General features: G+C 35.4%; 9 protein-coding genes and 1 long non-coding RNA gene across 11 annotated transcripts; 6 read left to right on the top strand and 4 right to left on the bottom strand.

Annotated features, from left to right (window-relative positions):
• Nucleotides 1-24,800: 24,800 nt before the first annotated feature.
• On the top strand, nt 24,801-27,954 carry LOC132598966 (uncharacterized). The gene is made up of 3 exons (XM_060312137.1): nt 24,801-25,672; nt 26,210-26,557; nt 26,647-27,954. The coding sequence occupies exons 1-3, from the start codon at nt 25,202-25,204 to the stop codon at nt 27,268-27,270; spliced, it is 1,443 nt and encodes a 480-aa protein (XP_060168120.1). The 5' UTR covers nt 24,801-25,201; the 3' UTR covers nt 27,271-27,954.
• Nucleotides 27,955-38,306: 10,352 nt separating this feature from the next.
• On the bottom strand, nt 38,307-41,386 carry LOC132600220 (uncharacterized). Its single transcript, XR_009567156.1, has 3 exons — nt 40,902-41,386; nt 39,794-40,405; nt 38,307-39,607 (listed from the first exon to the last, which is right to left on the bottom strand). It is a non-coding gene; the product is annotated as an uncharacterized LOC132600220 (long non-coding RNA).
• A 9,599-nt stretch (nt 41,387-50,985) lies between these two features.
• Nucleotides 50,986-53,539, bottom strand: LOC132598965 (classical arabinogalactan protein 9). The gene is made up of 2 exons (XM_060312136.1): nt 52,926-53,539; nt 50,986-51,323 (listed from the first exon to the last, which is right to left on the bottom strand). Exons 1-2 carry the CDS (start codon nt 53,436-53,438, stop codon nt 51,234-51,236), a joined length of 603 nt encoding a protein of 200 aa, XP_060168119.1. The 5' UTR covers nt 53,439-53,539; the 3' UTR covers nt 50,986-51,233.
• A 12,393-nt stretch (nt 53,540-65,932) lies between these two features.
• LOC132598964 (uncharacterized) lies at nt 65,933-68,499 on the top strand. The gene is made up of 2 exons (XM_060312135.1): nt 65,933-66,305; nt 67,990-68,499. Exons 1-2 carry the CDS (start codon nt 66,018-66,020, stop codon nt 68,107-68,109), a joined length of 408 nt encoding a protein of 135 aa, XP_060168118.1. The 5' UTR covers nt 65,933-66,017; the 3' UTR covers nt 68,110-68,499.
• A 1,088-nt stretch (nt 68,500-69,587) lies between these two features.
• LOC132598962 (pentatricopeptide repeat-containing protein At5g02860) lies at nt 69,588-72,476 on the top strand. The gene has a single exon (XM_060312131.1). It carries the CDS (start codon nt 69,785-69,787, stop codon nt 72,275-72,277), a length of 2,493 nt encoding a protein of 830 aa, XP_060168114.1. The 5' UTR covers nt 69,588-69,784; the 3' UTR covers nt 72,278-72,476.
• Nucleotides 72,477-72,998: 522 nt separating this feature from the next.
• On the bottom strand, nt 72,999-76,363 carry LOC132598963 (probable protein phosphatase 2C 63). 2 transcript variants are annotated; one of them, XM_060312132.1, is made up of 5 exons: nt 75,974-76,363; nt 75,077-75,441; nt 74,920-74,949; nt 73,968-74,204; nt 72,999-73,553 (listed from the first exon to the last, which is right to left on the bottom strand). In XM_060312132.1, exons 1-5 carry the CDS (start codon nt 76,230-76,232, stop codon nt 73,293-73,295), a joined length of 1,152 nt encoding a protein of 383 aa, XP_060168115.1. In that variant the 5' UTR covers nt 76,233-76,363; the 3' UTR covers nt 72,999-73,292. The 2 variants fall into 2 exon arrangements, with proteins under 2 accessions (XP_060168115.1, XP_060168116.1); XM_060312133.1 differs by lacking the exon at nt 74,920-74,949 and having other exon boundaries at nt 75,974-76,358.
• A 4,876-nt stretch (nt 76,364-81,239) lies between these two features.
• Nucleotides 81,240-84,990, bottom strand: LOC132598961 (probable E3 ubiquitin-protein ligase RHY1A). The gene is made up of 4 exons (XM_060312130.1): nt 84,918-84,990; nt 84,585-84,831; nt 82,664-82,857; nt 81,240-81,818 (listed from the first exon to the last, which is right to left on the bottom strand). The coding sequence occupies exons 2-4, from the start codon at nt 84,798-84,800 to the stop codon at nt 81,389-81,391; spliced, it is 840 nt and encodes a 279-aa protein (XP_060168113.1). The 5' UTR covers nt 84,801-84,831; nt 84,918-84,990; the 3' UTR covers nt 81,240-81,388.
• A 4,213-nt stretch (nt 84,991-89,203) lies between these two features.
• Nucleotides 89,204-90,582, top strand: LOC132598959 (uncharacterized). The gene is made up of 2 exons (XM_060312129.1): nt 89,204-89,358; nt 90,045-90,582. Exons 1-2 carry the CDS (start codon nt 89,303-89,305, stop codon nt 90,355-90,357), a joined length of 369 nt encoding a protein of 122 aa, XP_060168112.1. The 5' UTR covers nt 89,204-89,302; the 3' UTR covers nt 90,358-90,582.
• A 7,642-nt stretch (nt 90,583-98,224) lies between these two features.
• Nucleotides 98,225-105,567, top strand: LOC132598958 (probable phosphoribosylformylglycinamidine synthase, chloroplastic/mitochondrial). Its single transcript, XM_060312128.1, is given in 6 exon segments — nt 98,225-98,378; nt 99,283-99,378; nt 99,525-101,319; nt 101,322-103,715; nt 103,885-103,969; nt 105,306-105,567. Coding segments are annotated over 3 exon segments (4,233 nt in total). The 5' UTR covers nt 98,225-98,378; nt 99,283-99,333; the 3' UTR covers nt 103,715; nt 103,885-103,969; nt 105,306-105,567.
• A 1,697-nt stretch (nt 105,568-107,264) lies between these two features.
• Nucleotides 107,265-111,367, top strand: LOC132598957 (uncharacterized). The gene is made up of 5 exons (XM_060312127.1): nt 107,265-107,581; nt 108,215-108,373; nt 108,467-108,639; nt 109,207-111,055; nt 111,138-111,367. Exons 1-5 carry the CDS (start codon nt 107,468-107,470, stop codon nt 111,192-111,194), a joined length of 2,352 nt encoding a protein of 783 aa, XP_060168110.1. The 5' UTR covers nt 107,265-107,467; the 3' UTR covers nt 111,195-111,367.
• Nucleotides 111,368-121,495: the final 10,128 nt, after the last annotated feature.

Raw genomic sequence — 121,495 nt, 5'->3', positions numbered from 1 at the left:
TATACCATGTGTAGCAAGTAGCAACGACGCTTTAATGGGCTGAAGGTATCAATTTGGACGCATCCTTTGAAGGCTCAAATTCAGTGAATGAGGGTCTCATTCCTAAAGGCTGTAGCCTAATTAGGTGTAGTGGGCCTAGACTAGATGCTAAATTGGACAATGTTCTACTATAGTGTTTAGGTAAAAAAAAATTGTGCGGATTGTCCGTCAAAGGCAGTGGTTTTTAATTTTTACCTTTCGCCTCATACCTTGAGATTCTGGGTTCGCACCCTAGCTCAATAAAAAATCACACGCAAAACTCTGTCTTGCGAATCCAAACTCTACCTTGCAATTTTTTTTGTTAATTTTTAACTGAGCGAGATTTCGAACCCGAAACTAAGAAATTTTTAGCGAAGGGCAAAAATTAAAGACCACCAATTTGAAGGGATAAAATTAAAGACCAGAGTCTTTGAAGGGCAATCGTGCAAATGACCCATTTAGGTGTAAACTACAAATTGGGCTTGAGGTTTATAACGGAGAGCGCTTTTGAAGACTGAATTGAAGTTGAAATGCTACTAATTAATCATTTTTCATTTGTAAAACTTACACAAATAGCTACCTTTTAATAGCTTCTAACTAGTTATAGCTACAAGTTGAAGATTTACAATTCGTAGCTGCTTTTGACTGTATTTCAGTTGTATCTCGCATTTTTGAAATACAGTGAAATATAGCGAAATACAGAGAAATACAAAACACGTTAGAGTAAATTTAGACTCTATTTTTAGAACATATTTTTTTTTTTATTTCTGAGAGAAAAAATAGCCTATATTTTTGGAACATAATATTCTTTTCCTTTTTAAATAGCAAGTCAAATTAAATCAACCATATTTCACACAAATCATTGAAGAGTAAAATCAGGCCCTAATTATGAAACAGTTTTTTTTAAAAACAATTATGGGATTCAATTTAAAACTTCTCATAAATCACGCATGACGGTTGTTCTTCCATAAAAGCTTACGAATCTCTCTCAACTTTTATCACAATCAAAACTTTTTGAATTCAAAAACCACTAAAGATCTAAAAACTTCCAAATACAGAAAAATAAACACTGAAATATGGTTAATTGTTTAAAAAATATAAAGTTATAGTATGCGTATATACAATGGAATACAATGAAATATATCAGAAATTGTTTCATAAATTAGAAATACAAAATGCAGAAATACATTGAAATACAGCGAAATACAAAAGTCGTGAAAATAAAATGTTGTAAAAATAGGCTCTATATTTGGAACATTCACTATATTTACACCAAAAAAAAATATGAATACATTGAAATACAGCGAAATAATATACTGAAATACACTGAAATATACTGAAAATTAAATATACTATTTGTTAATACACAGAAATACACTGAAATATACTGAAACATTTTATCAAACATTTGGTGGGCATGAAGCACCACAACTCTCATCAATGGTGTTCTCATGGGAAAGAAGCATGTCGTCTCAGATTGCTACAAAAAGACGTTATCCGGAGATAAAGACTTTCAATTGGACTAGTTAATAAAGCTGCACTCCATCGTCCTTCACCGTTGTTAGAGCTCTTTTTTCACTCCGTCGTCGACCATAGCTTCACTCCGTCATCGACCTTCACTCCGTCGTCGACCATGGCTGCTGCTGCTACTGTAGGATTCTTCTGATGTAGGTGATGGAACATAAGCATATGAAGTTCAGATATGAAGAACTAGAACCTTAAGGTTTTTTTCGAGTTTGGAGATAGAGATGGTAGTAATAGTGGTGGTGGTGTTGATGGCGGTGTGGGTGGTGGAGATAGAAAAGGGAGGGAGGGGTAAGTGAGTGGAAGGAGAAGAGAGGCTGGAGATAGAGTAAGGGAAGGAGAGAGGCGACAGTGAGGCGAGGGGAAGGAGAGAGAGGAGAGGGATTTTTTTTTTTTAGGGTTTGGAGAAGATGATAAATGTTAAATGTGTAGTGAGAGAGAATAGAGAGGTACATGTATTTCAAAAGTTACTGGACTAGTTATGAAATGTAATTTTGAAAAAATAAAGCTACGAAAATTAAATAAAAAATAAAATAGTTATTATTCATAAATAAGTCTTACAGGTAGCTATGACAAGTTTTGTGCGAAATGTCCTTCAAAGCCACAGGTCTTTAATTTTTGCCCCTCAAATTTAAAATCTTTAATTTTTGCTCTTCGCCTAAAACTCATGAGTTCTGGATTCGAATCCCTGCTCAGTCAAATATTAAAAAATAATTCTAAAGGCAGAAGTTTGATTTAAGGTTAAGGCAAACTTCTGCCTGAATAGGCCTAACTTTTGCCCAAAATTAGGCCTATTCGGGCAGAAGTTAGGCCTTAAGGCATAGGTTTGTAAAATTCCAACTAAGTTAAAAAAAATTAGAGAATTTGAAATTCTACCTTGCGATTTTTTTAAAATTTTTAACTGAGCGGTGGTTCGAACCCGAAATCAAAGAATTTTTAGCTAAGGACAAAAATTAAAGACCAGTGCCTTTGAAGGACAATCGTGCAAATGACCCATAATTAATTGACTCCCCAGTCTCCACTAACTTTTTATACACACAAAATTAAACTTCTAAAAGAAATTTTTTAAAGTAAACATCGAAGAAGTTAATCTAAAAAAAATTGCACGGTTTGCCCTTCAGATGGGCAGGTCTTTAATTTTTGTCCTTCACATGGAACTTATGCCTTCCGGGGCATGATTTGTTTAAAGAATCCGGTACAACCTGTGCCGGATCCTTAAAGAAATTATGCCAGAAGACATAAGTTCCATTTGAGGGACAAAATTTAAAGATCAGTACAAAATAGGCGCAAAAGTGCAAATGACCCGTTAATCTATCGGGTAATGCTAAACATACCAACTTTACGCATTATAACCACTTTTTACTTTTGGAGTAAATTTAAAATTTAAAATTTTCTTACGCCACTTTTTAAGCTATGAAATTTTTTCCTTATATATGTAAGATAGTATTAAAATAAATTTGCGGTCAATTGTCCATAGAGTTATATATTTCAAATTACAAGTACAAACAATCTTGAAGTTTTTTTTTTTTTTTAAAAAAACAAGTTAAGGAATGACTATTGTCTTAGTCAATGAAGTAGGTGCAAATCAAGACTTAAATCAGGCTAGGCAATTTCTTTTCACTTGCCTAAACCTTTATGGAAAGAGTAATCAATATCTATCAGCGTCAGACTCAATTTTTTTAAAATCACGAGTATTCATCCGTCTTAAATCTACAGTTGCTACTAATATATAATGCTTGGGTTAAACACAAAGTGTGTTTGAGAATCTATTGATGTGAATCTAGGTTTGTTATAAATATCTTTGTTTGTAAAAGATAATAAATATTCAACTAAATAGTCGAGACTCGAAGACCAACTATATAATAAAGGGAAAGTTAGGAATGACCGCTTGTGATCGTCTTTTAGCAGTGGAATTTAGGTATTTGACCTTTTCCCCCTCCTATTGGTTGTTGCATCACTACTTGCTACAACAGTGACAAAACCCATTAATTTAATAGAGTAAACAAATAGGACCGCCATCAGAAAGAACAACAGCAAGCAACTATATATATGAACAATGCTTGTTCCAGATAAGGTGCATGTAGATAACAACTTTATGACGTAAATCCTGTGCCTGGTTCCTCTTTAGTGATAAATTTTCGATAGTGCGAATGTGAAAATGTGGACTCGACCAAATAGTCCAACCTGTTAGCAAAAAGAAAGAGGAAAATTCCATTGTGATGCCCCACGCTTTTCCCTTGCAAAGTGGGGGAAAAAAGAAAGATAAGAGAACCAAATTAATGAAGTTTTACCAGTCGAGCTGCCTAGCACGTGCTAATGCCGCGTGTAGCACAAGGTTGTTTTGGTGGGCCACTTTATATTAAATATTCTGTTTCATAACATTCGTCTTTAATTAAAAAGAAAATACTCGTCTTATTTTGACTTAATACGGAATTTAAAAAAAAAAACTTTTGAATCTTATAGTCTTAAATTAGAGATATATAGAATGTACCAAAATACTATTTTTTGTGTTCTTAAACATGTGGAGAATTGTAATTAAAAAGTTGCAAAAAAAAAGGCATTCATTTTAAAACGGACGGAAAAAAAGTAACATAAACATTTTGAAACGAAGCAAGTAATAATTAATAGTGTACATAGTAATTTTATTTGGGCCCAGCTAGGATACTAGAATCGAATGGAGGGCTCCTTCGATACTCGATGAGTCTTACCATATAGTGCCTAAAAGAAAAATAAAGTATTATCATATATTTGTCTAATTCTATCTTAAAAGGTAATGACCGTCCAGTCGTTATTTAATACTTCGCAAGGTCATAACAAATTTAGGCCTAATATCTTAAATGATAAGCCCTATGGGGTGTCTAAAATGAATAATAGCTAGAAAAATCAGTTTCGGGAAGATTTAAAAGTTGTGGGCTCGGGCAAGCTTCGGTCCATCACAGCGGACAAGGCGCCGCCACAGCGGTCTTGCCGTAGCAAGCCTGTTGTCCGCCGCAGCGGTCTCGCATTAGCGAGCCTTTTGTCCTCCGCAGCGGACATCACAGACCAGTGGACGCGTTTTCCCACACTTAGTGTTATATTTCACCCTTTTTTTTTTAAATAGAAAACCCCTTCAAAGATGCTATTAGGTTTTACATTAAGAAAAAAACCCTGACACCAAGAAGAGACTCCTCCAACATTCTTCACATCTTCTCCATCAACTATCATCTCTCACGGATTTCGGATAAAGGCTAGGAGGGTGGATAATCCATGGAAGTTCGAATAGCTGCTCGTCATAGAGGTAGGTTACGGCTTACTTGAGTTAGACTTTGATTAGCGAGTCGTATATACGTATAGAATTGACGGGAGAAGGCATGATTAGGTCTTCGGGACATGGTGTTCGGATGGATATACATATAGTTTAAAGGAAGTTGTGTATATATATAGTAACTAGGATAACAACGAGAGTATAAATGGATACTAAGTTCTAAGGTTTGTTGATGTCTGTGTGTTACTGATTGGGAGGGATCACTTATCGCTATTAAGGAAGGTTATCCCATAGGTCAGCGTAATTATTCCGAGGTATATTTAGTTTCCGCAAGTAAATTGTTGAGTATATACAAGATTCGTAGGGTTGTTCATTCATGTCAATAAAAAGGGTTACATTTGGGGTGTTGAAGCTAAGGCATAATAGTGTTGCGCTCATCAAGGGCATATTCCATGATATTGATTTTATTCATTAGCATCGTTGTATATAATTGCTTGTATTTATTGAACACTGCATGGAGCGGAAAGTCTGAGTAAATATCAGTTGTACTACTCGGTCTTATGGCCGAGTTGGGTTGAATATGAGGGACTACTTGAAAGTTTATCACTGATAGTGATGTGACAGTTATATGTATGAAAAGGCATATTTGATAGGGGGTGAGAATGTGGCCTAAGTTAAAGGCTCGTGATCCGAGGTAAGATTCAGGAGCGATGGTACATGGACACAATGGGTCCCCTGCAGGTCATGACTATTGGGCAAAGACAGCAATTAGCATGTATGCACAATTGTGTACTGGGCCATTGCATTGCATTTCATACCTTCATATCCTCATGCTTACATGCTGTCATTCTACTATATTTGCATTATGCATCTCTGATATTTGTGTTGAACTGTCTAAGGAGTTATGATCATGCATGAAGGTGTTGGCGTAAGAATGAATTATTGAATTCCATAATTTAAGTTTTAAATCTGATGGATTTAGAAGTCATAGTGTTCGGTGAAAGTGTGTTGAGTATGTTCCGTGAATGCATCATACCCTAGCGAGTGAACCGAGTAGAAAACTCTAGGGCTAACAGTCAGAGGATAGGCGTTAGTGGAATTGATTAGATAAAGACTAATTAATTGTCCCTAAAAGAAATATGAAGTAGGACTACACTTTGACTAGTCGGATAGCTGGTGTTATTGTGGTAATAGGGGAACCGGATTAACCAGGAGTTAGAGAAGTGGGTTTGTACCGGTGTAGTTATCTATATTGAGAGTCTTGAGGGTGTACGTTGACCCATCTGTTTATCTTGTTGATTTTATATTGTATTGCGTGAACTAATCTTAGTCGACCTATGATGCTTACCAGTACGTGTGGTGTACTGATACTACTCTTGCTATATTCTTTTTGGGTGTAGATGTGTTGCAGACTTGCAGGTTATTACTTGAAGTTTCTCGTAATGGATTACCGGACATCTTCCTACAGCCTTGCTCATCTCATTCCAAGCAGAGGTTGTGAAGTTTATTTTGGTTTTATTCTTGTGTAATAGGAGCTCTTGTACCTGTCTAGATTAGATCCCGGGAACTTTTCAGTTTCTTGTATTGATAACAGGGTCATTATGAATCTTTATTTTTAAATTGTGATCATCAATTATTTTACTAGTAATAAAAATGTGTTTGAATATTGGGTTGATTGGTCAGGATTCGCCTACTAAGTAGTGATACGGTAGGTGCCCGCACAACTTGTAATTTGGGGTCGTGACATAAAATTTATTTCATGAGGTAAGAAATTGAAGTTTACTTAGAAATTGCTCAGTCATTTTTCTCGTATGCAATGACTGACTAAGTTTTACATCCTCACCCACTCAATCGACAATACTTTCGTTGCCGTTAGAGGCCACTCTGTTCGACTATGGGACTAGTTAGGTATAGTCAGGGGCGAATTCATGTATGAAAAATGGGTCACGTGAATCATGGTCATCCGATTAAACTCGGTATATTATATATATAATCATTAAAATATATCTAATATTAACTGAAGGAACACATGATCAAACTAGACTGAGTGGAGCATTGGTTAAGTGTTGTGTTTAATCCATACTAAATGTACTTTTGCATCTTTTAAAAAAAATGCACTTTTGTCGGATCGAACCATACTAAATACACTTTTTCATCTTTTAGGAAAAAAAATTATAAAGTGAACTCATCCTTTTGAAATCCTGGATTCACCTCTGGGTATAGGGGTGGCAAAATTGGCTCATGAAAACATGACTCACTCAATTCAGTCAAGTTTGGACGAATTAATAACCTACTCATTTATTAACTCATCCCATTTTGATCCATTCAATTCAAACTGTCTAAAATTTAGGCTGATATGTAGTCCAAATTGACTCATGATCTTAAAAAGAAGTTAAAAAGATGTTCTTTTGTTTGATATATTATATGTAGTCATATTAAGGAAATACTAATTTCATTCGGTACTTAAACAAATTATAAAAAAATAAATAAAGAAATTAAAACTTAACAAGAGTTGGACAGGTTAGGTTATGACTTATGACCCATTATTTAGTCTATTTTGATTGTGCAGAAAGTTTATGAGATGAAAGATTGTGAATAACACCAATCAAAAAATAAATCTTACGTATTCTCTTTTAAGTGTCTTAATGTCACCTTATTATGAACACGACTGAACTTAAAATTACCGTGATGTGCTACGTGCACATGCTATATGCATCGCAATCATGAATTCGTTGATTCCAAAATTTATGTTTTTAGTTTTGATCGAACATCAAATTTAAGAAAATATGTACTTTTATTTACTAAAACTAGAAAAACAAAAAATGGTGATCAGTGGAGCAATTCCAATTATCAAGCGTACTTTCAGAAATGTTTCTTGAGATCAGTAAGCAGAGCTACCTCAAATTTTCAGTTGTATAACAATGGGAATAGTCGATAGTGAGAAATTTTACAGATATATCAAATTACTCATATCATCTCATTTTTATATTTGTTTTATGCATCAAACCGACCATTTCTCGTTGCCAATTTTTTTATTTTTTTGGGGGGGAAAATTCAAACTATCTTGAACATCGACAAAAGTTTTATAAAATATAACCGGAATAGAGGAAGGTAATAAGTAATATAGTATTGTCTAGATAACTGCTCAAGATGTTTTTAACAATGCGGATCCAATAACGAATTGCAGGTTCCGTAGAATCCAATAGATAATAGAGTATGACATATCTTTCATAATTCAAGCTTTCAATTCAAAATTCACATCGTCTAAATTTTGAATCATCATTGACCAGAGATAAGTTTAAGGCTTGGATATGATTTCTAACGCATGCTCCATAACTCCAAGCTATGAGATATTAGTACTTCAAGAGTAATTTAAGTAATACCTCTATCACCAGATAAGATAAAATAATAGACTTTAGGTTTCAAATTTGATTTTGAATTACCAGAATAGAACTTAAGAAACAAAAAGTAAAGAGAAGACTTGGTTATGAAGTCTTTCCTCAAAAAATAAGGAACAGAGAAATAATTTGTCCACTGTGTCCCCTTTTCTCAAAAAGGAAGGGAAAAGGAGACACACCCCACTGATCCAATTATGATACCAAGTGATAAATTAACAGATCTATTAGCGTCCCACTTCTTTATTAGCGTCCCACTTCTTTATGTGTTTTCCCATTGCTAAAAAGGGGGACTGTTTGGACACAAGTAGTTTACAAAAGAGCCACTCACTATATATATAATTATCAATCTCTTGATGCTTTGCTTGCATGATGGAAACTAACAGCCAAACATTCCAAATTAGAACAAAGAAATACGGAATAAAAAGATCACAAGTTCAATCAAGATATATTACAATAATGGTTATGCACGTGAAAACGTAATCCCTGTCAATTGTAGTTTGGTAATGGAGCAACATGTTACATGTACATATGCACCAAATTTTAGAAATATCTAATAAGCAAATTTGAAGTCGAATAAAGCGACAATGTTCGTGCAAGAGAGGCTCAAGTGTGAATTAAAGAACTTTAGTAATTAGCAATATAAATCAATCATACTAGTCAGGGGTACCTAATAATTCTGAAAAAACAAAAACTTCGCCCCAATTTAACTGACAAGGGTTGTGATAAAATTGTAAGTACTCTTTTATCTTTAGCCAAAGGTCTAGAGTTCGAGATCTGCTAGATAGGGAGTCGCCCTAGGGAGTTCTTTATTAAAAACTGGGTGGCAAACAAAAAAAAAACTCTGCCCCAATTTTATATCAAACTAAATAACTAATGAATAAAACACATGTGTTTTGTTTGTATACTCCTGTCATTTAATCACATGATTAGATAATAGGGTTAACTACAGTAAATACCCCTAAATACCCCTGTACTATGACTCAATTATGGATATACCCTATGTATTTTAAAATAAAACACTTACACCCTCTGTACTATGAAAATCCTACACTTACACCCCTCTGATGTATATCGATAACTAAATATATTAAAATATAATTTTTAAAAGACAAACTAAACATTGTAAATAAGAGGTTTCTGGGAGATACTTTTACGAAATTTTAAAACGAAGATAAAAAATTTAAAACAAATTTTATTCATGTCTTTTATTAAAAATATAATAAATATTTTTTAAAACACTTATCGTTCGAAACTCAAAGAAAAACACAAATTATTTAATAAGACATACCAACTATTAGTAATAACTTTCTTGTACTTTAAATATGTAAGTTATTTGGAATTTTATTACATGAGTGTTTAGTGTAGTTAACCCTACATAATATGTATTCTCATTCAATTTGAGCTTAATTTATTTTATTTTGTAAATACCGAACGCAAATAATTATGTTTCATAACAAAAGTACATTACGTTTGCAGACAGGCACGCGCGCAGACACATAATATATAATCTCTCTATTTCATTTTATGTGAACCTATTACAATTTGGAGAGCCTACGAGGTGCTTGTTTGACCATGCTTTCCTTACGTTTTTTCAAAGTTATTTGAAGTATGAATTATCATGACTTATAGTACTTTCTGTGTAGTTTCTAAATATATTAATTTTATTTTTATAAACTTGAAAAATCTATGTCAAAATTTACGGGCAAACTGATAAAGTTTGACCCTCCTACTTCGAAAAGGTTCACATAAATTGAAACGGAGGAAGTATAACTCTCCATGTAGTGTTTGCTATCTGATTTGGAGTCTGACTAATTCAGATTCGTCCGGAAAAAAATTACACTTTTATTAGTATAACCTTTCAAATCAAAGATAACTTCATTCACATAATCCAAACTTGAAACCTCTAATAAGGATGAAGGACCACATACTTCATATTGTGGTACATTATAAAATTCACGATGAGAGTTGACTAACAGAGTAACATTCGCCAAGGACACAGCTTTTTTACTAATAAGATTCGTAACAAAGATGCTGATGATCTTAGAATATGTTGGCAAATCTGAAGTAAATCTTTTTCATGTGACCTGAAATATATGCTTATAATATGCTTCTACGACAAAAACATAGGCTTTTCTAATCTTATGCTTCAATATTTTCAATCATTTTTACAGTCTTGGGCATACACTATATCAATCTCATCCTGTGGGCTATGACAATAGAGAAGTAACGAAATTTTAAAGATTTTTCTGGTCTATTCTTTAAAAGAATCCATTATTATTGTCCCCATTCCTGATTCCTCCGAGTGCACCTTCTCTTCTCCTCTTCTCTTCTCTTGTCGGATCTAAAGATCATAAATTCCAAAAGTTGCTTCTTTTTTGTGCTATAGCTTCATATTTTCTGTAACTCTACAAACTTGCATACCATCACCATGAGCCTGCCATACCCTTGTCACATTGAGCACATTCATGTTTCAATCAAAAGTTTGAGAGATTTATGGCATAAAAATAAGAAGAAAAGTAGTTTATATCCAAGTTGCAATTGTATATGAATTTATCTTAATAGAGACACGAGAGCAAATGAGAGGGATGTTGGACAAGTACAACTTGGGGGGCGAACATAGAGTTATCGAAGTATGGGGTTGATCCGAACTCAGTAGCTTCATTTGAATTCTGTATATATATACTAACAAAAATTACTAGATATGTGCAAATAATTAATTTCAAACACAATAAATCAAATGAATTGTATTAGAATCTCAAACTCAAATCCATAAAATTCAAATCTTAAATCTGTCTCCGTGAACAACCAAAAAATAAGCGGCGGAACATGCAAATCTACGCCTCTGCACAAACAAATGGTCACCAACTCTTCAAACCATTATCAACTTGAATTCTTCAATTATTGCCAAGCTATACACAAAATATATAAGCTTCATTGGTCCTCTTTTGTTTTTATTTTTCTCTTCTTTTTTGGATTGCTTTGCAGTCCACCACAAAAAATAAAACAAATAAATTCATTACAAGTTCATTGATATATCAATATGACAACATCATAAATTTGAACAATACTCGCGTATGATGGCATTTGAGCGTGAAATCTTCATCTCTTGAGCCGCAAACACTTATATCTACTAATATAATATAAACTATCATTCGTCTACTCATAAATGTATGTAACTTTTTAACACGTAATCAAAAGAAACTAAAAGAGAAGTGACATTTTAATTAGATTTGGGGCTAAGAGGACCCAGAAGGCTTGAATGTTAATTAAGCAAATTAAATGGTGATTATTTAGGCATCTTCATTTGATTATCTCATGATGTGGTATATTTATGTTTTGGTCCCCATGCTAGTTTCTCATTATATGTTTAGTAATTTCTCTATCACACGTTGTAGGAGGCCACACCTGCTAAATTTTCTTAGACCTTTTATTCAATAGAGTATTATTTAATTGGAGTAATTTTTAAGCTCTTCTTCTTTTACAATCTCCTCAATCCAACAATCCCATCAAGAGTCACCCCTGCCCGGCCAAGTTGCTCTAACATATTAATTTAAAGGATTTGCAATGAAGATTAAAATTAGTTTTAAGTAGGCATTTGGCCATGAAAACCAAATATATTTCACTTTATTTGAAATTTTGAAGTTGGAGTTGAAGATCGAATTGTGTTTGGTTATAGTTTTTGCAAAGAATATTTGGTTGTTTGAATATATTGAAAGTGAAAAAAGTGAAAACAAGATTTTAGGTGTTTTTCAAATTCCAGATATAACTTGAAGCTGTATTTGGAATTTTAATGGCCAAACACTAAATTAATGGCCAAACGCTGATTTCCAAATAAAGTGAAATAATTTTTCGGAAAAAAAGTGAAAAATTCTCATGGCCAAACGGGTCCTAAATAGCATTCATTGACTAATTTTCAGTTGTATTTTGAAAAATGGCTAATGTCACGGGTTCGAAATTTCCTAGGTGAAGCTCCAGGACAATACTTTGAAGTTACAAATTTCGCAGACATGTAAAATCTAAAATTCCATGACTAAAGCTATTTTCAAAGGGTTGAAAAGTGCCTTTTTGTTAACTTTACCCTAAAATTAGCTCTTGAATTGGTCTGTAGTTATATCATCACTATGATCAAGAACAGAGGAGGAAAATAGGCGGTTTTGTCAAATTTAAACGGGTAAAAATAGATTAAAATAATAGATGGGTTAGGATCCAATTCGTCCGAAGTTTGTAGGTCAAAATTCGTCAAACATTGACTCATAATTCAACTAGCCCTACATGACTAAACTTTATCTCCTTCTCTATTTTAATTTTTCTAAAACACATAATAACCAAGGCATTTTTCTTAAATGAACTCCAAATTTACATATTTATCAATAATCAAATTTGATTTTGTATATTTGGGTTTGCATTTTGACTCATTCGATCATACTATTTTAATCAATGAGTCGTTATGAATTCAAATCGTTGAATCAAATTAACAAACTGGTCATGATCGATCCAACCCGTTTAAATTTAAGCATCTTAAATGAACTACTAAAAGAAGGAACATATTGAATATTGCCCCCTTTAAGCAAAGAAGTTGCATGAGGCGCAAATTGTCCTTTTCGGAGCAAAAAGGTAAGCAAAATACATAAAAAAAGTAAAGTTCAATGTTTTATGGGAAGATGGTGGATGTCACACTTTGGTGGCGCAAAATAGAAATGCTACATTAGCTGTATGCAAATGAAATTAAGGAATAAAGTTAACGAACGCGTTATTTGGGCCCCTAAAGTTTGGGAGTTTTTGGCTATGACGTGAGATTACATATCACAAATCCCTTAAATTAATTGTTGTTAATGCATGTATTAGTGAGACATAAGCATTTGCGCTGGATATCGAGTACTGTGACCATATCTTAGTTTGAGTTCAAACAAAAAACCAAAGCAAAAAGTATATTTTAAAATCTCAATTCTCAAGTAGTGGTAAAATAATTTCATAAGAGAAAAGAGTATCATGAAATGGTCAAAAGTTGTCTGATTGCAAGTTCAGATTTCTTTTAACTGGCCCCAGACCACTTCACATGGGCCACTATATTTAACTTATCATTATCAGTTGTAATCCTAGTTAGTTAGTTTTGTAAACAGTATTTAAAAATTTAGCCACTTAGCTGTAGTAGGACCCAGTCTCTTACTTAGTTCAAAAAGCTTTGACCAAGTGTATAATTAACGTTAGTTCAAAGATATCACTTGATTGAAAATAAAATAGATATGTCGAGTCCAATGTTTTAGCTTAAGAAAAGAAGTCCCAAGAATGTGACGTCTTTTTTCTTGTTCAAACTAAAGCTCAAATTGTTTAGTTCAAGTCGCAATTTAAATAGTGCAGAATGTAGATCTCGCAACAGACCAATAAAAGGAGGGTACAATTTGAAATTTTATAAGAAAACTTCCACTCGCATTTTTATTTTTATTTTTTACTTTTGTTCAAATTAAATACAAGTCCAAACATAATTTTAGCTTTCAAACATCACATTTTTTTAAAGTTTAAATATCTACGTAGTCAAACACAAACTGTTACTCTTTCAAAGCATTTTTTCAAACTTCTCAAAATAATAAGAGTAAGTTATGTAGTTTCATCACACCTCATAGTCGTAAACTTTAATTTGTAAGAAGAATCTTAATTTATTCATAGGCCATTTATTTGGCTAGCTGTACAAGGTTAGGTTACCAGAATATATTGACAACTGACTATACCTATCATGTCCGAAAGTTTATTCTTATTTGGATATAAGCTCGTGATGGAAACATCTTAATTTGGATCGGAGAGAAGTGTTCGCTGTAAACGCATATTGTAATTCGTTAAGTGAACATAGCTCACATGCAAATTCTACTTTTTTTTTTTTTTTTTTTTTTTTTAGCAGTCTAAAGAACAAAACGAAGATTTTAAGTCCAACATTATCAGTATCTTTATAGGATTGGCTATAAACAATGCCCTATATATATATGATGTTTTTTTTTTTTTAATAAAAGTCCACTGGGCTTTTGGCCTAGGGCTAATTTTATAAATTTTATCAAAAAATCCAGAAGTTTGTACAACTCTAGCCAAAAGGCTAATGAAAATACAAAATTTAAACTAATGATCAAATTAAGACTTATAACTTGTCTTAATTTGATATTACAAATTGTTAAAAAATTACTAATAGAATGAAATTTGAAATAATTGCTTCATAAAGAACTTCTGTTTCTATACCTCACATGCTCTATATTTGGCCCTCTATATGCACCAAGGCAGTACATTTTCTAACTAATGACCAGTTCTCAGTAGGATGAGCATCCCGGGGTGCTAATACCACCAACTAAGAAACAACTACTAAATAGAAACTGTATGCCCATGTGTACTCAAGAGGTCTGTTGTGTTTCATGTGCTCAATCATTTGGAGCAGTAATTCCACTTCATGTCATTTGTCAAAAGTGCCTCCAACCAGTTGCAATTTATGCTGGTAAAACTTCTCAACATCCTGATTACACTGTGTTTCGCTATTACACTGTGTTTCGCTGCTTGTTGGTATTCCTTCAGTGTGGTTGTTCTGTGGTACCTGTTGAATTAAAATCCTCCATTTATGTTAGTTTGTGTACCTGCAACCATTAGCAAACAGTTAGTGTAAACCAAATCCTTCACATTCTCCTCCCAAAGGATTTGAGTGTGAGGACCTCATTTTCTCCCACCTTCCCCCTATATTCAGTCTCCTTAACGTGATCTAATTCTTAGACAGGGCAGCTGTAATTTGTCACTGTTCACAATTCTTTTACAGTGGCTCTCCATGTCATGAAAGGAATTGAATTGTATGTCCCCTGTGTCCAAAGCTAAATTAGCCAAGTGATCTGCTAATTTGTTTCCTTCCCTATAAATATGCTCTATCACCACCACTTTTTCCTCACTTATTCTCCAAATTTCTTCCACCATAGTAATGATTTGCCAAGGAATTTCCCATGTCCTTTGAATAGAGTTCTTCAGCAAAAGTGAATCTGTCTCTATCCTTATTTGATCCCATTGACTGTCTTTTAAATACCTGAGAGCCTGTAAAATGGCTAGGGCCTCTGCCTCGGTGTTGGTGCTTTGAAGATCCTCTATTTCTCTGGCCTGTGCTTGTATCACATCTCCCCTTTCATCCCTTACACAAAAGGCCCATGAACTCCTACCCGGGTTTCCTCTTGAGGCTCCATCAGTATTGACTTTTATCCATCCAATATCTGGAGTTCTCCAAGTCACTGGTGTTACTCTTATCTTTGGAGAATATCTCTGTAATGCCTCAACAATCACACTCCAATTATATGGTGCATACCTAAAATTTCTCCTTCTCACCTTCATGAATTGAATCAAAGTATGCATCACCTGGTAAATGAGTTTTGTGATTGACACCTTCCCTTCATGTCTCATAGTGTTTCTCCTCTTCCAGAGTTCCCAAATAATAATAGCAGGGACAGCTTGGTTGATGCATTTGGCATGTAGTCTACTAGGCATATCCCACCATCTGTTAATTATTTGGGTAACTTGCAAATTCTCAGTATTTATTCCCACTGGTCCACAAAAATACTTCCAGATGGCTTGAGCTGTTGGTGAGTGTAAAAAGACATGGGAGGTATCTTCCACTTTTGGATGTTGACAACAATAGCATCTGGAAGGGAATTGGTGTCCCCATTTCTTCAACTTATCATCCAATGGTAGCTTGAACTTCCAAAATCTCCACATAAAAAAAGATATCTTTATTGGTAGTCCTTTGATCCACATCTGCTTATACAAATTACTGGGGTCTTTTCTTTGTCTGAGCAATTGAAATGCAGACCCAACTGTGAATTTCCCCCTCGAATCTAATTTCCAGAAAGCCTTATCTGCTTGGCCATTTTCATTTGGTGGATTAATGTGCTGCACAATATGGTCTGCTAGATCCTCATGAAGGATTCTTCTTAGCAACTGTTCATCCCATTGCCCCACTTCTGCAGTTTCTTTTACAAGGATGATTGTGGGATCACACTCAAAATCTGGTGGAGTAATATGGTATAGGGCTCCCAGTCCTGTCCAATTATCAAACCAAAAATAAGAATTACCTTGTTGAAGCTTCCACCATATCTCATGTTCCATCTCATCTCGGTATTTAATCATCTTCTTCCACACATAAGTACCTGATCCGCTAGGGGCTATCACAGCATGAAACTTCTTTAAGTACTTATTACTCATGAAAGTTCTCCATAAGGATTGTTTGGTTCTCATGTTCCACCACAGTTTAGCAAAGAGGGCTTTAGATATATCTTGTAGGCTTCTAAACCCCATGCCACCTTCTTCTTGTGGGTGACATAAGGTTGTCCAAGTTGCCCAGTGCTTACTTGAATTTCCCACAAAGTTGCTCCAAATTAGCAAACAATCTATGAATCTGAGCAAGTATAGCACTAGGAGGGTCACAAGCGGATAGTAGGTGTATAGGCATGCTCTGTAAAACATGTTTCATCAGTGTTGTCCTTCCTCCAATAGATAACAGCTTACCAGTCCATGAGCTCAGTCTATTCTGAATCTTTTCTATTATCTCCTTGTAGTGAATGTTCCTTCTTCTCCCATAGTAGATTGGTACACCCAAATATGTGAATGGAAAATCCTTTTTAGGAATCTGGGTGACAGAAAATACCAGCTCCTTAATGTTATGAGATGTCAAATGATGCATATAAACAACACTTTTCTGCTTGTTGATCTTCTGACCACTCACCTTCTCATAATTACTCAAAGTCTTCATCACTAATCTCATAGACTGTTCATTAGCAGAGGTGAAAATGATAGTATCATCTGCATATGCCAAATGATTGACATATGGACTCCATTTTGGCATCCCATATTCCTTGTACTCATCCTCAGTATGCAGTGTATTGAGAGCCCTAGACAAACATTCTGCAGCCAAAATGAATAAAGTAGGTGACAGTGGATCTCCTTGCTTTACTCTTCTAGATGATTTGAAGAATCCATGAGGTTGCCCATTAATCAGAATGGAATACCAATTATTTGAGATAACTCTAAACACCAGATCAATAGTAAATTCACCGAACCCCATTCTCCTCAGGACTTTAGTTAGAAATAACCATGATACTCTGTCATAAGCCTTTTCCATGTCAAGCTTAATGACAACATTTGCAGGCTTTCCTCTAATCCTAATATCATGTACAATTTCCTGAGCCAACAGAATGTTTTCTACAATACTCCTGCCTTTAACAAATCCTGATTGCTGAGGTGAAATGATTTCAGGTAGCAGATATATCAGTCTTTCATAAATGATTCTTGAAATAATTTTGCTAGTGATGTTACTCAAGCTGATTGGCCTCATATCAGAAAATGTATTAATTTCTTTCTTCTTTGGTATCAAAACCAAATTGGTACAAGTTACATACCTTGGGAGTTCATGCCCACAGAAGAATGATCTCACCATGGTCACCAAGTCATTTGCAATAATTTCCCAACAAGCTTGGAAAAATCTTCATGTGAAACCATCAGGACCCCCTGCACTGTCTCCATTTAAACAAAAAACTGCTCTTTTAACCTCTGCTTCATCTGGCATTTCATAGAGTTGTTGATTTTGTTCTTCTGTAACCATTTTAGGAATCTTATCAAGCATAGAGAAATCTGTAGGGATATTTTCCTCTTTGAATTGGTCTGAGAAAAATCTGATTGCTTCCTGTGCAATCTCCTCTTCAGGGTCCAGCCATGTACCTGTATGATCTTGAATTCTCTGTAATTGTAGCTTTCTTCTCTTTCCATTGACATGAGCATGAAAGAATTTTGTGTTCCTATCTCCATCCTGAAACCACTGCATCCCTGCTTTTTGTCTCCAAAATTTTTCTTCAATAGCATAAAACCTGATCAGATCATCTTGTACCCTTTGTAGCCTTTCCCTGTTAAGCCCTGTAGGATTCTGTTCAAATTCTTGCTCATGCACCTGCACCACTTCCTCCAGAGTTGCAATTTGCTTGAAGATATCACCATAAGTGTCCCTACTCCACTTAGAGAGAGCTCTTCCCACCTTTTTTAACTTATTATGAAAGTTAAAGAAGGGGTCTGAGCCATAAGATTCCACCCAATTTTCTTTGATTACATCTAGAAAAGATTCATGCTCCACCCAAAAATTAAGAAACCTGAAAGATTTCCTAATTGGTCTACTATCTGCTCTCATATTTACCAGCAAGGGGGAGTGGTCAGAACCTTGTTTAATGAGATGCTCTACCTCCAATTAGGAAAACTATTCTGCAGAGCCTGATTTCCCAAACATCTGTCCAGTCTTTTAAATATACAAACCTCATCCGATCTCCCATTCCACCATGTGAACATACTTCCAGTAAAACCAAGATCCATCAGTTGGCAAATGTCTATACATTGTCTAAAATCCTCTGTTTCTGCAAATTGTACAGGAAGACCCCCAAATTTCTCAATGTCATCTGTAATGACATTAAAATCCCCACCCACAAGCCATGGGATGGTGATGTGTGAAGACATGTCATATAGATCCTCCCATAGAGCTATTCTCCCATTTCTATCAGTACTCGCATAAACAACTGTAAGCACCAACTCTTGCCCATCACCCAAATAAGTGAATCTACAGGATAACAGTTGTTCTGTATCTCTCATTATTTCTACTTGAATGTCTGCATCCACAAAAATCCAAATCTTCCCATTCACATTATGCCATGATGTCCCCATATTTAACCACAATTTGTACATGTCAATATGTCTAACATGCTGGAAAGGCTCTAGTAAGGCAACATAATTAAAATGTTTCTGTCTATGCAACAGTACTACCCTCTCAAAGGCCTGTTGAGTGTTTACAGACCTTATATTCCATATTAATGAGCTATTCATTGAGAAACTCCTTTAGAGCATGCCATCCTTGTTTGTACTCCTCCCACTGTCTTGGGAGGAACACTTTTATCTCTTGGCTTGTGACCTTTTTTAGTTTTTGTCAAGTGTTTAGGGGAAATATCTCCTTTATTGTTGCCCTCCATTAAATCAGAACTAATAGTTTCACCTGCTTCCTCCTCTCCAATATCTATTTTATTCTGATTCACTTCTTCTTGTGTTGTGTTTTCATGATCTTTGGCTACCAGTTGATACTTATGATTTCCTGAAATTGCCTGCATTTCTATGGCTGTATCTCTGTTGTTTTGATCTCTCTGATCCCTTGCTTGTGTTTCCCTTTCATTATTTTGTTCCTTATTTGCAGATGATGCTGTATCTCTTTCACCCATATTGTTTGTATCAGGAGGCTCTTCCGGTAAGTCCTTCATTTGATCCACTTGTTGTCTAGCTGATTCCACTTGCTGATATGAGCTTGAATTAACACTGTCATGTACTTCTATGGGTTGAAGTACGTCTTGGCCTTCAGTAATCTGTTTGTTATCATCTTCTTTTTTGTTATCATTTTCCACGATATCTGTAATTGTTCTTTCTGAATCTTGTATGGCTATCTCCTCTAACTGATTATCCCCTACCCCTTTCTCCTTCTTATTATCTTGCTCTTGTCTGCTATCTATCTTTCCCTGCTCTTTCATAACTTTGTTATTTTCTGTTTGTTTCCCAAAGGCAGCATCCACCCATGGCCTAGTTGTCTCTTTAACAAGATTACTACCATGTGTGCTTCCTTCTTGTGTTTCATTTTGTTTTTCTTGTTCCTCCTCCAAGTCCACCAAAGTGTTAAATTTGTTGCATGTAGCAGTGACTGTTGTCTCTTTCTGTTTGCTATGATTTGCACTTCCCTTCTCAGCATTGAAGTTTCTGTTGTCTTTGATGGGATTCCAATTTCCCGAATTTCCTAACACTCTTCCACCTGCCAACACTCTAGCAGAATGATTGTATAAATTATTGTATCCTCTATAATTGTATTTTCCATAATTCTTTTTCCCTTCATATCCTTGTTGGTTTCCATCCTCTTGCTTTTGTTTGCCTTTGTCATTAGTTTGCTTTTTATTATGTTGTTCCTCTGCTTGTAATCTCTTGGCCTTTTTTGCTTCAATTTCTTTATCCTCTTGGAGATCTTTATTGCTTTCCTTACTATTGTGCACTTCATCAGAGCTTTTATGAGGTTTTGTCTTGCCATTCTCCTTTGGCATTTCCTCCCTTTCATTGTCATACTGAACACGCTCTGGATTTATAATTCTACAATCATATTCATCATGTCCTTGTAATTTACATTCCTTGCAATACTTAGGGAGGTAATCATAATGAATTTGAACATTAACAGTCCTTATTGCTCCTGTTTTTTCATTTTCAATATCCATCCTCACCGTTTTGGGTAAATCCGCTACTAGATCTACTAAAACCTTGACCCTAGCACAACTAGGTCTAGTCTTGTTAATCGTAGCCATATCCAATTGTATAGGAATACCCACTGCAGATGCAATTGAAAAAAGAGTTTCCTTCACAAAGTATGTAGGCAATAACTTTGGGAAGGAAATCCATGCCATTGTCTTTGATGTTTCTTCATCAACCTTGAAATTCGAATCATAGATCAGTGTTCTCATTTGGTACGAGTATCCCTCTCTATCTTGAATGTAGTATACAGGCTTTGATGTGAAATTCACAAAGTCTTCAAAAAGACTTAATCTGATAAGCACATGGCGGTTTCTTAGAAAACCTGTTCTACACTCACCTTTTATTCCACATTGTGTAGGGATTATGAGACGAAGTTGTTCAATATCTGGTTGGCCATATGAGAACTTTCCTACCACAGCATACTGCAGATTTTCAATGATATTCATCTGATCAACTTCTACTTCAGTGTATTTAATGTATGGCACCCTATGTAGGTAAGTTACTGGTTTCATTGGAATTTGGGGCAGTGATTGGATCTGACTATGTAATGTATCATTCAAGGTTTTTGGTTTGAACAGATCTGAATATTGTAATGGATTAGGATTGGTTTTTGGAATAGTCGTAGTTAGTGAGGGTTGGCCAGCCTCCATTGTGGACTGGCCACCGGCTATCACTTATTCCACAATTGAAGACGGAAAAGTGATGCAAAGTACCAATCTTTAAGGGTAAAATTGATTCAGATCTTGAGTAAATCTAAAAATAAAAATTGATTGCACAAGAGAAGTAGCTAAAGAATTGTACCACTAAACAGAGAAAGAGTCTGATCTGATAAATTTGCAAATAATCTAAAAGAAAGAAGGTAGGTGTACCTTCAGATCTGCTTTTTCGTACAGTTTGAATTTTTAGTAATCCATTTTGCTTTGAATTTTCAACTTCATGAACAGACTTCTTTTCCAAGACCTTAAGGATCTGAATTCGCCCCTTGTGATTTACGTTATCTTTAAAACTCTAGCGCCTGCTGCTTGAATCTGTGTCCTTCACTTCTTGTTTCTTCCGTAGCACCTCTTTCATTAACTGAATCTATTGCCCTTCTTTATAGTTTATTTTTGTTTTTCTGCAAAAGGGTGTCTTTGCTTTTTCTCTTTACTTTGTTGCAGATCTTCCTACACAATTTTGGTTTGATATCCCTTTCATTTTTTTTTTCCTTTTAAAAGTTTTTTGCACTCTCCTCAATGATTTTATATATATATGATGTGACTATAACTTTATCTAGACAAAATACGAGAAACACACGAGAGAACAAGTAATCAAAATTCAAATGCATAACTACTAGCTACAAAACCAACTAGTCAAAAGCTTTTGTAAGAAATAGGAAAAGATATGTTGACCTTTTTCATTTTGGTACACCAGTAATATTTTGAACTGTTGGTGATATTCTTATAACTTACGGGTTTAATGGTTAATTCTTTAATTTTTCCAACTCTCTGTATTTGGCTTTTACATCTTTGCACTAGGTTTGCGTAAATGACCTTTTTAAAAGCTGCGTGAACTATCCCTTATTTTGCTGTTACTTGGGTGGATTTGTTATTTTCGGTTAACTGTTGGTTAAAGAAAAAGTTAAACATACTTGTCTCATTTTGTTTCGTAGATGAGCGACTGCAAATTGACAAAATGGATTAATAATTATAATAATTTTACATTAATTGTTAGAAATTGTTGAACTATAACATTAAAATAGCACATGTAATTTGTAAAACATTCACTGAAGATTCTTTATTTGAAGTAGGTAATGACTATGTATACCAATGTTATTTTGATCATTTATAATTTTATTTGGGTATAGAGAGAGAATACACAGCAAATCTTCAAATTATCACACTCTGTTTGTCTCAATTTATTTGACATTCTTTCATTTTTATCAGCACCCAAAGAAAGACAACAACAACCCAGTGAAATCCCACAACGTGGGGTCTGGGGAGGGTAGAGTGTACGCAGACCTTACTCCTACTAAGGTAGGACGGCTGTTTTCGAAAGGCCCTCGGCTCAATAAAAAGCATAAAAAATGTCAGATAAGGCTAAGAAATTCAAAGTGATATGAAAATGCAAATAACGAAAGCGACACAGATAAAATAGGATAATCAAAGTACAGGAAATAACAGATAATAACAGAAATCAGAGCATAAGAAATTATACTGCGATAATGCGCCTACTAATAAGGAAGGAAAACGAGACTATCTACTAGCCTACTACCCTAATCTGGGTCCTCCAAACCCTCCTATCTAAGGTCATGTCCTCGGTAAGTTGTAATTGCGCCATGTCTTGTCTAATCACCACTCTCCAATACTTCTTCGGCCTACCCATACCCAAAGAAAGACATTTCCTATATTTAAGTATTGTCTCCGTTCTAATTTATATCAAGGTGTTTGAGTAGACACAAAGTTTAAGAGTTTTTTTTTTTTTTTTAAAACTTGTGGTCTATAATAAGCAAAAGAAATTTCTCTGGCTATAAATAATCTCATCAAGAGTAAAATGAGATATTTAAAGTTAAACTATTACTAAGTACACACATATGAAATTCTAGTTTGGACTGACTAAAAGAAAAAAGTGCTACATAAATTGAGACGAAGGAAGTAAATAATTTAATTTTAAACTTTCAATTTTACTTTTAATGAGATGATTTATCGAAACAAAAATATTTATAATTTATTTTCAAAATCTTAAACGTAGAAAATATTACTCTTTTATTTTAAAACAAGCATATACTAACGATCAATATGCCCATTGGATGCATCAAAGCAAACCAAAAGGCGAAACTGAAACTTAGGGCTTTTAGTAGTTTTGTTTGGTTTTAATTTTTTAAATTTACAATATTAGAGTTCTTTTATGAGTTTTTACAAAAAGATCATCATTCATCCAAGTAAAGAGTATCACGTTTTTATCAATAGGAGAAAAAGAAATAAAGAATTTAAGGACATTTCTTACCTTAAGTTTGCTGCGACTTTTAACTTCTTAACTTCAATGCCTACCAGAGTTAATGAGAAATATTCCACAAATCCCGCTCGGGTTGTAAGCCACGCGCTAGCTGTCATGTGGTAAAGGCGAAATAACCTGGATTAGTGACTACTTCACAAATTTACAGTGTACTCCTCTCTAAATCTTACCATAATATTAAATTAAATAAACAAGCCTGTCAATCAATTTCATAAGTACATATACATAATATAATATCATGATAAAGTGAAACCACTAGGGGTTGTTTGGTAATTTCCGTTAAAAAATAAGTGACATGTTATTTTCTTTTTGATATTTTATAAGTAAATAGAAAATATTATTTGAAAAGACATTTGTGTATAATATAAAGGCGTTTGTCAATAATTTTCAATAATTTTTTATTTTATTTGAAATTTATGTAATTGGAGTTGAAGACCAAGTTTTGTTTGGTTATACTTTTTACAAAAGTATTTGAAGTACTTATGTTCATGCTTGAATTTACTTAAATACAACTTCAAAAGTGAATAGTGAGTTGAAAAATGAATTATCAATTGTTTTTTAAATTTGAAATTTTCATGGCCAAACACGAATATTTAAATAAAGTGAAAATTATTTTAAAAAAAAGTTAATAATATTATGACCAAACTCATCCTAAATAAAAATTGGGAATAGAGGTGACAGGCGCTATTCGGGGGCGGATTTAGATAGTGCAGAGGGTGTTCACCTAAACACTCTTGGTAAAAAAATTACAGTGTATATATAACTTAGATTTTCTATGTTTACGCACATATATTAACTTTTGAATACCTGAACAAATGCAAAAGGTTTAATTTTTGTTGTATTTTTCGAACTCCCAGAATAAAAATCCTCAATCCGCCACTAACGCTATGACTTACGAGAGGGAGGAGGAGACAATTATTGTGAAATATCACTACAACAACAATAACCCAGTGAAATCCCACATCGTGGGGTCTGGAATTGTGAAATATCACTATGAACTTGTTTTTAATACCACTTTTATTAGGAAATTATTTTTTTCTTATTTTGAAGGAACTTATTTTTCTAGAGAATATATTTTCAAAAAATTTCGACCAACCTTAACATGAAAAATTCTTCCAAACACACCCTAATAAATTAATCAAAAGTTTAAAGGTAGGAGGGTAGAGCACGGCCTGCAGTGACTAAGTAAAGCGCGTGAACGCAACATCAATTCCCACTTATGGCTAAAGAAAGAGAAGCAGCAATATTGCTTTAATGATTTATCCTTTTTATTTTCTTTTTCCTCTAGAGTCCTCCTATTCACACTGTCACTCTCAAACCACTCGCTCCTCTTTAACCTCCTTTTTCTTCTCACCCTTTCAGTTTCTTCCTCACTCTCTATAATATCTGCTGTATCTCCTCTCAAAAAAAACCCACTTACTTCATTCTTTTTAATTTCTTCTGTGTTTTAGCCTCTGAAAATTGGATAAAGGTTGTTTTCCCTCTATAATCTCTGCTACCATTCTCACTACTTTTGCTCTCTTCTCTCTAAACCCCAGAAACTTCAACTTTTTTTCTTTTTTTTTTTTGGGTTGTTGATGCACTTATGAGCTGAAAATTTCATTAATGACTGCCCTTAAGTCTGGTTATTGTTGTTTCTACCTCTGAAAATTGGTAAAAACATTGTTTGTTAGTGGAAGCAAGTGTTTGGGGTTTTGGTTTCTTGAAAAAAAAAATGGAGAGAAAACAAGGTTTCTTCTCAGCGTTAAAGGATGAAGTAGTACGTGGGTTATCACCAGTAAGGTCAAGAGCAAAAAGTCCAGCAAGAAGCGGGTCACCCATTACAAGTTTCCTACGAAGAAATAACAATAACAAGAAGAATAGCAGCAGTCATTTTGGTGCAAATAATAATGAGCAGTTGATTTCAAGATCAGGGAGTTTAAGACCGTTGGGAGAAACGTTAACGCCGTTAATGGAAGGTCCGGATCCGGATGGTGGGGAAGTCGGGGATTCGAAGCGGGTCGGGTCGGGTTTAGGGCATTGGATGAAAGGACAGCTTTCTAGGACACCTTCGGTTGCATCGAGTGCGTATGCTAAGAGGTCTGATCTGAGATTATTGCTTGGTGTAATGGGTGCACCACTTGCCCCGGTGCACGTTAGCACCTGTGATCCTTTGCCTCATCTCAGCATAAAAGACACTCCCATCGTAAGTCTCATTTTAGTTAGCTGAAGCTGAAATTCTTTAGGTAGACTTGTTCCTTCTTTTTTTTTTTAAGTACATAATTTTTATTTTGAGAAGTTAGCAGTGATGTATAACCGGGTCCCTCTTGCATTAGATGATTTTGAGTGTGTATTAATTTTTGACAGATACAACTACTTTGATTTTGATTAATTGTTTTGAGTATTTTAAGTTTAATGGGTCATATGACAATTTTGTTGCACATTGTTTTTAATTTGCTGGGACCAAGTAATTAAGTGTTGTCTTAACGGGTCCTCTTGGTTGCACATTTTAGTTGTTTACTTGTCGACTTTGTATGAACTGGAGTGCGTGTTTAATGTTTTTCTACAATTTTCTTTTCAAGGAATATTTACTAAAGTAGTAAAGTGTAAAAGGTGTTTAGGAGGTCTATTTTTATGTGGTCTCTTTGTTATTTTTCGTGTTACTCACTAACATTGTGGTTTTTCTGTGATTTTGTGGAATGTTTAAAACGGGGGTCGATTCTCTTTATTGTAATTTTTGCAGGAAACTTCATCTGCTCAGTACATATTGCAGCAATATACTGCTGCATCAGGTGGGCAAAAGCTTCAGGGCTCAATTAAGAATGCGTATGCTATGGGAAAAATGAAAATGTTAGCTTCCGAATTTGAAACCCCAACCAAGGTCGTGAAGAGTAGGAATTCTGCTAGAGGTGCTGAGTCTGGTGGATTTGTACTCTGGCAAATGAATCCTGACATGTGGTATGTCGAGCTTGCGGTTGGCGGTAGCAAAGTCCACGCGGGCTGCAATGGCAAGCTTGTATGGAGACATACACCTTGGCTTGGTGCGCATACTGCAAAAGGGCCTGTTCGACCACTACGACGAGCCCTTCAGGTGAAAATATATCCAAGATTACACTTCATTGCCATTGTTATATAACTAGTTTAATTAGTCTCAGAATTTGATCTTACTGTTTACTACAGGGTCTTGATCCAAGATCTACTGCCAGTATGTTTACCAACGCGAGATGCATTGGAGAGAAGAAGATCAATGGGGAGGATTGTTTCATTCTGAAGCTCTGCGCTGATCCGCACACGTTGAAGGCAAGAAGTGAAGGACCAGCGGAGATCATAAGGCATGTCTTGTTTGGCTACTTCAGCCAGAAGACTGGTCTTCTTGTTCACATGGAGGATTCACATCTCACCAGGATCCAATCTAACGGTGGAGATGCAGTTTACTGGGAGACGACGATCAACTCATTCTTAGATGATTACCGCCCTGTTGAAGGTATCATGATTGCCCATTCCGGGCGTTCTGTAGTCACACTTTTCCGGTTTGGGGAGATGGCGATGAGTCATACCAAAACCAGGATGGAAGAAGCTTGGACAATTGAAGAAGTTGCGTTTAACGTTCCGGGATTATCAGTAGACTGCTTTATCCCACCAGCTGATCTAAGATCAGGATCGATAAGCGAAGCATGTGAGCTGCCTCAAGATGAAAGGGGAAAGAGTGCAATTTCACTTGCCAGTCACCGGGCTAAGGTTGCAGCGCTAGAAAAAACTCATGATAGCAGCATGGATAATGTGGTCTGGAAGGTGGAAATCTAACCTACTAGGAACAGACGCTGGTCAATTGTTTATACGGAAAGAGGGCGTCGCTGATGGACTAACACACTAGAAGTTATTTTAGGAGCTAATTAATTGAGTTATAAATAGTTGATTGTTGTCTACATCTTTATCTGTAAATAGAGCATAATGATTCTCAGGTTCTTCCCGAGCCTGGACGAATTTTTATTCTCTTGAAAACAGAATCCAACTGAAGCGTTGGAGCTCAATTTTCCTGGTGAAGAATGGAGCAATCGGAGGTTAATTTTTAGTTTACCTTCCATAAGTCTAGGTCGGGAAAGATCGAGTCATTGACCTTTTTAGGTTATAATAGTCATTTTTTTCAGCCTTTTGTATACGGCTGTTGCCGTTAGTCACTGCTAGATGGGGTTGACAGCAGTGTCTTTAGTTTTTCCATTTTATCACTTTCATATGACATGTTCCTTTTTTTTTTTTTTTTTTTTAGTTGAAGGAGTTGTTTGTTTTTGTGTCAGGAGAATAGGATTTCTCCGGAGCTTAGGTTGAAGTCAAAGTAGTAAGGAGGGATAAGCAGATGAAGAAAGTTGTAAATTTGTTTGATCTGCTGTTAACCAGATTGGATCTTGTTTGTTGGTTTCAGATAGCGCACTCGGTTTTTTGTTGGTTTGGTAAATACAGCCAATAAAATAAAAACAGAATCTTTGCCCATCTGGTATGGATTACCTGCGGATGCAGAGATGAAAGCATCTCTCAGTTAATACCTTTTGGGTTTATCTGAAATCATGTACTTCCTTCATGACATAATGTTGATGCCTTGCTCTTGTATGCAACATTTATACCACTTGTATGCATTCGGACTATTGCTTGTGTATGTGAAGATAGTAATAATCATTCTTCAACCATTGAGATGCTGGATTAAAATGCATTAAAGGCCGTCCAGTGCACAAAGCTTCTGCCTCGTATTTTTGCAAGAGATTGTTTTAATGGCTTGAATGCGACTTTTTAGATTAAACACATTGAGTTGAAAAAGAAAAAAGGAAATAAAGTGAGAAAGTAAAAGTTGTTGGTAGGGCTATGGTAGAGACAAGGTAGAGAAGCATGGAAGAGAGAGGGTAAAAACACAAACTTTACCAACCCATGTGATATCCTCATCACTTCCCACCTATTTTTCTTTTCTCCCAGTACTGTAGTATTATCTTCTCCTTTGTTCAGGTGCTTTGTTCCCCCATAGTAACACCCTTCCTTTTTCTACAGATAAGCCAGAGCCCCTCACCTGCCATTTTCACTTTCATCAACTTCGATGTTAGTTTTTTTTTTTTTAAAAAAGAACCAATGCTTGCTACTTTGCTGCTAGCTAGCTGTCTATGGAGGGAAGTTTCTTTGGCATGATGATGTTCTCCACTTTTTCAACCTCTTTACCACAGCAAGTGTTCCCCGAAGTAATGTCACTCTCAAACTTGAGAGAGTTCCAAGCAAACGAATTAAGGCTATAATGATCCAATTTATACGTGTGAATTATTTGGAATAGTACTTGGATTGCTGCATAAGAACAAAATTTCACTTTGATAACAGTAAGATGCTTACAGATGACTTGTATGGTACTATTCAACTAATTTGGCATTCAAGAGTCTTGATTGAAACCGTACTTGTATTGATTCACAACTTTGGGTAAGCAGTGCAGCTCCATGAATAATATGACACGATACAGTAAATTAGATGGAATTTTGCTTATAACTCATTATCATGCTACTGCTACTCATACGGCTCATTTATTTGATAGTGGACCCAATCACCTAATTAATATGAAATGGTTCAATCATGGTGTGGTCCATTTCACATTTAGTAGGCTCAGTAACAACCATTGCATGATTGGGTGTGAGGATCTAAACCACCGACTCTACGTGCATTCATATGAGACTTCAGAAAGGAAATATACTATATTCCATTTTTTTACCATTGAACATTCAAAGCTCACTGGTTCAACCAATTTGGATTCGCGTTGAATAGGGTTCATTTAATGGAAATTCGCTTCTTGTCGATAGTTTCTTCATTTTCAAAGCTCGAAATTCTAGTCAAAGGTAAAGAAATCTCATACTATTTTACTGAAAAGGGCCAAAAATGCATTATAGTAAGCGAAATTGAGCAAATATGCCTTTCGTTAATAGTTTAGCTCACTCATTCCTTTACGGTTCAATAGTTGAAGTATGCGTTTAATTTAACTGGAGATCCAATTAGCCTAATTAGCTTATTAATAAATGAAATAGGTTCAAATGTGTCCTCAAAGCATGCAAAATTGAGCAGAAATATCTTTAGTGAAGGACATATTTTGGACCAATTATAACGGTAAAGCATGAGTAAGCTAAACTATTAAAGGCGACCTTTTTCAACAGTCTAAAAATAGTTTCTCTTCCTTGCACTAAATTGGGAGCAGTCAAGCCTATTTAACTCACTGGACCCATCAAAGTCAATATACATTATGGTCTTTGCTTTCACACTGTATCTGAAGACTTTCTTCTTCTTTACGTGTCCTCTTGTGCTTATTTGTCGTTGTATCCCAATTTATAAAACTTCATAAAAACATTATTTGCAATTTTTTTTTAGTGTTTTAACAGAATTAAATGTAGATGCTTCGCAGGATTCTAGCATTTCTACGGGGAGGGGCAATTAGTATTCATTCTTTTAAGATTTTAACAGTAAGTCCCATATCTTCTCGTCCTTTGCTAGGATGACAGTGTTAGATTCCAATGTTAATTTAGAACCATAATATGTACTATACATTAAACTTATATTATTTTAAACAGTTGCTAAATTGGTAGCATCATGTGCCAAGCTAGGTTTTAGGTAACGGTCAAGAAAATGTTCAAACTCAAACTCCCAACAAAAACTTTCCTTGGCTTCAGCTTAAAAGTGACTCCACTCACCTATCCTTTTATATTTCTTTATTTGTAATATGATACTACTAAAGAAACAATAGTGTCAACAGCCTTCCTTAATCCTTTTCTTTATTTTTGAGTCTTTTTTGTTTGAATTAGTTTTACTTCAAGATTTTAGGAATGGAGATCAGAGGCTAATAGAGGATTTTATGCTAACGGGTTTTGGATCATAACCTGTTTTGCTTACTGTGTTTTTGATAGATTATTTATGTATATTGAGTAAAAAAATTATAACCCAACTTAAATGATAGATCCACTCCTAATGGAGGTGGATATATCCCAGATCAGAATAGTCATAAAGGAAAACAATGAGGGGGAAAGCCATCAGACTGTAATTCCAATACTTTCATTTCATTGTTCCCATGTAAGAATCACATTATAAGATATTTTTTTTTAAAAAAAAACAAACAAAAGTTCCATTGATGCGCCTAATCAATTTGCTTTTCATGGTTGAGTAATAGCTTAGATCTCAACGTGGACCATACTTAACAAGTAATAGAACTTGTGTAAAGAGTTCTAGCAAGATGATTAGCTAACTATTGTCGGTGAAATCGAGCTCTTAGTGCAAAAAAATTCGTCGTTCTTGATTTTTTGAATTAAATAGAGCTTACGTTTTGGACTTCTTGTAATAATAAAGAAACGAAATATCAGCATGAACAAACTTGGCATTTTGGTGTAACATAAAAACAAATGAGAGTCAAAGCTAAGAGTAAATGCCTACGAAAAAAATAGCAGAAACTCCCATTTGGAAAGTTTCGAGATCACACATTGACCATGACTTTTCGTTCCTTCATCTCTTCCGTTTGTTCCACCAAACAAGCTGAGTTTTAGCAAACTAGTGTTTTCGATTTGCATGACACAATTCAGCCTTCCAACATTATTATTTTTTTGAATATAAACGTGTAACATTTCTTTATGACTACTACTACTACTGTAGTAGTTTGTACTAAAACTGTCGGTGAACTATCCTCCCTCGACCGAACGGCAGAGAAACTCCCCCCCCCCCCCCCCCCCTCTTCTCCCAAACTACACCACGTATAGTGACGGATCTATGTACTTATTTATCACTTTCTTCGACCCCTTTTACTTGTTATATTTGGTTTTTAAACGCTCTTTAAGAATCTGATGTTCTTATTTGTCACATTGACTAGACGAGTGTCGTAGAAATCAGGGCGGAGCTAGTGTGTAGTTCGGCCGAACTTAATAATTTTGGTCCAAATTTTATATTTGCCTTGAGTTCATTGAATAAAATGACAAGAATCTCAAACCTCCATAAGCTTCAAATTCTGACTTTACTTACCTCTGATAAAAATACGAATGCTAAGATGAATGAATGGTCATACAAGATTAGATTATTGATCAAATTTGCAAGGATCAAGTAGCAGATGCCAAGGATAAAATGAAAAAAGGTCGTCTGGAATGTATTCATGTCTTTCATCGACGTCCGATCCAGATGCGCCGGTTAGTAGGTGTGAAACCATCCTGAGTGAAGGCGTTAAAAGAGGACAAGGTAGACCTAAAATCAAATGAAAAAATGTTTTATCGAAGGATCTACAATATCTGGAGATCCTTGCAGACTTAGCAAAACAAATGATACAATTGAAGAAAATCTATACAGGTGATATGTACTTGTTTAATTTATAACATGTTCTAAACATGATAGCACTTTTACCACAGGATCTATGTTTTCTAACTGTTGTTGTATAGCCTGGCCGAAATTTTCACATTTAGCAAATGTGTAGTGAACTTCTAATTAATATACACTTTTTACTTGTTTTTGCATAATATTGTTATGAAATAATATGAATTTAAATAGAATAATACTGTCAATAATAATTCATGTAATTAACCTCAACTTATTTGAGATTGGAACGTAACAATTATGGTTATGACTTGGGAGGAAGAAAATATTTGATATACATACTATTATATGTTCCAACTCTCATCGTACTCTACAAAAGAGTAGTAGGTACAGTGATAATCCACAGAAAAAAAAAATGATAATCCACACTTCGACAGTCAATTTTCAATTAATAGAAAATCTGGATATACCATTGCCGACATACTCTCCACCTCTCTTTTCTTTAGCTTTTGTAGAAGGGAAGCACATTAATGGCAGGGGGTATACCAAGGTAGGGAGCCGAGTACTTGCAAGAGAGACCATACCCTTGAGAGTGTGAGAATAGTGAGTTTTGACGCTCCCAAGGAAAGAATTGAAGTAGAGTTAGCATTCTTTTCAAAGTGTTTCACTCATTCTGATAACAAACTTCAAGTTTTCCCATGTGTCTCTGCACGTGCATTTCTTACCTTGGTTGCTCCCCAACTATTTACTACTCCCCCGGTCCCAAAATAAGTACTCTTAACTTGTCCATTATATTTAAAATAAATTTTCACTTTTACTTATTCACTTTAGCATATTAAGAAAAAATAAAAATAAAATAAAAAAATTTATTTTACTCTTAACATTGATCAGTCATTTCCAAATCATTCTCCATGTTCAATAAGACTATACACCAATTAATATGGGTAGTATAATAAAATACAAACTTCCTTTATTAATTCTTAAGGGGCGTACAAAGTCAAAAGTGGACAATTAAAAATGAAGGAAGAGAGTATCAACTTAGCAAAAAGAATTTGTCTCAAAATAAGTGTCATCTTAAAAAATCGCGACAAAAATTAGCAAGTGTTTACAAATATGACCTAGCATTAAAGAAGTAGTACTCCTCTTTAAATATTGCTTTAATTCTCAAAAAACATTTACTTAATAAATACTCTCTCCGTTCACTTTTACTTATCCAGTATTCCAAAAATAGATTTTCACTTTTACTTGTCATTTTTAGCATATCAAGACAAGACAATTTTTTTATTCGAGTTTTACCCATAGTATTAAATACTTCACTTTAAATTATTTTTCAAATCCAATAAAAATATGCACAATTAATATGGGTACATTGGTAAATTATGCACTTCATTTATTATTTCTTAAGGGGTGTGCATAGTTAAAAGTAGATAAGTAAAAAAGTGAACGAAGGGAGTATGTAGTCTAGTAAACTCTAAATTATATTTATTGATTTTTTTAATGCGCGTCATTTTTGCTAAAAAAAAATGGGACTTCTTTTGGAACGGAGGGAGCAGTACTAGTTTCCTTTCCTAACTATGCACTTCTGTAACCTTCTCAACCCTAAGATATTACTTCGACAACTCAAAATCATTTATTCCCATTTTAATTGTACACTTCCCTTTTTTTTCTTTTTTTTTCCTTTTTTGAAACTGTTATTACCCACTGTCGGAATTATCAGTCCTTGTAGCATTTTTGTGCTTTTCTAATAAAAGATATTTGATAGCTTTAATTGTTAGACAATTTGACTAAAGTATTATTTGTGTTTCCTTAAATATTTTAATTAACACTCCACAAATTGAATTAATAAGGATAGATTTGAAGGGAAAAAAAAAAGTAATAAACAACTTCCGTATTCTCTACATACAAATATTTAATTACAAATTCAATTTGCTATAAACGATTACTACTATTTTTAACCAAAAGAAGTACCTATATTCATACAAAGAGAATGATGTCAACTGCTACAATATAGGCCCATGAGCTTGACAATCACACCTGTGTCTTCCGAGAAATAGTAATTGGGCTTTACATAGAAATGGAGAGTAGTTGGGCTTTACATAGAAATGGAGAGTAGTTGGGCTTTTATGAAGGGTTAACAACCAATCAACATTTTTTTTTAACGGATTGTCCTTCAAAGGCATTGCTCTTTAATTTTTAACCCTCAAATTGCTAGTCTTTAATTTTTGTCATTCGCTTAAAAAGGTAGCCGAAAATACCCCCACATTATGGGTTCGAACCCCCACTCAATAAGAAAAAAAAAATTTGCAAGGCATGGCTTCCCAACAATTCTGCATTATGCCTTATAAGGCAGAATTTTCTTGAGGCAAAGGTTTGCCTTGTGAAATTTTACGAGGCAGATTTCTTTTTAATTTTTACTCTACTGAAATTCTACAAAAGTTAGGCCTAATTTTGCTATGAAATTCTACCTTGCGATTTTTTTTTTCTTCTAACTAAGCTAGGGTTCGAACCCAGAACCTCGAGTTATTTTAGGAGAAAGGCAAAAATTAAAGACCAGCAATTTGAGGGGACAAAAATTAAAGACCATCCCCGAATAGGGACAATCGTGCAAATTGCCCGCCAATCAACGCATTTTGAATGGTCCAATACTTAGTGGACTCCAAAATGGGCTGAATTAAGCAAAGTTACCCAGCAAAGTTAAACATGAAGCGAGCTTGTTGAACTCGTAAGTCTGGTATTTAGGAATATTTAAGGAAAACCAAAACGATGGTATCATAGAGGACCCCATTTGTGTGATTACACTAAGTATTTTGTTGTTGTTGATGGTATCATGGAGGACCGAGAAAATGTCTCATTAAAGGACTGAGCAATCCTCCATGATACCATCTCAGTATATGGTATATACCACGATGGTATCATGCAGGGCTGAGAGAGTGTCTCATTAAAGGCTGAAGCAATCCTCCATGATACCAGTTCAGTATATGGTATATGCCACGATAGTATCATGAAGGACTAAGAAGTGTCTCATTGAAGAACTGAAGCAGTACTTTATGATACTATCACAAGTATATGTGTATAAGATGATAGTATCATAAAGTTCCTTTTTTATTTTATTTTTATTTTGAGAAAAGTATACTTTTTGAATAAATGAACATTATCATCTTTGATATCGTGTCGATATATTATATATGCCATATGAGTTTTATAGAAGGCTGATGAGTGCTTTTTAAGAAATGAAAGATGTCTCATGTGATATCATCATGATATATAAGAGATAGAACGATACCATTTGGGGCATGAAAGTAAGGGGGCATGGGGATAAAAAAAAAATGTGTTTAGGGGGCATCAACGTTATTGATTGAATAAATAGAAGGTCAAACCCATCAATAGACACATGGGGTCGTCCGGTTCTTTCACTTGAACACCTCAACTAAACCTTGTTTCATTTAGACACCTGAGGTAGGGTCCGACTGTGCCATTTAGACATTTTTTCGCTGAATCAACCAAATTTACAAAATGTGTGTAGTACTCTCGCTGCTGACAATGAGGACACATGTCCTTTTTAATTAAAAAAAAACTATTTCAAAATATTTAATAACAAATTAAAAGTAATACTCTCAAAAAGAAAAATAAAACTTGATTTAAACTATCAGAAAAAGACACGTTATTAACAAAAAGAAAAAGAAAAAAAGGACACATTGAAAATGCTGAAATGAATAGTTGTTCTTTGTGTTCTTCACCATTTTCATGTTGTTCTCATTACAACCACGATTTTAATCCAAATTTGTTATAACTTCAGCTAAAGATTCCCCACGAAGACCCAAAGACAGTCCAACATTAATTTCTCAAAATCTTCATCAAAGCAATTAACCCATTTTAAACCTTCAAGTTTTCTAAAGACTCCATTAATGACAAAGTTTTTTTTTTTTTAAATCTTTTTGGAAATTTTATTTTTCTTTTGTTTATCAAATAGATTTATCCAAAGAAAAATCATCTTTCTTGTCCTGTAAACACTTAGAGAGAGAAAGGGTGGTAGCGGTCTTGATTTTTTTCGGTGAACAACATAGCAATGGGGGAAGGTTTTTTAATGGTGGATTGTTTGTTATATGGAGAAGAAATAAAGAAGAAATAAAGAAGAAGAAGAAGAAGAAGAAGAAGAAGAAGAAGAAGAAGAAGGAGGAGGAAATAAAAAGAATTAAAAAAAAAACTATTTTTTGAGCTATTCACGCGCCAGTTTGGTGTGAAAATCACGCAATTTTTCAAGTTAGCGAAATATGTCTAAATGGCACAGTCGGACCCTACCTCAGATGTCTAAACGAAACAAAGTGTCACGACCCAACCCCGTAGGCCGTGATTAGTGCCCAATCTGGGCACCCGAACCCATCTATCAAATATTATCTCAAATTCTATCAACTCATTCTAGTATATGGCGGAAGCCGACAAGGCTTTATTTCAAATTTAGGTAATTTGCAGAAAAATTTCGGCAGAGTTTCCTTTGTTTTACGGACTACCCAATATACCCTGCACGCAAAAAATACCAACAAAAGCCACACAGGGCTAACCAAGCAATATATAAATATATGCGAATCGGCCGCCTCGGCGTATGGGATCGCCCAAACAACATATACACCTATCCATACAGAAAGACCCTAACCCACAAACATGTCCACAGACCTCTAAACAGACCGACAGAATCATATGACGGGACAGGGCCCCGCCGTACCCATGAACGAATATATACAAATGCACTAATAAATATATACCAAAAGTATAAGCTCCGGAAAGAGAGGAGCACTCCGAATAGCAGAAAGGGTGTCCTAAACAGGTGGATCACCAGGCTGTGCGTCCGTACCTGCGGGCATGAAACGCAGCCCCCGGAGAAAGGGGTCAGTACGAAATCTGTACTGAGTATGCAAAGCAGAAGGTACAGAAATAAATCTGAACAATAATCGAATCAGATATATAGAAAATAATACATATAAAAAAAAATATCAGCTTTCATGTAATCTTTACAAATTATGGATTCCAAGAACATAAGGATCAATGTTTTGCCATGACAAGGCAAGGATGCCAAAGAACAAATGCGATTCATAAACATGCTCGGATAGTGAGAATAGAGTTTCCTCGAGGCTTATATCATAGCCTATTTTAACTAAGGCATGCCGAAGAAGGAAGAATACTTTACATACCTCAAACGCTCTCCAATACGATCCAAACTCAAGCTAAATCCAACCTATGATTCGGGCTGCCCACGATCTATAAACAAGCCATAAAATGCCAAACATTTGCTAAAGACTCTTTGGGCATTAAATTCCAATTTCGCCCTTAATTCTACAGAAATTTGGGCAGCATTTCCCCTGTAAATAGGCTACCCCGAGAATTTAACTCGGCCGTATCAATCAACAACAACAACAACAACCAACCTAACAACATTAATAATCAATCCGAAAGGTAATACAGCAATAATAGCTCTCTTTTCCATCATTCATCAACTTTCATAAATTCAATTCGACGACTTACCTTCAAGCCAAAATCGACGCTTATACGCTCACATACTAACCCGAACCCATACCAAAAAACATTTCAAGACATTCTAAGCAATTTATACAATTTTTCCAACAATCCATAAATTTTCCCAAGCTACCCGAAACAGCCCCTAACCGAGACAGCCCCCCTAACTTTTTCTTCATTTCCAAATCATGGTTCGTATCTACAATTTACATTCTAACAATGCTATTTTCATCAATACACAATTTACATTAAATGTACAACTACTTCCAAATCAGTCCGCAATATTTACAACATCAATTTGAGTCAATAAACTTTCATTTCCAACATAGAATTTATGGCAACGACGGCTAAACAATAAGCGATACTAATTCAATTCTTGGCACATAAGGTGACCCATTTTCGGCTAACACTACACATATACATATATGGATGATTCTCAATTGTTCTTCGCCTTACAATGATCATAATCAACTAACTAGGCATTAATTCATAATTTCAATCACAACACAACAACACCCATTTACACGGCTCAAGCTCACATACACAACTCACCTCCAACATTTCATATTTCATGATTTTTCCTCCATTATAACATACTACAAGATACAAACAACCTTTATAACACAAAAGCAAGATCAACGCTTACCTATCCTCTTCAATTCCACAAAATGCTAGGGTTTCCAATGGATGAAAAATAATGGGTTGATCGCTCCAACGACACTTCCACGTTACTTAGGAACCTCAATATAGTGGGTTTACATCAACGGAAAGATTTTGGAAGAACAAGAAATGGGAGTTGATTTTCTCCCTTGTTGGCCGAAAACCTCAAGGGGGTTTTTCAGCTTTGCCCTTTTTTTCTAGTGTGGGGAATGAAGTAAATGAAGTGGAAAGAAAATGTGGTCATCTTTTAATACTTAGGTGAATTGTACACTTGCCCCTTGGCCCACACTAATGTGTTGTCCCAATTAAAATTGAACACCATTTGTGTGGGCCAACCATGGAAATTGTGGATGATTTTTATCTTCCAATTTTTCTCACTTTTGGTCCCGAATTTTTCTAATTGTTCCATACCAATAAATTCATGCACAACTTATATCTCAAAATAAAATCGAAGGTTAAGAATCCCGACTTTGTATTCCAAAATAATTTTGTCCTTAGCTTATCATAAATAAATCCGAATTATTCCACTGTACAAAAATACGGGTTCTAACATCCTTCTCCCCTTTAGAACATTCGTCCTCGAATGTCAGATTAACCTTACCGGTCATACAACAATTTGGGGGAGTTTCATTACTAACTATCACAACAATACAATCATTGATCAACGATTCATTTATCAAACAACATAGTCAAATAGAGAATTGGATTACCTGTAGGCTCTGAAAATAAATGAGGATACTTCTTCTTCATATGCTCCTCAGCTTCCCAGGTCATTTCCTCTCGGTTATTGTTCCGCCACAGCACTTTAACAGAAGCCATATCTTTGTTCTGCAACCTTTTTACCTGGCGATCCAATATGGCTATAGGCTGCTCCTCATAAGATAGCTCCTCTGTGACCTGAATGTCATCTACAGGAAAGACTCTGGAAGGGTCACCAATACAGTTACGAAGCATAGAAACATGAAATACCGGGTGTACCGCTCCCAAGTCAGCTGGCAAATCCAATTCGTAGGCCACCTTGCCTATTTTGCGAATAATCAGATAGGGCCCAATATATCTCGGACTGAGCTTTCCTTTCTTGCCAAATCGCATAACACCTTTCCTCGGTGACACTTTCAGGAACACCCAATCGCCAATCTGAAACTCTAATGGTCGACGTCGCTTATCGGCATAAGATTTTTGTCGGCTCTGGGCTGCCAACAATCTTTCTCGAATAAGTTTCACCTTATCCACGGCCTGCTGGACCACATCTGGGCCAATCAACTCAGTCTCCCTGTCACGACCCAGCTAGGGACCGTGACGGGTACCCGGGGCTAGCCACCGAGCACCACTCGCTCTAATACTCATCTTACTCATTTAATGCTCTTTTACCAATTTTATACACGAATTGTAGGAAAATTATATTTTATATAGAAACATAAATACTTATACCACTTTTGCCTCTCGGCCACCAAAATAATATATACATAATAATAACATCTTGTGAGACCATCTGACCCACACTGCGTATCTACGAGCCTCTACTGACATACTAAACATATAGACGGAACAAGCCTCCGTTGTGCCCAAAATATGCATATATACCAAAAGAAGAATCATAAGCACCTCCGAACAATGGAGTGCTCTCAATCAGCTGACAGCTACTAAGAATCTGGATCAAGCTCACCTCCTTGTCTACCTGTGGGCATGAACACAGCGTCCGAAGAAAACGGACGTCAGTACGAATATTGTACTGAGTATGAGAGGCATAAACAATAACAATATATCAATGAAATAGGAAGGCATCAATGAAATAAGGAAGCATCAAGAAAGAGCAATCTATACTGGCTGTCAAATATAAATGAAATAATGCATGCTGACTTACTCATAATGATTATCATGTCATGTATGTATACATATATAAGCTGCCCGTCCATACAGGTACGGTGTGATATGTATAAGCTGCCCATCCATGTAGGAGCGGTGTGATAATCATAGCCTGCGTCCAAGCCTCCCGCGTCCGGGGTATAAGCTGCCCACTATAGTGGTGTGCACATCTACGTGCCTGCCCGGCCGACTATAGCGCGGCGCGGTGTGAGAAAATACATACATATATATATAAAGCATGCATAAGAGCCCAAGCAAAAGCCATAACTATATCGGAGTGACGTAAGGTCGGTGGCTTCCGACGTCATTATGGAACATTCATTGACATCCTGCCTCACCTTGAAGGAATTAGCATATAAGGTGAGTGTAAACAATAAATAACATCATTAACATCATAGGATCATCACAACATGAGTATTGGGATTTCTATACTTTACTCATTACCTTGTGTGGCTAATTATGGACATAGACTCATATTTTCCGAAACTTAAGGAAACTCATGGATAAAAGAGAGTCAAGCTATAAAATTCATGCCACAGAAAGAAAGGACTAGCCTCACATACCTTGAACTCTATCTAATGTCCAACGTCTACTTCTCGAGCTCGTAGGTCTAAAATCAAGATAACATAGGCCACAGTTAGATTATCCACATCACTTACTAACCAATCCAAGTACGAATGAAACTTAACAAAATTCGGGCAGCATTTTTTCCCCTGTAAACTTAACAATCCTCGAAATTCCAACTTAGCCAAACATCAATAAAAATACTAGCAACAACAATACCAACAATTTCATATCAAATTAGAATTAAATTCATTCTTAAATCGCTTCCAAAACAGCCCAATATACATTCGTATACCAATGCTTGTATACACTTCTTTATTTTCGTATATCCATAATATAACAATAAACACAACAACAACAACAACTACAACCCATCTCACGATATTCCAGCACACCAAACAATTTATGACAACCACCAAACAGTCCACATGGTAATAATAACAATTTATCCGATTTTTCGCAATTAATTTTGTAGTTCCCGTCTCTCAATTTAACTATGGCCTGGATGAATTTAAATATATCTAGTAGAGGAGAATTCTTACCTTATATTCCAAGAAATAATCTTCTTCCACCTTACTTCACTACGAAAAAAGCCCGGATTCAACAACACGATAAGACGGAATAACGAGATCGAAGCAGTGAGCAAAATCCAAATATTGTTCTTGAGAAAAAAAAATTACATTTTTCTTCCGTAAAATACCAAGTCACGTTGGTGCTCTATCAATTCAAAACTGCGTTGTTTCCATATAAATGGAAGTCACGTTGTTGCTTCCTTGCATATTGAAACAACAAAATAATTAGCTAGAGAGAAAATAATGGTGTGGTACGTTTGTTATTATGGCAAAATGGGAAAGATTTAAGTTTGAATGCTTAAAAAGAGAAAGGGATTCAGCATCCTTTCTTTTGTACGTGTCATTATGCACTTTAATGTGCATGACTCATCACTCCCATCTGCATATTTTAATGCCACCTTTTTTTTTTCATGATGTCGTGGGGTCCAGCCCCATTCTTGCTTACTAATTGTAATTGTCCCGTCCACCCACCAAATAATATATAGTACAACCATGCATTGCTTTATATTTGGTTTTTTTTTTCATGGCCCACATGAACTCATCAATCTTTACACTTGTCCACTTTGTTTCTAAATTGCCTCACTTTGTTTCCCACGATAATTGTGCACCCGTAATATTTATTCAATTCACCTTTATAATAATTATTTTTAATACACTTTATATACTCATTATCATAATTATGTGATATAACACTAGTCTATAGTTCATTTTGGTACACATAAAATATTATTTTCAGTCATCGTCGTCACACTTTTCCTTCTTAAATCATCTCGGGACTCCATTTCTCGTATACACCGAATTCTTTTATTTTCATGTTTGACTATGACCAAAACTTACAGTCGGTACAATTTGCTCATGCTGGACGATTCGATTTCCTAGTCCAAAAATACAGGATATTATAGCTTGGATTGTATTTCATTTAAATAAATTTCGAACCTCGACGAAACTTATTTTCGTAGCTTTGTTTAACTTCTAATATTTATAACACATTTGTCCCATCAATACCGCCTATAAGGTTGAGGGATAACCTCGCTTCCGTTACTAATGTCATTTAACTCGCACGCTTTCCAACGCACGAAAATACGAGATGTAACACTCCCCAACATCAAACCAACCGATCGGTGATCTACACTTCCTGCCATACAAAGCCTCATATGGTGCCATCTGAATACTGGAGTGGTAGCTGTTATTATACGCAAACTCAACAAACGGTAAATGGTCGTCCCAGCTACCCCTGAAATCAATAACACAGGCACGCAACATATCTTCCAATGTCTGAATAGTGTGCTCAGCCTGTCCGTCGGACTAGGGATGGAAGGTTGTACTCGGGCTTACCTGGGTCCCCAATCCCTCCTGAAACGATCTCCAGAACTTAGCTGTAAACTGGGCACCTCTATCGGAAATAACAGACACAGGAACTCCATGAAGTCGTACAATCTCCCTGACATAAAGCCTGACATAATCCTCAGCTGAATAGGTGGTCCGAACCGGAAGAAAATGGGCTGATTTCGTCAGCCGATCAACAATAACCCAAATAGAATCATACCTCCGTGGAGTGCGAGGTAGACCTGTAATAAAGTCCATATTAATGATCTCCCACTTCCACGTCGGTATCTCCATCTCCTGCAATAGCCCACCGGGCTTCTGGTGCTCAATCTTAACCTGCTGGCAATTTGGACACTGAGCAACGAACTCTGCTATATCTCTTTTCATACCGTCCCACCAATATAGGCATCTGATATCATGGTACATCTTCGTCGACCCTGGGTGAACAGAATATCGGGCGTAATGTGCCTCGCCCATAACCTGTCGCCGCAACCCTGCAACGTCAGGTACACATAATCTTCCTCTGTGAAATAACACTCCATCAGGTGAAATCTCAAACGGAGTCTTCTCCTGTGCCAGCGCTGCGTCTCTGTACTGTGCCAGAATAGGATCTTCATACTGATGCCGCTTAATATCTTCTCTAATAGAGGACTCAGCAATACCTCGAACAGAAACCCCTACATCTCCAGAATCAGCCAAGCGAACTCCAAGACTAGCCAACTGATGAATATCGCGAACCATTTCTTTACTCTCTGATGGCACGTCTGCTAGGCTGCCTATAGACTTGCGGCTGAGTGCATCCGCCACAACATTAGCTTTCCCAGGATGGTAGAGAATGTCAACATCATAATCTTTCAGCAACTCTAACCACCTCCGCTGCCGCAAGTTCAGCTCCTTTTGCCTAAAGATGTACTGAAGGCTCTTATGATCTGTATAAATGTCAACGTGAACCCCATATAAATAATGTCTCCACATCTTCAAAGCATGAATGACCGCGGCCAGCTCCAAATCGTGAGTAGGATAATTCTTTTCATGTTTTCTGAGCTGCCGGGAAGCATAAGCTATCACCCTGCCGTGCTGCATCAACACACATCCCAAACCAATACCAGAGGCATCACAATAAATCACATACCCATCTGGACCCTCCGGAAGAGTCAGGACTGGAGCCGTAGTCAACTTCTCTTTCAGCAACTGGAAGCTACGCTCGCAAGCATCTGACCACTGAAACTTAGCTCCCTTCTGAGTCAGCCTTGTCAAAGGCGCTAAAATGGAAGCAAATTTCTCCACGAATCTCCGATAATAACCAGCCAATCCCAGAAAGCTACGCACCTCTGTCGGCGTCGTAGGTCTAGGCCAATTCTTTACGGCCTCGATCTTCTGGGTATCCACCCGGACGCCATCAGCCCCAATAATATGTCCCAGAAATGCCACTGAAGATAACCAGAATTCACACTTAGAAAATTTAGCATATAATTCCTGGTGCCGAAGTGTGCCAAGTACCGTCCTCAAATGGTCCGCATGCTCTGCCTCTGACCGAGAATAAACCAGAATATCATCGATAAATACGATCACAAACATATCCAAGAACGGTCTGAATACCCGATTCATCAGGTCCATAAATATTGCTGGGGCATTTGTCAGCCCAAAAGACATAACTCTGAACTCATAGTGCCCATATCGGGTCCTGAATGCTGTCTTGGGAATATCACCCTCTCGTACCCGTACCTGATGGTAACCCGATCGCAGGTCTATCTTCGAGAAGTACCTGGCACCCTGCAGCTGATCAAACAAATCATCAATCCTGGGGAGGGGATATTTATTCTTGATGGTTACCTTATTCAACTGCCGATAATCAATGCACATCCGCAGCGAGCCGTCTTTCTTCCTCACAAATAATACCGGAGCTCCCCAGGGTGACGCACTAGGCCGAATGAAACCCTTCTCCAATAAATCACTCAGCTGCTCTTTCAATTCTTTCAATTCTGCAGGTACCATTCCGTACGCAGGAATAGAGATAGGCTGAGTGTCTGACAACAAATCAATAGCAAACTCTATCTCCCGTTCGGGAGGAAGACCCGGAAGCTCATCTGGGAATCCATCTACAAATTCATTAACCACTGGGACTGACAGAAGAGTCGGTGCCTCTGCCTCTAAATCATGAACACGGACCAGATGATAAATATACCCCTTTCTGATCATTTTCTCAGCCTTGAAGTATGAAATAAACTTACCCCTCGGCGATACTGTATTACCTGCCCACTCTATAACTGGCTCCCCTGGGAATTGGAATCGGACTATCTTCTTTTGACAATCAACATTAGCATAGCAAGAATCTAGCCAATCCATACCCATAATCACGTCAAACTCGATCATATCTAACTCCACCAAATCCGCCTTAGTGCAGCGGCCACAGATAATCACGGAACCAGCGGCTGACCTCGTCGGCTGAGCCACACTACCAGAACCGCTCGCCAACGGACAATCTCGCATAAGATGGCCCTGACCACCGCATGAAAAACAGGTTCCAGTAAGTCGATAACACTCTCGCGGGTGCGATTTCCCGCAATGGGAACAACGGGGCCTGGGTGGTCTGGACTGGCTGGGACCTCTAGCTATCTGTGACCCTGATGCTCTGGAGCTCTGATCGGCCCCAGACTGTCCTGCACTGTCAAATCTCGTACCGGTTGGCTGTGTACCCCGGCCTGACGGAGGAGGATGTCTGCCTGACTGCTGCTGCTGAGGCTATCCGCCTCGAGAATCTCCAGAATAACCTGCGAATCTGGCCCTCTTTGGCGGCCTCCTGTCCCGATCTCTGCTAGAATAATCAGCTCTATGTCGGTCCTCCATACCCAGGGCATAAGCCTGTAGTCGGGCAATATCCATGTCTGCCTGCAATGCCACCGCCATACAGCCATCAATCAAATAGCGGTCTAACCCCATCACGTATCTGTGCATCCGATCGGCCATATCTGCTACTATGGCAGGTGCATACCGGGCCAAAGAATCAAACTCCATATTATACTCACGGACGCTCCGACCCCTCTGCTGCAGAAGCAAAAATCGATCAACCCGCGCCCGCCGTAACTCTGGGGGCAAAAAGTGGTGAGTGAAAGCAGTCACGAACTCGTCCCAAGTAGCTGGGGTAGCACCTTCACCCCTGGATAGCTCCCAGGACTCATACCAGTGAGCAGTAACATCCCGTAGTCTATGCGAAGCCAACTCAACAGACTCAGTCTCTGAAGCCCTGACCAAATCTAGTGAGCGCCGCATCCCCCGAATAAAGTCATGGGGGTCCTCGTCGGGCTTAGACCCGTAAAACTATGGAGGGCCACATAATAGAAACTCTCGAACCCTCAGGCTATCACGCCTATCGTCATCATCATCATCTCTCCGCCCGCGTCTGCGAGCCTGTCCCGCTACCAGAGTGGTCAATAACTGCACAGCCTCTCTCAGTGTCCTGTCCTCCGCCCCTGGCTGAGGAGCTGGAGGCGCGGGAGCTGGAGCCCCTGGAGCTAATGGTGAAGCTGCTCCAGACTCCTCTGACGATGAAGACGTAGCAGAGTCGGCTGGCCGGGACGTAATATCACGCATCATCTGAGCAAGGGTCCGAGTCTCTCCTACTACGCCCTTTTTCTTCTGGGCGGCCGTCGCCTTTTTCGGAGGCATCACTGAAAGAAAAACAACAACAGATCAGAACAGAATCATCCTAATAGCACAGCTCTATCGCACGATCTAAGATTCAAAGAAAGGAAACATCCTAAATGTCCTGTAGCTTCCTGTTTATAGATGTGGTGCACAACACACCGATAAACAAGACTCTACTAGACACGGTCTGTAGACATTCCGAGGACAAACCGCTCTGATACCACTTCTGTCACGACCCAACCCCGTAGGCCGTGACTAGTGCCCAATCTGGGCACCCGAACCCATCTATCAAATATTATCTCAAATTCTATCAACTCATTCTAGTATATGGCGGAAGCCGACAAGGCTTTATTTCAAATTTAGGTAATTTCCAGAAAAATTTCGGCAGAGTTTCCTTTGTTTTACGGACTACCCAATATACCCTGCACGCAGAAAATACCAACAAAAGCCACACAGGGCTAACCAAGCAATATATAAACATATGCGGACCGGCCGCCTCGGCGTATGGGATCGCCCAAACAACATATACACCTATCCATACAGAAAGACCCTAACCCACAAACATGTCCACAGACCTCTAAACAGACCGACAGAATCATATGACGGGACAGGGCCCCGCCGTACCCATGAACGAATATATACAAATGCACTAATAAATATATATATACCAAAAGTATAAGCTCCGGAAAGAGAGGAGCACTCCGAATAGCAGAAAGGGTGTCCTAAACAGGTGGATCACCAGGCTGTGCGTCCGTACCTGCGGGCATGAAACGCAACCCCCGGAGAAGGGGGTCAGTACGAAATATGTACTGAGTATGCAAAGCAGAAGGTACAGAAATAAATCTGAACAATAATCGAATCAGATATATAGAAAATAATACATATAAAAAAAAAATATCAAAATATTTATTTCCAAAGTATAAATTATGCATAGGGCACAGGAAAATGTGGTCGCCCGCCTATCGATGGCGCCACAACACAGCATCACACCAGAAAGTTTCAAATCTCCGAATCCCCGTCACACATCACAACACAGCATAACGCCAAACACAGCATAACGCCAAACATAAGTGGAACCCGGCCCTCGAGCGAGGAGCACGGTGAACCATAATCACAGCATAACACCGGAATGTATCACAAAGCGCACGACAACAGAACCGGTCCGGGAACCGGTGAACGATATCACAGTAGGCACGAGCGGAGTAGTGAGGAATCATATGCATAAAATCATTATTATAAATCTGAAGGATAAGTAAAATAGTCATATTCGAAATCGGAATAATAATTATCACTTTTTGTTTCAAAGTTGTCGAATTTCAAAAAGGGCGTCGCGGGACCCACGGACGAGTATAGACCCGAACTGAGCCCGCCTATGAAAAACATACTCATTTTATATCATACAAACTCCTATGAAAATTTCAAAGCAATCCGAGCTTTTCTGAGGAAATTATGGGCGTTTGAAGTTTTGGAATCGCTAAAGAATGAACTTTAAAACAAAAATCAGCTTTCATGTAATCTTTACAAATTATGGATTCCAAGAAAATAAGGATCAATGTTTTGCCATGACAAGGCAAGGATGCCAAAGAACAAATGCGATTCATAAACATGCTCGGATTGTGAGAATAGAGTTTCCTCGAGGCTTATATCATAGCCTATTTTAACTAAGGCATGCCGAAGAAGGAAGACTACTTTACATACCTCAAACGCTCTCCAATACGATCCAAACTCAAGCTAAATCCAACCTATGATTCGAGCTGCCCACGATCTATAAACAAGCCATAAAATGTCAAACATTAGCTAAAGACTCTTTGGGCATTAAATTCCAATTTCGCCCTTAATTCTACAGAAATTTGGGCAGCATTTCCCCTGTAAATAGGCTACCCCGAGAATTTAACTCAGCCGTATCAATCAACAACAACAACAACAACCAACCTAACAACATTAATAATCAATCCGAAAGGTAATACAACAATAATAGCTCTCTTTTCCATCATTCATCAACTTTCATAAATTCAATTCGACGACTTACCTTCAAGCCAAAATCGACGCTTATACGCTCACATACTAACCCGAACCCATACCAAAAAACATTTCAAGACATTCTAAGCAATTTATACAATTTTTCCAACAATCCATAAATTTTCCCAAGCTACCCGAAACAGCCCCTAACCGAGACAGCCCCCCTAACTTTTTCTTCATTTCCAAATCATGGTTCGTATCTACAATTTACATTCTACCAATGCTATTTTCATCAATACACAATTTACATTAAATGTACAACAACTTCCAAATCAGTCCGCAATATTTACAACATCAATTTGAGTCAATAAACTTTCATTTCCAACATAGAATTCATGGCGACGACGGCTAAACAATAAGCGATACTAATTCAATTCTTGGCACATAAGGTGACCCATTTTCGGCTAACACTACACATATACATATATGGATGATTCTCAATTGTTCTTCGCCTTACAATGATCATAATCAACTAACTAGGCATTAATTCATAATTTCAATCACAACACAACAACACCCATTTACACGGCTCAAGCTCCACATACACAACTCACCTCCAACATTTCATATTTCATGATTTTTCCTCCATTATAACATACTACAAGATACAAACAACCTTTATAACACAATAGCAAGATCAACTCTTACCTATCCTCTTCAATTCCACAAAACGCTAGGGTTTCCAATGGATGAAAAATAATTGGTTGATCGCTCCAACGACACTTCCACGTTACTTAGGAACCTCAATATAGTGGGTTTACATCAACGGAAAGATTTTGGAAGAACAAGAAATGGGAGTTGATTTTCTCCCTTGTTGGCCGAGAGCCTCAAGGGGGTTTTTCAGCTTTGCCCTTTTTTTCAAATGTGGGGAATGAAGTAAATGAAGTGGAAAGAAAATGTGGTCATCTTTTAATACTTAGGTATTGTACACTTGCCCCTTGGCCCACACTAATGTGTTGTCCCAATTAAAATTGAACACCATTTGTGTGGGCCAACCATGGAAATTGTGGATGATTTTTATCTTCCAATTTTTCTCACTTTTGGTCCCGAATTTTCCTAATTGTTCCATACCAATAAATTTATGCACAACTTATATCTCAAAATAAAATCGAAGGTTAAGAGTCCCGACTTTGTATTCCAAAATAATTTTGTCCTTAGCTTATCATAAATAAATCCGAATTATTCCACTGTACAAAAATACGGGTTCTAACACAAAGTTTAATTGAGATGTTCAAATAAAAACCGGAACGATCACATGTGTCTGTCGATGGATTTGGCCTAAATAGAAAGAGTAAGTACTAACCTTTCTAAGGAATTATCTCCTCAACACTTCCTATTTCTGTGAGCAAACCAAATGACTTCTCACTAAGAGGGTCTAAAGAGGTGTCCATTTCTCATATTTCCTAACGTAACTACGTAAGTTATTCAATATCTTACCTTTCTTGGATAAGAATATAATTTAGAAATAAAACACGAAATTATATGTTTGATGTAATTTTTAATCTCAGTTTATATCATAATTATGGTATTATTTTTACTGCACACTCTATATGTGATAACAATCTCGAGAATTTAATTCCGAGATAAAACAACAAAATAGCACAATTTGTCCTTCTCCAAAACTTTTCTTTCAAAGTCTTTTAAGATAATTGATGTCAAAATTGAAAACAAAAATTTATTCAAGCTTATATAGGTTAGACCATATTTTAAATTATACTCAATTTTAGTCTAATAAGTAATAAGTCTAAATTTGACCTACAAAAGTGCCACTAAATAAATTATCATTATTTAATCCTCGTATATAACACTCACATTATATAGTGGGTCATTTGAGCGATTGTCCTTCAAAGGCACGGTCTTTAATTTTTGTCCCTCAAATTGGTGGTCTTTAATTTTTCCTCTTCGCCTAATACCCCAAGGTCCTGGGAACAAAACTTGGCTCAATAAAAAAAAAAAAAAAAAAAAAAGGAAAAAAGAAAGGAATTTCGCAAGACAGAGTTTCATAGCAAAATTAGGCCTGTGTCAGGCAAAAGTTAGGCCTTAAGAGAGAGTTTTGCAAAATTTTAACTGAATTAAAAAAAAATTATCTTAATGCAAACCTCTATCTTAAGGTAGAATTTTGCCTTTAGGTATAAGGCAAGACAAAACTCTACCTGATCAGACAGAGTTTGCCTCAAATTCTGCCTGATCAGGTAGAGTTTGAGGCAAAACTCTACCTCGCGAATCCAAACTCTACTTTGCGATTTTTTTTAAAATTTTTTGACTAAGCACGGATTTGACTCCGGAACCAAGGAATTTTTAGTGAAGGATAAAAATTAAAAACCACCCATTTGAGGGCTAAAAATTAAAGACCAGTGCCTTTGAAGGACATTCCGCACAAAAAAAATGTTATATTATCCAATTACTATAACATGTTTGCAAACAATGACCCAAAGCAACGACCCAAAGTTTATCTGCAGCCAAGTAGAAAGGTTTAATTGCTTGAACAATAAAATCCTCTGGTGGAAGATCAAAAATGGCTTCAGAGTTTTCACTTTTCAGTGAAAGTAATTTTACCTTTTGCAGAGCCGGGAATATACTAATGTAAATATCACAAAAGCACAGGAACTTAAGTCTGTGCCCTTCATTCAAAGCAAGTAATCAAAGTTGCCAAACGTATTAAGCTTTCTGTAGCAATTGTCATCTTGCATTTCTGCAAACTCTTTCTCCTGAAAATCTTGTCTCGTCTTCACACATACCTTTTACTGCAACACACTTTTCTTTTGCTTCTAAAAATCTTTCCTTCATTTTGGACGATTTCAACTCCGTCTAGGTAAAGCTACGTGCCTGCGAGACAAGCTTAAATGGAGTAACATGAAAAACAAACATTCATACAGTTGATTCCAGTTTGCCAGATTGAAATTGAGAATTAAGCAGTTGTTTTGTTGTTTAAGGGTGTCAAAGATGCATGTGCGCTACCTATTTTGTTAACGATATTATCCATATTGTGACCTAGCTATGGACGACTAATTAATCAAGGTTGATATATATATTTTTCCACAAGACATGAAGGTGAAAACAGATATAAGAAGAAGCAAGAATGGATTTGCTAGCTAATAGTACTAACTTAATATAAAAACAATAGTCCCAAAATACAAAAATCAGCTCCCGTCAACAAGAAACCTCCGAAAAGAATCCAAGTCATGAATGTATAAACCGAGTACAAGTGGTGAGAAAAATAAGCCATCATCATCCTCCTAATAAAACTAAAGTGATGGCATTTCATATAATAATAGTGGCAAAAGCAAAGGTCACAAAATCACAGAGAGATTTCTAAATCAGCAAGTAGAGGAGACCCCATCCAAAGACCAAGCTTCCCATAATCATCTTCGAAAATCTCATGCTCTCAACTCCACTCCCACTCTGCAGAATAGACACGCATCAAAATATCAAGAAATGTACACTAGTAATAATTTAAATTAAACAGTAACAAAAAAAAATTAATTCATGAAAAATTAAAATAAATTAAGCCAAGACAAAGACCATCAGTGAGTTTTGAGTTTTCGTGGGACATAAAAAGTTGGCACATGCATAAGAATACGAATAAATTCAAAATATATAAAAAAAAGAAAAAAAAATAGCACTGTCAGATCTGATCTGATAATCAATTTGCTGTTAGTTGAGTTTTTAGTGACATGAAATGTAAGCACATGTATAATAAACCAAATACATTCAAAGCAGGGGATTATTATTTGGGCCCTTTGGGGTTCAATGTGGCTTTATATTATTCTATCTGGACATACTTTCCTACCCACCATTATTCCTTCTGCCTCTTCAATTATTTGTTCTACACATACTATACAGGCTACTTCAGGTTTTGTATTCAAATAAAAAGATGCAGTGCATGGAAAATTATTAACAGTCATTTCTTCTACTAAAGATTTAGTAATAGTCATTTAGAAAACTATTATTCTCCATTTAGATTTAATTAATCAATACTCCTATTACATCAACTGCGTAAAAGTATTTTAAAATTTTCAATATATTTTAACCTCTTTGTAAGTAACCTACTTTATATTATACTGAAGATATATTCAGGTTGAGGCAGAGTCATTATGGCCAAGCAGAAAAAGCACGTGACATGTCCCCAGTGAATAACCATAAATTATGAAAAACTGTGATGACTAATCAGATACTAAAAGAATCGACAAAGCTCACATGACTCCGACCACACATGATCCCCACTAGCTACGCTAAGACCCAATATTCGGCCTTCACAATGGTCACAGACACACTTCACGAGAAACTAGCTCATGTTAGTATTCCTCAACTAAGTTTGACTATTATGCGACTAACACAAGTTAAATAGTACTCCAAACTTGTCCTTTTTAATTAAATTCTTCAGCAGGATTAAATATAAATAATACTCCCTCCGTTATGTCACGAGTTTCAGAATAAAGGTAGAATTTTAAATTTTTTGATCTATATCAAGCCAAATATATTTATGTAGTTATAAATTAATGAATAAAGCGTAAAATATAAAGTTTAAAGTTAAATTATTGATAAATTAAAAAAAAAAGTCTATAACATAAATTAAGAACAAGTACTTATTTGATTAAATTATTCTTATCTCTTTCTTAGAAATTCAGTAATAAATGAGAGTGAGTATATGTATTCATCGAAAGAGTAAAGGTAAAAATTGAAAAAGATATTAAATGCTTTCTTAGTTTTATTTTGGATCAACTATTTTACGACAAATAGCGACCTAAATAGAAAGATCGCAGTGTACTAACTAAAACTAAGAACAGATTAACATAACGTATAGTATAATAATGTACTAGTAGAAACAAAAGTATGATCAAATCCATATAAAAAAAATACGGAATTATTTTTAGTATAAGAGACAACAGATGAGAACAGTATAATAATGTACTAGAAATAATAAAAATACGAGATCCATAATATAATGCTAGTAAACCAGAAAAAGGAAGCATATAAAAAATGAAATGAGAACGTAAAAAATACCTGATCAGAGGCAGATGGCGCAGGAGATAAACCTGAAAGAGCGCTTGGTGATGGAGCACCCATAGGTGGTGATGGAGGACTCAATGTTAACAACGGCGATGGTGCCGGAGATGTAGCTACCTTTTTCGCCGGAGCAGGAGCTGCAGCTGGTGGAGTTGCAACCGGTGCAGGTGCCGCAGCCGGTGGTGGTGGGCTAGCCGGTGGTGGAGCACTCACTGGTGGAGGAGTAGCTGGTGGTGGAGCGCTCACTGGTGGAGGAGGAGAAGCCACAGGTGGTGGTGAACTAGCCTGTGGAGATGATACAGATGGTGGGGGAGAACTGACAGCTGGCGGTGGAGAACTTGTTGCAGGTGGCGGAGATGAAGTTACTGGCGGTGGAGAACCGGTAGGTGAAGGAGTAGTGGGTGTTGGTGGTGCTGGACTAGAGGTTGGTGACGTGGCAGGAGCTTGACCCCCTACACCAGCAATGATAATGCAAAGAAAACAGATCCAAATAGCATCTTTCCGATCCATTATTGTATTTGCACACTGGATCTTTTTTTTATATATATATATATATATTTAGAAGAGAGAAAGAAGAGTAGTGTGCGGCTATATTATGAAAGAGGAGGAGGATGAGGGAAATGTGTATTGTATATATAGGGTTTTGTTTGGGAGAAGAGTAGAGTTTAGGAAAAGGAAAGGTGGACGGTGAGTTGTGACTACCAAACAGATCTGTTTTGCCTAGTTGTGGGGCCTACTTGGGTTGTTCTCCTGTGATCTCCTTTACTGCTTTAGTAAATACAAAAGTCCCAATCTAATGATGTTCTGTGTCAGTGTGTTGTCTTACGTTAGTAAAAAAAACTTGCTAGGGTTTTTACTCCTCTTTTGAAGTTTAAAAGGATTTCTTATTCTAACAAATTACCTAAAGACATACTAGTAACTATATAAAATTAGTAATTTATGAGATAAATGAGTCAAGGGTATAGATTAGCCGGGTAAAGTTACTTCATATTATGCTAGCTGCTATTGAGGTCTCATGTTGGGTTATTTGATCTTCTTGTATCATTTTGGTCGGTTCTTACCTCACGAGTTAATTTTTGGATTGAGTGATGCTGTTAAAGTGAGAATGTTCATGGTACAGTGCGGTAAACTATTAAAAACTCCGGTTCAATAGCTTCAATTTTGAATATTTAAAAATGTTACCTTACCATAGGAAAAGTGTGACAAGGTTAGTCGATAATTACATTTTGTTCGATTTCATCCTACATATTAAAAAATTATGACTTTTATTTTTCAAAAAATGTTTTAATTATATGATGCTAACACATGACGTGCTGCAACATTTGAATGGGGTAAACTCGAAATGCACATGATATGAAATGTTACATATTTGATTCCATAAAATGAGGTTTAGTTTTTACGAAACTAGTAAGTAGCTAGGTCCAAACTAGTAAGAAACTTCATCCTTTTAATTAAACTCAGATTAGTAACATTTGCACGCATGCACTAGAGAGGAAATTGTAGTACGATCTTCACTATGTGCCTATGTAAAACAGTTAAAGAGGTGAAGAAAGTTGCACGCTGGGCCGTTGTGCTGGAGGAGAGATAGAATGGTTGATGAATGCAAACGCTAAAAGCAAAATGATGGTGGACCTAATCACTTAATTAGGGGTTGGCATTAAAACAAAAATCATGCATGATGCAACGTAAACCTTTAGCTTGCATTGCAATTCAGCTTGCACTCTCCCCCCCCCCCCCCCCCCCCCCCGGAAAAGAAAAGAAATAAACTCAAATGTGTTGTAAATATCCCAACTTGGTGGATATCCATTAATTTGGAAATATCCCAAAATATCCAAAATATCCCAAATATCCCAAATATCCCAAAATATCCCAAAATATCTCATTTGTATGTTGCTCCTATAAATAGGATGCACAGATACAATGTTGAAAGAGCAGAAGTAATATAATCTGAAATCTCTCTACATATTCTCTCTACATATTTCTTCTGTGTATTTACTTCATAGTTTTATTTTATAACACGTTATCAGCACGAGACTCTGTCATCTTGAGCAAATACTTTACAAGCCTCGAAGGTATTGATTTCTTTGTTTTCCATTACTAATGGCAAATCTTTCTAGACGTGAATTTGTAGCCTTAGATATATCTGGCAATAGCTATATGTCTTGGATTCTTGATGCCGAGATTCACCTTAATGCGATGGGTCTGGAAGACACCATCAAAGATAAAAATGAGGCATCAAACCAAAACCGTGCTAAGGCAATGATATTCCTCCGCCATCATCTTGATGAGAATTTAAAAATGGAATATCTCACGGTTAAAAATCCTCTTACGCTGTGGAATGATCTGAAAGATAGATATGATCACCTGAAGATGGTCATACTTCCACAATCACGTTTTGATTGGCTCCATTTAAGGTTCCAAGATTTTAAATCTGTTAAGGCATACAATTCTACTATGTTTAAAATTATTTCTCAATTGAAATTATGTGGTGAAAATATTACTGATCTTGATATGCTGGAGAAAACATTCTCCACTTTTCCTGCCTCGAGTATGCTCCTGCAGCAGCAATACCGAGAGATGAAGTTCAAAAAATATTCTGATTTAATCTCACATCTTCTAGTGGCCGAACAACATAATGAATTACTGATGAAAAATCATGAAAGCCGACCCACTGGTACTGCCCCATTCCCTGAAGTGAATGAGGCAAATTTTCGCCATTCTAGGCGTGGAAGAGGTCGTGGCCCCAGTCGTGGTCATGGTCATGGTCGTGATCGAGGAAGGGATTTTAATCATGATTCTCGTTTTGCACCATATAATACCCTTGACCACCAGCAGTGTAAAAGGAAGGATGAAAATCATGAAGTTGTGCAAAAGAAAAATTCAGAAAATAATTGCTTCCGATGTGGAGGAAAAGGGCACTGGTCACGTACCTGTCGTACGCCAAAGCACCTTGTTGAGTTATATCAAGCCTCCCTCAAAAGGGCAGAAAAGGATGCCGAAGCAAATTTTATTTCTGAAGATAATGTTGAACCTATGCATCTAGATGTGGCAGATTTCTTTGAATTCCCTGAAGGAAAAATAGATCATCTGATCGGTGATGGATCTGTATTAACTTAGATATTTCATACATGTCGTTTGTATTAGCTATTGTGGTTATGTTTCCATATATATGTAATAAAGTGTGTGTAATACTTTGTCTAATCAAAATATCTACTTCGGTGTTTACTTTGCCTATTCTTTCGTTTTGAAGAATATATGGAAAATCCTCAAATATTATTTGGATCAATGACCAATCATGAAGATATTTGTGTAATTGATAGTGGAACAACCCATGCTATATTCAAAGATGAGAAATACTTTTCTTACTTGCGTAGAAAAAGGGGAAATATTAATACAATTTTTGGTAATAGAAATTAATGATCAAAGGCTCCAGAAGAGCTAATTATTTATTTACAAGTATCATGACACTAGCAGTGTCCAAATAATATATGATTATGGTGAACAAATTAATGTCTCTCGAAGAGCTTATATATGATAGTACCATTCATCTCAGATCATAATTATTTCGATCGGAAAATAAATTATAGTAAACCTGAAGTTTACTAGCGAGAAAAATGGTCATCATATTGAGACTACAGATGATTGGAAGATTGAATATCTCCAACTTATTACGGGTAGGGTCGCGTGTGTAAAAGTGTTACCCGAGCATGATGAGATCGCATGTCACAATAAACCAGAAGTTTTGACATAAAATTTCATGCAACAGTAAACCAGAAGTTTATTAAAAGAAATAGCACTCTTCATAGTAAACTTGAAGTTTACGGGTACAGATAATTTTATCAGTTGACAAGACCATTTTGATCGTCCTGATTTAAATCTGATGTGCTAATTGAGTATTAAAAACATATTGAAGAACTAGAAGATTCTTCAAGAATTTGTTTGTGTTGCTTGTTCTCATGATAAGTTGATTACACCAGCTAATGTTGGGACTGAATCCCCAAAATTCTGAAAAATATAAAAGGTGAGTGTGGGCCCCTTCACCTGCAATGTGATGTCTTAAATAGATGCATCTATGAGACGGTCACATGTATGTTTATTGTCAACTGGCAGTTTGACATTTACAAAGTTGCTTGCTCAAAATAATTGAGTTGGAAGCACAATTTTCAGAATATGTAATCAAGACAATCATCTTGATAATGCTGGTTTATATCTAAGTTGGTTTGGCATTGGATGCCTCCTGACCCAACTATTTCATATTTCATCTGCAAAATATGCTCTTAATGTCCCTGAAGGACAAAGTCTACAACGTGCATGGAGCATGGTAGACCAATCGGTTCCAAATATAATAATCCTTGAAAAAGGGAGGAACAAATGATCATAATAAGGAGGCAATGTGCTCTTGAAGAGCTACGACATAACACTTCATAAACCTTATGGGAGGTTCAGGTACCTGAAAATAATGAAGTGATGAGATCTCAGTAAGTTATGTCGAATTGCGAACCGATACAACATGATATCTTCTCGACAATATACAATATAGCGCGCAATATTGTATAAGGTTGTGAGGATTTGATTTCTACGTCTCTTAAAGCATGTTGACGTAGAATAATTACCAAGTAAAATGATACATCTTGGTAGACGTAATGTTTATTGGGCCAGCAGTCCAAACAACAGAAGATGTCACATTATTTATACTGATGGATGCTGTCACGGCCTATGTGGCTTACTTGATGAAATTTATATGAAAATTCCTGAAGGATATAAAATGCCTGAAGCATTTGGTTTAAAGTCTCGGGAAATGTATTCAATCAAATTACAAAGATCATTATATGGTTTAAAACAATCAGGGCGTATGTGGTATAATCGCCTAAGTGAGTACTTGATAAATGAAGGATATATAAATGATGCCATTTGTCCATGTATTTTTATTAAGAAAACAAAATCAGGGTTCATAATACTTGCTGTTTATGTTGATGACATAAACCTCATTGGAACTCCAGAAGAGCTCCAAAAGGCGATTGAATATTTGAAGAAAGAATTTGAGATGAAAGATCTCGGAAAGACAAAACTCTGTCTTGGTCTGCAAATTGAACATTTCGCAAAAGGGATATTTATCCATCAATCTGCCTATACTGAGAAAGTTTTAAATCAGTTTTACATGGACAATTCGCATCCTTTAAGTACTCCTATGGTTGTTCGCTCACTTGAAGTGAGCAAAGATCCGTTCCGACCTCAGGAAGAAAACGAAGAGCTACTTGGTCCTGAAGTACCATATCTTAGCGCAATAGGTGCACTTATGTATCTTGCTAATGCTACAAGACCTGACATAGCATTTTCTGTTAATTTGCTAGCAAGATATAGCTCTTCTCCTACACGGAGGCATTGGAATGGGATTAAGCATATATTGCGATATCTGAAGGGAACTAGCGATATGGGTCTGTTTTATACTAACAAAGGTAGTACAGATCTTGTTGGTTATGCAGATGCAGGTTATTTATCTGATCCACATAAAGCTCGATCTCAAACGGGCTATCTGTTTACATGCGGAGGTACTGCTATATCATGGTGATCGACCAAGCAGTCCATTGTTGCTACTTCTTCAAATCATGCTGAGATAATCGCTATTCATGAAGCAAGTAGAGAATGTGTGTGGTTGAGATCAGTGATACATTTCATCAAAGAAAGATGTGGCTTGAAGTGTGATACAAAAATACCCACAGTATTATATGAAGATAATGCTGCATGCATGGCTCAATTAAAAGGAGGTTTCATAAAAGGAGATAGAACAAAGCACATTTCACCAAAGTTATTTTTCACACATGATCTCCAGAAGAATGGTGATATTGATGTGCAACAAATCCGTTCAAGTGACAATCCTGCAGATTTGTTCACTAAATCTTTGTCAACTTCAACTCTTGAGAAGATGATATTCAAGATTGGAATACGAAGACTCCGACATCTGAATCTTGGTCTTCGTCAGGGGGAGTGAAATACGCGTTGTACTCTTTTTTCCTTAACCAAGTTTTGTCCCATTGGGTTTTCTTGGTAAGGTTTTTAATGAGACAGCTCTCAAAGCGTATTTCTAGATATGTACACTCTTTTTCCTTCATTAGGACTTTTTCCCACAGGGGTTTTTTTTTAATAAGGTTTTAACGAGGTACATCATCTATTAATGGACATCCAAGGGGGAGTGTTGTAAATATCCCAACTTGGTGGATATCCATTAATTTGGAAATATCCCAAAATATCCAAAATATCCCAAATATCCCAAATATCCCAAAATAACCCAAAATATCTCATTTGTATGTTGCTCCTATAAATAGGATGCACAGATACAATGTTGAAAGAGCAGAAGTAATATAATCTGAAATCTCTCTACATATTCTCTCTACATATTTCTTCTGTGTATTTACTTCATAGTTTTATTTTATAACAAAATGAACTTTTATTTTTTATTTTCCATTTGAATACGGTGATGATTAGATAAATTTATGTGCACATCAATTATTTTATTAGATATCTACTAATAATTAATATAGATAGCGAATTACATTCCATTTATAAATTTAAACAAATAAAAGACATACCTAACGCTTCATGTTTTAATTGAAATTTGAATCCTCATCTTTCATAATTCTTAGGCCACGCCTATGAATGTCACATAAAATTTAAACAAATAAAAGACATACCTAACGCTTCATGTTGTAATTGAAATTTGAATCCTCATCTCTCATAATCACGCCTTTGAGTGTCACATAAAATTTTGTAATCCTCAGAAAACGGATACTATTATGAACTATTGGGATATCCCATTATTATTATACTCTTAATAGTCCAGACTTTGGAAATTTGTCCCTTTTTCTACTTTATAAAAATATCAAGTAGCATTATGGAAAGTTAAGCTGCTATAGCCTTAATTATAACTTCGATTTTAGGGTATGTGATGGCTAATTAATTAAAATACTGAAAAGACAAGTTACCTATAAATAATTTCAGTATATTAGCATAATGGGAACAGCTAGCAGGGCGGAAATTGGGTGGTCCCTTTGATTAGTCTCAAATCGCGTAGAGTAAAAGGAATTGTGTCCATTTTAATTCTTTACACCTGTACTCTAGTCTCTGGTCATGATTTGACATGACGCTAAAAACGTTCCTTCCTTACCGTTGCTTTGTCCTTTTCGTTATTTTTTAAAAATTGCACATAGTACTCTTTTTTTTTTTCTGTTCCTCGTGAAAAACAAAAGAAAACAGAAATTAGATGAAATAATAAGATTTTAAAAGTAAAATAAAACTATAAAAAATGGTTAAAGGAATAGGAAGGAGGAAGCCGAGATCGATTGGATTTGGAAAGAAAAGTTTCAACCAAAATATCAACTAAGTTTGATTTAGAAAACAGACTTATTTTTTGAAATTGAATAAGAACCTTTTAAAAGAAACCAAAATGCTTTGAAAAAGTAAGCACTATGTTAGAGTAACTTTTACTTTTTTATTTTTAATGGAATGAGTTGTGAAAATTCTCTAGTTAATTCCTCAAATATATCTCAGCATTTAATCATAAGTTATGCTTTCAAGCTTTACAGTCTCCTATATTAATTGAGACAATGAGTTGTTGAGTAATCCTCATTTTGAGTTAATAAGTTAGCATTTGGAGTTAAATTAAGCTGAAAATTTATTGTCTTGACATATTAAGAAATCTAAAAGAATGTCTGAAATAAATCATTTTAAAATATATTTCAATGCCACTGAAAGAAAACGAGGACAAAGCTTGTTTCTTCGTCCCTTATTATTATCATGGAGGTGTTAATTAAAATCATCCATAATGAAAGTAAAGAAGTATTATGATGATAATATTTTAGTAATTTAATTGGTTGATTATCTAAATTTTTACTTCATTATTGTAGGGTTAATTCACAGCTAATCCCCTCCCACTTTTTTTTTTTTTGGAAAAAGAAGATGCATAACTATACATAGTTCTATTTATAGGCTATAGCTCTTTAAGTTTGTCTTCTTGTTCTGAAATGTCTTGCGTTAAATTAAAGTTTCCTCTTTCTAGATTAAAGTTCCAAAATGAAGAGCCCAAAAAAGTATGGAAACAATTCTTTCCACGCACTACAAAAAAAAATGATAATTTACGGAGATTGAAAATTGTAATTTGTGGAGGTTTTAGCTTCCACTAATTGTTTGTAGAGGCGGAGCCAGGATTCGAAGCTTGTGGGTTCGGGATTCTAATTCTTTAAAGTTATTGGGTTCTTAATTAATAATTTGTACATATTTGACAAAAATTTTAATACAAATATATGGTTCGGACAAAAGCTATTGGGTTCGGCCGAACCCCCACCCGAAGGGCTGGCTCCGCCCCTGATTGCTTGAGGAGGCTAAAACCCCTGCAAATTGCAACTTTCAACCTTCACAATTTTTTTTTTTTTTTTTTTGTAGTGACGTCTTCTCCTTACTACTACAGTCAGACCTCTCTATAATGACACCCGCATATAACAACACCTCTCTATAACAACCAACTTTTTTCGGAACATATTTTTTATGTTGTATTTTACTTCTCTATAACAGCATTTCACGTATAACAGCAACAACCAACTTTATAACAGTACGCTCTTTGTAAAATTATCCCCCATATAACAACTATCTTCTTTTTATGGTAATATAATAATTAACTATCTTTATAAAAATGGAATATCTATGATTACCAATAATAAGTGTAGCGATTTTAATCAAATATTTGATCATTTAATACACGATTACAACAAAAAATATTATATGAATATACATATTTTCATCATCAAACGATTTTCCTTCGTTATACAAAGTGTGATTAAGTTTAGAATTTGACAATTAAAAATACAAGATAGATTTTATACATCTTTTTTGCCCATAACAACGAAATATTATTTAAATGTCAATACTGTAATAGGTGTATAATAGCTGAAAATTTTCGAACCTAACAATGTTGTTATAAAGAGGTTTGACTGTATACTTGTTTAGCTGGCAATTTAGGAAAAGTGTGAGGACGGTCATAGCATTTCGAGAGAGCCCAATGTGAGGAAAGGAAGGAGCAAATGCACAAATAAGTATAACCTTAGAGGACCATTGACAAGGAAATAATGGAAAATAACGAAATATTTAATTATCTTTTAATCAACTTCAATCATGTGGGAAAGAAATTGCAAATTTTGAGTACGGATCAGTTTCAGATTTTAAATATACAGATCCGAAATTTGATTTGACAAAATTTAACTTCATACTTGTATGTATGATTTTAAACTTTATTTTGAATGAAGTTCAATTTTGAATATTCAAGTCGAAAGTTAGACCATGCAAAACCTAAAGTCAAACCTGGGATATGAATAGAAGATCAGATTGAGAGGAATAGGGATATGAATCTGATTTTATTGTTGATTAGGCTTTTGATCGCTAATGTAGAAGGCATACAAAATATAAATTCCGTCCCAAATTAAATAGCCCATTGAATTGTTTTATTTAAAGTCGACCTTCCAAATCTCCACGACTGGAGCCACGAAATCAATCACTACATCTTTTCTTACATTGCAGTGCTATCAGTTGGTATCTTGATAAAAACAGAAAACTGCTATATGTTGTTTCATTTATCATCATTAAACGAAGACGAGCAATAAATACAGGTGTAAGTTGACAATTATAGACGAAAGGTTTAATACCCTTAAGAATTGATTTAAATAGCTCATGTAAAATAGGGTATACCTTGGTGCAAATCCTGTGGGGAGGAATGGATATATTCGATTGATATACAAGAATGCTATTGAAAGTGAGTCATTAATTTTTAACCCTCAAATAGCTGGTCTTTAATTTTTGTCCTCGGCATTTTAAATGGCCGAAAATGCCTCTGAGATTTTGGGTTCAAACCCTAGCAGAGAATTTAAAAAAATTGCAAGACAGGATTTCATAGCAAATTATGCCTTAAGGCCTGAGTTCTGTAGTATCCTATATAACTATACGTTAGGCATAGTTTCTATGTAAATTATGCCTTGTCCGGCATAGTTTTATAGAAATTAAGTTATACTACAAAACTATACCGGAAAAGAACTGCATAGAATATAGAACTGTGCTCTTTCAATACATAAGCAAAAGTTTTGCCTTAAGACAAGATTTCATAGTTATGCCTTTACAATACTACAAAATTGTGCCTTAAGACATAACTTTTGCCTAAATAGGCATAATTTGCTGTAAAATCTTGCCTTATGATTTTTTTTTTCCAATCTGAATCTCTGGTTTCATATACCAACGAATAAGAGTACTTTGGCCCAAAAACATTCATTAAATGAGAAGTAGGAGCAAAAATTAAAAGATCACCGATTTGAGGAACAAAAATTAAATACCAGTCCATATGAAGGACAATCCACACAATTTTTTGAAAATTAGGTCACCAATTTTCAAGATCCTTGGTGTAATTTCCCCTTTTTTTGCACGGATTTCCATTCAAAGGCCCTTGTCTTTAATTATCGTCCCTCGAATTGTTGGTCTTTAATTTTTGTCCTTCACTTAAAAAAGTGATTGAAAATACCGTGAGGTTCTGGGTTTGAACCCCGCACAGTTAAAAAAAAAACGCAATGCAAGGATTCACGAAAAGTCTGCCTTAAGTTTTTTTTTTTTTTTACTCTGCTGAAATTCTATGAAAGTTGTGCCTTAAGGCCTAATTTTTACCCGAATAGACTTAATTTGCAACGAAACTCTGCCTTGTGAATTTCTTTTTACTGAGTCAGGGTTCAAACCCAAAACTTTGAGGTATTTTAGGCGAAGGAAAAAAATAAAAAATTAAAGATCAGCAATTCAAATTGGGAAAAGGACAAAAAGGTCGTTCGGCCCAAACTATTCCCACTGGATGACCCATGTTTCTCCAAATCCAAAGTGTAACCAGCGCGACCCACTAAAAGTCCATTGCAAAAAAAGAAAGAACTATTTGTGGCGGCTTTAGTCGCCACTAAAGATAAAAAAAAAATTTTTTTTTTGGTAAAAGCCACCGAAGATCAACTATATATAGAAAATGTATCATACGTATAAAAAATGTATCATTGTTGCAAGAATATGTATCCCTACCATATATGTATAGAAAATGTATCATAAATTTTTATAATTGTTGTGTAATTTGTGTATAATAAATGTATCATCAACGTATACTCACTAATCATACATATATTATGCATTACTATGTACATTATACATTGATTATACACTAATGATTCACATATTATACGTATTCTATACATAATATGTATCATCAACGTATAATCACTAATCATACATATATTATACATTAGTATGTACATTATACATTGATTATACACTAATGATTCACATACGTATCGAAAATGTATATCTATAGAAAATGTATGGGAAAATACATTAAAACCCCCTCAACGTATAACCGGATTAATTATGACGCACCCAACCTTTGCGGGCAACCTATTACCCCCAGTCTTAATTTTTCAGTATTTTAGTAGCATTTTTTGGCTGACGTGGCAAAAAAAAATTGAATCCCAGTTGCACAGTGGAGAGTGTTGCACACTCTCCGCCACGTCACTGCCACTTCACCGCACGTCATCGCCGCGTCACTGCCACTTTTTTTTTCATTTAATAATTCAAATTAAAATAACACATTAATAATTAAATTAACACATTAATAATTAAATTAACACATTACTAATTAAAATAACACATTAATAATTAAATTAACACATTAATAATTAAAATGACACATTAATAATTAAATTAACACATTAATAATTAAAATAACACATTAATAATTAAATTAACACATTAATAATTAAAATAACACATTAATAATTAAACTAACACATTAATAATTAAATTAACACATTACTAATTAAAATAACACATTAATAATTAAATTAACACATTAATAATATCTCACCCACCCCCACGTCACCGCCCGTTGCTGCTGGCAGCGGTGTGGTGGATGCGGCGGTGCGGTGGAGGTGTGGCGGCGGTGGTTGAAGAGAAAGAAGAAAAAAGAGAAAAATGAGAAAGAAGAAGAAAGAGAGGGAGGGTGAGATATTTTAATATAAATAAATTTTTAAAGATTATTTTTTATTAAAATATCACATTTTAATCATTTTCACTCGCCAGTTTGTTTTTGCCACGTCAGCTGAAAGTGCTACTAAAATACTGAAAAATTAAGACTGTGGGGGTAATAGGTCGCCCGCAAAGGTTGGGTGCGACATAATTAATCCGGCTATACGTTGGGGGGGGTTTAATGTATTTTTCCGAAAATGTATCATAGGTTTGTATCATTGTTGTGTAATTTATGTATAAACTATATCATTCTTGTATAGAAAGTGTATTATACGTCTAGACAATGTATCATATATATACAATATATAAACTGTATCATGCTTGTATAGAAAGTGTATATATAATTCCAGCATATGTATATAAACTGTATCCTTCCTGTATAGAAAGTGTATATAAACTGCATCGTTCTTGTATAGAAAGTGTGTATAAATTGTATCATTCTTGTATAGAAAGTGTATATAAATTGTATCATTCTTGTATAGAAAGTGTATATACAATTCCAACATATATATATATATATATATAAACTATATCATTCTTGTATAGAAAGTGCATCATACGTATAAAAAATATATCATACATATACGTATAGAAACCGTATCATTGTTTATAGAATGTGTATATATGTATCACTACTATATATGTATATAAAATGTATCATACGTATAGAAACTGTATCATTATCGTATAATAAATATATAATTAACATATAATTTATGCATAATAAATGTATAATTAAGCCCAAATGTGAGATTACTTTGGCCAGTTGGCCATTGTACGTCCTTTTCCCATTCAAATTCAGTGTATGGGCTTGATAACATTGGATACTTGCAATGGACAATGTGCCCATGAGAGGCCCAAATTATGCAGATAAAGGGACAATATGGTCAATAAAAGATAAAGTCCAAAAGGCGCGGTTACCCTTATCGGGACACAAAAAACCCTCATTTGCCAAACACTTATCTATCTCTGCAAACAAAACAAATTCAAAAACACACAAAGAAGATAATGGCGGTGTCCTTGGGTTTATGCTCAGTATTCTCAACCGGCGAAACGGCGTCGTTTGCTAAGTCAGCTTCGTTTCCCTCCGTCAAGCTTGCTAATGTGCGCACTGTGACCTTTGCGACGGCTTCAAAGCCGGCTGCTGCTGAGCCGAAGAAGCGTGAGCCAAGAGGGATTATGAAGCCGAAAAGAGTTTCCCCTGAAATGCAAGCATTCCTTGGTGGTATGTCTGAGATTCCTCGTACTCAAGCACTTAAGTTGATTTGGGCCCACATCAAAGGGAACAGCCTTCAGGTATATTATCTCTATGGACTAACTAATAGTAGTATGTTATTATGTTGCTATTGGGAATGTTGACAGTTTAATGGTGTTCTTTTTTTGTACTTGATTTTGGATAAGGTTGCTTGTTTATATTTTTGTGTAATGAGTGGATTTAGTTTGATTATGCTAAATTGTTACGTACACTCTAGCCTCCTCAGACCCCACTTGTGGGACTACAATGGTTATGTTGTTGTTGTCGTCTTATGCTAAGTTATTAATTACTGAAAGGTTGAGTGTTGCTTATTTCGTATTGTGGGTTTATGAGGTTTATTCATTGGTTATTTTCGGTGTTGTGTTGTAGGAATGTTTGTTTTATGATTGATTTGGCTGTCTAAAATATGGGGTTCCACTTAGACTTAGTAATTAGACGTGTAGTGATATATTAAACCTCGGCTGTATGTATACGTGGAGCTTGCTGAGATTTTTTTTTTTTGGTTCTGTTGAAAGAGGATGGGTTTTGAAGGTTATATTGGTTGGTTATATGTTATCGCTTTGGCAATGTTATAGTCGTAATAATATGCAACATATAATCTATGTCAGTTTATTTTTTTGTTGAGAATTCAGCTGCAGGCTGTTCACACTTTCTAGCTTTCAGATAAAAAATTGGTGGCGCAATTCTTGTTGGCATTGAAACTAGTCTATTGATGCAAAAGTGGTAATAATCTGTAAATAGTTCAATTGGGATAAGTTTCTCTTTTGTTTGTTGGTCCTGCAAGAAATTCTTGTCAAATGAGAAGGTGGAGATTAAGAGAACTAGAGTGTGATTCTGTTTCTGTAATTCCATTGAGAAGTCTTACCAAGTCTATAGAACCTTGTTGCAATATTCTTCTCATGTGGCATAAACCTTGACATTTTACTGAAGTTGGTACTCTCAATCTAAAGGCTTTATGGCATTTGGTCTTCATGTTTGGTTGTCAAACTCATCAGGATGTATAATGTGGTGAGGATCGAGAGCTTGTGTATATTTTTAGTTGGAGAAAGATCCAGATTTCTAATTTTGTGGAAACTGGCTATCAATGCAGATTTTTCTTTACATGTTGCTAGTTGTTTTGTATTTGGTTGTGGGTTGGACTTCATTTCATATCTTCTATGAACAAAGATGTATGTTTGTAGAATTTCATTCACTTATAAAGCATCAAGCTTCAATGATCTTATTGTGAGACTTTCATGAGGTTTTATCATTTTTGAAAGTTTAATTTGATATGTTTACTTTCAGACCTGATAATTTATGTAGTAGTATGTTGAGAAAGAACATACTGGTTCTAATCTATACCATGAGGGATTGATGCCGCAGAACATTGCTGGCTTTTGGCGTGCTGCCGATTTGCTGCCCTTTTCTACCTAGATTTCATCTAAAGTACCTATTGAAGGTTTGAAATTTTGTTTCAACTGTAGAAAGAGTGCTTAGTGCATTGGACTACTGTCTTCTATCAGTCTACTTAGTGTAATGTATAGTTAATACACTAAACTTGTAGTGTTGTATTGGGTGATATATAATCTCTCTCTCTTTTTTTTTTTGGTGAAGATATATAATCTGTTTTTAGCTTTCCGTTATTTGTAGTTTGCACTTTGCATTATCCTACTCATTCTTTTATTATGTGGTTAATATCTGTCTTTTTATAGTTGGTTGATACTTAACGATCTGTTACCTTTGTAGGATCCTCAAAACAAGAAGGTCATAATTTGCGATGACAAGTTGAAGACGATTTTTGATGGAAAGGAGCGTGTTGGGTTCCTTGAGATTGCTGGTTTGATTAGTCCTCACTTTCTTAAGTGATCTGTCTAAAGGGCAGAAGGGAAGTTCTTTTTTTTGTAAATTAGGCTTCTAGATTGGGTAATGGTCTCTACTAGGAATAGTGCTGCTTTTTGAATTTAGCTTATCTAAACTTATCTGAAGGAAGCCTTAGTCTATGAAGATCACTCTTTTGTGGAAGTTTGGATTTGGTCTTCAGATCTACATATGAAGGTTTTCCGATGCAAGATTAGTAGCCAGTGAATTGTCAATCTTAAACATATTGCAGTGTTATGAGCAGTATGCTATATACAGGGCATATTTAGTACAATTTCGGCTTGGCTGCAGCACTTACTGAACTCTGATATGGTCAAATGTACTGAATATTTGGGATTTTTCCTTGCAAATGTATGACAATATCCAGTGTTATTTCTATGTCTGAATGAAGTTTGTGAAATCATCACTTTACTTGCAGGACTAGTAATGCTTAAAGTTTCATCGTGACCTCTCAAGCTTGTGAAAGATATTGATGTGCTGTTAGGAGTATGCTAATGGAGAATAATTTTTTTTAATTTTCTTACTTTGCACTCTGGAGTGCTCCCTCTGTTTTCAGAAGTTGTTTAACGACACAGACACGGTCTATTACTGATTAACACTTGACAAAGCAACATTTGAGAAATTATAACTAGGTTTGGCACTTGTATAAACCGGAATACGGAATATCCAAATTGAAGATATGTGCAGTTTCTATGTAGTAATTTTGTTGGTTTAGTTTCATTCAGTTTCTGTTTGTTCTAGGAAAAATGCTACGTACTGATTAACCAAAACTCCAGAATCTGGGTATTGGCTATCATTTAGGGTCTGTCTAGATTAACAAGCGTCCTATTACGCAAATTACCTACATACTCTAAGACGCTGTACCGTTAATTTTAGGTTTTTTTTTTTTTTTTTTTTTTTTTAAAAAAAAAAAAAATTAATTACATAGGGGTAGGGGTAGGGAAAGGGGAAATGGGGAGGAGACTACAAAATGGAGAATCCCACTAATAGGATTTTTTTTTAATTACATAGGGATAGGGGTAGGAGAAGAGAAAATGGGGGAGGAGACTACAAAATGGAATTAGCTGAGCGACTAAGATCTTGTTAATTTTAGGTCATAAAGGGAGGATACGTTTAATATGAGTATTTCATAATAGCCACTGTAGTAGTTTTTTGTATTACTGGAAGGCAGGGGCGGAGCTAGATAGGGCTGAGGGGGTTCAAACCCCCTTCAGCGGAAAATTACATTATTTATACATGATTAAAATTATTTTTTATGTATATATAGTAGACATTGAACGCTTTTGACTTCTTCGTGTGTTTATTTATTCATATTTTGATCTCATCAGTAAAAATTCTAATTCCGTCACAGAAAGGAAGGATACAATATTTTTTTGTTTTGTTTTATTTCAACCCTCTGCAGAACCAATTGTGATAAAAGAAGAAACGCTGGAATAGTAGTAGTCAAGAGTCTCATAAGCTAGGTTGGAACTTGGAAATCTCCAAAATAAAAAAAATAGATACAAAAATAAATAGTAAGAAAAATATCTTATGAAACACACACAAAAACTGGCCACCATGAAAAGCCAAGTGAGGCGCCAAATACAAACAAGACAGGAGTATTAGCAGTAGTAGTATTTGTTACCACTTGAGCATTACTAGCAGAAGCAACTGGATTGTGTTAATGGCTGACAAATTAGGTCTCCCTCTTCTACTCCCAAACCCTCCACCTTCTAAATCCATCTTCCAAGAACCTCACTTCACTGTTTCCTCCAATAATCAACCTCCTTTAACTCCATTCCTAAACGACCTTTTTCACCATCAACAAAACCCCAACAACACTTCCCCAAATTTCCCTTCAACTTCCACACAATCACAACCCCAAATCCCTCAATCCACAAATTTCCCTTCACCAATTCCCAGAACAACACGACGTCGTATTGGCAAAAACAATGATTCCAACAAAGGCAAACCATGGAATCCTCATAGACTTTCACCTCAAGGTGAGAAAATTCTCCAAACCCTTATTAACCCTGAATTCCAAACCCAAAATATTCACCAAATTTTGCTCAGTTTGTATACTGCACATCGTTTAGAAAGTTCTGAATTGGATACTGAGTCTTTGTGTTTTGATGTTTTGGGTATTATTAAGGGTTTAGGTTACTATAAAAAATGTGACCTGGCACTGAATGTGTTTGAATGGGTTAGAAACCGACCCGATTCGGGGGTTTTGTTAAACGGGTCTGTTATTGCTGTGGTTATAAGTATGCTTGGTAAAGAGGGTAGGGTTTCAGTGGCTTCAAATTTGCTACATAATTTGCATAAAGATGGTTTTGGTATCGATGTTTATGCGTATACTTCGTTAATTACTGCGTTTGCGCGTAATGGGAGGTATAGGGATGCGGTTATGGTTTACAAGAAAATGGAGGAAGAAGGGTGTAAACCTACTTTAATTACTTACAATGTGATTTTGAATGTTTATGGGAAAATGGGTATGCCTTGGAGTAGAATTTCGGGTGTTTTTGAAGGTATGAAGAACTCTGGAGTTGTTCCTGATGCTTATACGTATAATACTCTTATTACTTGTTGTCGTCGGGGTTCTTTGTATGAGGAAGCTAGGCAGATTTTTGAGGAGATGAAGAATTTCGGTTTTATGCCCGATAAGGTTACATATAATGCATTGTTAGACGTGTATGGGAGGTCTAGGATGCCAAAAGAAGCCATGGAGGTTTTACGAGAGATGGAGTTGCATGGGTTTTCGCCCAGCATTGTGACTTACAATTCTTTGGTATCTGCGTATGCTAGGGATGGTTTAATGGAGGAAGCAATGGAGCTTAAATCCCAGATGACAGATAAAGGGATTAAGCCTGATGTTTTTACATATACCACTTTGTTCTCCGGATTTGAGAAGGCTGGGAAAGATGAATCGGCAATGAGAATATTTGAAGAGATGACAAGTGCGGGGTGTAAACCAAACATCTGTACTTTCAATGCTCTTATTAAGATGCACGGGAACCGGGGAAAATTCAATGAAATGATGAAGGTTTTTGATGACATCAGGACATTTGGTTGTTCCCCGGATATTGTCACTTGGAATACGCTGCTAGCCGTATTTGGCCAGAACGGAATGGATTCAGAAGTCACCGGAGTGTTCAAAGAAATGAAGAGAGCGGGCTTCGTAGCTGAACGGGACACCTTTAATACTTTAATTGGTGCTTACAGTCGTTGTGGAGCTTTTGATCAAGCTATGGTCGTTTACAGACGAATGTTAGATGCTGGGGTCACTCCGGATCTCTCCACTTATAATGCTGTTTTAGCAGCATTAGCTCGGGGAGGGCTATGGGAACAGTCTGAAAAAGTACTTGCAGAAATGAGAGATGGTCGTTGTAAGCCTAATGAGCTAACATATAGTTCTTTACTTCATGCGTATGCTAATGGGAAAGAGATTGACAGGATTCATACTCTTGCAGAAGAGATATACTCTTCTGTAATCCAGCCTCATGTTGTGCTTTTGAAGACCCTTGTATTAGTTTATAGCAAAAGTGATCTTTTAGTGGAGACTGAACGAGCTTTTTTGGAGTTGAGAAGTAGAGGGTTTTCGCCAGATATAAGCACCTTAAATGCCATGCTTTCCATTTATGGTCGAAAGCAAATGTTTACAAAGGCAACTGAGATCATGAACTTCATGAAGGATACTGGTTACACTCCTAGCTTGACTACGTATAATAGTTTGATGTACATGTACAGCCGGTCTGGCAATTATGAGAAATCGGAGCAACTACTAATGGAAATTATAGCAAAAGGGGTCAGGCCTGATGTTATTTCGTATAACACAGTAATATATGCTTATTGCAGAAATGGGCGGATGAGAGATGCTTCACGAATCTTTACAGAAATGAAGGATTCTGGAATTGTTCCTGATGTGATCACATACAATACCTTTGTTTCAAGGTATGCAGCTGATGCGATGTTTATTGATGCCATTGAAGTGGTTCGTTACATGATCAAACAAGGTTGTAAGCCCAATGATAGCACATACAACTCCATTATAGACTCATATTGTAAACTCAATCGGAGAGATGAGGCTCTAGCTTTTATTAACAACCTACGCAAGCTTAATCCTCATGTTTCTAAGGAGGAAGTGACTAAATTATCAGAACGATTGATGAAGAAATGAGTTTTTTATTTTTTTAAATTTTTTTATAGATTATAGTTCAGTAGCAATACCGTTTTGTTGTATTCTCTCCCGTTTTCCTTTTTATACATGTATACTGCGAAAATATGAGCAGTGTGCTAATTGTCGTATATAGAATTTCTTTTACAATTTTGGGGGATCCTTGTTAGAATAGATTCACATGGTTCAACAATGGTGAAAAGTTTGAGCTTTGTGATGTTTGCTTGACGTAGGCAAGTTTTGGTGCTAAAAGGTAACCTTAGTTGCTAGGTTGATTGAGCTCTTAGTTATGACACTTGTTGTACCAAAATGCAAACTTGTTAATGATACATCTTCTGTTTAATTGAGATTTTGCAGCAATTAAAAGACAATTTCTGCGTATACTTTTCATTAATGAAACGGCAGAACTGCGGTCTTTACGCGTTTCAACCTATCAATTCATTGTGCATAGGCGACACCGAAGCAGGATGAGTGTGAAATTCTGCAAGCTTTTTTTGAAGAATCCCGAATGGCTTTAAAAATGAGAAAATGAAAGTTGTTACAATCTTTAATACAAGTGAAGATTTGTGTAAATTTATGAATAGAGAGACTACATCACTATAACTATAAAACAGGAAGGTCATCTGATTATCACATTATTCAACTTTTTGCCCAGAAAGATATAACAAAACCTGGAATTTTCAGAAGGGATTTCCAGAAAACTTCTCTACCTAGAAACAATAGGTAGTCCAAGCAAAAAAGATATAATAAAGGAGAAATCCGGTAATGGTCAGCTCAAATCACAGGAATCCTATACACCTCAAAGCACAATCCAACTGAAAATAACAAAACAACGGGTTTGGTCAGACCCTAAACTGAAACTTCTGCTCTCAATTCATTCAATCAGCTACCCATAACCCCTGTTTATCTACATCAAACCTGTATTCTCTCCATGTAATGTTTTGTTTCGGTCGCTACTTCCCTATACAGCAACATTATATACTGAATAAACCACTCTCTTATTGGGGTGTTTGGCTATTCAAAAAGCTCCAATCACTTGGTTCTCCTCAACATCATCTGAATTATACGAGAAAATGTCTACAGGTGCAGTGATAGAGCCGAGAGTGCCTTTGGAGTGGAAAGATTCTTTCTGGTGATCAAGGTAGATCACAACAACTGTTATATCATCATGGAAATGGCGCCTAATACCCTTTTCTATCTTCTGTATGTCCTTGTATCTCATCTCCCTCTTCTTAGCAACCTCCTGAAGAGCTGCTCGCACCAGTCTCTTAGCTATTCCCTGCACGTACATCAACCAAATAAACAGGATAAGTCATATAGGATTATCTCATAGATTAACTACGAACTCTACTAATCAAGAAAATGGTTCTAGTGAACAGAGAGCTATACAAAAAGTACAAGTAGCAAACTCATTTCGATCCATGCCAGGATTTAAACTAGACGTATTTCAACCTTAAGGTTCTTAGCACTGAACTCGTTGAGTCGTTGTACTTTTGAAATTAACGGTTAAGAATTTAGTATCTATTGGAAGTTTAATAGTTTTTCACACATATACCTATGTTCTGTGATAAAAAATAGAGTTCAATGGAACCCATAGATTATAAGCTCTAACCACCTCTAACTTGACCAATATGCAAAAATGCACATATTCCCATCAGTTTGCCAGGAGAAGAATGAAACAATTGGAACTTACAGCTCTTGGGTTTTTAAATACTATTTCCACAGCCACTTGATCACTTAATTGTTCCCAGAGGCCATCAGAAGCAAATATCAGGAATAAGTCATTTGGCCTAATACTTCTTCTAACAATGGAAGGCTCTGCTGTCAGTACAGGCCGCTTCATAGGTACAAGATTTCCATATTGTTGGAAGATAGGGTCCCGGTTAAATTCAGGTTTCTTCAAATAGGCGTCTCCAATAGATCTTGAGACCTGCAAATTAACATGTATAAGTTAGTATCGTCCTAAGATCTCCAATAGAGCACACAAGGCTGAAGAGATTAAACGGACAAAAGGCTACAAAAATAAAGTGCAAACATTCCTTGTCACTCTCCTAGAATAACGTCCATATTTTTATCAGCAGAGAACAAGCAGAAACTAGGTCTAAAAGTTAGATAACCATCACAGGAATCCAGTCTTTTACGCCTGCAAGATGGCCTTGAAGTAAAACGGAGGAAAATTTTTCAACAGTATCACGACTCATGGCTTTATAAAATCTTCATGCACGTCTCATGAAAGGAACACAGGCTTCCTCTAACTTGAACTGCATGAAACAGTGGACCAAGAGGCAAAGCGTGTAATTCCTGGAAGAGTAGGAAGATATAAAGCCTTAAAAACACGTCAGGCAGAGATAAACAGGAATTCCCTATCGATATGCACACAAAATAATATGGAACATAATTACCTCAGCCTTATGCTCTGAAGCCTAAACTTTCCCAAGTCATATAATATACAAAACACATCTCATAAATTCAAGGCTTGGCAATTATGAAACTGACTGAAAGAGAGTAAAATATAACCACTATCAAAACCAATAGGACAACCATCTAAGGTTAGTGATAAGATTTCTGCAAAATAAAGATGAAACTGACGTCGTGAAAGTTGGCCTAAAAAACATATTGCAAAATAAAGGCGCGAATTGTATAACCTGGACTATCCAGATGAAACCTCTTACCACCTGGAAAGTTCAAATTTAATTTTAACATTACTCGAAAGAATACATATTCTTACGTTAAGAACACAAATATAAAAACTTAGGTCATTCATCAACTGACAAACACGTAGAAGAGAACAAGCAAGATCACCTGAATTATGCCTTTAATTCTCCAAACACCTCGAATGTATACCACAACAGCCTGATCATCAGGATGAAGTGACTCAACTTCTTTCCTCACTTTCTCACATGAAACGTTGTGATCAGTCGACAGTCTTTCTGCAACCACAGAATTTTTCTCCCCATTGCGTCCAAGAACTGCCCTAGAATCTCCTAAATTAGCCACATATAATTCACCCTCAGAAATTGCACCAACTAAACAACATGATCCAACTGAAGCAATTTTTGGCATTACAGGCAAAGATCTCTTCACCAATTGAATAAAATCCTCTTCTGTAGCATAAAAAGCCCTCTTTATCACATCTGAGGACAAACCCCCTTGCTCTTTCGAAAACTCTACAACAAATTCCAAACAAATATCCAGAAAATTAGTATTCCCTCAATCTCAAATTATCTATCGTGATTCTCTTTTACACCACCTTAAGAAACATCAACTAGGAGGATCTTTTTTTTTTTTCCCGCTATTTAACCCTTCGTTGGTATTTTAACAACCATAACATCACCCCCACAATTGAAGAAGAACAATTACTAAGAGCGAAACGGGAAAAAATAATTAATTTTGTGTTTGAACTTGTAAAATTACAAATAATTTGAGACAACTATTTTTAGAAATCACGACAAATAATGAGTATCAGAAATCATAGCATAATTGCAGAAACAAAGAGTGACCCATAAAAGTACACCGCACTAAAAACTGAAAGATCAGGGGCAAATTAGAGAGTCAATTTTACTAAACTTTGAATCTAAATTGGATTGATTAAAATTTATATACTATTTAAAAACTAGATGAAAATGGTACAATTGAGCATAACTTGCAAAATTATACAACAGAAAAAAAAAAATAGGGGAAAAGAGAAAAATAACGTACTATGCAAATAAGAAAAGAGGTGTCGATTAACAAAACGTGAAGCTTCAGGACCACCATGACCATCATAAACACCAACATAAGTAGCATTAGGAGAAGTAAAGACTTGGCTTTGATCTTCAAGTGAAGAATTAGCTTGAACTACAGCAATTGAAAAATCACCAGAAGCATGAGGTTTTAAATCCATATGCCATAAAAGACAATCTCCGTTTATTCTCTCAAAACATCTCTCTAATGGCCTACAACATGATCTCATCATCATACTTTTTATCACAATTTTACAAACCACAAATTTTGTAAATTGAGAGAAAGTAGCGCGTTTTTGTAACTTGAAAAAGAAACAACTAGTAAAAGACACCTCTATCACGCGTTTCTTCCCTTTTATGCAACAACTATACTCAACTTTGTCTTGTGCTAATGATAAAACAACGCAATTTGCCACTTTTTTCTACAACAATTGGATTGTTTCTTTGTTTTCTCACTCACTTTTTTTTTTTAAAAAAACAATTGCCTTAGTTTTATCCTCCCTCCGTCCCAAAAAGATTATTTTACTTTTTTTATTAATTTATCCCCAAAAAAATTTAGCTCATTTCTATAGTTAGAAACAATTTAACTTTATGAGATAATTTATAGCCACACAAATATCTAAGATTTATTATGGACCATACATTTCAAAAGTCATCCCATATTTTTTTAAACTCCATATCAAGTCAAATTATGATAATCTTTTTGAGACGGAGGGATTAGTATCTTTTAGGTTGCTACTCCTTTGTCTTAATTTACGTGATAGTTTTCATTTTTTGAGATTTAAATTTTTTAATTTTAAATGTGTGTTTGAAGGTCTTTAGATTTTTCATTTTTTTTTTTTTTTTACATATTTGAAAACTATGTTAAAAATATCATAAGTCATAATAATTAATAATTTAAAAGACATATAAAAAACTAAGGTAAAAAATAAACTCATTTGACTCTCAAAATCCTAACACAATCACACAAATTGGGACGGAGGGAGTGTAAACTTGTTATAAAGAGTTATTATAGTCAATTTAAGTTTACAATAACAAAACATTTATACACTATCACGGAATTTAATTTTTTTATTGAAAAGAATCTTATATTAGTATACAAATATTTTTAGAGTAATATTTGTGTTATATTTCCCAAACACAAGAAAATAAGTAAGAACCTCACTTGTTTTTCAGAAAATTATTTTAGAAGAATTTTTTCTTTCTATGAAAAACATTTTTCTACGTACTAAACACACCCTCTCAGTAAACTAATGCTCAGCATTGCAGTAACTAACTAAATACATTTGATTATCAGTTTAAAATAAATTTCTTGAAATTTAGGAAGAGATTATACGAGAAACTAATACAATACAAATTTAGAAAAGGACTTTCTTTTTTCTTTTGCCAGTAGTCAAATGAGATATGAGATTTCACGATACATAGAAGTACTATGCTTAGTTTGAACACAAGAAAAAAGGCAACACCCCCAAATTTGAAGAGTTAGAGAATATATGTATTCTTTTTCTTTCTTCCTTTCATTTCTCTAAAAGCTGGTCGTTTACTTAGAGCTGAAATTTCAGTTCAGTTTTCTCTTTCCCCGTGTTTTACGTTACTAATTTTCTGCAATAGAAAATGACTCAAAATATCTTCTTGACTAAATTCTAGTTACCTGTTTTCATTTTGTTCGTTCACACTATAGGATATAAGATAAGCCTTCTTTGTCACATTATTTTGGTCATATTGTTTGATACAATTGGAGTCAGAAGTCAAGGCAGTTGGTTTTTTTTTTTTGGGTAACAAAGCACTCATTCATATAAAATAATTTGTATGATAATTAAAATCTGTTTAGAACTAATAATGTCTTGATCGTAGTTACGTATCTAAATTATCCAACCATTGCGATGACTGATGAGTTACCATAACACCTTTTTGACTTCGTTTACAGAATATGTCATGTTTTAACTTACTCTCTCCCTTCCGCTTTGGTTGACGCTATTTTTATTTGTTTGTTTAAAAAGAATGCACATTTCTTAAATAAAATGTTTTTATAACTATATAACTATAGTTTATACACAAAGATATTATTTATGGTATATTTAATATTACAAAATTTTAAAAGCTCTCATTTTTTAAATAATTTCAATTTGTGCCCAATCAAACTATAAATAAATTAAAATAGAGGAAATGTATATTTTCTAAATGTGTGTCCTCATTTGTCATTTCTAATTTGATAGATCTTCTAAATATCTTGAGTATTTGAGTTTGCTGACACTTATCAAAAATAACGATATATTTATATATATTTGCTTAGACATCAAGTTCTTCGAACTCAATTATTCAATACTCAAGTCAGTATGATTCTTGAATAATAGATGCAGTGTTAATAGAATGATGTGGAAATATGATCACAATAATAATAAACAATCTCACAGTAATCTCATGTTATGGTTTAATTTGTTGCCCCTTGGAATACGTAACTAACTTGTAAGGTAGAGAGGCAGAGAGACTACAAAGGTGAAGGCATATGAAAGGGACAGAATAAAATGCTTTTAAAAAGAAGTACCATATAGATTAGTTTAATTTAGACCTAACATTTCAAGACCAAGATTCTTCTATTCGTTGGAATCTTCAAATATAGAAATCTTAAACGACTTTTTAATTCATTGGTCGTTAGGTGTATTCGCATACTGGCAAACAAATCAACGACCCCAGGAGACTAATTGTTGGTCTTAGAATAATAATATGTACGGTGTCTGGTGGTTGCCATAATATTTATATTATACTGCTTAGGAGATCAGTGGATGAACATGTGGCACCACAAATGATTACGATGGAGCGGATATGATTCACTCGTATTCACTTAGAGGTTTCGACTTCGAACTTTTGAGAATAAATGAAAAATTGGTTCAGAACTTTCTTCTTTAACGGAATTTATATCGCACGAATTTAAATTAGTCGATGCCTCAAAATAAGTACTAGACACGGATGGAAAAAAAAAATGAACAAGTGGCGTCGAAATAGCACGGACTAGTCACTTTTTGGCCATCTCTTTAAAGATTATCACTTATCAAGTTTCAAATTTTACAGAGAAAACATATAGCTATTTTTCTAGTATAAGAGTTGAAAAATGACTATTTGTTAATTTTACCCGCATTTGATTGTAAGGTGTATTAGGATTAGACCTAATGAATAGCTTAGATGTGTGGTATTCAATTTGGTGTCTAATTAATTTGGATTCATACAAAAGAAAAATCACTTCGAGGATAAAAAACTTTGTTGTGGTAAAAACAACTTCATTCTTAAGGCTCGAACGAGAGACTGTTGATTAAGAATGGAGTGAAGAGTGATACTTATAATTCCGCCACTAAAATATGATAAATTCTCACACTCAATAAGTCTAAACTCAGTGTGCTTCCCAAAAACCCTATCCAGCTAGCTAGATAGGACTTCCTTCTCATGTCATACTCATACCTAATACAATTGCCGTTTTGCACCTTTGCTTCTCAAAATGGCTGGAATAACACATTAGGATCTGTATGAAAATGAGATCGTCTCACCTTTTTTGAATTATATGGCCAGAATAAAGCCAAACATTTTGCAATTCTGGCCATCTTTTACGAAGCCACTCCCTTTAAAACCATCTGGACCGCTGCTGTCTCAATAATAACTTTGAAATTCCTGCCTGCACCTCTGGGGGTGAGTCTGGTGACTGTTGACTAACAATTTTCCAGGCTTGTGATGCTGCTTCAAAGTACTCTACTTCCCATTAAATTACACTAGTATGTCCACTCATTCACATCTGGAAAAAAACATAATTTTCCAACTCTGGAAAAAATGAATGGCATAACAAGACTTTGTCTAGCCCATGGCACGGGCTGTTGTTCTAAACAAAACTTAGTGGTAAAAGTAGAGAGCCCATTAATTCAACGAAGTATAGGTACGTACCTTGTCCACTCAAGACTCAAGAGTGTCTAAACATTGAAATTGGAATCTGACTAATCCAACAATGATAGTGTTTATTACACGAAACCTAGAGGCATTGGTTTGGCACAAATTATGTTTGTTTATGTTGTTTTCGGCAAAACTCAACCTTGATGAACTCTATTAAGAATGACAAAAAAGATATCAGGTCTAAATATAATTAGCTTATTCTAGCGCTAAGTATAAGTGACTTGGAGCCCCTTTGGGTCAGCTGATTTAAAGTAGCTGATAAGCATAAAAATGATTTAATATATAAGCAGTACGTGTTTGGATAAAAGTATTGAAACTGATAATAAGCAATTGAAGTGTTTGATAAAAAGTGCTGATAAGCCACTTTTTAATTAAAATGACTTAAATACCCTTAAAATTGTTTCCAAGATTTTAAATTCCAGAATATTTAGATACAAAAGATTTTTTCTCAATTTATTTTCAATACAAAATTCATTATATAAGATTATTTTTATAAAACATTTTATGATAAGTTATAACATAATAATTTGATAGTTTGAAAAAAAAATTGTCATTAAAACGCATAGTCAAATAGTACGCAGAATCATGGTATAAAAACAACTAAAATACACAGGCAAAACTTGATTGCTTTTGATGTCGAAGACTGATTTATAATAGCTAAAGCTTTCTCATTCAAGCTTGATTGCTTTTGATGTCGAAAAGTTTCAAACTCTTTGATTGTTTCTTCTTGATGGTAGCCGGCAGAGAGAGTTGCTGGATTTTAAGAGAAGTGAATAGGGAGAGGGGGTGAAAACATGGAGAGAGTTGGGATTTTCATTTAAGGGTTTTGGTGGAACCATGAAATAATATTAAAGATAAAATAATAAAATTCTTAATCAAACCTAAAGTGCTTCTAAACTAAAAAATAATAAATTAGGAATGACCAAATCATGGCTTTGACTTATAAGCACCTGACTCATAAGCACTTTTAACTTTACCAAACGCATAGATAAGCCAAAAAAAAATGCTTATAAGATGATTTGACCCGCTCATAAGCTTTGGCCAAACAGGCTCTTAATGTTTGGCGCTGCCTAATAGCGAAACTAAGGGAAGCGAAATATTTTAAGAATGGCCCATACATTTGTAAGAAAATGTTATTTTCTCTGGTTAGCGAGTTTAAGAAAGATAATATTTCATTGAAATGAGAGGTTTCTCGCCAAGCATCAAATTTGCAATATGGAGCGTCCCAAGGAGAACACAAGTAGTTCCCTTGTTATGGATCTCGCATTCGTCACTTTGTCCAAGATATTTTTTTGGCTGTAAGATCAAAATGACATAAAAACCCATGGTATAAATTATTCGATCGATCCGTTCCTATTCTACTCATTTTATGGAGAACTATCGTTCAAACAGCAAAAAAGTCAAGTCTATCAAAAAAGAACTTCACATCAGAGACCGCCACTCTGGTCAATGGTTGGTTTCACGACCTTTCTTTGGCCCTACAGGAAGTCACATGTATGGCTGCTCGACAGTACGGGCAGTCCCCACAAGTTCGTACCCAGGGTTCTAAGCAACAAGGGTGAAACCTATGTCCACAAGGTAAACATACTAGCTTTTCTCCCTCCAAGAAAGCATCTAGACATATGCTACAGTCAAGAACTGCCCGAGCCTGTGTTTCTTCCTCTCCCTTGTCTGAGTTGCTGAAAACCCCAATATGCAATGAACCCACAGCTTCTTGGCTCAGACCTGGGGGCCTCTTGTTTGTTTCTACCCATGTAAGATCAGGGCTGGGGGTTGTGCCAGCAAGCCACAACGTTGAATCTGTTTCCCAATCACTGGCATCGGCAAGTCCGAAATCACCCTCAAATATGAAGTTGCGATGGGATCTCGTCGGGATCCGGTTACTTCGCCTAGCAGAAGCCAATATCAGCTTTCAATCAACTAGACCATATGCAATACCTTTGAAGTTCCACTTAAATTGACAGTACACATAATGATTTTAAAAAGAAGATTAATTAAAAGTCTCTTTAGTTTAGCATAGAATGACCCACAGAATGCAAGGACCAGGTTTAGCCAACAAAGCACATCCTAAATCAGACAGCTAGACAAACTTTGAATGATATCAAGGGCCAAGGTTCTCATGTCAAATGAAACAGAGGACAAGTGTTCCCAGAATTTAATCATATCATGATAACCACCAAAGCAACTTACAATCACTAGTGAGAAATCAAGCCAACAAGACAACTAGAACGGAAAACCCGTAGACTTGTAAGACAGCTGGTGAATTGACGTCCTAAACACGTCTTTTAATCTCTACAACAAGGAGAGGCATAGAGGAGGAAGGGTCAGTAAAATCAGCTAAACTTCCTACTAAGCACTGAACATCAATGTATAAGAGCAAGACATCCTAATAATCCTATGATAAAAGTCCATTCACTACAGGAGACTAACATCTCCAGTCTTTTTCATCCAAGAAATGCACATTTCAATAATCCTAATGACCCAAACATACTGATTCGAGGAATCAGAAAACTCAAAGATCATCAAGACCCAAGCAACTTCACGTCTGGTTTATCAGAAATATATCCACTTCGAAACGTACTCTTACGCATCTCCGAATTTGTCAAACCAAAAGTTGAATTGTGAACTTACAATATGATAAACTGCAATGGCTTAGCCAAGCAAAATTCATATTATTGGGTTTCATGGATTCAAAATACTGACCAGTTTCGAAAAAGAAGAAAAAAATACCAACCTGTTTCCAGATATAGATACACCTCTCAACCTTTGCAGAAGCCTTTCCCTTGCAAGTAGTACAGCACCAGGGAGCCGCTCACTACCAGAGCTTCCCACTCTATCACGTATCCTGTTATTATTATTTGTTGCATGACTGGCATCTCCTGAAGCAGCCTGGCTACTCCCAGAGTCAAGCGAAACAGAATCACGATCCTAACATGTGAAAAAAGACCAAAATAATTAGCATCAATGTTACAGGTCACCTTCAAAGAATCGAAATCAATCAGAAAAACTAGGTGGTAAGAATTTAAAGCTCCCATCCTACCACATTTTTAACCTAAACTTAGCAATATATTATACTAAACACAAATTGTTGAGAATACACAAATATCACAAACAAAAGGAGCAATATAGTCATGTAACAAAAAAAATGAATTAGCTAAATCTAAATAATTTATCGATCAAATACAAGAGAATCAAGTACATACTTGAACTATGTTATAAATGAAAATAAAAGCTGATGAACGAATTGCTTTGTGTGTGTCGTGTGTGTGTGTGTGTGTGGGGGGGGGGGGGGGGGGGTTGACTTAAGGATATAGCAAATACATAGAAAAAGTACATCAGTGAGCACTTCCTTAGAAAATTACAGGAATCACAGGTCAAGCACCTTATAATCAGGCTAATCCAGAATACAAAAGCAAACATTTACACTCATTCAACAAGGGAGTTAATCTCACAAATGGTTCAACAAATGGCAATAGTGGCTTCAAAATATTGCCACCAGTGGCAGGAATTAATTGGAGAAGGAGAAAAATCTCTTTTGTGACAACTAAAGAGCAATAGATCCATATAAAACTTAGTTGGGCTTCAAGCCTAATTGTTGCTATATTTGTTTTGGTAGGTTTAAGAAAATTAAAGAGATAACTATGTAATTGCACAATAGCTTAACTGTTATTGTTGCATTTACAGCACGTCCCATGTTTTCCAGGATTCATTCTAGCTTGACTAGAGATTTGTATGCCACTGTAACGATAAAAATGAAATCTATAGAACCCTTAGAGTCCTTCTTACAAGACAGATTATTGAGTATTACTATGCAATGGACTCTAAGCAGATGCATACAATTACCCAAGCCTGACTAGTTTGTAATTAACTTGAGACATAGTTGATTGGTTTACTGATAAAAAGCAAAAGAACAGGCAATTATTAATTAGAAACAGAACGGACTTCTTATCATGATCAGTAGTGGAAAGGTAGTATTTTTAATGGCAATGTACACACTCCATACTAGCATGAGAACAAATGCAGATATATATATATGCCAGCAAAAACAAGCATCCCGCCCTAACATTTGCAGCTAGAAAATGTCAAATAATGGCAAAGCAAGTCTGAATCCATGTAATTTATCCTGAAATTCATGAGTCCGTTGTCCATATATTCATCAATAGGTGGGTAGCGTGATAAGGCGTGTACAATATCAATTAAAATTCCATATAATTTCAACGGTCCTTCAGTTAAACTAAACCATTTACTCCCGCCATAAATTATCATATTATCTAAGAAGGTGGTGAACCATTATATATTATCTACATTCAGTGCCCCTGAGGTGTATTTCATGTCTTCACCCTTTCCTTACTTTAACTAACTCAGGCAATAAATTACAGTTACAGGTACAAAGCAATAATTTAAAGAAAAGAAAGGAAAGAATCCACTGAAACAACATCTGGATTAAATTAAATAGCAATTCCAACATTAAATATATGCATGTTGACCCAATGTGACTCAAAATCTCGTCTTTGTACACGCAACTTAGATGCTATCGCCTAATAAAATATGCCAGCGCAATAATTGATAAAGCAACACTTACATTTTTTTTTATATATTATCATCCTACACACATAAACCACCAAAAAGGAAAAAACAAAAATCCATAATCTTACAGGAGGAGGAGGAGGGAAACGTCTAGGGCGGTGAGGAGGGCTGCGCGTGGGTTCACAATTGCTCACATCCACGCGCTCACGGCGGATACTATGGCGGCGATTGTGAGCACCGTGGTTGTGAGATATCCGACCCGAAGATGAATCGGATCCTAATTCCAGATCGCTTCGGCCGTAACGAGACCTTCTAGTGAAGAATAGCTCTGAAGCACTCGTCATACAATTAATTACATACACTTTTCTAATACACCTGCAATAAATGCTTTGAGATATAATGATTACATAAAAAAGAAATGAATAGTTATAGGAATAGGAGGTTTGATTGAAATGACATACCTTAGGAAGAACCCACGAAATGTGGAGGAAAAGCAGCAGAAAGAAGGAGATTAAACAAGTTGGCGGTTACTACAAAAATAAATGGGCTGGGCCTGTTTTACAGCATTGGGATCAGGGCAATTTGCACGAGTGTCCTTGTTCGAGGGTGGTCTTTAATTTTTGACCCTCAAATTGTCTTTAATTTTTATCTTTCGCCTAATACCTCAAGATTCTGGGTTCGAACCCCTAGTCAGTCAAAAAAATAAATAAATCACAAGGCAGATGTTAGGCTTTAAATCAGAGGTTTCGCGAAAACTTTGCCTTGCAATATTTTTTTTTTACTGAGCAGGGATTCGAACTCAGAAACTCGAGATATTTTCGGCCACTTTTTAAGCTAAGAGAAAAAAAATTAAAGACCAGCAATTTGAGGGACAAAAATTAAAGACCAACGCCTTTGAAGGACAAACCACGCAATAAAATGTTGGACCATTGGCACTTATATCCCCCTATTTTGTGCCGGTCTTTAATTTTGTTCCTCGTAACAAATAATTTTTTCGCGGGCTATAGATTTATATTTTCACATAATAATATTCCATAAAGTATGCTCATATGACTAAATAACTTATCTCTGTTAGGCATAAATATTGTTAAAGGACAAAAATTAAATCATTTTGTTTTGCATAGATTGACCTTCAAAGGCGCTAGTCGTTAATTTTTGCCGTTCGTTTAAAAAGTGGCCGAAAATACGTCGAGGTTCTGGATTTGAACCCTGCTCAATAAAAAAAAAAAATCGCAAAGCAAGGCTTCATGCAAATTTCACCTTAAGGCAAAGCTTGCCTTGCAAAATTTTGCAAGGCAGGTTTTTTTTTTTTTTTTTTTTTTTTTTAACTCTACTGAAATTCTACAAAAGTTAGGCTTGCACGAGTAGGCTTAATTTTTCTACGGAAATCTGCCTTGTGATTTTTTTTTTATTGAACCGGGATTCGAACCCAGAACCTTGAGATATTTTAGGCGAAGGACAAAATTAAAGACCAGCAATTTGAGGGGTAAAAATTAAACACCACACCCAAATAAGTGCAATCGTGCAAATTGATAAAATTAAAGACCATTGAAGGGCAAAACTTAAGACCAATCCATTTGAAGGGAAAATCGCACAATTTCTTCTATAAATGTTGAGTTTTTTTTTGTCAAAAAAAAAAAAAGTCGAGTTGTCGGTTTCTTCGTCTCCGTCCTTTTTCTTTCTGTTCAAAATAAATTTTATGGAAAAGGATAAAAAATATCCTTAACAAATGAAAAATAACTCACAAATACCCTCATCCACCTATTAGTCTAAAAGTACTCCAATCTATTCTTTTGGATCAAGAATATCCCTCAAACTAACACCCTAAATCTAATTTTGTTTGTCAATATACAAAAAATCACGTGACTTTTTATGATTTGTCATTTAGTTTAGAAATTAAAACGCACCCACTTTTAAAACCAAATCTGCTAACCCGCTTAATGTGACCCCTTTTCTATAGAAAGTTTTGGTTCTCGTTGATTCGGTGTAATTAACCTTCAATTATTTAGAATATGTATTTTTGTCCTTTTATGTAAAATATATATATTATATCAACCGCATATCGCGCGGACACTAATACTAATAGTATATATTATCACAAGGAAGCACAGTAGGTGTTCGATTTGATCATTTCTCATTCTCTGAACCTTTTGCTGTCCTATTGTAGTGATGTAAGTCATTTTTTGCCCTTAATCTATGTTGTTTGAACTCTTTAAACATGTTGATAGATGTATGTTGAATTTTTCAAAAATAATACATACAGTTTTTGAGAATTTATGTATGATAACATTTTTGAAAAATCCGAACCATACGATGATTAATTTAGTTACCTAGTTAATCTTATGTTTTTCTCTCGTCCAGAGTTTCTCCAGTGATTTACCAATTTCCATAGTTGCATCACTTGCATCTAGTTCAGCTACCTTTATTGCACAGGAATGAGATACGTGTCGATTTTTAACCCCAAAACAGAACGACAATAAGGTTGGGGTTTTGGTTCTTTACTGCAAAAAGTATAATTTTGTTGCCATTAAATCTTTATTCGAATTCTACACTCAATCGAATTCAAATCCATATTAGATAAATACGGCGAGGAATTTCTATAGCAGCATCCTTATATAACAATACTTTATTATAACAGACAATTTTTTTTTTGGAACTAAATTTTTATACTATACTTTACCTCTCTATAAGAGTGTTTATCTATAACAACAATAATCATTTTTATAACGGTACATCTTTGTAAAATTTCCCTCTATATCAACTATGTATGCGGTAAAAACCGGATCAACTTGTGTTCGATGGGAACTGGAGTAAAAGATGGAGCCGACCGAAATAAGATTTAAAGTGGGTAAGGTCTTAACCACCGGCGGGGACGAAAACCGAGGGGTCGCGAACACATTCAACTCTGCCTCAACACCGAGGGTATCAGAAAACCTGAGCCTAAAGAGCACACTCGATGTAGGCTCGGATAATCAGTTATGGAGTAGGCCACGCGTCATCTAACCGTTCCGCCACTTGCGCTGACAACAGTACGGGTGTCAGACCGTACGGACTAGCCTTATCCATTTTAGGGTTTTTTAGAAAGACTTTTTCTACATTGTACTAGGGCCCATTTATTATCACCCGTAAATAGAGGGCTATCCCTTCTCTTTTTAGGTTAGCTTTTACTATTCAGCAGATTGTAATCAACAAAGTAACGTAAATATTTCCTCAAGTATTTTGGCTCGGTTATAAGAAGCTCCTCCCAGATCGGACCAATTCGCAGCATTTGTTAACTTTTCTTCTCTAGTTTCCATAGCTAATGTTTGCTAATACATATCATTACTTATTCGTTACTATCCTATATTATAGTTAAATCTATCCATAGATCTTATCCACCACTTACAAATTTAATTGTTATCCACTATTTGGGGGTAAACAAACTATCTTCTATTTTGGTAATATAATAATTAATCATCTTTATAGAAATACAATCTCTAACATTAAAAAATAATAGGTCTAGAGATTTCAACCAAATATTTTGATACTTTAATATATTATGATAAAGAATATTATATTTATATATATTTTTATCAATAAAGATTTCTCTTCTTTATACAAAGTATGATTAAACTTAGGATTTGACATCTTTTTTGCTTATAACAACAAAAAATTATTTAAATGTAAATCGTTATAAGTGTATAACAGTCATTCAGTACAACAGACAAAAAATTTCGAATATTTAATATTTTTATCATTACATGTTTTCCTTATAGTATTTGATTTGAGAATAATAATACACAATAATAAAGGGTGACATGGTTGATGGATTCTACCTAGTACCAGACAGCCATATTCGTGAAAGAATAGTACATGTTCTTCTTATGTATTTTAAAGGACAAAATCCTCTCTATCTCCATCCTCTCTTGGTGCTGCCACTGGGTATCCGCGTATCAAAAGTAAAGGCCTTAATTAGTCTCTACTTCTACTCATATTTGATAGAAGAGTTAATACTACTACTAGTATTTTTGGTCCTTCATTAATTGATAAATTTTGAGTTTGGTTCTTGTGATATAGTATGATTTAGTATATTTAATCTTCAATTATTTAGAATGTGTATGTTTTGTTCCTTTATGTAATATATATATATATATATATATATATATATATATATATATATATATATATATATATATATATATATATATACCTGTGTGTTATGTTATGATTTTAGTGTTACTACACATTTGACGATAATATAGCTTTAAAGATATATACACTGCAAACATAACATGACACACACGTAATTACGTGATCATAGTAAATTTGTGAATATTTACAAGCAAATGAATTAAAAGTGCACATTTCAATTAATTGAAAGTTAAATGTAGCTAGTCGGATATACAAGGATTAAAATAAAAATTAACCAATAACTTAAGGACCAAGAGCATTATTAACCCTTGACAGAATAATACATCCATCATGCTATCCCATGTACAGAAAAAATATGATTTGTCATCTCAATATCTTTTCAAGTAAAGAGACTTACGTTCACGTTCGAACATGTAGTAATCAACACACGAGAGGCTAAAATGAAAGATTAAGAAGATAAGAAGAAAAAGAATTACGTTAAACTTCTTTATCATTGACAATAAAATTTGTTTAGGGGATTACGCATAAGTATATAGAGAAGTAGCTTTGCTTTTTTCTTTTTCTCTTTTAATTCACTTTTTCGAGGTTTTTAAGATTTGCAAACTTCCTTATAACAGAATCATATTCTCCTCCTATATATAAAGGCCTAAACCCCTACAAAGGTTGCATTGTTACACTTTCAAGTTTCTAGTTTGGTTTATCAGCCGAAGCCTATATGAATATGAGTGCAGCTGGAATCATTACGTTTTCACAGAAACTACGAATAATTAGGTAATTGGAGTGTTGTTTCGAGTTCTCTCAATTAATTGGCTTACTTAGTTTTATTTTGCCCCTAATAATGCTTCTTAGTTAGTGGTACTCTTAGATTTAAAATTTTAAATCATTTACAAATGCTAGCAGGACTTATATCATCCGCGATTTCACAAATTTTCACAAAAAAAAAAAAAAAAGATTTAATTTCTCAAGTGTTCTTCCACAAATAAAATTCACAAAAAACCATTTGCCCACACTAAACTAATTCTTGTCACTACTACAAAATGAATTTGATAAAAAAAAAATCATTAAATTTGACCAAAAAGCCAAGTAGGCGTGCCAAATAATTAAGTCAAAATGCCAATGTGTAGTTTTCTTCGCCAACAAGCAGAGCCAACTATTTACCCACTTAGCTATTCCTACGTTTAAAAAAAAAAAGAGTTGAACTTAGCTATGAAATTGTCGTTAATCTGTCGCAAAAAATTAAAGATTGTTGGTAAAAGAGTTTTTTTTTTGAAATTTTACCACTAAATTAAATAGGATTAGAGGCGACTTTTGCTATTTAGCTATAAAATTTGTCCGTCGCTAATCCTTATTTTTTAGTAGTCATAAAATCTACTAGAACCGTTTACTTAGAACATATGGCTAAATCATATCTTTTGTAGTACATACTAGTGACTAAAAAGTTAGAATGATTGATGCAGGTCACAGAAAGTGTACCAAATTAAACGTCAGATGAGCACGTTTTCGAGGTGGTGTGAAAGTGACGACAAAGCTGAGATATGGAGGAACGAGAAGGAAGAGGAGGAGATAAAGAAAGGGGAGTGGTGGGTGCCACATCATCGAACAGGGATATATTTTCCAATAGGGCAAGAAAGGGTGATGGATGACATACCAAATGGTGCAGCCTCTCTTCCTCAGACTTATTGGATAAGGAGTGAAGATGGTGTTGACAAACCCGACCCGGATTTTCCCAATATTGCCCATGACATTACTAATTATAGGCAACGTTATTGAAAGTAGCTATCTACTACTTAATTAGATAAAGAGGAAATCTCTTTAGATTTCGGATCGTCCAAAAATAACTAGTGCACTTGGTGTTGCAGTAATACTACTACTAATAAATAAGATAAGTGGCAGTTGCTCGTTGTAGATTGGGGCCTACGTCCAATCTATCTATCTATATATATATATAAAGCAGGGCATTAGACCTGCCACGTGACATGCTTTTTTGGCCTCAAATGCTATTTATCTTTTTTGTCATTTTTTAGCTAATTTCTCACTTATTTCGTTACTTAAAAAAACAAATCCCTTAATTACAACAGGAAACAACCGAAACGGCATCACAGAGAATTTAAAGAGTTGTAACCCTCTCCCGCGAAACCGAAACGACTCTCAAGTCCAAAGCCTAATAAACTGTCGCTATTCACCCTAAAACCTTCAGGCTTTCTGATTCCAAAAGCACCAAGGCTGAAATAAAATCAACGGACGGAGAATCAATCGTTGTTGAAAAGCTTCATGTTTGATTGGTTTTTCAATCGGAAAACTTCTACATGTTTTTGAAAAGGAGTCTTCTTTACACCTAGAGGATTTGCCCTTGACAAATGTTTATACGTCAGGTGATTGTCAGGTTATTTACTTTCTCCTGAAGATTTAAAAGAGTTAGTCTTTTTATGACGGTAATTGTTAGATTATTTACTTTCTCCTGAAGATTTAAAAGAGTTAGTCTTGACAAATGTTTATACGTCAGGTGATTGTCAGGTTATTTACTTTCTCCTGAAGATTTAAAAGAGTTAGTCTTTTTATGACTCTTTTAATCAGAAAAATGCTTAGAGATTAGAAGCGGGCCTGTTAACTTTCATAATGACTGGACTACAAGGTTAAAGTCTGCGAAAATGATTAAACAATTGGTATATTAAATGTTTATATACTATTTATGATGGCAAGAAACAAAGCACGCAACTACCACTTGAGTTGAGTTGGAAGTTCTTTAGAGTTACAAAATTTAATTGCAGAATTTGAAGTGTTCTGGACAATTAAACCTTCAAAGGGTTGTTGGGGTTTTGGGTGTGCTGGAGTAGTAATCGTGTGCATCAAAGGTTGTTGGGATTTTGATTTCTCATTTTCTTTTATGGTTGATGCAACGGGTTGTATTTGTCTTAACTTCTAATATTCCTCACCTGAAGATATCTACATATAGTATCGAATGATTTAGTTTGGCTCTACCGGGAGGACAAAATATGAGTCGGCTGCTTTTAATGATTTGGAAAACAGCTATTTCGATGGCTACTTGAAATTCCAACAGTAAGTTTCTTGACTATAACATCTTAACATTCTTTATTAATTGATTGATATAAACTTTTTCCACAATTGATTACTACAAATAGATGGGGTTAGTTTTTCACTTTTTCTCACTTATTCTGTCCAGATGTTGAGTTCACGTATTTATAATTAATTATATATATAGACTTTCTTTATTGAGTCTTGAACTCGAAATAAGTTTATGAGAGATCTTCCCTATATCTTGCCGTAGATAATTCAGTTTGGTATTTGTTTGAATTCTGGTCGAGGGCACTGTTTTCATCAAGATGAAAATTTAGTCTTCTTCAAAATGTTGGGACTGGTGGAGTGAGAGAGGTTGATGTGATCTTTATTTTCTGGAGTTGTTTCGATTATTGCAGCAGTTACAGTAACATGGTACTATAAGATTTTCCTGGCCATTTTATTCTTAGAGAGCACATGATGTGGTATTTCTCTTCTTTGCCATCCACTTCCACCATTTCTGTTTGAGTGCAAAATCTTATATGTGCATATACCAAAAAGATTTTCTAATTAAAGTCACAAGAAGTTTGGTGCAAAGCCAGGAACGCAGTAATTCTCAAATCTCAATGCAACTGGACAAGTGTTGTTTGCAAGTCATGTCAGTGCAGGCGCGGCGGAACATCATGGTAGCGTTACCTATGCGAGACTCAAAGCAGCATTATTATATTCAAATAGTACTAGGCGTAGCATGAAAAATATAAGCGAAGGAAATTATTGGTGACGGTATACGACTTAGCTTATGGTAATGTGTTAAGAACTTAGCTTGACTTTCTCGTAGCTTTTTGAAATTTAGTTCAATGCTTTTTTCTTACTAATAATTACCCATGGTACAAAGCCCAGGGGCGGACCCACTAGTAAATTTTGGGTGCTCCAGCACCCATTGAACTCAGTCATGGAGTGTATAGCTGTATAGAAAATATAAAGGAAACAGATATAAATAGTTAATAGAGCACCCATGAAGTGATAAGTCTGATAGGTAATTTGGTTAGGGGAGGGTACTGGAGGCTTTGTTACTAAAGGGTCAAGAGTTCAAACCTCACTAGGAACTTTATTTTTTTTAAATGCTAGATTATTTTTTCTTCTCTATTATTATCAAGCACCCCGAACTCAAAATTCTGGGTCCGCCACTGACAAAGCCTCACCGGTAAAACTTTCGGTAAAACTTTTTTGCTTGACATGACATTTGCACGGTATTTTTGGATTTAGACACCACATTAGCAACAATTTTATATTGGTGGTTCTCATCATGGCTAAACACCACTCTTGTAGTGCCTTTCTTTAGCCAAAAAACCTGGTTTTATTTTCCATTTCTTTTTTGGCCTTTTTCTTATCATTTTTCTCAATTATTTCACTTTAAAAAGTCAACTTCAAAACTCACACCTCTTAATAACTTACCAAACCTTTATGTTCATAACCCCCAATTATTTAAAGGAAAATTTCATAAATATACAATTGAGACACTTACATTGCAAAAAGATAGCTCAAAACTTACATTACAAAGCTCTAACCCAAAACTCCCCTCTTCTCCCCCCTCTCTCCACTGCCTCCTCCTTTTTCGTTTTTTTTTTTTTTTTTTTTGGAGTTAACCATTGCCTCCTTTTTTTAAATTTTTTTTTTTAATAGAGTATTATAATCATATACCCATATACACCCATATACAATATTATATAACATTGTAATCCATATACTCATATACAATATTATACAAAATTTATAATCCATATACCCATATACATTCATACACACCTATAAACAAATATTATACACCCATATACAATATTATAACCCTTATATCCATATACACATATGCACCCGTATGCAATATTATACACCCATATACAATATTATAACTCATATACAATATTATACAGTAAAATACACCCATATACAATATTATAACCCATATATCCATATACACCTATATACAATATTATACACCCATATACACTAATATACACCCATATATAGTCATCGTCGGAGTTCCGTTCTCCGGCGTATACACCTATATACATCGACATACACTCATATACACTCATATACACCCATATACAATCATCACCGGAGTTTCCATTCTCCGGCGAACTCCAACACCATCAAAGAACCAACTGTTCAAGAGAAGGGAACTTAAAAAAAAAAAGTGGGAAGGAGAGAGGAAGAAGAAGAAGAAGTGAGAAACCCACTGAATACCGGTAAACAATGTATCAATCTTGTATAATAGTGTATAAGAGATGTTTATACACCCATATATACTATTATAGAAGAAGAAGAAGAAGAAGAAGAAGAAGAAAAAGAAGAATTCCACCAAATACATATAAACAATGTATCAATCTTGTATAATAGTGTATAAAGGTGTTTATACACGCCTACACGCTATTATACAATATTATACAAATGAATCGTATCAATGGAGTTTCACGTGTTCTTCTTCTTCCTTGAACTTCTTTTGAAATTTAATTCAAATCTAACTCAAATCTGCTCCAAATCACTTCAAATTTAAGTTTTGAACTCTTGTTGACGTTTCCAATCAATTAGAACAACACCCAATCAAGTTTCCAAGCAAACCCAGCAACATTTATTTCAAAAATAATCTCAAATTTCACATCTGAGTTTAACTTTCAAACTCAAAATCTATGATACGGCCCAAACTTAAAGCTTAATCTCTTCAATGGAGTTTTCTTTTTAATCAATCAAATTTCAAATATGAGAAACTTGAGCTCCATCAATGGAGGTTTTCTGATTTTTTTCAGTAGCATATGAGATTCAGGGAAAGTTTTAAACAACTTGGGATAGTGGAGATCTTCACAAAAAGACAGAGAGATGGCTGCAAATGAGATTTTGGAGTGAAGTCCTCTGAAGCTTAGATGCAATAGCCGTAGAATTGTTGGGCTTAGAGAAGGAAAGAAAGTTTAAGTTACACGCAAAGTGGGTCAAATAGTGTAAGAAAGTAAAATATGGGCATAATTTGTTAGCATTGTTGCCCCAATTGATATACAGTGTAATTAATTCATTATTTAATGTGCAAGTTTATGACTCCTTAAAATCACACCAAGATAAGTATTTTTATTCTAATAAATTTGTTTCTTTGCCGTGTTGGCTATCCTGATTTTTTATAGTGCAATAGCAGTGGCTATATGGCAAAGGTGATCAATTTTCTATTTACTGGTTTCTTTCTTTAACTTATACGCTCTATGCACATGTACCAATATATGTATTTCGTTCTGATGGCTTAGTTACAAATTGCAGAGTACGGGTCTGAAGGGATGATGTCAAAATAGAGGATGTTTTCAGCTATGAATTTTATTGCTAGAGACCTTTAAACAGGAAAGAAGCAAGTGGATGATGAATATATTGAAGAGCTTACCTTGAAGAGATATGGTAATGGAATCATATCCTCATAGGGTCATGAACATTGTAGATGCTAATTTATTTTCAAGAGATGATGATGATGAACATTTGTTTGTAACAGAGAGTTGTTTGAGATTAGCATTGAATGGAAGAGTTCTTTAAAAGATAATTTCAGTTTTTCTCTTTCTTTTTTTTTTTTTTTTTTTTTTGATAACATCATGTTGATAGTAATATAGTTCTTCCTCTTCATTTCATAATTAATATTCTTTGCAGTTTTCATTTGTATAGTTATTTTCTTTCTTTGGCAGGGTAAATTTTCGTGTCTTCAGAATGTTTTCGGAAGTGGAGCAACGGAAGAAGTCAATGTATGTGTGCATGTTGTTTAAAGGAATATGTATGTACCCTTCTGCAATTATGTGAATTCAATTTTTGACAAGCCTATTGATTGAAGATGAGAATGTAAAATTAATTTGCAGTTTGCATAATACGTTTTAATTTATATGAAAGTTGTTTTTGAATGTATCGAACTGCAGTCCTCAAGCTTTTCATTTTTATACTTGATAAAATTTCTCAAGTTTATTCAGATTTACATAGGTTATTACTTACATAGGATACATCGTCTGTTGGATTTGAATCCTTCTTTTTGCAGTTCTTTCTGATTACACTTACTTTGAGTTCATGTATATGAATGTACTTCGTAGAGAACAAGATAAATGTACTGCAGCTCGAAGTTACAAGACAAAAACTGTGTCAAACCTTTAGGCCAGATCCCGGTAACTGGTAATACTAGTTGTTATAGTGTATTTACATATCCATAAACTAATTAATCCATGCACAACGAATCATTGATATGGTATCTACCGAATTAAGTTTGAAGTTTACATTTAATGGGAAAAGAATTTAATGGTTATACAGGTTTCAGTTAGAGGGGAGCCAGAATTGATGTTCATAGATTCGAAAATTACTCTTTTCAAATTATTTAATTTTAAATTAATATTTTATACATATTTAATGATTTTTTTTAAAAAAATTACAATTTTCTGAATCGAATTTACTGAGCTCGCGAACATCTTCCTTTAAAGTTACGTACATTCGTTATGGCACTTAGAGCCTGTTTGGATGAGCTTATGCCTATAAGCTGTTTTCATTTTTTTTGCACGGATTGTCCTTCTTTTGGGGTGGTCTTTAAATTTTGCCCCTTATATTTGTGTTCTTTAAGTTTTGCCCTTCGCTTGGATACCCGAGGTTCTGGGTTCGAACCCCCGCTCAGGCATAAAATAAAAAAATAATTTCGGAAGGCAGGGCTGAGGGGAGTGTATGCCGGATCCGGCATACAATCCTTAAGGAAAAACTAAAGTTATGCCGGAGGGGGCAGACTTTGCCTTGAGACACACACACACATATATATATATATATATATATATATATATATATATATATATATATATATTTTACTTTTCAAGACAAACTTTTAATTATGCCTTAAGGAAAAGTTCCGCCTTATGGGGCATACTTTTAGTTATGCCTTAACTAAAAGTGTGCCCCATAAAATATAACTAAAAGTGTGAACTTTTTCATAAGACATAACTAAAAGTTTGCCTTAAGGAAAAGTTCTGCCTTATGAGGCATACTTTTGGTTATGCCTTAATTAAAAGTCTGCCCCATAAGGCATAGTTCCTTAAGGAAAAGTTTTGGCCCATAAGGCATAACTAAACTATACCTTGAGGAAAAGTTATGCCCCCTCCGGCATAACTTTAGTTTTTCCTTAAGGACTTTATGCCGGATCCGGCATACAATCCCTAAGGAAAAACTAAAGTTATGCCGGAGGGGGCAGATTTTGCCTTGAGACATATATATATATATATATATATATATATATATATATATATATATATTTTTTTTTTTATTTTACTTTTCAAGGCAAACTTTTAATTATGCCTTAAGGAAAAGTTCCGCCTTATGGGGCATACTTTTAATTATGCCTTAACTAAAAGTGTGCCCCATAAAATATAACTAAAAGTATGCCCCATAAGGCGGAACTTTTCCTTAAGGCATAACTAAAAGTTTGCCTTAAGGAAAAGTTCTGCCTTATGAGGCATACTTTTGGTTATGCCTTAATTAAAAGTCTGTCCCATAAGGCATAGTTCCTTAAGGAAAAGTTTTGCCCCATAAGGCATAACTAAACTATGCCTTGAGGAAAAGTTATGCCCCTCCGACATAACTTTAGTTTTTCCTTAAGGATTTTATGCCGGATCTGGCATACACTCCCTCCAGCCCTGCCTTGCGAAATTATTTTTTTATTTTATGCCTGAGCGGGGGTTCGAACCCAGCACCTCAGGTATCTAAGCTAAGGGCAAAACTTAAAGACCACAAATATGAGGGGCAAAATTTAAAGATCGCAAATATGAGGGGCAAAATTTAAAGACCACCCCAAAAGAAGGGTAATTCTGCGAATTGCCCCAGCTGTTTTCAGCTTATAAGCTGCTTTAGATAAGCTAAGTCAAATGGGCCCAATTATTTTTTTGAGCTTATTTTAAGCACAAAATGACTTTAAGCTGGCCAGCCAAATACTCAAAAAAGCTGAAAACAGCTTATAAGCAACTTATAAGCCAATCCAAACGGGCTCTTAGATTAAGTTTGTGTGAAAGAGTTGAGAAATAACCGAACAGAACAGAACAAAATCAATTATTTTTTTGAGCTTATTTTATGCACAAAATGACTTTAAGCTGGCCAATCAAATACTCAAAAAAGCTGAAAACAACTTATAAGCAACTTATAAGTCAATCCAAACGAGCTCTTAGTAATTAAGTTAGTGTCAAAGAGTTGAGAAATAACCGAACAAAACAGAAAAAGATGTTCCCACTTGAGAGTCAGAAAATCCAACTTTTGTTAAAGAACATTGCGGGTCCACACAATGTGTCGCAGTTAACCGTTTTTAAGTTATAGGAGTACTTTTTAGAGTTTGATAATTAAATTAATAAATTTTAAACATAAATTCTTAAGAGAAGCTGTTTTAAGTTATAATTTTTAGAGTTCAATAATTTAGTTAATTAATTTTAAACATAAAGCTCTTTAAAAAGTTTAAATAAAATTTAAAAACATATACTAGAAATTACATAAAAAATACTTCTATAATTTACATGACATTGAGCATAATAATTCAGAAAATACATATAAGTAAATATAATATGCATTTCCGATAACAAGAACATTAGGATTTAGAGAATTTCTTAAACCTAGGGTTTTTGTCTAAAACCCAAACAGAACACTGTCACTGATTGTGCTCCTTCCACCATAAAACCCTCTCTTCCATTTTCGCCTCTCACTTTGGCTTTAATTTTAGCTGCTTTTGCTAAAGCGATAACTCAAAGGTATTTTCTTGATGTAAAAATGAAATCTTTTTTTTGTGTGATGAAAATTTGGGGAGAAAGATTAAATTTTTATTTCATAGTTTTGTTTTTTAGCTCACAAAACTGGTGTATAAGCCATTATAGCTCCATTTTATGTTCAAAATCTTTGTGGATATGTCTTGTTTGTTGAAAATAGAGCCAAAAACAGGTTTAAGGCAACTCCTTTGTAGCAAGAAGTATTCTAAGGAGCCGTTTGGACATGCATTTGGATTTCTTAAGTTGCAGTTTTTTTTATAAATATAAAATCCCCACAAGTTGTGAAAACCATCAAAATTTTCCCAATTCTTATATAATCTTATCGAATGAGTAAAGCATAATTCATAATAAAATTAATACGCTATTAGAAGGCCTTTCTAAAAAATACAACATCAATTGATCAAACTTTAGTTTAATAAAAAGAAAAATTTAACATGAATAGTAATGTAACTACTCTTTAAAATAATCCTCCCACGTGATATGAACAATATATCTACCAACTTATGATTGGTAGATATATCTACCAACTTATGGGTCTTTTTTTACAAAATATAAACGTATGGGTCAAATTTTACATTTATATTTTTTGAAATCATGATTTGAAATCTCAAATCATGCCTTTTTGGATGATTTGGAATTTCATCTCATGAGATGAAATCAGAGATGAAATCGCATGTCCAAACGCATGAGATGAAATTGCATGCCCAAGCGCCTACTAAATGTGGTACTTAATTTGAAATTTTCTTGTGTTTTGAGTTTTTTTTTTAACTTTTTTTTTTTTTTATAACTTTATGTATATTCTGCTAAAACTCGAGAAGTTGAGATTATTTCTATAACCAAAATCCTATCTTGATAACTGTTTCTTGATTATTTCAGATTGTTATTGTAGGCTCTGTTTTGTTTTTGGACATAGAATTTATCATAGCAGCAGAGTTTGACAATGGCAACATCTGCTTGGGATATCACTGCAACAGAGTTCTTACAAGTATGATCATTACTTATTTTATTGTCTAGATTATGTTCTGTTTAATGATATTGGGAAAAATTGTTAAAAATGTTTGTTTTTGGTAACTAGTGTTTTTATTAATCACTAATGGAACAGTTGTTAAATATGTTATATTTGAATTGCAGGGTTTTCATAGACAAACGTTAGCATTGCCTAGACATTCTAGTAAGCAGACAAATCGTTTGCTTTGGGGTACACTTCCAAGACAGGACACTGTTAGGTATTCACATAAAAATTTGAGATTAAGGTCCCATATTCCGGCGAAGATTAGAGCTGTTGTTTCAGGGGATGTCAGTAGCTTGGTAAATCAATATTCAGGAAAACTTCAGGAGGTTGCTGAAAAGGTGATACATTTATATCGCGTTCCGTTTCTACAGGACAGTGCCACTGCTGAGCTTCTCAAGTTGGTTCAGACAAAGATATCAAATCAAATAATTGGCTTGAAAACTGAACAGTGCTTTAACATTGGACTCACTTCAGATCTTTCAAGTGATAAAGTTTCTGTGCTTAAATGGGTTTTAGGAGAAACTTATGAACCTAAGAGCTTGGGAAGTGAGAGTTTCCTCGATGGGGAGAAGAGGAAAAATCTGGATGCATATATCATTGAAGTTGGTCCACGGTTATCTTTCACTACAGCGTGGTCTGCTAATGCAGTGTCGATTTGTCAAGCATGCAGGTTAACAGAGATAAATAGAATGGAGCGTTCGAGGAGGTACTTATTACATGTCAATAGGTCACTTTGCGATAGTCAGATTAATGCATTTGCTTCAATGGTTCATGATCGGATGACGGAATGTGTTTATGTTGAGAAGCTTTCTTCTTTTAAGACAAGTATAGTTCCAGAGGAGGTTCAATATATACCCATCATGGAAAATGGTCGCAAGGCATTGGAGGAAATTAATGATGAAATGGGGTTGGCTTTTGATGAGCAAGACTTACAGTACTACACCAAACTTTTCAGGGATGACATTAAGCGAAACCCGACAAATGTAGAACTATTTGATATTGCTCAATCTAATAGTGAACATAGTAGGCACTGGTTCTTTACAGGGAATCTTGTAATAGACGGTCAACCTGTCGATAAGACTCTTATGCAGATTGTCAAAAACACTTTGCTTGCAAATCCAAACAACTCGGTTATTGGTTTCAAAGATAATTCCAGCGCTATCAAGGGATTTCCCGTGGACCAATTGCGACCTACTCTGCCTGGTTCGACATGCCCCTTGGACATGATCCCTAAATTCCTTGATATCTTGTTTACTGCAGAAACCCACAATTTCCCTTGTGCTGTGGCACCTTATCCCGGTGCTGAGACAGGTGCAGGCGGTCGTATCCGGGATACCCATGCTACTGGAAGGGGTTCTATTATTGTTGCATCGACAGCCGGATATTGTGTTGGAAATCTTAATCTTGAAGAGTCATATGCTCCTTGGGAAGATCCTTCTTTCAAATACCCAGCAAATTTGGCATCACCACTGCAGATCCTTATTGATGCTAGTAATGGAGCATCAGACTATGGGAATAAATTTGGGGAGCCTTTGATCCAGGGTTATACTCGTAATTTTGGAATGAGACTGCCAAGTGGTGAGAGGAGGGAATGGTTGAAGCCGATCATGTTTAGTGCTGGCATTGGGCAAATAGATCACGCTCACATATCAAAGGGAGAACCGGAGATTGGTATGTTGGTAGTTAAGATTGGAGGACCAGCATATCGTTTTGGAATGGGAGGCGGTGCTGCATCCAGCATGGTCAGTGGACAGAACGATGCCGAGCTTGACTTCAATGCCGTGCAGCGTGGAGATGCTGAGATGGCACAGAAGTTATATCGGGTTGTTCGTGCTTGTGTTGAAATGGGTGAAAACAACGCCATCATAAGTATTCATGATCAGGGTGCTGGCGGAAACTGTAATGTCGTGAAGGAGATATACACCCAGAGGGTGGCAAAATTGATATAAGGGCAATTGTAGTTGGTGATCACACGATGTCTGTTCTAGAAATTTGGGGTGCAGAATATCAGGAGCAAGATGCAATACTGGTGAACCCTGAAAGTCGCAGTCTTTTGCAAGCTATATGTGCAAGGGAAAGAGTTTCCATGGCTGTTGTTGGAACAATTAATGGGGAGGGGCGTATTGTTCTGCTGGACAGTGTAGCAATTGAAAAATGCAAGTCTAGTGGATTGCCTCCTCCTCCGCCTGCAGTTGATCTTGAGCTTGAGAAGGTGCTTGGCGATATGCCAAAAAAGACGTTTGAATTAAATCGCATGAATACCCTGCGGGAACCACTTGATATTGCTCCTGCAACAACAGTTCTAGATTCATTGGAGAGGGTCCTGAGGCTTCCTTCAGTTTGTTCAAAAAGGTTCTTAACCACTAAAGTTGACAGGTGTGTCACAGGCCTTGTGGCGCAGCAGCAACCTGTGGGTCCCTTGCAGATTCCTCTTGCCGATGTTGCTGTTATAGCTCAAACTTATACAGGCTTAACTGGAGGTGCATGCTCAATTGGGGAGCAGCCGATAAAAGGTCTTTTGGATCCAAAAGCAATGGCACGGTTGGCTGTCGGAGAAGCACTCACGAATCTTGTTTGGGCAAAAGTTACATCTCTTTGTGATGTTAAAGCGAGTGGAAATTGGATGTATGCTGCAAAGCTAGATGGCGAAGGAGCTGCAATGTATGACGCTGCTGTTGCTCTTTCTGAAGCTATGATTGAACTCGGGATTGCAATTGATGGGGGGAAAGATAGTCTTTCCATGGCGGCCCAAGCATCTGGGGAAGTTGTTAAAGCTCCAGGAAATCTAGTCATCAGTACTTATGTAACATGTCCTGATATTACTAAAACAGTTACGCCCGACTTGAAGCTTGGAGATGATGGTGTACTGCTTCACATTGACTTAGCCAAAGGGAAACGACGACTTGGTGGATCTGCTCTTGCCCAGGTTTTCGATCAAATTGGGGATGAAAGTCCTGATGTGGATGACGTCTCTTATCTTAAAACTGTTTTTAATGAGGTTCAGAATCTAATCTCTGATGAGCTGATATCTGCCGGTCATGATATCAGTGATGGAGGACTTATAGTTACTGCCCTTGAAATGGCATTTGCAGGGAACTGTGGCATTAACTTAGACTTAGCTTCTTCAGGGAGTAGTGTACCGCAAACACTTTTTGCGGAAGAGCTCGGCCTTCTCATTGAAGTTAGTAGGAAGAACTTGGATTTGGTTCTGGAAAAACTCCGCTGTGGTGCCGTTTCAGCTGATATCATTGGTCAAGTTAATTCATCTCCAATAGTTGAATTGAGGGTTGACGGGGTTATGCATTTGAATGAGAAAATTTCTGTTCTCAGGGATATGTGGGAAGATACCAGCTTTCAACTGGAAAAGTTCCAACGACTGGCTTCGTGTGTAGAATTAGAAAAAGAAGGATTGAAGAATCGGCATGAACCTTCCTGGAAACTATCCTTCACACCAACATTTACTGATGATAAGTATATGACTGCTGTTTCAAAGCCAAAGGTTGCAGTTATCCGGGAGGAAGGCAGCAATGGTGATAGAGAAATGGCTGCAGCTTTTTATGCTGCTGGATTTGAGACATGGGATGTTGCAATGTCAGACCTTCTCAATGGAGACATCATGCTCGATGAATTTAGAGGAATTGTGTTTGTTGGAGGTTTTAGTTATGCTGACGTACTTGATTCTGCAAAAGGCTGGGCAGCGTCCATTCGCTTTAATCAGCCACTTTTAAATCAATTTCAGGCATTTTATAACCGCCCAGACACATTCAGCCTCGGAGTTTGTAACGGGTGCCAACTTATGGCTCTGTTGGGTTGGGTTCCGGGGCCCCATCTGGGAGGTGTTTTTGGTACCGGCGGGGACCCATCACAGCCAAGGTTTGTACATAATGAGTCCGGAAGGTTTGAATGCCGCTTCACGAGTGTGACAATAGAGGAATCACCGGCCATAATGTTCAAAGGTATGGAAGGTAGTACGCTCGGTGTTTGGGCTGCTCATGGTGAAGGAAGAGCTTATTTCCCTGATGATAGTGTTTTAAATCATATTCTTGACTCGAACTTGGCGCCAGTGAAATATTGCGATGATGATGGCAGACCAACAGATGTATATCCTTTCAATCTTAATGGCTCTCCCATGGGCGTGGCAGCAATTTGTTCTCCGAATGGGAGGCATCTTGCATTGATGCCTCATCCCGAACGCTGTTTCATGATTTGGCAGTTTCCATGGTATCCTAAGAATTGGGATGTGGAAAAGAAAGGTCCAAGCCCCTGGTTGCGGATGTTCCAAAATGCCAGAGAATGGTGCTCCTCATGAGGTAACTCTTTCATTATGAACTATTTTTTCATCTTCCTGTCTGTATTGGCAAATAAGTTCATGTTTTTATACTCTTATCTTTAAGTAAATTAAACATGCTGCATTATGTGATTGGGTTGGAGCTGTACTCTTCTTGGCTAATTTTTTTAATGATTTAACAACATTTGCAGTATGGATTAGACACAGGATGAGAAGTCTAGGAAGCAGATGAAGGAGCGGAAGAATAGAGCCAAGAAAGTATGCGGTGTCAAGAAGGTAATGGTTTTATTTTGATAAAATCTATGTTGCTCGGACTCTCCAAAAATGATGCCGCACCCGTGTCGCATCCTTCAAAAATGCACTACTTTCGGAGGATCCAACACGCACCCATGTCCATTTTTGAAGAGTCCGAGTAACATAGGATAAAATACATGGTCCGAAAAGTCGAGTTCACACTCCAATTAATCGGGCGACCTATTACCCCCTTATCCTTATATAAAGTGGAACTTATACCACCCTAGGACATATATAACCACACACACAATGGGAGGTGTTTTACACTCGCCTCCACATCATCGACATGTCAGCGCCACATCAATAAACTGTTAAATCTGAAAAAAATTATATTTTCCATGTCGTTTAATTCCTTCTCCTTCACTACCATATAAAATCATAACAACCACCATGAATATCATCACCCACCCCCAATTTTGTACCACCACCACTACCGAATTCACTGTCTACTAACCAAATTCATTCTTCCACCACCAAAATCAAAGCACGGATCATATATTTAATCACCCACCACTAATATCATTTCAATCACCAGAAAATTCAAGCTACACAAATTGGATTCAAAATGCTCTCTTGCATCCAACTGCTCATATGTTTAAATATTCACCCAAATAACCAGTAATCTACACAGAGACAGAGGCAAGCTTTATGAAACAAAAATCGGAAAAAATTGGAAGAACGGGGGAACATGGACATCAAACAGCTGCAATTTTTTCATGAATTTGGGTGAACAAGAAGAGCTTCAAATAGTGGTTTGTACAGCAAAAATTTAGTCGACAACCGGAGCTATTGACCGGGGAAACTCAGAGGCGACAGAAACCAAAAATAGGAACCACAAATGATACCCCTCGAATAACCTAGCAACCTGGACGTTCACTGGTGTTGGAACTGGTTTTCTTTTAGCTGCGTTTTGCGCAGAGAAGAAGAGAGGATGGTGGGTATGATAATGAAGAAACTGAAGGGGGCGTGGAAAAATTAAAAAAAAACCTATTCTTTTTTCTTTTTGGGGGGGGGGGGGGGGGGGGGGGGGGGGGGGGGGGGGGGGTTAATTTAGATTTGGACGCGCCTTTTTTATTTTTATTTTTTTATATATATTTAAATTTTTTGCCACGTCAACTTTTGGGTGGTATAAGTTCCACTTTAAATAAGGATAAGGGGGTAATAGATCTCCCGATTAGTTGGAGTGTGAACTCGACTTTTCAGGTATAGTTCAGGGTGGAAACCATGTGTTTTGCCTTTTATTTTTACCTCAGCTGCTACAACATTGAGAGGTTTCATTTTTTCTTATTCTGATGTGTTGGTTGGTTGACTTTTGCAGATGAAGGCAAGAAGAAATGATCTGCCAGGACCAGTTCCTTTAAACCAGACACAGAAAATGTTTGCCCTTATTATTTATGTTTTTCTGGACATTTATGCAGAATCTTTTCAATTGTGTTCGAGTCGCACATTTTGCATGTACATGTGATGGTTCATCTGAACTTAGAATTAGGGAGTGTAGTGACTTTGCTTTCTTCTTTGTTCTATAGTTATCTTATCAAATGTTGCGGCAAGGAAAAGATGAGTTAGTTGTTGATTGTTTAGAGGTTTTTGTATTATGACTTCTTATTCTCCAGCTACCATAATTTTGGCTTCTCAGAACTAAGTTAATGTTCCGGATATAGTACTTCCCATGTTACACTTGAACATAGCCGGTCCGACACAGGAGGGGGTTTTATTGTCAATAAGAAGTCAGATCCTTGACTATTTTGTTGTTATTTTCTTGATTCAATTTTACTCATTGTGAATTTGTGGTGCGGTGCAAAACACAAATTAAATGTAATTATAAGCAGAAAAGATCAAATTATTGCCCAAGTCTTGTGCGCAAGAAACCAAGTCATATCGAGTCAGTGGTTAAGCACCTCCACCCACGACCGATAGGTCCTGGGTTCGAGTCACACTGGAGGGGAAGTGTGGAAACACTATAAATCCTCCTAAATGGGGTGGGAAAAAAAAAAACCAAGTCATATCGGTGGCATTGACATCTCTTTGAGCTAAAGCTAAACTATACAAGAAAAGAAAATGTCACAGCATTTCACCGTTAGGGGCAAGTTTGCGTCGGTCCACTAACGATAAGGGGTATTATTTGAGATTAAATTCAAACGAAAGGTAAATTATTATATTTTTCATAATTAAGGAGTAAATTTGAGCCAGTTCACTAGCGATAAGTTTATGTAAGTGCATAGTTTTTACCAAATTTAAACGTAGAGAAGATTTATTCTATTTCCCATAATAAAGGGGCATTCCTGGGTAAATGATATGGCTTCCTCTGAATTTTTCTTCAAACGCTATCATGAGTTAGCAATTTCCCCTTCATCTAAAAATCTCTTTCATTTCATAGCTGTCTCCTTATTAACTCCTTTTTTCAAAAAAAAAAAAAAAAAAAAAAAAGGCCAAAAGTCATAGATAGCCTCCTAAACTTTTTTACATATTCTTCATGGCTACCTAAACTGACTCTTGTTCGGATTGAACACCTAAACTGACCGTATTTATGTGGTACAAATTCGGAGGGGTTTAGGTGTTCAATCAGAACAAGAGTCAGTTTAGGTGGCCATGAGAAATATGTGAAAAAGTTTAGGGGACTGTCTATGACTTTGGCCTAAAAAAAAACTTTAGTAAATGTAAAACACATTATTTATTTATTTTCATCAATGTAAAACACATTAAAATAGAGCAAAAAAAAAAAAAACGAAATCGTACTGGCTTAGTTCCTGTCAAAATTTCTTAATCTGGCTAGATAGAATTTTTTATGTATATCACATTGTATCCTGATAAGACATTTGATCAAAAGGACCGTTTTATGAAATTACGTCAGGATATAATAAATAAGACAATGAAAAAGAAAAAGCTATAAGTGAAATTTAAACACATTACTTGATCATAGAATCAAAATTACAACAACTATGAAATTGTAACACTAATATCAACCTTATCTTTTACTCCCTCTCCCTCTGTTTCAATTTATATGAACCTATTTCCTTTTTAGTCTGTGCCAAAATGAATGACCTCTTTCTTAATTTGGAAATAAATTCAATTTATGAATGATTTATCGCCATACAAATATTCAAGACTTATTTTGAACCACAAGCTTCAAAAGTCTTTCCTCTTTCTTAAAAGTGAAATGGAGGGAGTATATTACTTAGGATTTATGAGGATCTATTTATTTATTGGATGAGCTAATAAAGGGAAGAAGAGCAAAAAAACAAATAAATATATAAAAAGGACCGTTGGGAGCGAAAGGATCGGTTGTAACGGATAGTTTCTTTATTCAAAAGCTATACCCTCAAGAATCACAACAAAATCCTTCAGGAAACAATTCAGATTCAAGAAACGCTAATTACTTTTCAGCGATTGCAACACATTGTTGAGGCCATTTGACTAATTACTTTTTAATTCTACAAGCATATTAAAGATTCTATTTCCATCGATATAATTTTGTGGAGAATGGATTTGGGTTGTTTTGATATGGGTTGTATTGAAAAGAAACCGGTGAAAGAACATAATTCTAGTAACTCAGAGAACAGTCCACCCACCGCTTCTACAACGTCTACTTCCAAGGTAACCATTACCCATTCTTTTTTTCATCTTTGAGAAAGTATTAACTCTCTTTGGTTTTTAAGTTTATTTTCTCAATTTTGCTTTGGGTCTCTTCTGATTTTGGGGTTTTCGAAAACCATTGTTCTTGATTTGGAAAAAGATTTAATTTGATCCCCCCCCCCCCCCCCCCCATGTTAATCTTGATTGTTATCTACTTGGTTAAAGAAAATATGATTTTGTGAGTGGGTGTAACTGTAATGACGAAATTAAAACTTCCTTATCATTGAGAATGAGTGTTAAAAAGATTTAAGTTGCTAACTAGGCTTCGTGAGAATGTAAGTTCAGGTATATATATGATTATATCTAGTCATTTGCATAAGATCTTCGCTTTAGAAGGTGTATTTTTATTGGTTTTTCATGTTCTTGTTTTGTACTGTAAGAGTACAAAACAAGGAAATGAAGAATGTGGACAGTCAAAATTTGTTGCAAACGTTGGTAGTACTTCGTTTTCTTGTTTTTGAATGTTGTTAAACAAGGCAATCTAAGAAGGTGGCTAGTCGAATCTAGTTGATTTAAAAATATTTCTTGGATGTTTGCTTCGGTTGGTGTTTTTCCAATTTTGGTTTTTCATTCTGTGGTTTTGGAATAGTGCAGACTAAGGCAATGAAAGATGGTGGCCAGTCAAATTTAGTTCCTTTAAACAAATCTGGATCACAAATTAAAAAGCCTCCTCATCGCAAAACTTCGCCTATAAATTGGTTCCCTCGCAAGAAAGTGGATTCCTATTTGAAGAGGAAAATAAAAATGCTTCAGGTATATTTATATGCTTTTGTGCTTACTTTTATTTCTATTTTCGATATATAGTAGATGTACTGATGGTGTTTTTGGACTGTTACAAAATTTCAGGAAGTGGATGGAATGAACTCAACCCTTGATGAAACTTTGGGGGATGCTAATCCTCATTATTGTAGAGTTTTGAGAGAGAAAATTGCAGTAAGAGAAGCTGCTCAAAGAGCTGTCGAAGCTCGGAAGGCTGCACTAGTTGAAGCATCATGGTGCCGAATACTTCAAGCAGCAAGGTGAGTGTTTCACCATTCGTAAATGTTTACATGTAGTTGTTGTTACACACACATTAGATCTGGTGTTTGCCAGGAGTTGCTTTGTTCTGGTTAGAGATTCATATAGCAATATTTACTAATTATTGGATATTGGATTGAAATGTGCATATACATATAGTTTATATAAGCAATCTTAACTTGTTCATGACTAGGCAGGTCAAAAATGGGTTAAACAAAAACGGATAAAATATCCGATCCACACACATTTGACACGGATTAAAAATGGGTTAACCGACGGATAATATGGGTATTCATATTATCCATTGTTTCAGGAATATCCAGGTGAAACCACAAGTTAAAAGCCAAAATAAGCTCAGACTCCCAGAAAGCAAGAACTCATGAATATGGATATTGATCCATTTTAAATGGTCAGTTATCCAACCCATATCTAATTGGTCGGACCGGATGGTTGTAATTTTTAACCATTTTGCTAGCCCTGTCAATGACTAAGACTTTGTTGATTGCTTGAATAGAGATCTGTTCATATGTGTTAGTCTGGAACTTACCTTTTCTGTATATGCCATACAGGATTGATTGTAAAGAAGCAGAACAATTGCTGATAAAGGCAGCAAAATTTTCTGCTGAAGCTTTTGAAGCTGCAAACGCTATTGGAGTAATCTTGTATGACATTCCTGACTGCTCACAGAAGCATTACAAAATAGAGAAGTCACCAGCGAAAGGAGGAGGACCCACCACTCATACTGTTAGAACATCTTTTGAAACTGCATTTGATGTGGATAAACAAGTAGCAACTGCAGTTAAGGCTGCCCTTCTTAAGCTAGCTAATTGCCCATCCATGAATAAAGATGAAGTCAAGGAATTGCTGCACAGAATAAGCCAGAACCCTGAAGAAACAGACGATAGTCATCATCAAGAAGTGTTTGAGTTCTCTTCAGAATGTGAATCGGATACGGCTTCTGAACTCACAGATTTAGAGAAGGTAAAGGAAAGGAAATTTAAAAAGAAGCAAGTATATGAAAAGTTTAATATGCCAAATCTTGTGGAAATGATGCTGGAAAGGCTTAGATGTTTGCAAGAAGATGAACTTGCATCTCTTGCCACAATAGTTGCAACGTGTGGGTTGAACGCTGCTCTAGCTGAAGCAGAAAACAGCAAACCGAACGTTTCAGGCTCTGCTGCTGATGACAGATCAGAATTATCTGTTGAAGATGGAGCAGTTAAGGGCCATAATATTGATGGAAAGACAAGCAAGACAGCTGAGGAACTTCCAAGCCTGGAAAATTTTCTGGTTAAGCGGTTAACAAGACTTGAAAGGGAGGTATTAGAAGCCAAAAATGCCAGGATTGAAGCTGAACAAAGGCAAGATAAAACTGGTAATAAAGTAGTTCATTCAGAAAACGATACAAATTCAAGCCAGGATCTAGCAAGTATTCTTAAGAAGCCTTCTTTAAAATTTGAGAAGGAAATTGAAGAGGCCAAGAGCAACTCTGAAACATTGTTAAAAACCAAGTGTAAGGCTTCAAATAGCAATGTGCAGTTGTCTGAGGTTCCCGACTTAGGCAGGGTGCTGGTTAAGCACTCTTCAAAGCTGGAGAAAGATATTGAAGAGGCTAAGAGGAAGAATGAAAAACTTAGTGAAATAGAGGGGAAGGACTCGAACAGATTGGGTACTGGGGCAATTTGTCGAAAAAAGAAACACGAAACGGAAGTTCCTAGTTTAGAAGATTATCTGGTGAAACATATGACCAGACTTGAAAAGGAGATTCTAGAAGCAAAAAATAGGGAAAACACTGCAGACCCGATTGCCAATGCGCCCGAGAGTGCCTCGTTAGTAGGAAAAGAAAATGTCGACCAGAATGTAAATCATGACACAAATGTGGATGAAAATCCTTGTAATGGAGAACAACCATCAAAGGCAGCAGACACATTGTCAATCGAGGTTGAAAACAAAGAAGCAGCGGATAGTCTGGACAAGATCCTAGTAAAGCCAGTTCATCGATTGCAAAGGCTTAAAATGCAAGAAGCATCAACAAGAAGCGACTACGTTGTACAGAGGCGACAAAGAAAGATTGAAGATAGCAGCGAAGGATTGGACAAGATTTTAGTGAAGCATGTTTCAAAGCTGGAAAAAGAGAAAATGTCTCTTCTTCATGCAAAGGAAGACAATTGGATGAATGTAAAGAAGAGGGACACACAATTGCAGAACAGTGAAGGCAGTTTGGATCAGATTTTGGTGAAACACAAGTCTAGACTTGAGAGAGAAAAGGTAGCTGCTGTTCAGGAGGAGGATGATGATCAGATAAGACATTCAGTTTCTCGGAAAGCGACAAGGGAGAGGGAGTTGCAAGAAGCTTGGGGAGGCTTAAGTCTTGGGAACTCTTTGCGTCCTCATATGTCTAGACTTCAGAGAGACAAGGCAAGCGCATTTTAAATTGATGTTATCTCAATTTTCTTTTCTGCTTCTTATGACATTCTCATGTGATGTTATATCTCTATAGGCTGCCTGGCAAAAAGCTGAAGAAGAGGAGAAGAAGAGAACAGTGGAGGAGGTGTGAAACTATGAGCCATTTCACTCATGGAATTATGCTTTCTACAAATAAAGAATGAGTCCAGAACAGTGATATGTTATCAGATTAAAAATTTTGTAAATTCTTTGTTTTCTTTCTCTTCCTCCATGCTTTCCGTTGGTTTACATGATAACAACTAGTCATACAGTGGTCTCGTGCGAGATGGATTCTTTTTGTGTGTGTGTGTGTTTTTTTTTTTTGAGGTAAATATAGTTAGAATGCTTCTACTTTATTTTGCTTTAGAATGTGTTACAGGTTGCAATTTTTACAGATTCCTTCCTTGTTTATGAGTGAGCTAAGAAACCAGTAGTCAGAAGAAATAAAATACTACTAGTATATAAATTAGACAAGTACTTGAAATAGTTGCATTTGCCGGATAGTACAAGTATATTATAACATAAGGATAATAAGAAAAGATCACCGAAATGAGATGGTAGTCCCAAAGTATTTGGCAGTCCTATGCTGGGAATTGGGCACACGTCACTGTAGAAAGTACCGGTTTACGGTACCTGGATTTGGCTGTAGAAAGTACCGGTTTACGGTACCATGGTTTATGGTACCATGGTTTCAAACCTCAAATCATGCCTTTTTGGATGATTTGGGGTTTGAAACCATGAGTGAAAACGCATGTCCAAACGCTAGTTTGGAGTCATGGTTTCAAACCATGGTTTGAAAACACATGTGTTACAGGTTGCAATTTTTACAGATTCCTTCCTTGTTTATGAGTGAGCTAAGAAACCAGTAGTCAGAAGAAATAAAATACTACTAGTATATAAATTAGACAAGTACTTGAAATAGTTGCATTTGCCGGATAGTACAAGTATATTATAACATAAGGATAATAAGAAAAGATCACCGAAATGAGATGGTAGTCCCAAAGTATTTGGCAGTCCTATGCTGGGAATTGGGCACACGTCACTGTAGAAAGTACCGGTTTACGGTACCTGGATTTGGCTGTAGAAAGTACCGGTTTACGGTACCATGGTTTATGGTACCATGGTTTCAAACCTCAAATCATGCCTTTTTGGATGATTTGGGGTTTGAAACCATGAGTGAAAACGCATGTCCAAACGCTAGTTTGGAGTCATGGTTTCAAACCATGGTTTGAAAACACATGGTGATTCATGATGATGCACTTTACCGATCAATCTCTAGAGTAGCACTTTATAAGTCAAGTGTCGATTCATGATGATGAATCATTGTCCGGTGTCTGCACGTTTCTTTTCCAATTTCTGCATCTTTATTTTTTCTCTTCTGTAAAGTACGATGGAAAAGAATGATACATGTGATATGAAAACTAGTGATGATATTTCCATCATTATGTCACACAGAACCACATGACAAGCGGCCTTTGGGACACGTGATCCAAGTCGTACTATATTTTAGTGTGATTTGTTGCACAACTTACTCCCATATCTCCACCTTTTCATATGTGACTATGGAGAAAGAATCTCTCAGGCACCAACAATGCTCACAGGGTCGAAACAAAAGGCAAATCCTTGCATGAGAAAATCTCTTTCATTTTTCCACGCACATCCCACAACTTTGCCACTTCTCCGTTCCATTTTTTTTTTAATAATCTGATAAATAAATCTATTTCTCATTTCGTCTCCAACAAAGCAGAATACAGATTAATATACATATAAATTTCCTTAAGATTGTTATCAACCTGTATTCGAAAAATTATTTTAACCAGAAACTGAAAACTAGACAAAGCAGATTCTGGAATTTAGAAGAACTGCATGTTAAAATATAAGGAATTAAATTGAGCCCACTGAATACACAGTGTGTCCTTAAGGAAATTATTCCCCTCAATGTATCCGAGGTTGTGGAATATATCCTCTCAGGATAGAACGATTTACTCGCCGTTGTAGCGGTACAGCAAACTCCGGTGAAGGCGAACCACTCGACGGCAGTATATCACATGAAAATTTATTTTAGTGCAAGAAAGAAGAGAGAAGTTCAGAATTTTCGTAAGGAAAATCTGATGGACTGACCAGATTTATATAGCAATTGGGTAGAGTTAAGTGAAAAGGTGCAACTCAAAAGTTGCAACTTTTCAGTTAAGCTATATCTTTTCAGAAAAATTTTCTATTCACCTTAACTTAAACCCAACAGGTTCTACTTCAAACTGGGTGCTAAGGTAATTTTAACATTTGCTACTAACTTATCAAAATAAATTTTACTTAATTAGCCATGGTATTCAATAGATGATAATATTGATCGTAGTCTTTTCATTTGGGTGCATATATACAGGGCATATAGTCAGGAATGATGGGCGGTACAGTCATGCAAACAGTCATTTTAATATGGTCACATTTCGAACTGATTGGAATAAAGAGGTAATTAAACCTCTTTTGCTACACAATTTGGTTTAGCCTGTTCTTCTTTTGCTAATCATTACATGTAAGCACGTGATATGAATCGTCTTTTGGTAACTTTTTTGCCTCATCTCTATTTATTCATTCTGTACTCCAAACCCCACTGGCAGATAATATTCAGATCCGACAATGGTACCACCTTTCTTTCAGCATTGAAAAGGATACCGATAGAGCGGTTTTTCTCCTCTCAAGTAAACTAAAAAAAAATCGAACTCATTTTAGATTATGAGCCCGTTTGGATTGACTTATAAGTTGATCAAACCAGCTTATAAGCCATTTTTAACTTATTTGGGTGTTTGATAAAATATAAAACAACTTAAAATAAGCAAAATCAAGAAGTTGTTCAACTTCAACTTTTTTTTTTCTTTTTCGCTTATAAGTTATTTTGGTTTGACCAACAACTTTACTATATGTATTTCCTATATGTGTAGTTTATAACAAGATGTATATTATTAGTTGTCTATGCTACTTTTATACAATATCTAAATATGTAATATTTTTATATTAAAAAATTGAGGTCTAAGTTCACCCTAAAATTTAAATGCATACACTCGTGTACCATGAATTTCGTCTTTCTTTCTTTATTTCGTTTTTTTTTTCGGTGTTGACTATTGATTTAAGCTTCTCAAGGTCCCCAATTCCATCTGATCCGTATTTTTTCCACTTAACTTCTTTAAGTGAGAGTCTAGCAGAAAAAAATTGGAAATGAAAAAAATAAATAAAAATGGAACACTTGAATCGTTGTTAGGGATACAAAATTAACCCGGAACCTAAATGGTTATATAGCTACATGAAAGTTCAATTGCTCCACATCCAATATTACTATAACTGTTCAATAACACAATAACAGCAGAAAAATCAGTATAATTCTTTTTTTCTTTTTTTTCACTTAGTAGCTAGTTTGGAAATTCCTCTCTTTCGCATCTTTCCTTTTTTTTTTTTTTTTTTTTTTGTTGAAAGTAAAGCCAATATACAGGAGTAAAGGGAAAATGTGTAGATGTGTGAGAAATTGGGAACTTAATTGTAATTTGGAATCAGTTGTCTTGAGAAGGAAGTAGTGTTAGGGGCTGTTTGGCCATGAAAATTGTGAGTATTTGAAAAAGGGATAAGGCATCATTACTAGGGCTGTTCACTGTTTTGGTTAAAATCAAAACCAAACCGAAAATTTAACCAAACCGAATAAAAAACCGATATTTGATTTGGTTTGGTTTGATTTGGTTTTAAATTTTAAAAACCGATAATATTTGGTTTGGTTATGATTCTATTAAAAAATAACCGAATAAATAACCGAACCAAACCGATAAATTTTATAATTATTTATATGTATAATATTAGTTTTTCATAAATAATTATAAATATTTTATACCTTTTAATCATTAATTTGATTTTTGGTCTACTTATTTCACATGATTATTTAAGGCCCATATTTTTAAGAATATGTCCAAGCCCATATCTTTAAGTCTTTTAACTCTTTAAGTGTTAAGTGTAAACCTACTAACAGAAGCTCACGTTAAAGTCTAATGTCTTTAACTTAAATTTTTAGCCTTTCTTTGTCAGTCATTTAATTTTAGGTTTTTTTTTTTTTCTTGTTCGAATGAGTCATAAACTTCTAATATTTTTCATATGAAAAGGACAGAGGTTGTAGATTTGGAGGTTGCTATAGAAGATACTTCAGTAACATCAGCATTTGTTGTAACTCAAGCACATGGTAATGCCCTAATACTTCTTCCGTGGGTAATCCTCCTAAAAAGCAGAAAAGAACAACTCCTTGTAATCGAGACCCTAGCCTTAGGGATAATGATAGAAAAACATCTGAAGTTTGGGATCTTTACATAAAGTTTTGTTAATAAAATGGGAGAATTGAGGGCAAAATGCAATTATTGCTCCAAAGTTTGGGATCATTACACAAAGTTTTTTTATTTCATATATTTTCAGTTTAATTTTAGGTAGTCTTTATGTTTAATTAATATGTATGCTTGTAAACAACAACTAAAAGCTCCTATGCTCTACTTTATTTCCAGGTATGTGTATTAAGATGACAAAAATGGTGCAGCCACTACTAAGTTAGTTTTTAGCTCTATATGTAATAGTTTAGTAACTTTGGGTAACTTGAGTACTACACTATCACTAATAGTGAAAATGTTTCTATGATGTATATTTCACCTTAAACTATAAATAAAAGTTATCATTTGAACAAAAAAAAAAGATATGTCTTTTTCAACTTTTTAATGTTTTATTGATAAGTCTCATGGCTGCTAGTCATAAACCGAAAAATCGAACCAAACCGACAATAACCAAACCATGGTTATTATATTTATTTGGTTTGGTTATGGTTTTAGACATTTAAAAACCGACTAAATTGGTTTGGTTATGGTTTTAATCAATAACCGACCCAAACCGAACCATGAACACCCCTAATCATTACCCCCCTCACCTAGTAGCGTTTTTGCTACGACACACCTTACCTAATTTTTGGTCCTATCACCCCCCTAAACTATTTAAAACCGTAATATTTTACCCCCTTCAGGTTGATGTGACAAGGAGAGTGTGTTTCACTCTCTTTGAGAGAGTGAGAAACATAAAAAATGGGAAAACTTAATTTTTTTCTTAAAAATCTGTATTTTCTTAATATATGAATATAAATCTAGTTTTCTACATTTTAAAAAAATAATTAATTTTTTCAAAATTTTATAAAAAATCAGTTTTTTTTTTCAAATTTTGACAAGAAAAACACTTTTTCCGGATTTTATTTGAAAAATAAAAGTGTCCTAAGAAAATGAAATCATGAAAATCAAGATCTTTTAAGATATTTTAAAAAAAATAATCAAACTTTCCATATTTTTAACAAATCCATTTTTCCATATTTTAAAAAAAATTCATGTTTTCAGTTTTTTTTTTTTTTAAAAACATATGGGTTTTAAAAAAAATCAAATTTTCAATTTTTTTTAAAAAGGTTTTAAATTTATTTTTTAAAGAAAATTCACTTTTTTAATTCGCGTTTTCAGTTTTTTTTTTTTTTAAACGGGTTTTAAAAATAATTTTTTTAAAAGAAAAATCAGTTTTTATTTTTTTATTCTTAAAAATTGACACGTAAGCTGAATTTTTTTTCCGCGTTTTCAATTTTTTTTTTAAAAAAGGGTTTTGAAAATAATTTTTTTAAAAGAAAAATCAGTTTTTTATTCTTAAAAATTGACACGTAAGCTGATTTTTTTTTGCGTTTCCATTTAAAAAAAAAGGTTTTAAAAATAATTTTTTTAAAAGAAAAATCAGTTTTTTATTTTTTTATTCTTAAAAATTGACACGTAAGCTGAATTTTTTTTTTATATAAGAAAATAAATAAATGTACATGTAGCAAGGAGAGTGTATGTCACTCTCCCATATGAGAGTGGGCATCAGCGTTTAGGGGGTAAAATATTACAGTTTTAAATAGTTTAGGGGGTGATAGGATCAAAAATTAGGTAAGGTGTGTCGTAGCAAAAACGCTACTAGGTGAGGGGGTTAATGATGCCTTATCCCATTTGAAAAATGTATACTAGTTTTTGTTTTCAAACTGAAAAATAGTATTTGGAAATTGGAGTTGTGTTTGATCATAAATACAAATTGGAGTTGTTTTTGAATTGTTGTGAGCGATTTGGAATGAAAAAAAGTGAAAATAATTTTTTGGTGTTTTTCAAATTTCGAAAAATTTTGAAATTGAATTCCAGAATTTTATGACCAAATATGATTCCAAAATTTAACTCCCGAAAAAAAGTAAAAAAAATTCTATACCCAAATGGCCAAATGGTCACTTTAAGTGTTAGGATCAGCAGATGAGTAGTAGCAATATGTTCAGTCTACTCTCTTTAGCTAATCATTACATGTAGGCACGTGATATGAATCATCTTTTGGTAACTTCTTTTTCGCCTTATCTATTTATTGAGATTCTGTACTCTAAACCCCAATTAATGGCAGATGATATTCAGCTCCGACATCGGTATAACAACTGGAACTTTGTTTTATCATTGAAAAGGATACTGAGATGGGAACCTTTTCTCCGCTTAATTAAGTACTCCGACATATTCAATGTGTGTACGTACCACCTTTTTGGAAAACAAGAAGAATGAAACTAAGAAGAAAATCAAACCGCGCTATCTTCAATTTTGGTTTTATGTAATTCCTAAATGTGTAGTTTATATTAGAAATTCAAAACTCAATGTCTAAATTTACAGTAGAAGGTAAACGCATATACACTCGTGTACAATTAATTTCGTCATTCATTCATTAATCTTTTGCCTTTTTTTTTTTTAAGTCGAGGGAGTATTATATAAGCTTGTCAAGGTTCCCAACTTCCCATTCCATCTGATTATATTTTTCCACGTAGCCTCTTTAAGTGAGTCTAGCAGGGAAAAACGGAAATGGAAAAGGAAAAAAAAAATAGGATTGAACACTTGCGATGATTGTTTTAACTACAAAATTGGCCTGGGAACCTCAATGGTTATAGATAGCTCTATGAATGTTCAATTGCTCCACATCCAATATTACTATAACTGTTCAACAACAGCAGAGGATATAGAATTCTTACGGAGACCACTTTCCTGGCCTCTTTATTTATTCAAAGGTTAAGCAAGACAATTAAGGCAAATATGACCTAATATTTCAGTAATGTTTACAAAATTCGACATCTCTGTTCTGCACTGTGCTCCTGAATGATAACAACCTACAAAATTGAACTGGGTGCCGAAGAAAGGTATTCATCTGTCCAATGGCTACGATATTCATCTGTCTGATGAACTCCTTGGAGAAAAAGCGGTAGCAATCGAAACAGCTGAAAAGAATCCATCGTTCATTTGTAAAACTCCCATATGACTCCTCCATCCTCTGCCATCAGAGAGCAAATTAATTTACAAGAAAACAACAAATGAAGGAAAGGAGAAAATCAAAGTGTAAATGGAAAATACAAGATAAATCAAACAAATGATTGCTGAATTGGAATAGGTTTCTGAGTGTCCACGGGACTCAAATTGACTGTAATGTTGACTCTAGTATTTGTCAGGTGGTTAGGTATTAAGACACCATTTGACTATTAGACACGTAACCACCACAAACAATAGTTCCCAAACGTGTGAAGCAAAGAAAACAACTAGCAAGGAACCGTACATATCAAGGAAGAAAGAATGTAATGTAACCAAGCAATCAAAAGTATAATAAATAAGAATGCAATGTAATCAAACAATTAAAAGTATAATAACTACTTTCTTTAACGTCATTGTTACCAGCAGAGCTATGCTTCCATGAAGGCGGTGTGAAAGCTTTAACGGTTTTCTTGTTGGAAGTAAGATTACGGATTATTGGGACAAAAAAAGGAGTGTAATTTGTGCACTTCATCTGTGCCTGAAGAATTCTGTGAGTTCTGGAATATGCCGTAAATCTTACCTTCCTTTGGCACCCAAAAAGGGCTTTTGAGGTTTACTATTTCCATATAGTCAATGTGAATCATTCTCCATTTGCACAATAAAATTAAAGCGAGGAAACTTATGACACAATGCATTTACAGGGTCCAAACAATTTTAACAGCTAGACCAAAATAACTGAGCACCATCCCCAGGTATTTTGTTATCACCTACTGATAGACTTATAAGCATTACAACAAAATACATTTTTCTTGAGATCTCAAAATAGCTCGTGAAAAGGCTTTATGTGCTATGTATAATGAATGGACAAATACCACATTAAATAGCTCACAGACAAGGATAAAGGATTTACATGCTACTGATGTAAACTCAAGTGTAAAAGTGGAAACAGATGACATATACACGATTGAATCTCTTTTGAAGTAGAGCAGAATATGATTACCTTTGACCTTCTTGTTGATCCATACTTCGAGTAGCATCCCTGCACCAACACCTGCAGCAATACACGACCCATAAAAGGCGATGTTTGTTGGAATTAATTACATCTCCGATGTATCGGAGAAGACAAGAAATGGCAGCCTGTGTTTTGCAGAGAAAGGGAATAAAGTATAGCATTCAATTCTAATGCTGTGCACGTTAACATATCACATAGTCAGTCCTCTCAAATTAAAATTAGTAGTGTTGTGTAGTGCTAGTGCTGACACGTTAAAAGATGCTCTCAATTCAATAAAAGAATTACTAGTGCTGTGTAGTGCTAGTGCTGTGCAAAAAGATGCTCCCAATTAAATAAAGAGTTAGTAGTGTTGTGTAGTGCTGTAAAGATCATATAGTTAGCTGTTTCAATGATTCATTTTTATTGTTATATAAACATCTACTGTGCAGATGAAAATGACACAGAAAATTCATTTCAATCTGTTTCTTCGTCATTTTTATTTCTATCATGGCATCAGAGCTTTCGATCTAAATCTGCTCTCATTTCATTCCTTTTGCGTTTTTTTGTTTTGTTTTTATTACTGGTTTTTTTTTACTTTTACAAATCTATTACAATGGCAGATGATAGTAGTGTTACTTCTGGGACCCAAGTTCCCACTACAGTGACCAATACTAATCAAAATGAATTTAACAATACCTCTCATCCTTACTTCATCTCACCATCAGACTCTCCTGACACACTGCTAACCAATGCAGTGTTTGATGGTAGAAGTTTTGGTGGATGGAAGAGAGGTATATGGATAGCCTTGACAGCAAAAAATAAATCTGGCTTTGTTGATGGTTCATCCCCAGAACCAAGTGCAGGAACTGATAAGCACAAAGTTTGGTCTAGGGCCAACAACATGGTTATTTCTTGGCTTTTAAATTCTCTATCTAGAGAAATTTCAGAAAGTGTTCTATATTACTCTACTGCTAAAGATATCTGGACAGATCTGGAAGCGAGATTTGGCCAAAGCTTAGGTGCTAGGCTCTTTCAACTCCAAAAGGAGCTTAGTGACTTAACCCAAGGTGCTTCTGATATTGCTTCCTATTTCACTAAGATGAAACGTCTCTGGGATGAGTTGGATACCTTGGACTCTTTTTCACCATGCCTTTGTGTTTGTTCCTGTGGAGCAAAAGAAAAAAATATCAAGTTCAAACAAAATGAAAGATTGCTTAAGTTTTTGATGGGTTTGAATGATACTTATTGTGGTGGAAGAGGAAATATTCTCATGATTTCACCTCTGCCCACTGTATCAAATGCCTATGCACTACTAATTCAGGAGGAAAAACAAAGAGAGGTCCAAAACACACCTAGATTCCCAGGGGAATCATCCTCTTTTGTTGCTGCAAATGCAAATAATGGAAACAGGACTTTTACTACTGATTTTAGGACACAAAGGAAAACTTATGAGAATAAGAAATCTGGGATGGTTTGTAAATATTGCAAGAAAACAGGATATCTGATTGATAAGTGTTATACACTACATGGTTTTCCCTCTAATTTCAAGTTTACTAAGCAAAGGAATTTTCAGAATCAAGGAAATGTTGTCTCATCAAATGATTATTCTGGGGAAATATTTGCTAACAACACAGATGAAGGAGTTCAGGGAAAACTCTTATCTACTGAACAACTTGCTCAGGTTATGCAGATGCTGCAACACATGAACAAAGGTGATCAGGGTTCTACCTCTGAAGTCACTGCATCTGCCAACTGCACTGGTATAAAATTCACTCCTTGTCCATTTTCTTTAAATTCCAAAATGTATTCCAAGGTCAATCATAGATTATTCACAAAACATAGTTGGATCATAGACTCGGGTGCAACAGAACACATGAGCTATAACAAAGAATATTTCTTTAATCTTATGCCTCTGCCTAAGTCCATTACTGTTAGTTTACCCAATTCTCAAAAGGTTAAGGTTTCTTCCTCAGGATCCATCAAGCTTTTCTCTAATTTTATCATACACAATGTTCTATTTGTCCCTAGTTTTCATTTTAATCTTCTATCTGTCCATAAGCTGTGCAAACAGTTTTCCAAGTTTTT

The sequence above is a fragment of the Lycium barbarum genome, chromosome 6 (genome assembly GCF_019175385.1).
Source record: "Lycium barbarum isolate Lr01 chromosome 6, ASM1917538v2, whole genome shotgun sequence".
Lineage (NCBI taxonomy): Eukaryota > Viridiplantae > Streptophyta > Magnoliopsida > Solanales > Solanaceae > Lycium > Lycium barbarum.
Note: the sequence above shows the minus strand (reverse complement) of the source record. Positions and strands in the feature narration are given on the sequence as shown.

Bases quoted from the DNA above. Each gene is read 5' to 3' on its own strand.
- LOC132598966 (XM_060312137.1), top strand. From the start codon at position 25,202: ATGGAGAGAAAACAAGGTTTCTTCTCAGCGTTAAAGGATGAAGTAGTA. The intron at 25,673-26,209 runs GTAAGTCTCATT...TAATTTTTGCAG, and splicing joins GCATAAAAGACACTCCCATC to GAAACTTCATCTGCTCAGTA. The intron at 26,558-26,646 runs GTGAAAATATAT...TGTTTACTACAG, and splicing joins CACTACGACGAGCCCTTCAG to GGTCTTGATCCAAGATCTAC.
- LOC132598965 (XM_060312136.1), bottom strand. From the start codon at position 53,438: ATGGATCGGAAAGATGCTATTTGGATCTGTTTTCTTTGCATTATCATT. The intron at 51,324-52,925 runs GTATTTTTTACG...TCTATTCTGCAG, and splicing joins CGCCATCTGCCTCTGATCAG to AGTGGGAGTGGAGTTGAGAG.
- LOC132598964 (XM_060312135.1), top strand. From the start codon at position 66,018: ATGGCGGTGTCCTTGGGTTTATGCTCAGTATTCTCAACCGGCGAAACG. The intron at 66,306-67,989 runs GTATATTATCTC...TTACCTTTGTAG, and splicing joins TCAAAGGGAACAGCCTTCAG to GATCCTCAAAACAAGAAGGT.
- LOC132598962 (XM_060312131.1), top strand. From the start codon at position 69,785: ATGGCTGACAAATTAGGTCTCCCTCTTCTACTCCCAAACCCTCCACCT.
- LOC132598963 (XM_060312132.1), bottom strand. From the start codon at position 76,232: ATGATGATGAGATCATGTTGTAGGCCATTAGAGAGATGTTTTGAGAGA. The intron at 74,205-74,919 runs GTTATACAATTC...GTTAATTTGCAG, and splicing joins GTTTCATCTGGATAGTCCAG to GTCTCAAGATCTATTGGAGA. The intron at 73,554-73,967 runs GTAAGTTCCAAT...ATGTACGTGCAG, and splicing joins TATTTAAAAACCCAAGAGCT to GGAATAGCTAAGAGACTGGT.
- LOC132598961 (XM_060312130.1), bottom strand. From the start codon at position 84,800: ATGACGAGTGCTTCAGAGCTATTCTTCACTAGAAGGTCTCGTTACGGC. The intron at 82,858-84,584 runs GTAAGATTATGG...TTCACATGTTAG, and splicing joins GTTTCCCTCCTCCTCCTCCT to GATCGTGATTCTGTTTCGCT. The intron at 81,819-82,663 runs GTTGGTATTTTT...GGCTTCTGCTAG, and splicing joins GTATCTATATCTGGAAACAG to GCGAAGTAACCGGATCCCGA.
- LOC132598959 (XM_060312129.1), top strand. From the start codon at position 89,303: ATGAATATGAGTGCAGCTGGAATCATTACGTTTTCACAGAAACTACGA. The intron at 89,359-90,044 runs GTAATTGGAGTG...TGATTGATGCAG, and splicing joins CAGAAACTACGAATAATTAG to GTCACAGAAAGTGTACCAAA.
- LOC132598957 (XM_060312127.1), top strand. From the start codon at position 107,468: ATGGATTTGGGTTGTTTTGATATGGGTTGTATTGAAAAGAAACCGGTG. The intron at 107,582-108,214 runs GTAACCATTACC...GGAATAGTGCAG, and splicing joins CTACAACGTCTACTTCCAAG to ACTAAGGCAATGAAAGATGG. The intron at 108,374-108,466 runs GTATATTTATAT...ACAAAATTTCAG, and splicing joins GGAAAATAAAAATGCTTCAG to GAAGTGGATGGAATGAACTC.